The sequence below is a fragment of the Antennarius striatus genome, chromosome 8, assembly GCF_040054535.1.
Source record: "Antennarius striatus isolate MH-2024 chromosome 8, ASM4005453v1, whole genome shotgun sequence".
NCBI lineage: Eukaryota > Metazoa > Chordata > Actinopteri > Lophiiformes > Antennariidae > Antennarius > Antennarius striatus.
This window is the reverse complement of record NC_090783.1, coordinates 15,812,532-15,956,710: the sequence shown is the minus strand read 5'-3', so window position 1 is coordinate 15,956,710 and position 144,179 is coordinate 15,812,532. Positions and strand designations below refer to the sequence as shown.

Below are 144,179 nucleotides of genomic sequence, written 5' to 3'. Positions count from 1 at the left end.
TGGGACACTTTGAACTCAGCCCGTCATGAACAAACTTTAAACTTGATTGATTGTGTCATTGCCTTTTTCTATTGGACACAAGAAGAAAATGGTTGTGAAGAGAGATTTTGGAGTACACTATTTTGTCTTTAAAGTCACACACTGTTCTAACCAATAAGATTTTGAAGTAACAATTTATTCCAAATTAAACCAGCGATGTGGTTCCTAAATGTGTTATGTTTCTATTACGACCTTGAGACTAATTCACTGTAAGACATTTGCATCAGATTTAAAAGTTATCTTAACTGAAATGATGTCAATAAATGTTACATTCAACCCAGTATCCCCTATTGTTCTTGTGCATGCAGATAAAATGAACAATGAAAGTATTTTGGTGAAAAATATTACTTCTTAGGCAAAAGCTGCAAACAGGTACTCCTTAAATCAGAACAAATGAATTACTGACACGACACCTCAAAATCAGATTATAGATCCTAATGAACTAAAATTAATTTCTGGACATCAACTTTTAAGGATTTCTAAATGTGGGCCCGTATTTTCTGGATGAACATTATGGGAAACTTTTGCACTCCACACACAGAACAGCTGTACCAAAGTATGATATATAATTATGTGAGTTTGGTCAGTGTGTTTGAGTTGTAAATCAGTCATTTCAGCCAATTCAGGGATTTAAAGGGTGAAAATGGACCTGCCTTATTAGTTCCAGCGGGACAGTACAACAAGTGATTTTGCCACCTGGAACAATTCAACTTTGTTCCGTCAAATTTCACCTCAATGAAGGAATGATCACACATCCAAATATGAAATCCACATGCATGATAAGTAAAGAGATTGAGTTTTATGACGACCACACAGTGACTGATCAGGGTCTGACTGTCTGAGCACAGATTAATTCTGTCACGAGTCATTTAAAGAAAATATGGTTAAGAAGAGGGAACCTGGAATCCTCTCCTTGGTGGGTCCCTATATATTTAAACCCCACTCTAACAGCTTCATGTATGTATGTCAAATATAAGTCACAAAATTCTAGAGCCGAAAGCTCTTATTTCATTTCAGCTCAAAAGCATGCTGTGTGTCAAATTCAAATTGGGTGAACGGATTTCATATGGAATCACTGACTAGTCTTGGATATCAGTCAGTTCCTTCTTCAAACAGACCATTGAGTGTTATGACACTACAGTATTTCATTTTTGCAATAAGGCTATTATTCTGTATAAAATATCTTGGTTGCTCTTGCCGTGGCCTCGAGTTGGCTAAGACCAGACAACGACACAAGTCCTGTCTCTTGAATGCGGATGCTGGATTTTTAGTTTGTTCCCACAGGAGCAGTCAATGGAGAATAATCTGGAAGACTGTGTAGGATAAATCTGTCATGTGAAGTAACTGCTGGAAGAAGGTCTGCAGAGGGAGAAGTGTTTCGGACTGAATTAGAAAGAAGAAGTGACATTTGTACTGATGCTGCAGAATCATGAGTTAATGCTACCTTTACCAAGTCTTCAGGGTGTCTAACTGTGTTCTTAAAAGAAGAGCCAGGATGCTGCGAAATATTCTTATTTTGCGTGATGTGTAGATTAGGGGTTAGGTTTAGTGTTTCCTTTGCACTCAATGTAAGTCTACACTTACAGGAACTTTCTGACTCCCTCCATGAATTAGTCCACAGAGTTTGACGACAGCTGTGAATAATGATTTTAAGATGATGTGCTAGATTACGCTGCATCTCTCCATGGTCTCTGTAGTCAGGTTTTTTAATCCAGCTGGACAGAGCAGCTCTTTGTCTATCTGAGTCTGGTGAGCTTGTCAATGATTTCCAGAACTGTATTCTGTGACTTTGACTGAGGTGAGAATAATACTCGACTGGGTCGACTCAGTGGTGTAGTGGTTTGCATTCGCACAAAGAAGGTTCTGGGTCTTAATCCAGACCCAGGGTCTTTCAGAGTGGAGTCTGAATGTTCTCACTGTGTCTGTGTGGGTTCCCTCCAGGTGTTCCAGGTGCTTCCTCCCATAGTCCCAAAACATGCAGTACAGGTGAATGGGTTACCCTGAATTGCCTGTAGGTGTAAATGTGAGCATGAACGGTTGTTGGCTTTGTGTGATGAATTTGTTCAGGGTGGACACGGTGTCTTGCCCGCTGTCGGATGAAATGTGAGCTCCAACTCCATCACAACCCAGCGAAGGTTGTTGTAGAGCATTGATTGACAAAATACAACTATTGAGATATATAAATCCAGACCAGGCAATACAGGGAGATGATGGCGGTCCTCATAGATGAACAATATAATTTATGACTATCTAGCCTCTGAAGGTTTAGTTTCAACATAATGAACAAAAGCTTAGGATGGCCCCGTTGACGAGGGTGAGCTCAACCTTTAGGAATGTCCACACACTCATCACTTCAGGTTTCCAGACTTCATGCTAAGCTAAACTGACTGACTGGTGGACGTAGCATCAAGAAAGCAAAAGAGTGGAATTGCTGAAATGCTGAGCCACTCCTTTCATCAAATTATCTTATGTGTATTATTCTTGAATCCACATTCTTTACTGCCTCAAAAAACATGACTAAGAACAGTGGGTCCAGTAATGTACAGTCCATTCATCACTTTGATTTCACCTCCGTCTGCAGCAGCCACTTACAATTTAGAAAGAGCTCCATCTCTGCAAATGTGAATGACAGTTGGTTAAAGTAACCTGTCAGACAGTTTTGGGTAAAATTCTCCAGACTGTACATGAAAGGTTTCTCCGAAACATGATCAAAAGCTATCATTTTTTATTCTAATTTTTTACATACCTCACTGTCTGCTGCCTCACTCCTGAGATTCTCTAGTGACCTGCTTTTTTGGGCTCTTAATGAGTTTGAGAAGAGTTGACAAAGTTCCAAGTTTTGCCCCAGACCCCTATTCTTTTGCCTTTTCTCTTAGTCTCTCAAATGCTGCTTTTCTCATTTGGACCACAGTTTGAAAAGTATAGCAAGGTTCTGGTATCAGCGAGTAGGGTACAAAAACAGCAAACACTAAATGCTTTGAAAAAAGAAATCACAGAAAAGAACTTTTTGGCAAATATGCACATAGGTTATTCTTAGAAGAGGAGTGACTGAATGTCTGAAAAAGCCCTTGAGCAGACTACTATTCAGCAAGATGTATTATTCCTCCGAGCTAATGTGAGACGTAAAAATCTTGCACAAGTCAGAGCCAATGGAAAGGTATACACCATGGTGGAAGAGAAAAAGCAGAGCCAGAGAGGAAGACAGACAGAGAGTGAGTGTGTTTGGATGGAAAGAATATGTGGGATGTTATGATTGTCAGTGTCATCTGGTAGCAGCGACTCTCTCCTGCTCCCAGTCACCACACAAACCAGCAGATTACCTTAGACTGGTTCGCAAATTCACCATCACTGAATGCTTGTTGCTTGAGGATGTGCAGGACAGCATTGATATGCATGCTGCTAATGGACAGCAACACAATTTCTGTAATGATGTGTCTAAAATCAGATGAGTATTTGAGTGACAGTGATAACTGATCAATTAATCTTTAACCAATTTTTTCACCTAACCTTTTACACCTAACCTCGTTGTCAACAGTCCTCCTACGATCCATCTGACTTACAACCTTCTAGAAGCTGACCAGATTTGGACCAAATTTCCCGACTTGTGTTACTGCGTTAAACCTTTCATTTAAAACCTGTTACCATTTACAATTATAGACTACACACTCACTTCTGCTGCAGGTTAATCAGGTAACTGGAGGCTATTAATGTAATAATGAGACATTTTCATTAATAACTGCTGACTTGGTGTTTATTAACATTTATTAAGAACTTACCAACATGACTGTAGTCCAAAACCAGAGGGATAACACATGCTGTGGGGGGGGGTTACTCACATTCCACCTGCCCTACCATTCAAAAATGCACATGTCCTGGTAAACCGGAATTTCGATGCTATATTTATACTTAAAATTTATTAATTCATACATTTCACCAAATAACTTACTGTTTATTGTGTATGGACCAATTAAACTCTCAATTAAGATTCCGACAGAAGCCAGGAATCACAAAAATCTCCACAGATATTATATATCACAGGGGAACAAAATCAATATCCTAATATATTTATTTTTACTCAGCAGACAGAGACATTAAGTGTCATTTCAATGACATTTACATGGTGAATTCTGTCTGCATTTTCAGTCACACAGTGATGATTTGGTAAATGCATTGCATGCATGAGTGAGTGTGTATGTGACAAACCCACAATGCCAGTGCCTGAGAAAACTGTTACTGTGAGAAAACTTGGAAAATCAAGTCAAAGTTCCCACCGCTGAATGACGTTTGAAGAACTTACTCGTGTTTGAGTGAACTGGGAGCACAAATAACTTTAACTGGATGAAACGACTGTCTGGTAATGACCCCAGTATGTAGAAGTGATTAGGGGACCTAAAGAGTGTTTGCGTAACGACTCTTGAGTGGTGATGCTAAGACTTTCTGCTGAAGCCTTTAACAACTGCTTAACAGTATAACAGTTCTTTTTGGCTGTTCCTCGCGGGAGCCTTGTTTTTAAGTATCTTAACCACAATTCTATCATCGAGTGAGTCTTAGATTACTCTTTTGCTCTCACCAGATCAGATGAACATGAAAGTAATGAAGACAAACAGGCCAACAGTGGCATTTGCATCAGTTTTCTGTTAGGAAAAGCATTTGAGAAGGAGGTAGAAGCCTGCAAAGTTGTCATTGGCTCTGTCACAGTGCTATTCCTTCCTAGAGACTTGGATGTTCCTCCAGTATTTCACCCTGTAACCCCCCACCCTGAACAGCGTGTGATTTACTGTCTTGTAAACACATAGGAAGTAGCATTGAAAACGGTTTAACAAAGTCAATAAAAGCAGACATCATTCCTGGTATCAGGAGGTGGTGAAGGGGAGGGGGAGGAGAGGGAGGTCTGGGGTGGCCGAGGGCAGGTAACCTCCCCTCCCTCTCTGATTTTCTCCCTTTCTCCTCCATCTCCATATTTTCTCCTTGTCTGTCATATCTGCGTCTTCTGTTCCTTCTCTCTCTCCGCTGAGTTTTTCTCTTTCCCTGTTTTCGTATTATCTTTCCCCCCTTCTCACCCCCTTCTGTACTCCCCTCTCTCTCCGTCTCTTTTTTTATTTCATGTGCTGCGCAGTGGACAGCCAGAGAAATGGCTTTACCAGACCTACCTGCAGGGCTGCTTAGGGCAGCTCTTTCATCTGGGCTCTGGAGAAAGAAGCCCCCAGCCCTGAAACAGCTGTGTAGACCTGGGAGTGAGAGGACCATGAAATATGCAGAGAAAAAAGAAACAAAATTCAATGGACCTCCGGGAATTGTTCCTCCCCATGCCTCCTTCCCTCTTTCTCTGTACCTTCATCCGCCTCACTTTTCTTTGTCTTTCTTCTTGCTCATTATCTCTACAATGTTTGCCTGTTTTTAAGTTTTCCTATTTCCAGCTCTTGGTCCATCCTTCCATATTCTTCCCTCTATAAGGTTTTCTCGCTCTTACAGTTTTTCGATGATTAAACCTGCATGCTTTAACCATCAAATTGTATGAAAAGTGAGCTCCTGGGCGTCTGTGAATGTAAATGGCAGACTGATGGAGGTCAAGAGCTGGACAAAGCTAAACGAAGGAGGACTCTGGAAATTGTACTATGATGTTTTCAAGATGAACTGACAAAAAAAAAAAAACTTTGGTCACCTTGACCAATTAATAATTTGGACGTCCAGAGCTACAGTGATGAGATGTTGAGGTCACCTCATGTTGCAGCATTATAACTCACAGCTTCATGCTGCGAGGATCTTCTGTAGATTTCTGGCAGCTTCACGCAGCCCCTGAAGACGACTCGAATGACACTGAATCAACAACCTGATGAGCTCCACGTGAGGCAGATGTGTCACGATGAAGCAGACAAAATGTGTTGCGTCTACCTCTGCCTTGCCCTTATGAGATCAATATAACAATAGCCAATAAATGTCTTTCATCAAACTGTACCTTTTAAAATGGCCTCTAATTGTGACCATCTCTAAACACACCCTTGCAATGATACTGTTTCACCAGATCCCTGATCAGCCACAGCATACTGGTCAGGTGGATTAGCTCCGCAACCTAACCAAACACTTCCTGCAGCAGATACAACCTCTAAAACTATGTAGGCAGTGAGTGAAAAAAGTGATATGTGCCCAACAGGTGGTTGTGGTTGGATCAACACAGTGTGAAGACAACAAGCAGAAACTGTGAGTGATAACAAAATTCTCCCTTAGCCGAGCAGCAGAAGGTTTCCTTAGCCTTTACTAGCATAGCATCAAATAAAATAATCACTTCATGCAGCAATCAAAAAGTAATGAAAATAACACCATCGATTTCTACTCTCACCGCTGACACCTCCTACACAGTTTGAGGGACTAGGATCTCAAAATGTAGCTTCAGCTTCTAAAGAAGTAAGAAAGACGATCTGGAGTTTTGGAGCGGGACGTAATGTCCCTATTGCATGATCACCATCGGTCCACTCTGTGGTGAGATCACCATCCCAGTTTTAAGATTCCTCACACCCCTCCAAGAGGTGGGATATAATAAAAAATTGAGCAATTGGTGACAATCCATATCCATGCCATCCCCATGGGTGCTCCTCAATGGCTTCTCTGTTTTATAATTGCTCTATTTCAGAAATTTGACGCCCATTGTTGCCTTTCTATACATGCAGCACACTTTACTCTCTACTGGTCCGTGTATTTGTGTTGGACAGTGTCTTGCTTGCTGGAAAGTATCAGCACAGTGACATGATTTCATGATTGTGTTAGATTGCTATAAGTGTGCACTTATGGCTATTTTAAATTTTGGGCCTGTGTATGTAGGATCCAGAGAACGTAGGGGCTCATGCTGATGTAATGTAATGAGTATTGTGTTATTACTTTCTACGCTCTCTTCATTTTGGACCTGAATTAAGGCGCAACTAACCAAGCTGTTGCATCATATTTAGAGCAACAGCATTGTAGAAAAAAAAAGACAAATTCATGTACAGTAGCAGAACTCAGCACCTTCAAGCAACCATCCCAGCAGGGATCAGGGAAGTTCCCTCGCTGTTGTGTGAAAACATCCACAGGACCGACGCCAAGAAGAGTCTGATCACACGTTTTCCATTCCTGTATTGAAAAGTGTTTTAAAGGCCACTTAAGAGAGGAGATTTTTATAGCATCATAACACTTATGGATTACTAGCTAAGTACTCCAGCAGCTCTGTTTTCCCCTTGCGTTTAAAGCCAACTTTAGAAGATGTGAAAAACTGACCTGTGAATCACCTGGACCTTCTCCCTCCCTCCACTCCCCAGCCTTTCTCCCCAAGAGAGAACAGAGAGCAGGACTGCAAAATGTGAAACAAAACAAAAAAAAAGATGAAGGAATGAAAAATATGGGTTGGAGGGCAACTGGTTAACACAAGGGGCTAAGTATGGTGAGTAACAGAGTGAGAAAGCAGAGAAGGAAAGTCCACTTTAAAGTGGAGGGGATGAGGGTAGAGGGCGGACGAGGGCTGGTGTTGAGTGCTGTTGGGTTTGTTTAGTCCCCTTCAAAGGCAAGCCTAATTATTTTACCATGCTGTGTCTGCAGACTGCAGGATTCTCTCTCAGCTCCTATCTCCTCTGTCCAGCTGAGAGCTTAACCCTTGAAACGCTTCATTCATTCATTCAACATTTCAGTCAAGAGAGTAAAAATATCAGATGTACAATCAGGTCTGACATCAAGATGTCATTTTATTCTTGCTTTAGTATTTTACTTTTAGTTAAGTTCTGACGTCCACTTCTTGTTGCCAAAGTATCTTCTGGTGTCAAGCATACACATATATGATTAATATCCAAAGCAGAAATACTTTAACATGGATGGATCACGTTATATTTATTGAGCACATACTGTATGAACATACAAACAACCAAAAAAATTTTTACCCAAAAGATCAGTGAAGTGGAAAACAAAAATGAAATTATATGAAAAAGAAAGAAAAAGAAAAGAAATCAAAGAGTAAAAAGAGGGAATTCTTTCTCTTTGAATACACCTTTACAAGTTTTGTTACTGTTTATATTTATATTTTTGTTTTTTTAGTGCTGTGGTAGTCAGTATATAGATTAGATTAGATTAGATTAGATTAGATTAGATTAGATTAGATTAGATTAGATTAGATTAGATTAGATTAGATTAGATTAGATTGGATTAGATTATTGACATTAGTTTATTGACATTGTGCTTTACAAGTGCAGCACAATGAAAAAATGTCATATTTATTGAATTCATATTGAAACCTGTGAGATTCAGAATGAAAGGTATCAAATTGAAGTTTAAATTTAAATTTGTTTGTGAACGTTGCCATTCACAATAAATTTAATCGGTTTTACCTTGGTGTGCAAAATAATTACCATGGAAATAAGTAAGTCATCATGTAGGTCTAAACCACATGTGTAAATAGATATAGAGATACAGTAATTAGGAAAAATTGATCTGATGAATGAATAAATGATAAAACTGTCACCTGATTTAGTGAATATGAAGCTACCAGCAGCCTGTTGGCACCTTAAAAGAATTAACACTTTTTGCTTCATTGAGTTAAAATAGACAAATCCAATGTTTGCTTGTTGAAATTTTCACCAGATGTTGTTTCTGTAATATCCAACAAGTCTCCAATGACGTTGCTAGCCATCTTCACGGTGGTGTTGGTCTCATTACTCTGGTAAATCACTAGGCAGGTTTATGAAATATAAATCTGTGGGGTAGAGTCCAATAACCTGTTTCATAGTTGAGAAACCAGACTTTACATTATTTCAAGTTCTTTTTAATTTAAAAGACATGGTAAAGGCTTACATTTACTAGATAGCTGACAGATTCACAACACATCTATGATTACACTGTTTCACATCTGTCTTGCATACTTTTTGGTACATCTGGACCGTAACACTTTATTTGTGGAATTATTTGACTGCTGATATATTTTTCTCACATCCTTTGCGAAAATGAAATGACAAATTAGGCTCATCCCAGTTGTGTTGTTGTGGAATATTTTAGTTGGGTTTGAGTTTTGTAGATGATTTTAAATGTCATAAATAGTTTTCACACCATTTTTACAGGTGCAGCATCACAAAATCCAACAAAAACACAAGGATTTTGATCACTGAGTTTAGATAAATTTTATAACAGGAGCGCTGGTCGTGTTCAGTCAATCTTGGCAAGCACACAGCAGATCACATTACATCAAATTTCCTCACTGTGGGACAATAAAGGATTATCTTATTTTAGGATTATTTTATCAAATGGGAATGCCACTCACTTTACACATGTTATTCCCATGGTGTCCACAGTCTTAAACAGATGTTTTGGAGATGTAAAAGTGCACCAGCTACTTAAGACGAGAAAGTTGTTTGCAGTCACAAAGAAATTGAAACATGTAAATGTCAAATAGTTCTGCTTGGTCCCAGCTCAGGATCCAGCATCTCAATTTATTTAGCTGAAATAAGAAACATTTTATAGTGTAAAATAAGATTGATTGTTCCAGCAATAGCATAAAATTATTCATTTAAGAAGACTTTCAGAAATAATTAAGTGTTTTATGCATTCTCAATGGAAATACGGTAAATTATTTCACCCTAGTGGCAGCTTTGTAAGAAAAACAACATTTAAAGCAAGATTAAATGACTTGTAAGATTTCTTGTGGCGTGGCAGCATCCAGGGGTAATTATTTATTTATTTATTTATTGAGAATGCCATTTTCTACTCCATAACTACAAATAATATTGTCTGAAGCTCATTGGGGCATAAAAAGAAAAAATAAAATACTCAGAGGACTCACAAAGTCTCTCCTTTGGCAGCTGAATCTTTCCAGACTTGACTTCTTTACAGCACCTCGGCTTTTAGGCTTTGGGCTGCGCTGTTTCTCACCATTGATCTGACTTTTTTCAAAATGAAAAAGAACAGAATTTACACACACTTCACCTTTGTTCTTTCATGGATTAACGGCAAATGAATTTATTGGATTCAGAATAAATTGTCGTATATATGCCAAATGTTTCAGGTTACGTCAAGTTCTAGAAGTTGTAATCGACATCCCACATGTGTTGTAGGGAAAAGTATAACAGCTTTATAGAAGTTATTTATTCTTTAATAGTGTAGACAAACGCCATCTCTTTCAAAATGTATCTTCTGGTGCAGTACTTTATTTCCAAACTACAATATTGTTCCAAATTTTAATTTTGACTCACAAACAATTATGTCTTCCACATTTGACACCTTTTTGTTTGGTATGAGTCCAGAAAGCCTACTGACTTCTGTATCTCCATCACCACCATGAGCTGCATTCATTATTTTGGTTACTCGTCAGAATTTGCATGAACTTTTGAGTAACTTTTTGTTTTGAACTCATCATCAGGATAAATTCTCATTTTTTAAATTGAACTATTCAGTGAATATTAGCATGCTAAAGCACTTAAACTTACAATACAAAATTGAGTCAGTCTGCCATTTTACTCAGGAAATGTTACCACGCTCACTTAAAAAATGTAAAACTTGACCATGAACAAAATGTAGACGATCAGTGGCTTGTATCAGAAGTCATGATGTCATTAGTTTCATTCAAGCAGGCAATATTTTAATGCGTCACCAGCTGTATGAGCTTCAAAAAGACTCAGTAATCCAGCATTCATCAAGATACCGTTGTGTGATTAGTCTTTTAGTAATGAGCTGAGATTGAATGCTGCCACCTTCATCCAGCTCTCTCTTTCTCTTTCTACTTTGCCCACATTTCAGGGGTTTTTTTAAGTGTGTATTCATGTTTGAGTGAATCTCTCTTAGATGTTGTTAACGTAACTATCTTGTAATTCCAACTTCATGAATAAATGTGATTTTAAAGATTAAAAAAAAATGTTTTTCTTAATTTTTTCTGGGTTTTTTTAGTATGATAAATGTTAAAAGGTTAGATGTTTCTTTGTTCAGAAAACGCACAGTACTATTTATTGAAAATCCTCTTTACGTGAATCTCTTTTGGATTTTGTATCAATGTGATTATTTTGTAATTTGACTTTTATGAATAAACGTAATGTTAAAAATCAAATCAAAATCAAATCTCTCTCCCTCTCTCTCTCTCTCTCCCTCTCTCTCTCTCTCTCTCTCTCTCTCTCTCTCTCTCTCTCTCTCTCTCTCTCTCTCTCTCTCTCTCTCTCTCTCTCTCTCTCTCTCTCTCTCTCTCTCTCTCTCCCATGAAACCAATCTGCAGTAAAAGTCACTGTAAAAAAGTGTTCGCTTCATAGAAACTGGATCCCTTTGCTCCATTCCTCGTCTTCCTATTTTAACTCTCCATCTTTTCCTTCTTTCTCATCCTGTCGTACCATTCTCACTTCTTTGCCATCCTCTCTCTCTCTCTCCAGTGCCACCCCTGCCTGATCCTCCTTTTCTCCCTCCTTTCATGCCCTTACATTTTTTCTGTCTCTCACTCCCTGCTGTTATTCTCCCCTTTAACCCCCTCTCACCCTCATCTTTGTCTCTGCTCCCCTCTTCCTCTGTAGTCCTGCAACCTGTGGAACCAATTAGAGCTCATAAGCGGCGGCCTTTTGCCACTGTCGTGTGTTCAGTTTTACCTGCTGCTCCAAAAGGACCTCGACTCTAAATGTGACCACCACTGTCCCGCCTGTCACAGTGGGTGGGTTTGAGATGGTGGGATAGGGGGAGTACGTGACCACAGGAGCTCAGGGACCACCAAGCCTCTTCTGAACCCTGCCCTCAGTAAAATCTTGAATGTGGACCTTACCTACTTTGACAGGGAAAGACCGAAAGACAGTAGAGTCTTTTTTTTAAATAAAATTTTGTGAGGGAAGCTGAAAAAAAATATAATCCCCTTACTTTGCTGTCCAGTTTTACCTTTTATGTGTTATTATGTTGCAGTCCTGTTTGGATACGGTTCACCTTTAGGGGTAAACAAACTCCTCTTTTAGCACCGGACTGCCTCCTTTCACCCTCTTTTCACCCTCACCACAACCATCAGGAATGCTTTTAACAATTCACAGTCGGACGCAGAGCAACACGGGACACTGGGAGATTGTCGCATTCCAAGGGGGAGCATTTTTTAGTCCCTCTTCACGTGTCAATCAACGACACTATCTCCTTGTCGCCCCTTTTAACCCCCTCTCTTTAAGACACACAAACACCAAAATACACCAACGGTGAGCCTGCAGCCCGCTTCGTGTCTCAGCTTAAGGACACAGTTGTCGATGCGTTAAGCACCTAAGAATGTGAGCCTTATGGCGGGTGAAGGACACACAAACAGTTTTCTCAGACTTCACACGAACTACTCCTCCACCTCCAACATCTGTGATGTGGGTCACTGAGGAGCACCTCTCCTCTGGTGAAATGCAGAGAGCAGCAGGTCTCTTTTAACAAGGAGTCCCGGTAAGAAAAAAAAAAAAGCAAGTATAGGTTTCCAGCCTCATAACTCATCTCAACCAGTTAGTTTTTTCCACATATGATGATTTCTTGCAGATTTGGTCCCAGAGTCTCAACTGTTGTTCATGGAAAACATGCAAAACACTGTAAAATCAATCATAACATGAAATCCTATATTTTTGTAGCTTGATTTGAAATGATAAGCATAAAATCGGGGCTGGGAGGTCACGCAGATTCACGCACGCTCACAAATACGGGCCAAACTTTCAACAGCTCTGCTCCTAACACACACATTCTCCCCCTTACAGTTGGGATAACAGTCCTGGTGAAATTCTTTGGCACGATATGGATGTGTTGAAAGCACCTGACGGGTGTATGACAGTGGCAGTTAATGGCAGGTCTCCTTTAAAGTGGGAGGGGGGAGTGGTGGCGGGATACGTGGTTGATCCATTTGATACAAGCCCTGCTGGACACTTGACAGAAGCTGTCAGTGAGCCGAGAGGAGGGCGGCGCTTATCGATCAAACACCCCTCCTATCTCCCCTTCTGACCTTCACGTCCCGAGGAGGGCTGCTGGAGAGGGGAGACCGTAATGGGAGACAGCGGGTATATGTGACTGGGTGGGGAGGGGTGTCTCGTGATTGTGAACATAAATTAATTACAACATAAGAGTATAGGTACTCAGAAATTGGTCATAATTATATTTCTGGGTTGACATTAATTAATTGACAACAACTAAATATTTCTGACTTTCAATTTAAAACTTACAATACTGGATATGTTACAAAACAGAAGTTGTGTTATTATAGTAAAAATATTTCTTATTTTAATTTTTAATTAATCTCTCGGCAAGATAATATAAAATGTAAAGTACTTTAAATGATTGTGTGTCAAAAATGTTCAAATTACTTTGATAAAGTGAAAACATCATATTTGAGACAAACGAACTAGCACATTTCTGGCATTTTCATTCCTCATTCAAGGAAATTCTGATCAATGTCAAAATTATTGTAAGTCAGTTTTCAGATTTTTAATTCATCAAGTAATCAAATAATTGTTTTGGCAAAAATGTGTGCAACATAAACATAAAAACTTCTGATTTTATCTAAAAAAAAATTAGAGAGAACATCAGATGATTAAAAAAAATCAACCAGCAGTCCTATTTGTAACACTGACAAGTTATATTCTGTATCATATCTGTACATGAGTTAATATCAAGCGTTCTTTGTTTCATATTTAACGTCCTTTAATAATAAATGTGGTGCAGTATAAACTCTAGTTTAATGTAAGTATAAAACTATTTCCTAACAATAAAGTAAATACTTTCTAAAAACCAATTTCAGTATTAAGGACATAACATCCACCCTCAGTGCCTCTTTTGGATATGAACCAACCAGAAGTCTGCTTCTCTGACCTCTATGCTACTCTTCCCCGTCACGCTGGGCCTACAAATATTGTTGGAAACAGTGGGGCTGCATTAAGTAAAATATTTCTGCAGAAAATATTCATGGTATTTGGGGTTTGATGAGAAAGTTTAGAGCCTCTGATAATTCTTATGCATCATTGGGTTGATGCAAAGTTTCTACTTTTGTGAGTATGTGATTGCAGGGGGGACAGGGAGCAGGTCTGCTGTCCTGCGGGGTGAAGGGAGCTGCAGGGTCTGGTGGGTGGGTGGTTGGCTCCCCCTACTGACTCCTGAGCTCCTCACAAAGAGGGACACATTTCACTCACTGTTTTTCCCCCTGTAACGCAGAACGTCCAAACCTAAATTGACAATGTCAGAAAAGTGGATCATAATGAATTCATGTTTTTGCTGCACATGCAATTCTTTATAAGTTGTTTCGAGTCACATGCTGCTTCTTCCTCCCTAACTTCTTTCCTTTCTTTCCTTCCTCTCTCCTTCCTGATCTATAAATACTCTCTCATCAGCAGAACTTGGCTGCAAGGGGCTTCGACCCCCGGCCTCTCTCCATCCAGCAGAGCCATGATTTATGGGGGCTCAGGCTGGCGCTAACCTTGCACTTGAGCCCTGGCAGTATAAATAATGGCAGGTCAGCAGCACCGTGGATGGAGGGGAGAGACTCTCTCCACCTCCATCTCTCTCTTCTCTCTGTCCTGTTATCATCAGTGTGATGGAGACATCATCATCTCGGGGGAGTATAAATAGTGCTGGATCAGGTGACAGTGCCGGCCCTGGCCTTTGATGGGAGCTTTAATTTCATGCCTAATTTCTCTTGGCATGGCGAGGATCGATGCTGCCCTGCTAATGCTCCCAATCCCTCTGCTTCTCTCTTCTGCAGAGACAGAGAGAGTAAAGAAGGACAAATGTTCACTTCTGAGTGATGTGCATGCGCCAAGACATTTAGCTTACTTGTAAACACACACTTAAAAACATCCATCACACTGTCCAAATGTTTAGACAAATAAATACCCAGTCAAGACACACATGCGGCTCTATTTCTGCATCCGCAGATGACTTGAAAGATCGATACAGCTGGAACAGATAGCTTTAGAAATAAGAGCAACAAGCAAAATATAACAACACAGCCACCCACCTGTGTGTTGTGTGTGTGTTACACATTGCCACAATGATAAATAAAAGCCCTCGGTCCCTCACATGAAGCCTCAGGGAGGCATTGAACTCTAGCCCCTCCATAATGACTTTGTCTACCTATCGATCGGGCTATGATCCATGTACTGTAATTCTTATATCATCAGCCCCAGCCCCTGCAATAACTCCAAGTCATATTTCGGGGCCTCCCGTCCACTTGACAACTTAATGATGCAGGGGTCCTTGCTGAGTTTGCTCCCCTCGCTCCCTTCCTCCCGCAGGGCTCTACTTTCTCCTTGTTCTTTCAGACTAATATCAGCAAAGGCACATAGAAGCTGTTCTCTTTAAGGACTTCACTTTCTATAACCACATATCTTCTCCTCTTCACCTCTGTGTGCTTGCAGTATAGCGCAGGGCTAGCGTTCAGGACTGCTGTGCATCTGTCTACAATTTGGAACACAGGCCCTGCAGGCTCCCGGGGGGAAGCAGCTGTCCCTCTTTAGACCCTGTTCTTTTTCTCTCTTTGAGCCGGGGTGATATTTCATTGTCATTTCAGCCCCTCTCTTCCTAGCCTGGATGTAATAGTGGAAGATATATGGCCCTGCACTTCTGCAGCCTTCTGAGCTTCCTCAGCCTTTTATAAAATACTGTCAGAGTGACAAAACAGCAGCCCTTGGGTGTTCGGGCACAGATGCCCCCCCCCCCATTCCTGAGGCAATTTCTCAATATCCCAGGCTGGTCCTTTTAGCAAAGAGATAACATCTGGTTCCTTGGACAGGAGCTGGAGTCATCCTGGACAGAGTCGTAGCTCATCTATATAGCGCTGTGCGTCTGTAATCTATGGGATGTCTGTCAGCTATGTTTTTATAAGAGCTGATTTAGGGAGCAGCCCCCTAAACCTTGGCACACAGTCACGTGAGCATGGGGCAAGTGGGTGAAACACCTTCTGGTGCTGATCGAGGGCCACCGTAAGAGTTCACAATCTGCACAGAGAGAGGTGGGGACATGGAGCTCTCACTCATTACTGTCTCTGGATGAAAGGTGGGGGGGGGGGCGTAATGGAGCAGACACAATGCTCCATGTTCTATTGAGGTTCTTTCACTTTGTTCTTGTCACCCCATCCTTATGGGCATCTATCTTCTTCATATGCCACTACATCTTAAGGCCGTCCCCACCTCTCCTCCCTCCCGTCTCACTCTGCCCTGCTTGCGCCATCCTCTGCTCACACTCTCATCCTCAAGACACACGGTCTCTATCTCCTCTCTCCTGCGCTCCCCCACCCCCCTCCCCCCCCCCAGCCTTAATTGGGAGTCAGGGAGAGCAGTGGAAATCGCATTAACGCGGGCCCTGCCTGGGTTTGCCATTCATCTTCTTTTTTATTACGCCGCGCCGGGGCTGCCTGGGCTCTGCCGTTCGATTTGTCACCGGCCTCGTTCGCTGATAACAGGCATTTGTCATCGCCTTGCCTCCCTGTTAATGTTATCATCTCCTCCCTGACAGCCGCCCTCCGCCGGGGAGTGCCGGCGACAAAGCACATCCGTCAAGCGAATATTTCCACGGCTAAGGGGAGCGCACACTGCAATAAGCCACATTAAAGCACTCATGAAGGGTGCAGGCCGTGCGTGTGTGTGTGCGTGTGTGTGTGTGTGTGTGTGTGTGTGTGCGTGTGTGTGTGTGTGTGTGTGTGGACACCGGTACACGCCGGGGTGCGCGCTCCGTACGCAGACGCACCCGCGAACACGCGCACCGGAGCGTGTAGTGCGCTTGTCAGAGCCGTAAAGGAGGCGAGTGTGGGGCGGTGGTGGGGAGGTGTGTGTGTGGGGGCGACAGGGAGAGGAAGAGGTAATTTGTTGCAATTAATTACGCAGTGAGTGTGGCTTTGTTGTGTGGGAGAGCATTTTATCTGTTGGAATGCTTCCTTCGCCAGGCTGTGATGCTATTTGTTTGATTTATGGCCTCTGCCTGCCCGAGGCGGAGTGAGCCTGCGTGTGAGTGTTGGTGTTATCACATGTGCACAATGCTGTGGCATTATCCAAAGAAATATACTGTAGTCTAGGTGACAAGGAGCCCTTTGTTTGGGAGTAGTGTTACATATGAACAGCCAGTCTGACCCTGTGTGTCCTCTCTCAGGACTCAAACTCTGCCGTCCATTTGTCATTCAGCAGAAAATCAACAACTCCATAGGCTGACTCTCAATCACTTTGCTTGCCCCCTCCTTTTCCAAGCAGGGAATGCATGTCTGAAAGTGCTGCGACGCCAAGATGGACCGCAATGAACAGTAGAGGTTTGGTCATGTTTCTGGTCGACCCTCTTGTTCCTTTCTTCATTTCTTTTTCTCCTCTATGGTGTCGGGACAGGCGGGGATGTGGCAACATTTATCCATTCTACCTCAGCTGGGGGTTTGCAGGGCCCTTGTGCCGGCTGACAGATGGATCAGACACCCTGAAGGCAGTGGGAAGAGATAAGAGGGAAGCATGCCACTTGTCATCCTTCAAGATACTACAGTATATGACTCTCAAATTTGCAGTACGTCACATGGTATGGAAAACCATCGCTTGCAGGCGGTTGGAGTCAGGATGATTTTACACACCGAACAACGTGATTGTTTCTGTGATTCCTCACTCTATTATCAAACAGCATGCAAGTTTCAGGCGAGGATTATAGCTGCCTTGACTTTAACTCAAAAAATCTCTATTCAGTAACTGACTTCGTCACTACAGGGTCCAGAAAAGGAAGACAAGCTCATGATGAAAATAACCAGTTAATTTACTGAGGAGGCATTGGGGTGTTGGTTTGGCTTTTTGCTTATTTCAAACCTCGAGATGTTCAGAAGTTTTGTTGTGTTCCTGATTTTCTCAAATCAGCTCTTCTGGTAATCTTGTCCAACATTTACGTACCCAGCTGGTACAGAAATGACGAGTCATGTAAGTTCAATTTTCTTAGTTTTGTTTTGTTTTGTTTTTTTGTTTTTTTTTGAGCCAAAAATCTGCCTCCTAGCTGCTGAATGTTTTTCTAACACATTGATGAGACATAGTGCAGTAGGGAGCATTCATTCTGAATTATAGTTCCTTTGTAATGTCTGATTTCAATTAGCTGCATTAATGGCTTAAGTTATAGTAAATGTAAAATTACAAAATCATAAATAAAACACATTTACACATGTACTGTGTAATAATACTTGTTATATAATGCATAATAATTTTCAAGGGTAAGTAAAATGCAAAAAGAAAAAATGCTGCATCATCACTGATGCCGAAGGCAAATAATTAAAATTAAATAATTACCGTTAGCAACCTCAGTGAGTAAAACATGCACAATTTATTAAAAATAAAAGTTTGAATGCATCTTTACAATTCTTTTTTTTCACTGAGATGGAAACAGAGAGTCAGCATCACCTTTACATCTCCTCTGACTCTTTCATACACTCATCATTATTATGTTCTGAATTGGATGAAGTAGAGGAGAGGAGTATGGAAACAGCAACTACTCATCAAATTATCGGGCAAATCTAAATAAATCAACAGATTAAGATTTTAATTTTTGAGTTATTTTATAATTAGAGAGGAAATAGTGCAGAATAATGTTTTTTTTTACTTGATTATTTGTTTGATGCATGGAGGGGAATTCTGCTTTTTTGATTTCATATCAGTTAGTTAAAAATAAAGTTCAAATTGACCGCCAGATGAAGTGTTTTGGTAACACAGATGAGCTACCACATATTTAATACGGCACACCAGGAATGTGGCTTTCTTCATATGTGTAAGTGATTTCATCCATAATGTTGTCCCCAGCATTGGTTTGTTGATCACACAAATATTCCTGGGTGGATTCTTGTGTTACTTGGTGGGAGGTTTTGCCATGTGACAGAAGTATGGGTTGGAGTGGATCCAAGAAGAACACGTGATTTTTACACCAGTTCCATCTACAGTGGTGTCGAGTTTTGTGTTCATAGCTGTCATTGCCACATACAACACATACAGCAGTGAAAAATGGCTAAACAACATGTGTGTATGATGTAATGATCCTTAACAAACTATAAGTCCATGCATTTGGATGATATTTCCAATAGCCATTATTTTGAGCTCCCTTTGTGAAAAAGAAACAAAACTGAATGAAACATTGAAAGAAAGACAAACAAACACAAGTTTTAAAGTCTTGTGAAGATATTCACATTAATCAGAACACTGTAAACATACATCAACAGTAATTGTTGCATTATTCTCAGTGGAACATCAGAGGAACATACGTACATTCCTTCAGTACAATGACAGAGATGTGTACATAGAGGTGTTATTATTAGGTAATTAACATATTCCCTCACCACTGATTAACAAACAAATAAATTCATCATGGGACACATTTAAAAAAGTGACACTAATGAGATCTGAACTTGTAACGGCACTGTGAGGAATCAGTTGAGACCCAGTAAAAATGGTATAAGATGCAGAGAAATGGGTTAAAATGCCACTGGTGGTTGACTAGAAATCTGTGACCGTGTCATTCTAGGCCCACATAGCTCAGGCGTTCCATTCACACTGATTTAACAGGGATTACTGTGTGTGAAGGTCTGCATGACCCAACAAACCCATATTTCTTCTTGTAGTTTTCTCATGAAGAAGCAGATCTCTTGGTGGCCACAGAATTATTGTTCATTGTGTTTGCTAAGGGTTCCGTAACCATTCATCAGAGCCATTTTAAGATGATCATTGGAAGTCAGCTCATCTTTGTCGATGTTGTTGTTGGCAGCGAACATCTGGCTGATCTCCATGAAGGTTTTGTTCTTTGTCTCAGGTATGACGAAAATTGTGTAGATGGCCACCAACCAGCAGATCGCGCAGAAGATGAGGTAACAGTAGGGACCTGTCGCCATCTGTGGTGGGAGGATACGAGGAAGTCTATTTTTATGAGTCAAAGTAATTACATTATTTTGCCCTCATTGTGTTTTGCCTCTGGTAAGTACCAAGTGTAGAGAATAATAAAAATGAAAAAACAGCATTCTGATCCTGGATCACTGGCATCAGCAGGTTTCAGGAATCGCCGAGCAGTGGTCATTATTAAAAATCCTGATCAGAGCACTTTTAATACACTTGACCAAAGAAAACAAATACAGTTATTATTGACCAAGGAAATCGGATGGAGATTATTTTGGAACCAAACAATTGTTAACCATCAATATCTACATCAAAACAACAATCCAGCTAGGAGACATGAGATTTGATTAAAAAGTAGAATCATTAAACAGGCGGTAAAGAGGCCATGAAGGAACATTGTGTATGTACATATCCAGCGTATCCAGAGAAACATCAGGATTAGGAGTTGTGTCCAGTCAGATCGAGTCTCAACTCTGCCTTTAGTTCTATTTGATTCTTCTCCTGCAATCTATTTGTCTCATAAGAGGCTAACTGCTCTGCTACATCCACCATCAGTTGTTTACCTGTTGCCTGTAATGTTAGCTTCTTCTTTTTTTGTTTTTGCTAATAAACAGGTTCCTGCTGCGGGTTCAAATCACATGCAAGCCCATGTTAAAAAGACAATATTGATTAGTGCAGCTTTAAAGAGGATATTGAATTCTGGAGGGAACTTTAAAGGGTTAGATTAACAAAGCAACAGAAAATAAAGTATCTATGACTTTATGCATACTATTCTTTCATGACAGTTGTAAAAAATAGTTGTCTATTTCTATGGCAGTGCCTCCAACTGAGTTCAATACAGAGGCCTACAACAAAACGGGTACATCAAGATTTTGATCTATCTGAAGCTGTTGTGTTTTCATGTTTTACGTGAAATTGAAAGAGTTATTTATGGCTCTTTTGATGACAGACAACCTCAGCTTTTTAACATTGACAGTCAGAAATAATGCGATTTGATTGTGACGACACTGAGAACAACGGGACGCAACAAGGTCACCATGTTAACAGGATATTTTCTTACCATCATAATCACCCTGTGTCTGACATCATGATGCAACGCCGAGTTTAACTCATGATTGTTTATTAAAAAAACAAAAACATTTGAGTCTTTTCAAGGATTTTTGGAATGAATCATTTTGCTGTGGTCAGAAGAACAAAGAATTTAATTTTGCACTGACCTCTAAGAAGGGAAAGACGAAGCCGATGGTGAAGTTGGACAACCAATTGAGACAACCAGCCACAGTGTAGGCAGCCGGTCGATGGGACTGCTTAAACAGCTCCGCAGTGATCAGGAAAGGGACTCCAGCTGCACCAAACGTACGACAAGATGAGGTTTGAGGGACAGAATCTGACAACAACAACCCTCCCATTACATTCTGGTTCTCTCCACATACAGCTGGTCTAATCTGACGAGGTATCGTATTAACCTGCCACAAAACAAATCACATTTAACCACTCGTACAACCTTATGGATCTAGTGGGCATTGTGATGAAAATCAGCGTATTAATTCATCAATTAGTTTATCAATACTCCCACCCTGTACTATTCAAAATAAACAGAACATGATATAATGAATGCTCAATGTTCCTACTGCCCCACTGTTAATAATGATGTGTTTTTATTAGTTGGTTATCACAGATTGACAGCAGAGGAAGATGATTGTCAGTTATGCAATAGTCCAACTTAAATCAAAAGAAAGAGAAAAGGGTGATGGCAATTCATTAGTTTGATATGCAGGATTCTCTGAGATGTTGTCTTAACTTTAAACAGATAATTCTTCATTGTTAGAAGTGAAAGCTACGAAGGAGAACTATGCATTAATATGCTCTAATGATGAGCTTTCCAAATGATGCCCTCATTATCTGTGCATGATAATTGCATAGAGGAAGGTTTAATATTGTCGAACCAATAACTATGCCATAATTTGTCAACATCTGTGCTATGTATGGGTTGGTGGTGGTGGTGGTGGGGAGGTGGCGTGGGGAAGGGGGTGGGGGGTGGGGGTGCATGCAAGGTTTCGTCTGAAGGAAACCGTATTCATCACGGATAGCTTATGAACAATGAGCCATTAAAAGTGTAATTGCAGCAACAGAAATCCTCGTCCGCGCGCCGAGGCACAGATTTTTGCTGGCTTGACGAATGATGCTATGTAAACGAGATTCATTCTAATTCATCATCCTCACAGGTCCACTCAACGTGGCTCCCAAAGTTGTAAAATATTGCCTCTTAATTCACTTCACTCAACTCATCCAGTGTACAAATGGCTGTGGGAATGGATGTAGTGTGGCAGTTATGATTTCCCAATTTACAAGACTAATGAAATACAATATCTCTTCACAGTCAGAGGAAGAGGAAGGAGGGAGACTTCCTGGCATTTGGATTCAGTGCTTGCTGTGGTGCGACCCTCCAGCAGGGAGCAGTATTATCTTGCAGACAGGCCGGCCCCCCCCACATGTGGTGCAGTGCATGTGACCTGCAATGGCTTATTGGAAATTTATAAAGGGAGGTTCCATGCAACATGCAGAGAGGACGGCGCTCACCTGGGCCTATGCAGAAGCCTGCAATAATCCCAACAACGCAGCCAACGCTGATGTAGCGCATGAAGGACAGCTGCGCCTGAGATTCATCCAACACAATCAGCATAGATTGGTTTGCAGAGGTACACAACTTTTAACTGACAACCTTGAATCATTCTGATCATGTATGTTAGTTCCACAGTGGTGATGTGGGTCATATAGCTGTAAAGGTCACGTTTGTTGCCTTTTGCCTCATCCAAAACAATGCGTTATACATAACTTAATGGAATACTCGTATTATTCTTAGATTGTTGGGGTGTGAGATGATGCTTTACCTGGAACAGCACAGACACAGTGATCCCAACGCAGCAAATTCCCATGAAGATGAAACCGCCAATCATCAGAGGTCTTCTTCCCACACGCTCAATAGTAAAACACTGCAGGATGGACAAGCAGGCAACAGCAGATATGAATTGAGATAATCAAGAAGAAGGAGACAGAAGCAGATAGAGAGCATGCACACTAACATTAGCTGCTGATCAGTATCTGATCATTCACGACCACATGCTGATTTGGGTCTAAAAATGTTCTCAAGTTTATCTTCTAGCAATTAATTATCTGGTTTTAATATTGTTGTTGTTATTTTGGAGTTTAGCACATCCAGAGTAAGAGAATGGCATTAAAATGGAAAAGGATTACAAATCTTTACCTTGGATCTGCTGATCCTGGTTTTTTAAGCACCATATAAAACAGTGTTGTCCTAATAATGCCATTTCAATGTGTCATGTGAAGTGTAATAAAACATCTCACTCCCAGCATCCCGGAGATGACCTCAATGGCGCCAGTTCCGACTGTTGTGTACTGAATATAAGGATCTGGGATTCCTGCATTCTTAAAGATGTCATTTGTGTAGAACCAGATCTGAAATTGACAGTGACATGAAATCTTAATCATTATGATTGATGGACTGATCACACCCACACAGACAGATGGTTTGAAACTCAAAATTTGTCTAAAGGCCCCTGTGCTTTTTTTTTTGTTGATGTTTCCACATGATTCATCAAAGCGATCATTATCATCACTCTGGCCATCACTCACGCATTTGAGACACAGTGTTTCATCAGTATAGCCATCTGACAGGTGCTCCCTTTGAAACTAATTTGTGTAATCTCATTAATCACACTTGCCAATGCAACATCCATCATTGACGAAGGGCGGACCAGATCGCAGTTGACGTAGTTAAATGTTGTCTTGCTGACTTAGTAAACATACATTTACTATTTTGTCACCATTGCAGAGCTGAAGTGTGAGTACAGAAGCAAAAACACAGAGGAGGATTTCTATTGATCTGAATACATTAAATTAAAAAAATTAACTACAATTCTTAACTGCATTGAATCCCTCATTTCACAGTTATATTCCAGGTAAAGTGTTCCCTCTGAGACGTCCTTCAGCTAGTCATGGCCAAAGATCATGTGTCCCTGGACTAGCTGATGGTTGTGGTCCCCCCTGGATATGGAACATGGTCTTCTCCTGATTACATGGCCCCGGTTCTCCTCACCTGACCAAGCTGACTAATCTGAATCCCTTAAATTTGAGGCCTTCTGGGATTGTTTAGCTGAAATCTATTACCATCATCATCATCACTACCTTCACCACTGTCAACATTTTTTAAATTTTTTTATCTTGTACTGATCCCCTAGGGGAAATTAGTAGCACACTTGTGTTGGTCACACATGCGTATATGTACAGTATGTTGTGTACAAGCCCCTGTAACATACACACACATGCACACACACACACACACACACACACACACACACACACACACACACACACACACACACACACACACACACACACACACACACAGGGGGCCTGTAGGCATGCAGTGGGCAGTAGAGTGGTGGACAGCTCCTGCTTGGCGCGCCTGATTGAGTAACTTGTAAAGGGGGACGGCGCCTTGCTCAATGGAGCCTCGGCAGTGCTCAGGAGGTGAGCTGACACCTCCCACTGTCAGCTCACACTCCAGGTGGCTGGGCGGGAGCGGGAATCGAACCGCCGATCTTGGGAACATTGGACGACCCACTGTACCGCTGAGCCGCTGCCGCCCCATAAACATAAAGACCATAAATCCAAATCTATATATTGGTAACAGCTTCAACGCAAGTCATAAGATGTCTGAAGATATGGCTGTACATGTCTTTCTTTCCACTGTGTACTCAGAATTTGTCCTGATTTTTTTCATCGTACTAGTGTCCCTCTCGGAAACAGCAGAGGGCCTTAGTCAGGAGTACCCCTGTTACAAAACAGTATTAGCATGTGACTCAGTGTGCGCAGAGATTCCATCCACACGCAGAAAATGGAGAATAAAGATGTATTTGACTTTCAGTGTGGATGGCTGGGCCTTCTCAAGTGAGGTAGGACCAGGAGATAATTAGGCATGGTCCTGAAGCCCCCTGCTTAGTCACTTACTGGCTACTTGTGAAACTGGTGCACAGACAAGAGGAAGTGATGATGGCATTAAGTCGCACTCCTATAATAACTTCAGTCTTTTAACATGAGAACGCCTGCATAAAAAGACAGAAAGGACAGCCAGCCCAAGACGCTTTTGGCACTTACTGCATCGATACCAGAAAGCTGCATGCCGATGTTGACGACCGCGATGGTGATGACCTGCCAGCGAACACAGGGGTCTTTCAGCAGTCTGCAAACAGAGATGGTGCTGATGGAGGACAGAGAGCGCTGTTCCTCCTCCATCTCCATAATCTCCACCTGGATATTTCCTCTAGTCCGGAACTGTTTTAGGGCTGAAGCAAGGATAAAGTTGAATAGCTAACATCAACTTAAAATTCATCAGGGAACAGGAGTTACAATACCATCCGATCGGATGAGGAAGAGCAGCGGTGGATTTTATGATCTGATTGATCATCATGAAAGGGTGATAATGTTTTACGTAATCATAATAGCGACAAAGATAATGAAAAGTCTGTTTTCTAACCTGCAATGGTGGCGTGAACATTTCCCTTCTCGATCAATAGGTATCGTGGACTCTCTGGAAACCATGGCAACAGTATCAGTTGGATCATGGTGGGAAACACCACCAGGGAAAGGAGTAGAGGCCAGTGTTCTTCCTGTGGAGAAAAAAAGCCATCAGCTTTGACTTATCAGCCCATCATATCTAATAAATACGCCCTGTGAGAGAAATGGGATGAAAGGACTTTCGAGATGGAGAGAGATATTTAAAAGCTGCCTTATTTAAGCTTCATTTTTCTGTGCTGCAGTTTCATATATCAAGAACTCTCCTCTACTGTATCAAACTGGGTGATGGAAAGTTCTGCATGAAAAAGGAAGATGAAATGGAGAAGGATGTTATACAATACAAATGATGTTAATCAAATCATGACCCTGATTCCAAAAAACCCCCCTGTGAAACAAAAATAAAATACAAATCAATAATCTGTTTGTAATCTTCCTTTTTTGACTCTTGAGAACAGCAAAGACAATTTAAAAGTTTTCCATCTTCATATGAATTGTTTTTTATAAATAAATATACATACCAATTATTTTGGTCACATGATTTGATTTGATTTGATTTGATTTGATTTTGATTTGATTTGACATGACACATGTCTGTGTAGAACTGTGTAGTGTTGGAAAACCATGACCCAGGTACCTTTCCCAGTAGCTCAGAAAGTCCCAGGACCTGAGCGATGAAGACTCCCAAACAAATGTGAATGCTTGGAACGAGACCCAGGAATCCACGCAGGTTCTTGGGGGCAATCTCACCGAGGTACATCGGCACCACACTAAGAGACATCCCTGTGAAAGGGAAGAATGTCATCCATTCAACATAAAATCTACTTTTTCACCTCTCAACAAGTTTGAGAGGTGAAAAAGGCAAAGAAAGCTTTAAGAAAAAATGTATCCGTTCCTAATGATTAAGAATCCCTACAATTTGTCTGGTCTGATTATGTCAAATCATTCAGACATAGAGCTCGTTCTGATTTACATAATTATTGTTTGAACCAGGTCCGACTTCGAGCCACTGAACCAAAGTTTTTACCCAATGACAGTTTGAAAAGAGGTTTGGATCCTTTCTGCCCTGAAGAGTCTAATTGTTGGCTTTACCAGATAAAACCAGAGCAAGTACATTCAAAAAAACTCAACAAAACCAAGGATCTGGTGACAAACAACTCCTGCATGGTGATTAAAATCAGGTTGAGCATCATCAGAGTCATGTTCTAAGTTCACGTTATGCTAATGCAGCTGATTGTGATACAACAATGAACAGATCTGATGCGGATATGCTCAGTTAGTGTGAAAGATTCAGCATGCAAGCAACTGTGAATTAAGGTCAATATCTATATATAAACAGCTGTAACTGATGGTCAGTAAAGTGTTTTTTTACACCACATTATGATGTCAACAAAGTTGACCTTTGACCTTGTTATAAAATGTCATCATGTTATTGCGTGAGCCACCCATCCATCCATCCATCCATCCATCTTCTTGTAGGCGAGACAATCAGTATCATCTTGTCTACAACTGTTTATCTGTGGGTCATGGGTCTGCTGATGTCTATCCCAGCTGGCTACTGTTGACAGTCACACCCGAATGAGACGCCACCTCATCATGGCGATTCATGGAAGACAAACAACCTTCCATATTTACAATCACACCTACAGACAATTTGACGAGATCAATTCTCCTAAGCTGCATGTTGAGGTGGGAGGAAGGTGGAGAATCCAGAGAGGAACCAGGCAGACACGGGGAGAACATAAAAACTCCACACTGAAAGGAATAGAACCCAGAACCTTCTTGGTGTGAGGCAACAGCACTACTCACGGCGCCACCGTGCCGTCCCGCATTAGACATTTGTGTGGAAATTTAATCAATTTATGGCTTGAGTTCTTAATTTATGAACAACTGTGAAAACGTAGATGCTCCAGATCTAATCCATTTATCCTTGAGTCCAAACTGTAACAAATTAAAAATAAAATCCATCCAGGAAAACTCGGGTATCACGTTTATGAGATCAGAACAATCGGATTTTTAATGTTATATCAATGTGAATGTGAATGTGGTTAATCATAAGTCAGGCAGGCCTACCTGAGTGTATGCCTATGATGAAGCGTCCAATGATGACCATTGCAGGCATCCTACACTGTCTGCTGAAACCCATAAGAGCCCCTCCGATGAACACCAGTACGGTGGCTCTCACCAGCGTCCCTTTCCTGTCGGGCACACAGTTCATGCTTCATTCATCTGTTTTAAGGCACAGGCTGATGGCAATTTAAAAGGCACACAAATGCAATAGGTACGTGTTTTTAAAAAAAAACACACCTTCCATATTTGGTGACTAGTCTGCCCACCAGTAAAGCCCCAATCATCCCGCCAATGGCAAAGACGGACACAGTGAGGGAGTACAAGACGGTGAGAAGATCCTCGTCTACATTCCAGCTGTAATTTTCCATCAGTGTCTCATTGTAGAAGTTTTTAATAAACTGGTAGAAGAAATAAATAAAAATAACAGTTGATTCATCATTTTAAAATAGCCAAATTCATTGCAATGCACAGTACCAGTGGGATTACAAACATAAGCTCCCCTTTTTCCAACAAGTGAATCCCGGTACAGCGAGTAAAAAGGTAACTCATACAGTACGTCAGAGCCTCGCGACTTCACAATATAAAGCAGCAAAAACTGAATATCAAAAACACACTCAAATCTAGCAAAAGGAACCGACAGATATTACATTCAGCATGAATGACAGTGAAATTCATGTGACTTTCTTTTTTTTTTTTCCCGAGTTAACAGGAAGTTCATTATTTCCCCACCACGATTTTAATCCTTAAATTAGTCTTGAAACTCTTTACAGCATGTGTCCAATTTTTCCCAACAATGTGAGCATCTCTACCACGTGCAGTGAAGTGTGTTAAGTGGCAGCCTGAACAGGAAATAAATTAACTGTGACGAGTGAAGTTTGAATTTAGTCAAGGCACAAACCAGCGTTCTAAAGGAGAAAGTTTTTACAAAGCATATTACAAAATTTACTAGAATATTATTTATTTATTTATTTAGATAAAGATCAGGTGAAAGTAGCCAGAATATAATTTTTCTTTACATGGGCCCGTAAATATTTGCACACATTGTCATGAAGTGTCATTTCTTGTCTTTGATCACAGGCATTGGCAAATATTTCATTTAGTCAGTAAAACTCCTAAATTGATGTTTAACTTTTAATTTCATTATTTATTTGAATTTTTTACAGACAATAAGGGGGACACATGGGATTTGCGCCCACAACTTAAGTATCAAGAAATCTGATCTTTCCACTGTTAAATAAGGAAAATTTCCTCTTTGGCCGGAATCAGATAAATATCAGATCTGATGCAGCAGTTGAACAGTCATACTGGAATTCATGTGACTTTTAAGCCGCTCTGCTTCACCATTCGTCACACATGTACTGGAGGAATCAAACAGCTGTCTGTGCCCTCAGCTTCTTTTCTTTCTTTTGCTGCACATAAACACAGAAAGTGTTAATACTTCCAGCTTTCAGCGGACTCCATGGTTACCTGTGTGCAGCAGCAAAATGCATGCAATTTCATTGCTACCGTTCTTTTGTGCATTCCAACAGTATAGGGCTCTGGGTATGCATCAGTTACAGCCTGTACTCAAGTTTGAGAAGGAACCCCACCGGTGAATCTTGGGATGGACCTTTTCCCTCTTTCCATGACGGCACAAAGACTACATTCAGATTACCAGGGTGAATTTACCTTCTTCTGAATGTTTGCTTTTATATGGTGCAAATCAGATCCTTCAGGCTAAACACAAAAGTATGATTTTCTCACATCAGACCTGAGTAACATTTAGATGTGGTCCTAAATGAGAGGCATATCATTCATATCCAATTTGTAGACATAATGTATGACAGAGATTAAAGGAATTCGATGTGAGTGCATGTGTGTTTTGTGGATGCTGTCGTTGCTAGCCAACGGTGGCAGGGTGGTGGAGGAGAAATGACAACAAAAATACAGAACATCCACATTCATTCATTACTAGTATTTCTGTTTTGTTCACACTTGTGTCAGACTTTAGCAGCCATCGCAAAGATTTTGTCTCAGTGACATCAAGAAAAACCTTCAAGCTTTTGTCTTTTTTTCTCTACTGGCAGGGGATTCTGCATAATATAAATCTTCCAATTCAGCTCTGTGGACATAATTATGTCTCTCAATTCTCCAATTAACTGAAACTTTTATCAGATCTAAAATTAGATTTGGATCACACATGTGAAACTACTTTCAGATGACACAGCAATCAACACTGAAGTCACATGGATTTCACCTCACTGTATTAGAAGCAATAAGAAATACATTTGAAGATGAAATGACTTTAAATTCTGCATATAGCGCATGAAGGTAGAAGCCTTTCCAGAGAACAACACACTAGATTTTGAGACGCCGAATCCCACATGATTGTGCGTGCAGAGGTTCATAACCAAGAAGCTCTTCACAGCTAAATCGTTGTACTGTAGCAAATCAAACACGGGGGGAATAGAACACATGATGGATGACAATGAAAGAGCTTTAATGACATGGTGAGGCATACAGTAGCGTAAAAATTTGATATACCACATGACCTCACATGACAATGAAATACAATCCGACCTTTACTGTGTCCATAACATCTAAAAGTCATCCATTATCACATGAGCGGGCAATTTCTGGAAATGCTTGTGCTTCCCAGGGAAAAATGGAAAAGTTAGTGCTCTGATGGAGAATGATGACGGTAAAGTGAAGGATGATGATCACAATGAGGATGTTGATGATGTGTTAGTGACTCAAACCTGTGCTGGCGAGTTGACAACAGCCAGATTGTAGCCATAGAGCATGGAGCTGCCAAAGGAAGACAGGAAAGCAGCTGCCACTAACGGCATTGTGAGGTGCTGAGGAGAAGATGGAGGAAAAAACAGATCAGATACCTACAGATATGCAAAAAATGACCAAGAAGGCAAGAAGCATCTTGGGGCAATAAATGTCTGTATCAAAGTTAGCTTTATGGTGAAGAAGACATCATCAAAAAATTCAATATACAGGTTTGTTGTTGGTAATGTGTAATCTTAGTTGAAAAGTATGTGAAAATCAATAAAACATTCACTGTTTAAGAATGTCCAGGTTGTGAGTCATTATTAGCAAAAACATATCAGCAAAGTGCAAATTATAAGGACTAATAAAAATATTGAAAAGTAAATGTTGCCTGTGTGTTGTGTGTATTTTCAAGGCTTCTGGCATCTAGAAAGAGATTTTCTTTTTCGATTACAGTATTATTACTATTTTTATTATTATTATTATTATCATTATTATTATTATTACTTTTTAATTTGTTAATTTTATGTTTATTTATGGTTATTATTACTTCAATTGTTATTTATATAATAATACATCACAGGAAGAAGAAGAAGTACTGTACTGAAACATGAGCTGGAAGTTTCTGATCTCATCCAAGTCACATGAAACTCAGTCTGTCTTCTTGGTAGTGAAGTAAAGCTACGGGAAGCTTGACTGACTTCCAGGGTTGAAGTTAGGATAATATGCTTTTGAATGTCCGTATCTTAGTGCTGAGCAAAAACCAGTCATTGCACAAACGACCATACAACAACCCCAACAACAACTCTAGGGGACTGTCACCATTTAAATAAAATAAAGTTAAACAATGGATGGATGGATGGATGGATGGATGGATGGATGGATGGATGGATGGATGGATGGATGGATGGCAGGTTAACGAAACCCTGTGATTCTCATTCATCAGTCCAAGCAAAAGCAATTTGCTAATATGAAGGAGTAGGATCTTACTTCACAGAACATTCTCTCTGCTGCCACTGAACAGTAACAGCATAGATTCCTTCAAGCAGTTTGAATTAGCCAGTTAAGGCCGATTAGCCGTCAGATGTGCAGCTCCTCACATGTTACATCGGGCTCTGCTGAATAACTGGACATATATGTGTCATGCAGTTTTTAAGTCTGTATTATCTTTGACCATTTGATTCAGGTTCAGTTCAGATTTTTCCATCATAAAATCCCACTATGTGTTAATGTCACATGAACTTTTCAATTTTCCAAAACTCCAAGTTGACATTTGGTATGAAGTGAATCCTGAAATAGTTTTTGATGAATGGTGAAGACACGATTGATCTTCACTAGACAGTAAAGTCATTGATTGATTACACAGAAGTCAATCAATGTGTTGATGCATTTATCAATCAATTTGTTGATGTGTTTAAAATATATCATATTGACTTTGTCAAAATGACAGAACAGCAGCCCAATGTAAAGAGTTCACCCTCAATCATCGCTCAAGACAAAAACTCACTCACCGAGCTGATCTTTGCATGGTTCTTCAGTATCAGTTCCTCCGCCATTTAAGTCATCAATAATCACTCCTGGTGCGTGTTCTGCTTTTTTCAGTGGAGGACACCTCATCTGCACAACTTTTCACACTCGTTTCTCTGCAACCACATTTGTAGTTTCCAGTGTGACACAGAGGAGGTGTGTCATGATGATGATGATGATGATGATGATGATGATGGGAGGAATGAAGGAGGTCTCAGCATGCATTACGCAGGAGGTTAAGAGGATGGAATCGTTTTACCATGTTCATGGACGATCACATGAGCCAAATGGTTCATCTTGTGTCCCAGAGTGCCCGGCGGTCTTATTAAGTACTGTATGACTTACTGCATCCAGGGCAATTCTTTGGATGAGTGAACTTGAGGGCATGGTTCATATCCAGGGGTAAGATGAGGAGCGACTAAACCCACAGGAGAAAATGATGCTCATTCTAAATGCTCTTTTTTTGTTGTTGCAGATTCTACGAATGACAACTGACTCAAATAAACTTTTTTAAAAATCCTATAAGTAGTACATTTTTATTTATATGTTTATGAATTAATTTCTATTTCTTTGCACATGTAATCCTGTTCAAAGAATCATGAAATAATAAAATTCTGAGCTTTTTACAGTGCTGATTTAATTTCATGGACTCATACTTGCTCTTAAAAATAACATTATAATCTTGTAATAAATGTAACATTCTGAAAACTAAAAAAGGGGAATTTAATTTATATACTGGTAACCTCTTCCACATGATTCATTAAAATACCCTGATAGTATAAACTTAGCGGATAATAATTTTTGATTGTTTATCAGTTGGTTTAAGAGCTCGATATGCAAAAACTACTAACTAGTGAATCCTGGAGTCAGAAGAAGGCCCCAATGGGGGAGGGAATAAGTATCCATTTGCCATTATAGTGCTGAATTTATGATATACTGTATATCCCAAATTTAGTCATTTTTCCCTTGTACTTTATTTTTGAAAGTATTTTTAAAACTTTTCAGCAAAACTTATTCATCTCAAAAATTTTGACATGATCACTGTCCTCTCACCCATACTACTGATAGCAGAACTGATGTTCACAGACATCAGTTCTGCAATCATGTCTTTGTTAGAGACACGGCTAATAAAACTGCACTGATTTCTGGTGTCTTGTGGCGAGGCTCCATTTAATCATTTGACCTTTTTGAGGAAAATACACTTTTTCTTTGAGTTCATTAAATAAAATTCACGAAAAAAAATATTTCCCCATTCTGGCTTATTCGTTTTTTTATTCATCCTAAGCTTGAGACAAATGTATTTTTGCCACCACTGTCATATCATATTTCTATCTTCAGCATCTTTGGGACGACTGGGAAGGAAAATAATAAGGTTTAAGTTAATGAAAACAGTTTATTTTTGTCTTAAAGAAAAAAATTTCTGAGTGGAAATTACTATTTAATCCTTGTGAGAAAAAACCATGGGACTCGACATCGGATGAAACCTTTCTTGTCTTTGAAAGCATGAACAAATGTGAATTCCAAACACATGACTGTGTTGCATGAGCTCCTGTGTGGATCACCTCTTGAAAGGTTTTAGCCACAGTTTCTTTTGTTCCACATGTGACTGTAACACAGCAACTCTGTTTTTCATGTCCTGCACGACCTATAGAAAGGTGTTTTGTACACTTATATGCGTACGGTTTTCATTTGCAAGGCATTTTCAAGTGACAGTAGTTTCAACATGTGTTCAAACATGGATCATTAGCGGCTGATTGTGATGCAACCTGAGATGTATTGTTTCTACAAATAAGAGATTGAGTATAATGAGATGTAAACCCAGTGGCGGTTCTTCACGGCTACTTTTCTACTACCGTGGTACATGATGTGTGATGTGTGTGATCTTCATCCATCAAACTCTTCCCAGCTGCTTTTTCCTACAACTGTATATATTTCTACACAACCAATGTACCTTCAGGAATGTACTCCTTACTTTAGCTCAAGGTGGGATGAGAATGCAATGCAAATAATGGAAATCACTGTAAAATGTCTGTCATCATAATGGTTCGTGTTACAAAAAAAACCCAAAACACAACGCTGACACCATAGAACAAGAGAAAACTGTTTTTGAATTCACAGGAATTAAATATGAAACAGGTTGGATCAATGGAATAGAATAGTTTGAGCTTTGTCAAGAAGGTGTAAAATTATTTCTTATTTTAAATTTATTTTATTAAATTTATAATTTTGTTGTATCATTTTTGAAAACAGTCTGAGCCCCCCCAAAAAAGAAATGATTGTATTCTTATGGTCCTGAATTTTCAATAAATGAATAAAGTTTGACATTTTTGTCACCAAATTTCTTCTTAGATCTCCCCCTGAAGGAACCCGCTCTCTAAAATAGCTGTCATATTCCCCAATATGTCCATAAATGCCTTTTTGGTGCTGGTCAGGTAGTTTGGAATATTTAGAAAAACCTACCTGCCTGCTCGGAAAATGAGGTATATAAGTTACGGGTTGTAAAACCAATACAAAGAGCTGAAAGATACTAAAATGTTCTGCAGCGCTGATGGGAGCTCACTTTTTTAGAGACCACACGCGTTACGCGTTGTGGTTAACTCATCCATTGTTGGTCAGAGATATTGGTGGTTAGAGGGTCACTGTGTAGCAGAGATGAAGATGCTGAGGTTCTCTTTGGGAGTGACCAGGATAGGATCAGGAATGAGTACATCAGAGGGACAGAACATGTTAGAGGTTTTGGAGATAAAGTCAGAGAGGCCAGACTGAGATGGTTTGGACATGTCCAGAGGAGAAATAGTGAATATAGTGGTAGAAGGATGCTGAGTTTTGAACTGCCAGGCAGGAGGCCTAGAGGAAGACCAAAGAGGAGGTTTATGGATGTAATGAGGGAGGACATGAAGGTAGTTGGTGTGAGAGAAGAGGATGCAGAAGACAAGGTTAGATGGAGACAACTGATTCGCTGTGGCGATCCCTGAAGGGAAAAGCCGAAAGGAGAAGAAGACAAAGAAGAGGGGGTTATTGTGTGGGTACATCGTGTCACCCTTTATCCTTTAATTTCTCTTACGCACATGATTCATTTAATCTCTGGATACCTTCTTCCTTTAAAGGCACAGTGATCCTTATGGGACATTGACAGGTGATAATTTCTCCTCTTGAGAACAACACCTTTACCTTTCCATCACGGAAACATCCCTCCATCCAACTGTGCCTTTATTACTGTCCTCCGTATCAGATTGTTTCTGTTCATCAAAAAAAAAAAGGTTGAAACAAACAGAGACATTTGTGTTAGCGTGTAAAAAGCAGTGTAAAGAAATCAAAGCCTCACTGATACAGTTCACAAGGACATATTGTGATCAAAATAATAATTAGGATCAGGAACTACATGATTTAATTTCCTCTCAACAGTGACTGAGCTGTCATTTGATGAATTACCCATCAATTGCATAAGATGCTGAGCTGAAAAACGTGGTGTGTACACGTGCGTATGTGTGCGTGTCTACATGTGCGCGCGTACGTGCGCGCGTCTGTCTGAAAATGAGTCCGCATGCGCTTTTTGCGAGCCAATCATGTATGCGCAGTGTTGTCACATTGGGCGTTTGTGTGCGCGCCATAACCTCACATTAGTGACCCATTATTCTAAAAAGCTCCTCTTGCATCCCGTTGACAGATCATCTGCCTAGAAGAGAAGATATTGTGGCCTTTAATCAGTCAGCCCCCTCCGAGCTGCCGTAGTCTCTTGTGCAGTATTTAAATTCCTCATTTACTCCGTTGCAGTCAGGACGCGCCTGTCCCCCATTGTTCGCTCTGAATAAACTGGGGAGCTGATCGTGTTAAGTGCGGCCGTGATTGATGGCTGGTGATGAAATCTAATATACTTGCCCCATGCCATCGTTTGGCAGAAATAGGATTAGGGAGATAGACTCCGACATTGGCTGACGAAAAGGTGGAAATATACTTTATATTGCTTTCTTTCATTTATTTTTTTTTAAACGGAGTTTTGTGATGGAGTAAACCCCAAACGGATTCTGGAACATTTAAATATTGAGAGATTTGCGAGAGTTGAGGGGAATAGAAATCGCGCCATCGGAGTTCAGCAGAGTTCAGACATTTAAAATGTGAATTTACATGCTCTTATTTAAGCTCTGCATTGACGCTGTGTGCTTGAGACACAACTGCTGATGAACATCTGTGAGATGGAGAGCTCTGGAGGATTTTAGAGCTGTGAGATTTTAGTGACCCCTTGTGGGATTCCAGCTGCAGCTCATGATAACTGACTTTAATTATGGACAGGGAAAAAACACACACGTTTGTGCTAGATTTGAGTTAGTGCTGTCAAATAGGAGTCTTTCTAGTGCAAACGCACATGGACACACTAACAGATGAGGAGATTAAGTCTTGGACTAAACACAAATGATCTTTCATATGAAAGATGGCGCTGCACTAGTGGCGACTGATTACGGCAGCTCTCCCACACCGGTCTTGTTTCCTCTTTCTAACTGTTTTTTTTCTTACCTCTTTCTCTTCAATTTTTTTTTTTTTTTTTTTTTTTTTTAAAGTAACTAAGTAGTGTGCCATGGAGACCAAGTTTGTTGTACATGCGTTGGTCTTCATGCTGTTTTTTACACTGGTCACGACCGTGTCTGTGGACCCCATACGCAGCCAGGGCCCTATTGTTTACAGTAGGGATCAGCTGTTGGCGCTCCGTAGCAACGCGGTGCTGCCCCAGGAGAAACCCGACATCCCCCGGGAGCTGAGGAGGAGGAAGCGGGGGAAACGTGCCGGAGTTGCACGCCGGGCCAGGAGGAGGAAATTCAGACCCGTCCTCCCGTCCATCATCATGGGGAACGTACGATCTCTCCCCAACAAGATGGATGAGCTGGCGGCGGTGACCCGGCATCAGAGGGACTTCCGCGAGTGCAGCGTCATGGTGTTTACGGAGACATGGCTGAGCGCGGCGATTCCAGACACGGCCGTTCATCTGGACGGGTTCAATCTGGTGCGGGCGGACAGGACGAGGGAGAGCGGAAAGAGGAAAGGAGGAGGGCTGGCAGTGTTCGTGAATGATCAGTGGTGTAACCCTGGACACATCACTGTGAAGGAGCGGCACTGCTGCCGGGACATAGAACTGTTGGCGGTCGGCGTGCGGCCGTACTATCTGCCGCGGGAGTTCTCACACGCCATTGTGATAGCTGCGTATGTCCCCCCCTCTGCCGACGCGGACGCAGCCTGCGACGTCCTCCTCTCCCTAACGAGCAGGCTGCAGACACAGCACCCACAGGCCCTCATCCTCATCTCAGGGGACTTTAATCACGCCCCCCCGTCCTCCACTCTGCCCACCTTCACCCAGTATGTTACTTGTTTCACCAGAGACAGTAAAATACTGGACCTATGCTATGCCAACACCAAGGAGGCATACATATCATCACCCCTCCCCCCCCTGGGAAGAGCAGACCACAACCTGGTTCATCTCCTGCCCGTCTACAAGCCTCTTGTGGAAAGGCAACCAGCTGTGTCCCGCACTGTGAGGAGATGGTCCGACGAGGCAGAAGATGCTTTGAAGGACTGTTTCCACAGAACAGAGTGGGATTTATTCTGTGACTCTCATGAGGAGGACATTGACGGTCTCACAAACACCGTCACAGATTACATTAACTTCTGTGTGGATAACACCGTACCCACCAGGTCTGTACGGTGTTATCCCAACAACAAACCCTGGATCACCCCGGACATTAAGGCCCTTCTTAAGGAGAAGAAAAGGGCCTTTAAGTCTGGAAACAAGGACGAGCTGAAGGCTGTCCAGAGGGAGCTGAGGAGGAAAATCAGAGAGGGGAAGAATATGTACAGGAGGAAGATGGAGGACCAGCTGCAGCAGAACAACGTCAGCGAGGTGTGGAGGGGCCTGAAGACCATCTCAGGCCATAAAGGACCCGACCGCCAGGTCACTGGGGACCAGAAGTGGGCAGATAACCTGAACAATTTTTTCAATAGATTTGATCAGGCATCCACGCCCCCCCCCGGCCCAGCCCTCCACGCTGTAGCCCCCTCCTCCTCCTCCCACCCTACCCCTGCCCCTCTCCAACACCACAATAGCTCCTCCCCCTCCCCATCTACAACGATCAGCTCACGGCCACCCCCGACTGCTCAGGTCATATTACAACCACCCCCTACAGTTCACCTCTTCAACCCACCCCCCCCACCCACACCCCCCAGCACACAGTCCCCCTGCTCCACCCTGTCCCTCACTGAGTCCCAGGTGAGAAACCAGCTCCGGAGGATCAAGACGAGGAAGGCTGCGGGTCCAGACGGCATCAGCTCCAGGCTCCTGAAATCCTGCGCAGACCAGCTGTGTGGGATTGTTGGACACATGTTCAACATGAGCCTGAAGCTGGGAAGGGTTCCACAGCTGTGGAAAACATCCTGCTTGGTTCCCGTGCCCAAGATCCCGCATCCCAAGGACCTAAACAGCTACAGGCCGGTGGCACTAACGTCTCACCTGATGAAGACCCTGGAGCGTTTGGTCCTCTGTCATCTCCGCCCCCTGGTGAGCCCATCACTGGACCCACTCCAGTTTGCTTACCAGCCTGCCATCGGGGTGGATGACGCCGTCATTTTCCTCCTAGACCGAGCACTGTCCCACTTGGAGAGGCCTGGGAGCACTGTGAGGATCATGTTTTTTGATTTCTCCAGTGCTTTCAATACGATACAACCAGCACTGTTGAGGGACAAACTGGAGATCACTGGGCTGGACCACCACCTTACGGACTGGATATTGGACTATTTGACCAATCGTCTGCAGTTCGTGAGGACCCGGGACTGTGTGTCGAACACAGTTGTCTGCAGCACAGGGGCACCTCAGGGAACGGTTCTGGCTCCGTTCCTGTTCACCCTGTATACTGCAGACTTTTCCTACAACTCCCCCACATGTCACCTGCAGAAGTTCTCTGACGACTCTGCAATCGTCGGCCTCATCACCGATGGGGACGATAGAGAGTACAGAGAACTGACCCAGGACTTTGTGGACTGGTGCCAGCGGAACCGCCTCCAGATCAACGCGGGTAAAACCAAGGAGCTGGTGGTGGATTTCCGCAGGCGATCACGCTGCCCGGTCACACCGGTGAATATCCAGGGTACGGACATTGAGGTGGTGTCCTCGTACAAGTACCTGGGTGTTCACCTCAACAATAAACTGGACTGGAGCACCAACACCCACTGTCTGTATAAAAAGGGTCAGAGCAGACTCTATCTGCTCCGGAGGCTGAGGTCCTTTGGAGTGCGGGGGTCGCTCCTAAAGACCTTTTATGACACGGTTGTAGCCTCAGCTATTTTTCATGGGGTGGTCTGCTGGGGCAGCAGCATCACTGCGGCCGACAGGAAGAGACTGGACAGGCTGATTAAGAAGGCGGGTTCTGTCCTAGGATGCTCCCTGGACTCAGTGGGGGTGGTGGTGGAGAGGAGGATGACAAACAAGCTGTCATCAATGATGAAGAACCACTCCCACCCTCTACAGGGCACACTGACATCACTGGAGAGCTCCTTCAGCGATAGGTTGCTTCACCCGAGATGCGTGAGGGAACGCTATCGCAGGTCCTTCCTGCCCACGGCTGTCAGACTGCACAACCAGCAGTCCTCCCAGCAGACCACTCAAAGAACTCAGGGAACTACAAGAACTCACCAAACTCAAAGAACACAACGTTCTACTTCCGGATGAGCAGTGTAAAAACCAGCCTGTAGTGTATATTCTTTTTGGTGTGTAAATATAATGTACATTCGGATAATATGATATATGTTAATATGTTTCCAATATGTGAATATGTAAATTTCATATGTTGCAGATGTTAATATGTATGTATATTATTTAACTATTTATGTTTGACCCCCCCCCCCGCTGCCACGATCGCACAAATTTCCCCACTGTGGGACAATAAAGGTCTTTTATCTTATCTTAAACTTGCTCGAGAGCTCACTTGAGTCAGCCATTCTCTCTCTCCTCTCTTTCTCCTCACCTTGCTTCACCCAGTTCGCAGCTACATTAGCACTTGATTTGGATGTAATGGATCTCCCTCCTCCACTCTCATCCGTTCCCATTGGCTGTGGCTGGCCTCCAGCCCAGCCCACCTGCTCCACAGCTCTCCTTAATGTGACTGGCCGAGGATGATGGATCACCTCCTGTCACTTCCACCTCCTCCTCCAATCAACAACCAGCCATGGAAATTGATTGTTCTAATTTGCTCTCATTATTATTATGATATTAAGCACAATATACAGACACAGCTCACTGTCAGATCTGGGCAATGTTGTCATTAGTTACAGGGGCTGGAGAATATGCCTCAGCGGGGTTTTCTCCCACAGACGCCAAGATGTAAAGGAATCAGTGAGCGTTGGAGAAACACACTGCTTTCTCTTAATAAGATTTGCCATGCAGCCCCTCGCTGAGGTGATGTAGCATCTAATTAAGTTCAATTTGGTGCATCTGGGAAAGAGGGAAAAAAATAATATATGATTAAGTTCCTCGGTTTCAGATGCAGTGTGTTCGCAGTGTGATCAGAGAAAATGGGAGGCGCCGGTCTGAGGGAACGTTGGTCCTGGAATCTGCAAGACGGTGCAAATCTACAGTTATTAAATGCTGCTTAGAAGATAAAATTAAGATGCACAACTGTACATTTGCACAGGGAATGGAGCTGAATAATAATGAGAGCACACAATCGAGGGAACAATCTCACAGTTTTATGGGTCCGCACGCATCCTCATTTAAGAAAATGCAGATGATATAAATGTAATGTCAGGTCTACAGGTACGGGCAGTGACTTTGGGTATGACCTCCTTTATTCTCTCTCTCTTTTGTCTCCGTCTTTGTGGCTGAGGAGGAACAACCAAAGGTCAGCAGTATTAACCCCTCCCTGCTGTATTCACAAGCCTGGTTTGAGCTGCTGTCCTGATATTACGACAGCAGCCCCTGCAGCTGTATGCTATTCCTTTGTTCCTTGGACCAAAGTGTATCCCCAGTCATGCTGTTACCAGCCTAGAGTATATTGGATAGCGCTTACATTAACACACAGTGTCTAACAAACCGCTTACAATCCTTTAATTGGATTACAAGGAGTGCTGCATTCCCATTGGTGAGATTAGGAGGGTCTGGGCATGGAGCCGAGTCCCCTCCCCTCCCCGAGTGAGGGATCTGATTTGCTGTCCTCCCTAACGACCTGCAAATGCCAGATGTCTGATTGGTGGAGTGGCACTGGCACGGGTGTTTATTGGTCCATGACAGTGTAATAAGGGTGGGTGCCAAGTTGGCTGTCAGGGCCTTAAAGTGTCTACTCTGATCTAGTGGTGATTAATGAGGCTATTTATTTATTTATGCTACTGGCCTTAAATACAGTTTGTGGAGATACTTTTCTCTAAGTATATTTAAAGGTCAACCTTCAAATGCAGTAAGAATTATTCATACATGTTCAATTTCTTCTTGTGGGATTTTTAAAAATTCATATCATAGGGTCAGTCCAGCCAAATTAAAAAAAACAACAACACGCACGCACGCACACACACATCTGGCTCCACACACAGCAGCGTAATACAACCAACCGGGGACAATGACATCTAGTCTGGATTTGCTCTTAAGATGTGGAGTATGTTACGAACATGATTGAAGTTTCCAATCCTGCAGTTAAAACTATATTTTATAGAGTAATATATGAGCATGTTGCTGCTCTCAAGCTGACAAAATTAATAAAATTGTGTAGAAGTACGCAGATTTCCGTATCGGACCAATCTCTTCTTCCTCCACATTATAGAAGTAGTAACAACTGATTTCTGGAGGAATTAAAGGACACAAATGCAATAAAATAAAAGCTGAAGTCCCAGCATTTCCGCAATCCTAACATTGTCTCTGCCAAATATTTTTTGATGCTCGTAGCATTAAAATGTTTTCTCATTGCTCTGGATAATCCACAACATTTTCTACTTGCAGTGAGGAAACACGGTTGTGTCTTTTAGAGCGGGTGAACCGAGGTCACCTAAAAAAAAAAAGACATCTGCAAAGAACGAGTAAATGAACATCAATGCAGTGCTTCACATTAGTGTAGCTGCACAGTGTGAATAAGCGTTTGTGCGGAAGAAAGTGCACCCTCTGACCTTCCACACTTTGACCCCTGACCTTCAACCTCCGCTGTAAATCTGTGGTTTTCAACCTTTTCTTCGCACATTACCCTTAACTTCTGACCACTAACTTATGTGAAGTCCTCTGCAACAAGCTGCTGAAAACCTGGCAGCTGCTGGCCTCCCGTGAAGAAGGACCCTCTCCATCATGGCGGTGACACCTTAACTGTCCTGCTCTCAGTCAGTAAGGAAGGCCCCCTGCCACCGCAGACACACACAGACATAGTAAATTGCACACACTTTCTCTTATCATGGTGAAGGGACAAACACAATGACACAAAGTGCATGTGCTCACTTTTTACTCTTTCACAGGTGCAAATGTGAATGCACACAAACGTGAGCCAACTCTTTCGCTTTCTTTTAGGATTCCACTTTCTGCAAAGTATTCTCTTTTGACTCCTTCTGTTACACACACACACACACACACACACACACACACACACACACACACACACACACACGCACACACGTGCACACACGAATGAATGCAAACACGCACTGGGACCAGTATAGCTTAATGTACTTTGGCCTTTCCCTGCAGGTGACCTGACCCTTACTGTCCTGTCTGCCAAGGAGGGAGAAGTCATTTCAGCCAGATGGCAGCGCGGTAGAAGAACTGCAAACAACAGGCTGAGTTAATGGGTACCTTTAACCATTGTGTCTGCTGACAATGGAGCGTGCTCACTGGGAGGAGCGCTCGCTGGAGCTGCAGCTGAAGATGGACTTGTGTATTCTCGGAGTTCATAAAAACTGAGCTCAAACCCACTTGATTCATCACTGTCTCATTTGGGCAGTAAAGCAAATGGACAGACGCTGTTCCGTTGTGTTTTATGAGGAGATTCGAATGTGGAGTCGATAGTGAAACGTGCGAAAATACCTCACTCCATTTGCCTCCATATTAGCTGTTATCCATCACAGCTAAAATGTGAGCGTGTTGTTTTTAGCCCATGTAAATTTCTTGAAATGCATCACAATCAAATTTTCGAATTACACTTCCACAGCTGAGTTAAAACTGAGATCAAAGTGCTTTTGTCTCTCAATAACGGCTGCAACAACACCCGCTAACATCTTCATTGTCAGCCTTTGTTCCTTTGCACTATCACTTTGCTAAAGATGAGGGTAATTTTCTATGCAAATGGGCCACCGTCATTGTCCCCGCCTCGTTAATCTGGTCCTGGGCTCCTTTGACAAACCCCTCTCTGATTGATGAGGCCCTGACAGCTCCAATGTGTGCATGCATTTTACAGATTGACATCATCATTAAGGAGTGAGAGCAAGGCCTGAATCACTGCAGATTTACTCCCCCCACCCGCCATCACCGCCGTCGCCTTCCCTCTCACTCACACACACAAATACACCTCGCACACACAAATGTACAAGGTTTTATGTTTGTGTGCACGCAGAAACACACACACACACACACACACACACACACACACACACACACACACACACACACACACACACACACACACACACACACACATACACACACACACAGAAGCAACCCACCATCCGTCTAACAGCTGAGGTTTCCCTTCTGTACCCACAGAGTCGGGCAGGCGGCTGAATGCAAAGCGCTCACTCATTGGCTGCCTAAATCTGTCATGTTGAAGTTAATTGGTGTAGGCTTTAAGCAAATTTCCAGCAGCACCCTCAGTCACTGCGCCACTTGATGGGTGAGCCACTGTCGTATGGCACCTATTGATTCACCCAGGGGATGAGATGACTCCCATAATGCTCGCTATGTCAGTGTCACCGTCTCTGGGAGAAGCTGGTAGTCTCTCTCCTGCCTGTCTGTTGATGTAGATCTGAGATGAGACTATTTTAAATCATGCTTTATTCATATTCACTCAATCTGGAACGGATCCACGGGCTAGATTTTTAGTGTTTCCATCGACTAAAGTCCATTTTGGAGTTCATTTGAAAATGGAAAAATCGTTACCTAATTCTATTGCTGTGGCCCCGAGCTACAACATAAGAAACATGGCGTGTGCCGGCAGAGTAGGAAAAAAAAAAAAAGACACAAACACTGACTGAGTGGAGGCAGCTGCAGATGAGCAAATAAAGCATTCAATATTTATGACTGAAATTAAAACCAGATAAAGATGTCACATATTACTCCTCATCTCCTCCCTCCCAGGCCTCTGGCCCTGACTCCAGTGCTCACAACTCTCTGCTTTCTCTCAGCGTAAGTGAAAGGGAAGCATTATTCCTTCCCAGTCCAATGTCTTCAAAGACAGTAATGAATGCAATGCAGTGACCCAGAAAATGGACTTTAGAAAAGGAGAGGGAGAAAAAAAAAAGCAATCTTGCGTTTGTGGCGGAGCATTATCACTTTACTCCCCTCCCCTCGTCCTCGCCGCTGGTGTGTGTGTGTGTGTGTGTGTGTGTGTGTGTGTGTGTGTGTGTGTGTGTGTGTGTGTGTGTGTGTGTGTGCGCGCGCGCGTGTGTGTGCACCTGCTATTATGTCTGTCTCCAAGGGTTTATGCGCCTATATTCATGTGGATTTGTGAGTGTGCATGCTTCATGTGTATGTGTGTGCGTGAATGGGTGTGTGTGTGTGTGTGAGAGTCAGTGGGTAAGCTGAAGTCTCCATCAAGAGGGAATGGCACGGGCTGACAGGCACGCCCATTGTGGGGTTAATTAAACACTTCAGGTTTAACACCCCGTTCCTGTCGTTAACCCAAACACTGGCTCATCACTCATTCCCGCCACACTTCAGTTAGAGAGCAGGAGGAGGGCAGGAAAGGAGGGGGACAATGGAGATGTCACTTTGGATGGGGGTGTCGTGGCAGCAGTTGGATGACATAGAAGTATCAGAGACGGTGGAGGTGGAGTTTGTTTGTGTGTTTTGACAGGAATAATAAAGGGGTCTGTTATAAACATGATCTGTTAGAACCACCCAGTGTATAATTTACTTTAAAGCAAAGCTGCCAAAGTAATAGACTGACTATTTTATTAAGGAGCATGACCGGAATACTCAGTATGAAGCCCCAAGCTCAGATGTTTGCAATCAAACCTAGAAAACTTCACACATATTGGGCTGCATCATCTCTGGAGGCAGAGCAGGCTCTTGAGGTGTAATTTGAATAGAACTGAAGGAACTCAGATCCTGTGCACGAAGCATATCTGATGACTGTCTTTCAGATCCTGCTTCATTCTGAAGCATTGGTTGATCATGTTATGACATAACACCAGATTTAGCCGTATGTATTGCCGTTTTATTTCCTGATGTTTTAGGATAAGTAGTCATTTAACAATTTATGATGATCAGTGTGTTCTCCCCCATACTATGGACTGCAGGATGTCTGTTCTGTTATTTGGTACATATCATGTCCATGTTATAGACGTAGTATGACTTTATATTTTACCTTTCTGCATAAATATCTTTTAGTCATTGAACTCATTTAATAAAACCCACAAAGACCATCACATCATGCAAATCATGTGTTCTTTGGTAAACTTTCAACTTTCAAGATTACATACAAAACATATTCCCAGGTTATGGATGAAGTGTTTTAGAAAAGGTCTGAATCACCATAAACAGCATTCTTCCAGAAAATTTCCTCTTGTCTTTTAGAGTAGCGACTAAAGTTTTGTACAATTTGGATCTCATCTGTCTGAGACAAGAGTTGATCAAGAGAGAAAACGGTGATTTTTTTATTTTTATTTTTTTGCTTAAATTTTGCACAAAATTGTGTCACTGCTGCTGTAACAAATCAACCAATCAAAATATGAAAAATAGGTGATATGGTTCACGCTGGCCTGGTGGAGCTGCTCGGGGTGATGACACAAACCAATCTTATTATTCTGCATATATATGAATTTTGTTTACCAAACAATTAGAATTCACTGCTTTTATTTGGTTTGAGCGCTTCTGTCTGCAAGGGCAACAGCATACGATTCACATAATTTCATAGCTATTTAACCATCCAATTTTACAGCCTTATTATTCATTATGTATTTATTGACCTTTCAATCAGTCCCGTGTGTGTTTGTAATATCAATATTATTCAAAAAGTGTCACAAGGAAGGAAAAAGAAACACTAATCATGACATTTTTCTCACAGAAAAATAAATATAATTCCTTATTTTATGGTTTAACTTAATAAAAAAGAAGGAAATTATATTTTAAACCACTGTCAGAAAAAGATGTAAATTTATTTTGACCAGTTATTGATTTACCTAAACACCAAAAGATAATTTTATATGCGACTCCTTTTTTGATCCACACACAGGTGAAGGTTTGGTGACTGGTCATCTGTGGGAGAAACGACTCACATCATCAGTGTAATGGATCCTCACACCACTAGATAGCAGTAGTTGACCCCACTGATGACTCTCAGTCCGTTAATACAGAGCAATCCACAAGATGAAAGATGAATGAATGAATGACAGCAACCTCCTCCCAAAAACAGTGTATGTACTTCATCTTACAATATTAACAGACACAAATTAAAAAAAAAAAATTAGGTACAATTGCTTTGGAGTAAATTGAGGTGTTATTCCAGTTGAATGTTTGCAGGAACTATTAGAGTGTAAAAAATTTTAATTATTGTTAATGATGTGAGAGACTTTCAGGCTCACAGATGACAGATTTGAGTTTTCATCAGCAGCACCGAACAACAAAGCATCGACATGTTTTTTTTTTTTAAATTTTCTAAAAACATCCTTTATTTAAGCTTTGGTAAATAATTTATCAATCTGTGATAAATAAATATTTGTGTCTGATCATGCTGGTCGTAATGCAACTATAAATGTTGATACACAATTCATGAATACATGTAGTGTTTTGATTTTCTAGAAAACAAATAAACCTTCTCTTAAAAATGTTTTTGGTTTTATTTATAAAGCTGAATGGATTCAAAAGATTGTAGCCTTTCTAGAAAATTAATAGACTTACCTGCAAAATATAGTTTCAACAATATGGGAACCCAAAGGTGATGGTACTGTATAACTGATCTTTAAAGCATTACAAAATGATTTGTTACACATTACTAAAGTCATTTATTCACAAATTACATTATAAAGATGTCTTATTAGAAAATGGTGCAAGAAATTGTAATCAATCATTCCAGTTAAAGCTACTTTCTCCTCCCTGCTCCTATAAGGCAGGTGTTTCTGCAGCCCCACATGTTGTTCTTTCAGCCACCGAAGCGAAAATAAAGTAAACCAGGACCTAAAAACGAGTAAATTATTCAACTGAGCACCACTTCTATGTTCTCCTGACTTTGTCAACCATGATTAAAATTAGCCAGACAAACGTTAACAAAACAAGTTTTCCAATCTTCTTCTGACGTTCCCACAGATTCATTAATGATTGCGCAGTTTTTGTTGCCATGTTGTGGTGCGTCTGTATTATCGTGCAGGTTTGGTGAGATGAAGCCTGTGCCCATGATGCAGTCTTTCCATTAGCCATTAGCCCATTAGCCCGTTAGCGCTCAGGCTGTTGGAACAGCTTGAATGTGTGATGCTAATGCTTCAGGGATCCAACCCAAACTGGAGCTTTGGCAAAAGGCCAGATAGGAAGAGTGGTGCAACAACTTCCTCTCTTCGCTCTCTCTCATATTATCATTTCATGCTCTCCTCTCCTTGTTTCTGTCTCGTTTGTCTGCCGCAAATTCCTGTAAGTTCCTAATGCTTTAGCATCTTTAAGCTTCACTTTTCATTGGATGAGCAGCTTTGTTTCATCCCCATGCCATATGTTAGCAAGCAAGACTAATGAACATGTCTATCCAAATGCAGTGGAAACATTTTTCTCCTTCAGTTCACTCATCGTTGCCCACTGCAGTTTATCCCCGGTTTGTTTTCCAGCATTTCTCATAAAAGTGATTTATCAAAAACACTTAATACCCGACCGCTGATGTTACATCCTGAATGATTCCAAAGGCTTCTGAATCCGGTGGTTTTTATGGTTTGGGCTAAAAAGGGTTCCTCTCAGGGGCTTCTTGTAGAGCGGTGAGACACACACATACACACCACCCCCATTGGTGTTGACTGGAGATGGGTGGTAGGGAAATGTCAGGAGGGATGGAGGTCATTGCTTTCCAATGGGATAAACACACATTCCACATCCCTCCCTGCTGTGTTATCATTTACTGCCCTATCGGACACGTTTTGCCGCCTCTGAATGTATTTATATTTATAAACATATTCTTTATTTATTTTCTCCGAGGCCACTGGGCGGAGGAAATGATTCTGAAATCTAACATTTGCAGAGCTATCGTGAATGCCACGAGGCAATTTGTGTTCTATCTCTGTGGAAAACAGGGGGTCGTGATGCCCCAGGGCGGCCATTTCCGTCCCTGCAGTGACATTTTTAACGGGGTGCCTGCAGGACACTGGAGCGCAGCCTGAGCCACCCGCTCCCCGTCATGGCAGACGGGCTGCGCATTGCACCGTGGACACGCTGACTGTCTCTCCAAGGCTGTTAGTCCGACTTAATATGCTGGACCGAAGTTGGCCCCAAAAGGCTGTGAATGCATCAACGAATTTGTATAGATTTAAAGGATTTACAGGTCATTCTGCGTCAGGGTGAGTGCAGGGTGTGTCCATTTTTTTGAGGTGGTTTATAACTTTAGAGGGCTTGTTGCAAAATGAAATGAATGTCAAGCGAGTTCTGTGCGTGCAAGCACATCAAAATCACCAAATCCATGAAAATGAGCGCCCCCCGCCCGTTGCCCTGGTTGAGCTTCGCGGCGGCTCAAGACGCTTCATTTGTTTTCTTTGTCATTGCCATGTTCCCCATCTATAAACAGACCTCCATCAGCAGCCAGGAGACTTTAATGGTCGCCGTTGCTTCTTTTCATTAACAATGATATATACCAGTTTTGTGTGAGTTCCCTGTTCCTGCCTATATTTATCAAAGCAACATTAGGAGTGTATCAGCATCAATTTGCCATCATGAAGCATGGAGCTACATTCCACTCATGTGTGACCATTATACTAATGAGGTTAATGGTTCAGCTGTGCTTACCATAAGATGGATGCCCCCTGTGAAACCTGCCCCTTTTGTGAGAGCGAGTGCTGTTGTGTGCGTCTGTGAGGTTGCCGTTGTACATCTTAGCTTTTACATAACATGGAAACGCAATACGTGGAAGGAACACGATTTTATTCATTATTCAGGTTGCTGCTCATCATCTCCATCAACATCAGAAACCTCGGTGTCGGTCAGAGGCACGAGAGCCACGTCCAGAATCATCTTTGAACTTTTCAAACTAATGTGATGAACTAATGACTTCTTGTAGGCTATTAGGAGAAAGCGAATTACTGGTGTCTATTTTTTGCTAATTACAAATGGTAAAACCAGTGAAGCTTTTTATAAGCTAGGATACTCTTTATGCCTGCCACATGCTATTCAGTCTAAAAATGAAACAACCCTCAGGATTGAGATTGCACCATTTCTTTAACAGATGGGATGCCCCAACCATCTGCATGTTTTTTTTCCTCTTTTTTAAATGTGTTTAAGTTGAGAAATACTCTGTCTGACGTGAGCAGTCTACCTGCTAACTGTTCTTCTGCTGCTTTAAAATAACACAAGAGGCATTCAGAGATATGAGCCCCTCATGTTCAAACAAAGTGAGCGGAAAGTGATTAAGCTAATAAAGATGCTTATTGATTTTAACGTCTAGACATAAGCAATTACTAGAGCTCGGATTTGTTTGCATTAGTTTGTTTCTAATTTCAATTTCTGCATCCAGAATGGTGTCGTGGGCCAATACTTGTTTGCGCACAACCCCAAAACCACAGTATTGCTTCTTAATTAGATTTACAGGATATTAAAAACACAGTAGGTGCTCTTAAACGATGATCATTGGAGACAGAGCAGAACTAGCAGGCTATCATACATCTTTTTTTATACTGCCAGACGAACCGTAACAATATGTGTTTTTGTTATTATAAATGTATTCAATTACCGCCACAGATCTCCCAAAACATGACAAATGTCAAATTAAGGGTGCAAATTTAGAAATAAATGTAGCTGACTGTTATCAATTTTAGCAGATTCAGAATGGCTCCATAATGAACAAAACAAAGTTGGCCTCATTTACTGTTAATGCACTCAAATGCTTTTTCTCAGTGGGTGCTGCCCAATAAGCTGAGGAGAGAAAGGGCATTGGGTCTCTGGAGGGGTACAACTTTAATTGGATGATCCGAAAGTCCTTTTTTCCAATTCCAAATGTAAACAAGGCATGTCATGGCACATCTAACACCAAATGAAGAAACCTCCTGAAAATGCCTCTCAGAAATGTAACTGTTTTTTTTCTTCTCTTTTGTCTTATCCATTCCTTTCAAACCAACACTTATCCATGCTTTAGTCTTTTTTGTCTCAAATTTGTATAGCATAAAAAAACAACCTATGGCGGTAGACCAAACAACATTTCTGTGGTTCTAAGGGTTATGACTATGTTAAACTGAATGGTTTAACATCTGGAGTTTTGATTGCCATTCTAAATTGGAACATGGTTATAGCTATGTTTTTTTTAAAATTATTTATCTGTATAATATTTTATTTAATTTGACTATGTCTATGAAATATCTAAACTCTGTAACAACATGATCTCCACATCCTCAGTCGATCTTCAAATTACTTGTTTTGTCCAAAATCTGATGATATTCTAACAGAAAGTCTTCAGATCCTCTGATATTAGAAGCTGTAACATGGACATTTTTACAATTTTGCTCATCAAGCTTTGACTTTCGATGATCATCAGAATAAAAGTTGGTCTGAGTGTTTATTTATGTTAATGTTAATAATCATTTATTAGATTCTATATGTAAAACTGTAGTTTATAATAAACTGATATAATACTACTACTACTACTACTACTACTACTACTACTACTACTACTACTACTACTACTACTAATAATAATAATAATAATAATAATAATAATAATAATAATAATAATAATATTAAAGTGTATAAGTGGCTGAAGATGAGACAATTAAAATCATTTCATCTTCAAGAAGATGAATGAATAAAAGAAACAATAATAATATAACACAAGTGTGCTGTGTCATGTTTAGTTTATCCCATTGTTTAGACATTATGGATTATATTATTGTAACAAAAGTGTTTGAAAATTAACATAAGCGTGAATTCAATTACAGAAATGTGCATTAAAATGTAGCGATGAAAGACTGATGTGAAGATGGAGAATGTAGGAGGCAGAAGATGTTGGAAGAACATCCGTTGTGGCAACCCCTAATGGGTTTATCCATCCATCCAACCATCTTTTAATCACCGCTTTATTCATTATTATTATTATTATTATTATTATTATTATTATTATTATTATTATTATTATTATTATTATTATTATTATTATTATTATTATTGTTGTTGTTGTTGTTGTTGTTATTATGATAATAATAATTATTATTATTATTATTATTTATTGAGGTTCAAACTCAGATGACAACCATAGTTCAATCTGAGCACCACAACCAAAAATCAAACTCTGATGGGTTATTCACTTCTAATATATTCTGTTAGAATTTTGAAATTCAAAATGTGGAAAGAAACATGTATAAGCTTATAAATTCCTATTTGAAAATATGAAACACATTAAGAAGGCATAGCTCCTGTATGAATGTGTAGCAGTAATGTAGCAAAAGATCTGTGCACTTGCAGAAAAAAACGCTGGTAGGAGTGAGGATAACAACAAATGTCTCCTCTGCTGTTGTGTTCCTCTCCATGTCTGCATATGGGTGATAATATTGGGCCTTTAAGTTTGTTTCCCAGTGCCTCAGCGAATGTGTTGAGGAGCTGAGCTAAGGAGTGCTGAGGCAGTGAGTTAGCTTAGCCGACCCTTGGGCCTTCAAAGCTGCTGAGCGCAGCACACAAACACACACATATATACACCCACACACACACGCAAACACACACACACACACACACACAAATACACATGGCCCTGATAGCACATAAAAAGTTTTCAACCCCTGAAAACACTCGTGTATGCACAGCTCTATCTCAGCTGAGTAATTTAACAAGACTTATATCAACGTCTCAAGGATGTGAAATATGCAATCGACAGACAACCAATTGTACAGGAAGAAAAGTGTTCCATAAAGTTCACACTCGTGCCTGGTTTATTGGCTCTTTTAGGATCAATGAAACTCATAGCCAATGGGAGTGTTGGAACACAGACGGCATATTAATTCATTGGTATTCGTTAGGACCTCCACATGTGCTAAAGATGGTAATCTTAAGTAATTTGTTAGTGCTGCATCGGCGCTTTGACTTTTTAGAAAGCTACTTGACAGCAGCGTTAGCCCCTGGGCTCCTGTCTCGGAAAAAAAAACGACGCTCCAATTTGCATTTCATACACATTGGGGTAAATGTTTAATTCCATGGCCGTTATTCAACTCAGTTCATTAATTAAAGAAAAAAACGTTAGCGTTCTTTTCTCTGCTTTCCCGCCATCTTTTTGATGAGCTTTCTTCAGGAGTAATTGAGTCCGTTAATTAGACAGAATTAGGCTCTAATTATTCCAAAGGCCCAGTGCCGGGGGAGAGAAATAACCAAATGTGCCATATTTCACTGCCTCGCCACTCCAACAGCTCTCACTGAATCCTCTTTAACGCTCTTTGATGTCCCCTATACCGCCGGTTTCACAGGAAATGGATTAGATATCAGGCCTCTTAATTCTGCCGCTCTGCTCAACAGGAGAGCTCTTTTGACATTTGTGCTCACTTCTGCCTGATTTCAAGCCTGTGCTGCAGTGAATGCATTTCATTACAATGGGGTGTTTTATTTTCTGCAGCTCAGTCTTTATGTTATATTAAAGGGGACGGGCATCCGTCTTGTTTATTTCCTCCCTCAGCCTCTCAGTCAGTGGCAGTCCTTTGCTATATCACATTTTTACGGCCTTAGATTTAAGCGACTCTTCGTCACGCTGAGATTTAAAGATACTGGATTAATCCTGAGCAGCTATATTCAAGGGATAGGGCCTCCATGTCATTACATATTGCTGCTGTGGAGAGGACAACCTGGTAACTTTGCTTATTCTAAATCTCTATTATTGTCAATAAAAAAATATGTATTTCTTTTTTTAGAGTTGATGTCCCTTGCGTCTAAATAAATAAGCCTGCTTAAGCAAGTGTACATAACTTCCATTTTATTATCAATTTTAGTTGTCAAGGTAAAAAAAAAAAAATATTCTGAGAATCCCACATGTAACAGCCAGGTTGACCCTTGTATAAAATCGCATACAGCCCATCTACATGTTCAGAGCTGCCATTTAGCACTTTGTAAAAAACTCTTTAAACCTTCAGAGGCAGAATCTGCTTTTGTGTTATTACTGATTTTCAACACCATAAATTGAGAGACATGAAAAAACCCAGACATAGTTGTCTTCCCTTCAATGTCCTTCCTCCTTCCTCCTGCATTAGCAGAAGCAATGCTTTATTAATGGTGTAATATTGTCTCTGCTCTCTATCCATTCAGAGGCCAGACAGTAACAATGCACCGCTTAAGCACCAAAAACAATCAGGACACAAACACACACACACACACACACACACACACACACACACACACACACACACACACACACACACACTAATTTCCACTCAGGATCTGCCCGGACGCCTCCACTGTGCTGAAGCCATGCAGATGTGGAATTGGACAGACCACCCAGAAGCCAAGGGCCCTTCAGTACCACGACTTCTGCTGCCACCAAACCTGTTGTGATGAATCGGCCCGCTCTCATGCCAACTACAATGAGTGAGGCATGGCTTGCTCCCATTGGTCCCTCTCCAAGCATTAATGGTTATTCCCAGATTGTTGCATGAAAATCCCCTTTAGCTGCTCTCATAAATATGATAAATAGGTGAAAAAAAATCGTGATAATAAGACTAATCCATCACAGAAGTTATGATTGTTTGTACATACATGAGCCCAGAATGTAACTGCCGGTGATTTCATAATGAGAAATAATATGATAGGAATGTTTTTGATAAATTATGTTGTTTTCTGTTTGTGACTTGTGTTTCTGAGCCTTCCTTCCGAGTTAAAATATTACAGCTTGTCCCGGCCTTTTATAGCACTTAGGTTCTCTTATACAAGTTGTCCCTTATGTTCAAGGGTAAAACTGACACCTGGTATGAAAACAGCCATAATCCAAGCACCGTTCAGAGGTATTTTCCTCTATTTTCAGATGCCAGATGCTGCATATTATATGAAATGCCCCCGTCGTATTTTTCACAGTGACAGCACCATAGCTTACTCTAAAGGGACTGGGGTTAGTTTATCCTCAACTGGTGTATTATTCTTTGAATGTCTCTAAGTTAAACTGCTGGTGACAGCTTATCAGTCAATGTAATGCACAATGCCTCTATGTGTACAGAAAAAGGCTGTAATTCAATACGCCTGTATGATTCAAGGCAAAAAGAGAGAAAAAGAGATTTATGCCTCTGACGGTGGCAAGGGACATTAATGTTGGCGGAGTCTGAGCTTCCCGCAAGAAAAATCTATCCCGGGCATCCATCTCCCATTTGTAATTTATTCTAATATTAAATTGTGTTTACCAGCAAAGACAAATGGAGAGCTCAAACACGTGCAAATCTGGGGGAGAACGGGAATAGGAAAATAAGGACAGTAAATAATATTTTTAATTTTTCGTGTGCTACGTGCCTGCAGAGCTTTTCTGGGGGGTTTTTTCTTTGGATTTTTGTTCCACAGACAAATGGAACACACAATCTAGTTTCTCTCTGAAGTTGTTTCTCATCTTTCCCAACTGTTTTCATTTGGTATTATTTTGTTTTTGCAACCTCTGCAAAGCCAAGCTCTTTCACAAGTGATCAATATCGCTCTGTATTAGCCCTGAAATCCCACTGCCACGACCTCTGACCTGCATTTTAGCCCTTTCTCCAAAACCAGACGGATTACAAACATGAGTATCTAGGAGAACGTTGCCATCTTTCCGTTCGTGTGCTGGTACATGCCTGCACAACTTCACGTTTCTCTATATGTGTTTTCTTAGTTCTGCTACATGCAATCCAGTTTTAAACTTTGCGAGCGCATCAACCAAAAACTGACGGCAGACTGAAATAGCACATGGAAAATGATCCCACGTTTTGACACATAGCATTCTAGACTTCTCCATCACTTCCAAATGTGAATTTCTGACATTTCTGTTTAATCCGCAGCACCTCCATGTTTATGAGTTAGGTCAGGACCGTTCATGTCATTGGAGCGACCTTCTGCCCTCTCACGATTTCTGACTCAGAAACAGATATAAAAAGGGGCTTTGAAGATCTGCACCTGTTCTACCATATGTATGAACACTATGGGGTGACTATCTACCTTAACATGCAACCTATGCATAATTGGAATGATAGTAGAAGGACAGACAATGAGATGGAACATTCTAACATGAAACCCTAAATATGGTTTGATTCGTGGTTCCATGGTTTGATTGGTCTGTGACTGGCGGTTGATGATGGTGATGATGATGATGATGATATCTTAAGTCTGTGAGTACAAAATAGTCACCTGATATAAAAGATTACTTAACTATGTCTCTATTTAGACAATGATTACATCATCAATAAAGGCACATCACTTCTTGAATTGATAACAACTAGGTCATATAAGCCATGATTTAAGCCTTTTTCCGGTCATATATGCTGTATGTTATTATAAGTGTCATTGAATGACGACTATAGATAAACACAAAACTACCAATGAATGGATTCCTGCCCATCTATCGAGTAACACATTCCTCTTTACCCCAGATGTCCGTTATAAATGATTTAAAAACCCATCGGTGAGACACATCACTCGACGAGATGACTTGATCCCATTACAATTATATGAGCATGATAGAAATAACATCAAATCTTCAACAGTAATCCAAGAGCTTTCCACTGAGCGCCACAGACATGCAGGGGAAGTCAAGCAGACTAACAAATTGTGTACATGACAACAAAAACTAAAATATACTCTGCAAAAAAAAACTTTTAAACTATCTGTAAATCCTGGCAGCTTTATCAACAGCATGGAACCACAGCTGACTGTACCAGATCTGGCAGAACACATGTAATGACCTTCACCGAGGATGGTACATACATCTACGACACACAACAAACACAACAGACTCACAACAGCAGCATCTACTGCATCATCAGTTTCTGGTTTCCTGTCAAAAACCCTCTGCAGACCAGTTGCAATTCTGTTTTTACCTAATGTAATAAGACAAATTCCATCTGTTATATATTGTGCATAGTATTGGGAATGTAAACCTGTACTTTAAGTACTGGTTGAAAGCCAAACAAGAAGAAGTCTTCACAACCCGGAATCATTGCTTCAAAAGACATTTCAAGGTGATTAATTAACAGCATTAACTAGAAGTTACTGAGTGAGTTTCATTCCAGAGCACCCACATAGTTTATCATGTGAATTGATCAGTCTGTCGAGTCTTTCTAACATGAAGCAATCACAACAAAACAGCCATATAAAGAAAGCGAGATTGGCAAATGCAGTCACTCAGTGATTATGCAGGTGTTTGTAAGCACAGTGCCATAAACGGTGTGGTTCCTCTCAGCAGCTGATGAAACACAGCCAGCTTCCACATTTTAGAGTCAGCCATGAACTCCACATAATCAGATTAGCTAGCTTTCCTTATCTAAACATCTACAAGTGTTACTGACCTAAACTAATGCCACCTTATAGCCTGAGAAAAATCAACACCCAGGCTCATGTTCTTGAAAGTGACTATTGTCCATTTGCAGGCCATTAAAATAATCGTGGTTAATACACAGTTTCCAGCTGACTTTTTGGAGAGCATGCCTGGAGGGAAATCAGATACTCTCTTAATCCAGCCGCTACAGAAGCGTCATTAATTCCCTTAATGAACCTGTAACCTGAGAGATGTTAACCTGTGAACTTGTCATCCTGAACACACATTTTGCAGTGAATCACAAAAACAGGCTTATCTCTTGTTGGTGAGGGGCTGGCAGTGGAACAGATTTGTTTTCTGGGGGGATATGAGTGTGGTGTGGTCACGGTTGTTAGTGCAGGCATTAGCAGAGTGGTGCAGCCAGGCTGCTTCCTGCCACGCAGGGTTATGGTGTCACGTCTTGAGCTCTGATTGAGTTACAGTCCAGAGAGAGAAGGTCACGGTCTCTCCCCAACACGGCTGCCACTCACATTTGCTTAGACTCTAGAGGTACAAACACTCTCAAGTGTGGAAGTCACAAACACACACACACCTTATAATCCCTCAAGGAAGCCTGGGGTCATCTGAAACTTGTGTAGGTATGTTGTTGGTTCACACTGTTATAGTGAGGTAATAAACCAAAAATATACCCTGAAGATCCACTGTTTAGAATCACAAATCAGATTTTAAGTTCTCTATGCATTTGAACACTTGACATTTTTAAAATGCAAAGCAGAGGTTAGTACATATGCGCATACAAAACGCAAGCAAGTCTCAAAGCCTTAAGCTTTAAGTCTTCTCAAGCAAGAGCCAGGTAACTGAAGTAAAACTCAATTGGGTACAACTGAGTCTGTGATATGAGAGATACGAGAGACTTGGGTCCAGAAAGTTACAGCCAAATAAAATTAAAACGATGGATGGATGGATGGATGGATGGATGGATGGATGGATGGATGGATGGATGGATGGATGATGGGTTCTACATTTCATTCAGGACAGAGATTGGGACATAATCAGTTTGGGTTCTTTTTCAACATCTGCTGCACTCAGTTTAGATCAATAACAAGCCTCTAACTTTTAATACAGTGCTGCACTTCCAAATGGCTTTAAAGTGAAAACAGAGGTACAACACAAATTATGTGCACCATAATGTCAAGTCTCATTCCTGGCTTCCCTTCAGTAGTCAAACCATTTCTCTTGATGAGATGAGGACCAGCGATCAGCCCATTCACCACTTTGTTAACTGCACAGCTGTGTGTTGTGTGGCCCCAATGCATTCACATGCTACATGGCGACAAGATGACCCCACATTTATAGCTGCCCTGCTATTAAAGGAGAAGCCATGTAAGCTGCATAAGCACCATAAGTGTACAGTAATGTTGAGTCATGACTGGGTAGGCTTGTAGGACACCTGTCTAAAAAAATCAAATTAATGTACTAAAGCAGCACTAAGGAGGACACTGGAACAAGAAAGTTGATGTCACCTGTAGCTATTCAGTTAGTGTTTTTCTGCATCGGCAAGACAATCACTGGTATTTTATAGAACTGGTATTGTATATATAAACCATAAATCACTCTCTAGTCATTCATTCGTCTTCTTGTACAGAAGAAAGGCGGGGCACACCCTGGATGAGTCGCCAGCTCATCGCATGTCTTGAACATTAAGAATCAATGAAGATTTTTTTCGGAGTATGTTTTTTCAGACCATATGTGACAGAATGCAACCGCCTGAAGGAAACATGCTGCACCCAGCAACTTCTTCCCATGCTTCACCATTTTTGTGTGACTACTCAAAATGCATTTAGTTCAAAATCTCTAAACATTACAGAAAGACTGTTAGTGTTACTAGTGTTCAGGCAACCAATCACATGTTGAACCTACAGCTGCAGAGCAGATCAAACTGCATCTTCTTCTTCTTTCGGCTTTTCCCTTCAGGGGTCGCCACAGTGAATCAGTTGCCTCCATCTAACCATGTCTTCTGCATCCTCTTCTCTCACACCAACTACCTTCATATCCACCCTCATTACATCCATAAACCTCCTCTTTGGTCTTCCTCTAGGCCTCCTGCCTGGCAGTTCAAAACTCCTTCTACCAATATATTCACTATTTCTCCTCTGGACATGTCCAAACCATCTCAGTCTGGCATCTCTGACTTTATCCCCAAAACCTCTAACATGTGCTGTCCCTCTGATGTACTCATTCCTGATGCTATCCATCCTGGTCACTCCCAGAGAGAACCTCAGCATCTTCATCTCTGCTACCTCCAGCTCTGTCTCCTGTCTTTTCCTCAGAGACACTGTCTCTAGACCAAACAACATCGCTGGTCCATCACTGTTATGTGCACCTTTCGTTTCATTTTAGCTGAAACTCTTCTGTCACACCTGACACTTTTCTCCAGCACTTCCATCCTGCCTGTACACACTTCTTCACCTCTTTTCCACACTCTCCATTGCTCTGGACTGTTGACCCTAAGTACTTAAAATCCTCCACCTTCTTGATCTCCTCTCCCTGTAACCTCACTCTTCCACTTGGGTCCCTCTCATTCACACACATGTACTCTGTCTTACTGCGGATAACCTTCATTCCTCTCTAGCTTCTCCTCCACCTGTTCCCTGCTCTCACTACAGATCACAATGTCATCTGCAAACATCATAGTCCATGGAGATTCCTGTCTAACCTTGTCTGTCAGCCTGTCCATCACCATCTAGGTTGGATTAAAATAGGCCTGAAACCTCATTTAACTTTACCTTCTTGATGAGGTAAGGATATTTACTGCATCATAGTCTGTTAAAGGTCATGTCATGCTCATAGTGGTGTTATGATCATGTCATAGTTAATCAGTTATACAAAGGATGAAGGGAAGACATTCTCAGAGAAACTGGAGTTAAACTGGCATCACACTAAATTGGAAGAGTCTTGATTAATCTGCCAAGGAGCCTTAAAACCACTACAATGCCTGGGCAGAGGAGAATAAGAACAAACCCAGGTTTCTGTTCTGCACAGGCAGGCTGACTGTCAGTCGTAGGTCTATCAACCCCAGTGTTCCTACAAGCCTCAGTAGTCAGGATTTCCTGAGCTTCCTCAGTGACGCAATTTCTTCTTATTAGAGGTAACATCACAATATCACTGTCTGCTTTAAATTCTATAAGTTTACCTTCAAACACAGGAAGTTCAGATATTGCTGTAAGAACTCATGTCTAGCTGGACTGCTTCTCTCCCATTGACCAACGATGAATTTGTATTATTTTCTCAAATAAACCAACAACCTGTCTCCTACTCACAATCCCAATTTAGCTGTTGAGATGTTAAATGTTATTTTAGAACTTCCTTCTCTATTAGATATGATCAGCCTGTCTTTATCAACACATTATGTACCAAAGTCCCTGAAACTGGCTGTAACTCAACCATCCATTTATTTTCTTGTAGACGGGACAATTTCTTGGACTAAATATTTTTCACCTTAAATTTGCTTCAACTAGAAAATGTTAACAGGAAATAAATTTCTATTGTTATACTGATGAAACACAATAATACTTATCAATGAAACCAGCTGAAGTTAACCGACTAATAAAACTTCCGGGATGTCTTAAGGCTATTAAGACATTATTATCACATCATTAGTTACATTATTACACTCACTTCCAGGCTTGACTCTGTATATATAGAATTTAAAATCCTTCTCCTCATGTGCAAAGCCCTTAATGGTTAGGCACCAACATGCCGTCAAGAGCTCATAGTGTCCTACTACCCATCTAGCACATTACAGTCCCAGGATCAAGGTGACTCATGACTCCCAGTCTCAAAAAAGTAGAACGGGAGCCAGAACCTTCAGTTATCAGGCCCCCCTCCTGTGGAACCATCTCCCAGTCTCGGTCCAGGAGGCAGACCCATTCTCTACATTTAAGAGTAGACTTAAAACGTTCAATTTTGAAAAACCTTAGGCAAGTCCTTAGATATTCTACCATAAGTCTAGACTGCTGGGGGACTTCCCATGATGCACTGAGCTCCTCTCTCCTCCTCTACTGCTCCGTCTTCATATCCATGTCCATTTCACTTTGGACTTCTTCCCTCAAGTCTTTGCTACTTTGTTGTCCTGAGGGTTGCCCTGGACACAATCGACCCCTGGGATCATGGTTGACATTGATTGAAATCACCATCACCCTTACCCAAACCCCCGTGTATCTGCCAGTGCCTTTCAGTCAAAAAATAAAGCAATTCAGTAAAAACACATGGGCTCAAACGATATTCTCAATAAAATGCATCATCAAGTTGAAATCAAGACTAACTTTAACTAAATCTTTTCTTCCTACTAATGTTTGACAGAGAAGATTACACCAGTTATTTGTGGGGTTTGTAAAGATTGTCTTGTGAATGCTATGTTAGCCATGCTACTGATTTGTGAGCTGCAGTCCTTGCATCCTCCTCTATTCTTACTTTAGTCATCAGCAATACAACCATTGTGTGTTACCGTGTGTGTGATATTAATTGTTTGTCTGCACCAGAAAACACCTTACATCTCAAATTAAGGAACATACAAATATATTAAAAGGGTCACCTGATTGTCGGTCGAGACCAAAGACAGGATTTCTGAGGAGGATACGCTTTTCACATAGCATGTTGTAAATATGGTGATGGATGGAGATTTTTATAGCACACCATCTTCTGTGGTGCATCATCATGCAGTTTTTACTGCATGAAACACTAGCCTACATTTATAAACCTGGCTGGAGTCATACTGGAGCTTCTTAGGAATAACAACCTGAATTAATTTACTGCATTTAGTTGATCTCTGCATGAGAATCACAATGCTTAAAAACAAGGAAACTATATTTCCCTTTTACATAACTCATGAAATGAAAATCTAGAGTGTATGCCTATATAAAATTAGAGAAAGAAGCTTATTTTGGTCATATCTTCACAAAAAAGAAGCTCACAAAATCTTTAGGATTCATGTAAATGGATAACATTTGTCTTATACACAAAACCTATCGATTGCATTACTATTTGATGAACAGCTGTGATCCTTTATGTTAGATACTTCCTTCACTTTAACTACATAATTCTTTGCTCTATGCAAAGTAGATTTTCTTCCTATGCCTACGTTCTTAAGCACAAATGTCGAAAGAAAATTTTAATTACATTAATTTTATTATATGTACAGCAGGGTTTGCACTGACATTCCATTAGTGGCATAGTGTATGCATTAAAATCAAGCTGTCAGCAGACAATGGTTTATTCCATGGTCAAACAAGTATTACATAAAACATCTGCCTGTGATCAAAGAAGAAAAGCATGCAAATTCATACTTGCACAACTGCACCTGCACACACAGACACACACACACAAACACACATAAACGTACACACAGATATACACACGCACACAATCAGATGATTGAGATCTCCCCCGTAAATAAACCGCTGATTCAGCATAAGTATAACCATTGATTGGTGACTTAATTCCCAATTCAAATTATCATCCTGGGTCCCTATTCAAGGTTGACATGAGCCTTGGTGTGACTAAATTATACTCCTCTCGCCGTTAGCCACCCCCGCCATCTCTCCCTCTTTCTCTCTCTCTCTCTCTCTCTCTCGCTCTCTCTCTCTCTCTTCATATCACACACACACACACACACACATACACACACACACACGCACACACACACACACACACGCACACAATCTCACGCAGACTCCCAGTTCCCCCATCTTTCTCCTCTGTATACCTCACTCTCAGTGCAGCCCAGGTGCTGATACAAGCAGAAATCCTCCACGCCTCATCGCTCCCAGAGTATATACACACATACAGACACACAGAAACACACACACACATGCACACACACATCTCCATTCACTACACCTCTTCAGCAAAGCCGAGGGGAGGCAGCATTAGTCTCCTCTCTATTTGCTGTGTTAGCATGGATGCAATATGAAATACTGGAATGCAGTAGTTTTTGTTGAGGGAAGTGCGGCTGCACGCCGGCTGGAGTGTGTGTGCAGTGGTGAAAATAAGAGATTATCACTGTGATGCATTGGCAGCTGTTGTCTTAAGTCACCCAAGGTTGTGGCCTCTCTTGCTCAATGAGGATGTAGTGGGCAGTAACGACATTTTGTCAGTCCAAAGACAGAGAAACGTGATGAAGACAGAGGAGAAAAGACATGTAGGGAAAGAGTGAAAAGTGGTAAGCAAGAAAAAAGAAGGTGGAAGAGGAAGAGTGGATTGAGTCTGCTATTGTCTCTGCTTCATCAATATCCTCTTATATAAATGTCAGCTGTACCATTTCCCTTATCACTGTTTCACCACCCCACTGGCTTTATCCTCTGGTACAAGGGGAGGGACATCACTCTCTCTCATCTCTCTTTATCGTTTTTCTCCCACCCCGCTCCCTAAATCGCTTTACTCTTTCTCCTCTTTTCCCCTTGTTTCTCTCCACTTTTTTCCCTCCCTTCTTTCTCTCCCTCTCCATGTACCATTCTCTTTCTCATTCTTTACCCCCCACCCCTTCTCCATCCCTCCTGTCTCTTTGCCTCTCATGGCGATGCGTCACTAGCCTGCCCCCATGAAACAAGTCAATTTTCTGCCAGCTCGGCGGATGAATAAATCTCCCTGGCTCTGCTCAGAGCGATGGGGATATTTATCTAAGTGGAGTGTGTCCTCTTCGGCTCAACGCCACCAACTTTTTTTTTCTTGCAGGAGGAGAAGGAGATTGAGAAAGCAATTGCTAAGGAGGGATGTGAAAGGTAAAAGAGGTAAAGGAGCGCATTGGAGGTGGTAGAGGATGATTAGAGGACAGAAACAAAGAAATCGCATCGGGGAGAAAAACGGGGGAGAAAGAATTAGGAGGTGAGAAATATGAAAAAGATGGATAGAGGGAGAAATAAAGGAACTGCCTCAAACAAAGCCTATAAAGCAGCAGCATGGCGGAGAAGTGAGGCAGGGGCATTAGTCGAGCCTGCTCGGGTTTAAACGGCAGGAACAGGCGCAGCTCTGGATGAATGGCAGCCCTCTTCCTTCAGGCCACACTCATCTGTTGGAGAGAGAGGGAGAAGCAAATTATTGAACTCGGCTGTGAAAAATACTGCACGGCGAGACAAAGAGAGGATGCAAAAACGGTTTGGAGTGGGAATAAGGATGGGAATTAGATTCAAAGTCTTGACTGATAGATGAGCGAGACTTTTCCTCCCTAATATCAAAATAGAGCGAGGGTGCACGGCAGGCAGCAGCAGCGGAAAACAGATATGGCGTTGTGGAGTGCTGATTAGCAAGGCAATCAGCACGAGGTGAATTTGTCTGGGCTCGACTCGTATCTCTTACATTTTTAATGCAGTGTTGTATTTTGCGGAGTAACAAGTCGGAAGATTTAAAAAGCTTTGGGCAGCAGCGGGGGTATTTGCAGGAAGGAGGGGGGTCCTTCCAGCTACTTGCCACAGCATTAAAGCAAAGTAAATAGCTGTTGTGTCTCATTACCATTCATTTTTAAAGGGGACTGTTAGTATAATGAATGTTTGTGTTATCTTATCAGGGTCCTCCTCCTTCAATATTAAGAAGAATAATGCCATCTTTCACACTAGATAAAATGCAAGAATATATTTCCTTTGCAATTAAAATGGTCAATTTTGCTTATGCACAGCAGGCACTGTACAACACCAAAATTTTGGACTTAATTACCTGCAATAACAGCGTGATATATAGGGTATATGGTTCTTTGCAGGGAGAGCATGATACAAAACAAGATGCTTTTAATAAACTCATGGAGACAAGCCCGGGCCCTGCGGACCATATAATGTGTGAGTGTGTGTGGGAGTGTGCAGTCTTTAATTTGTTTGCTCACAAGAAGATGAGCGCCTGCATTTACACACACGCACACACGCACATGCAGGCACGCACACAAGTCACTATTGTGAAACAAATTCTCAGCCCCATTCTTTTTTAATATACATTAAAACTGAAATAATTCACATTGGATTCTTGTGTAACCAACCAATACAACATTTCAATTATGTAAGGGTTAAAGGTTGACGACCGCCCTCACCCTTCTTGCCCCAGGTTTTCTGTAGTTTATGTTCTTACCTGACTTTATTGCCGTCAAGCTTTTAGGGAGAGTGTCATCAAATCAGTTTAAATTGCTAATAAAATTAGTGCTGATTCTGTTGAATCTGCAGCAGCAAATGTTAAATTACGCTGTCATTTCACTCACGGTAACAAAAGACACAAGAAAATTTCCACTAATTTGCTCTAAAAGTTTAGTTGGTTCACCATTAGAACAAAAGTTTATTAACTGCTTCATATAAAGACTTTTTTTATACCTTATATGAAGTGATTTTATAAGCTTTAGTGAGTTTTTCTTGTGAAAAAGCATAAAAATGTACTTTTCAAATGTTAGGCAGCACTGTGTCTTACAATGGTAATATACAAAACTGGAAAGACATTCAAACAAGTAAAAAAAGTATTTATGTAATGATATACGGTATCTATAATATTGCTTAGGATTTAAAGAAAATAAAAATTCACTGCTGTGACCATTACATAAATAAAGTTCCATTCACCTCACTGTTTCATTGGATGGCATCATCAATATATATGCAAAAAACAAAACAACCCATTTTTAATAATTCAATTTCTATACATCAAAGTGAAATTAAATTATTTACCATCATACCAGCATAACCAGGCATCACATATGTTTGTGACATTTTATTTTAAATGTTGCATGCTCAGGAAGGCTCTCTGGGTTGCCATGTGTGATATTTATGTTGCTGCTGCATTAGCATGATAAATGCAGTCACTTTTTATTAGAGATAAATGAAAGCAATCGGGACACAATTATGGCAAAAACAATAACCGTGCAGTGGGAGGCTCTCGATGATTGATAATGCATCAGGGGGATTCAGTGGTGTTTGGCTTAACCAGGCTCTCCTTTAGGGGTTTTCCTTTAGCATCAGCCAGGCAAATGCCTTTGTCAACTTCTCCCCTTGCCATTTTTATTCATAAACATTTAGCCCTAAGAAAGACATCAAACCAAGACTACAACGAGAGGTCAACTTCATCTTTGCACAATGTTAACCTCTGCATTGATGGAGCTAATTCACATTTCCTCAGTCCAGCCCACGGGGGTTCAGGAGTGGGCGGGCGGAGGAGGAATAGAGGGAGGCAGCAGGGTGCGTGTGTATGTGTTTGTATATATGCATGTGCATGTGTGTGTCTGCATGTGCCCCTCTGTGTGTCAGCCTCCACTTTGTAGTGAGTCATCCTCTTGACCCGGGCCCCTCCACATGGGGTTCGTATTCATAGCCTTTCGCTGAAAGGAAGAGAAAGTGAATGTTGTCCAAGCTCATTGCAATGACAATAGGGGCATATGGTTGTGTGTGTGCTGCTGTATGGTCATGGCAGCCACCATATTCCTCTGTGCAGGGTTGCCAGGTGCTTCATGAACAGACCCACTGAGAGTCGACAAATCATACACAAATGCAACAGACTGACTCGTGACTCTTATAGCCCAATGGGGGGTTCTCCGTCACCGTCGGCCACTTGTGCTTTTGGTCGCCGCTTTTCCTCTCCAGTTTGATGTCAGCTACGTTAAAACCCTAACAACCTAACAATTTAAAATAAAGAAATCACACTTCAGATGAGTGTCAAGCAGAATTGCCATCCATTATCTGTTTGTCCTCCTAATCGGAGCCCTCTTCTTTGAACGCCGTAAAAACCTCACAGAGAACAAGAGAATGAAGATAACCTGATGTTGTAGCATCCCCTCCCACACAAAGCTAATTCTTCTGTCATGAATAGTCAGCTCCACCCTAATGACTATTCAATACAGTCTGCAGGCTGCAGATGAACAGCCAATCCACAGCAGCATCTGCTGCAGGCCTAACTCGCCAGACGCCAGCCTTGTAAGAGGGCCATTGCAGGCTAATTGAAAGACAGGGGCCATCTCTCAAAGACACGTGTGTGTGTGTGTGTGTGTGTGTGTGTGTGTGTGTGTGTGTGTGTGTGTGTGTGTGTGTGTGTGTGTGTGTGTGTGTGTGTGAGAGAGAGAGAGAGAGAGAGAGAAAGAGAGAGAGAGAAGGGGAGAGAGAGACAGAGCCAAAGCAAGAGAGAGCAAAAAGAAAAATAATGACAAAGGATGGAGAGAATGAAGAAGAGAGAGTGAAGAGAACAAGACATTCCTCTTCTCACAGAAAGAACAGCTGACCCATCAGCATTTGTTCCCATGCAGCCATATTGAAAAGCCCCTGTGGGCATTGAAGTAACACAACCCAAACCCACATCATGTAATTAGAGTGGCCTTGTGGACTCAGTGTAAATACACGGTTGAATCACATAAGCCCCAATTTAGTTGGTTAAAGCACAATGTAATCTTGACCTGATGTAATATCTTGATTTCTTATTATGAAATGTCAAGATGGTAATTGCCGTTTGCAATTAAAAGTTGATTTGATATTTAAAATTACTTTCACTTAAATTTTTATAAGCAAACAATCAGTTGAAATGCAAATGGTATTTACACCTGCAAATGACAGGTTGGATTTTATGTTGTTTTCACTTCAAGGTCTCTTTATCCTCTTTTGAAAGTCTTTGCATTGAATAAAAAGGAAATGACTCCTAAACCAAAGGATTGCTGTCATAATTCTAGCCAGGATTCCTCTGGCAGTTTTTACCACCAGTGGCGGTGAATAATCTTTTCCACCCTGGCCCTCCCAAATAACACAATTCTTCAGCATCACTGCTTACTGTGTTTTATGGTGAAGTGTAAATGAGAAGGGAAGAACATTTAAATGAAGCACTGTCTGGTGTTGCTATATGACATTTGCAGTGGAGGGATTCATCAGCAGCCTGTGAACACAGACAAGCAAAGCACAAACTGCGTCTCCATTGTTAAACTGCTTACTTTAGAGCATATTACCAGAGGATAAATTTCAAACGTGTTTTCAGACACGGGGTCTGATTGATATTGACGTTGCGTGGACTCACACCCGATGGCCAATTCAAAGCTGTGTCAACAACAACTGGACAGGCCCCAAACCACACCAGAATGATCATGGGTGTGCAGCCAGTCTGTTACTGGCTGGCAGAAGAGTGTGTGAAAAAGCAACTGCTTCAACCAGGTAAGACGGGAAGCAGATTTGACAGGGAGCAGGGTCAGTTTATACCATCATCATGAGGCGGGAAGAACAGTGTTAGCTTTCTCTTAGCATTTGTGTCAAACTGTTTAGAGTGAATGGTTCTTTACAGACTCCAGTAGTGAGTGTGTTTTGTATTACTTCAGCCAGAGACCCATGAAAATGTTTCTTTAAGGAGGGAGTAACTCTGCATTATACACTCCCCATGGGGTAACTTCTCCACTTCTTGTATTTCTTGGGAAACTGCACCTGTTCAGGCCTTTCCTTGCACGAGGATAAAGTCATGACGAGTTCATTTGTTGTTTGTCGTGTTCAAGGTTTATTTTTATTACTATATTTTGTAGTTTTTAAGCCAACTCCCCTCAAGGATTTTTTAAGGAGTCTTCCAAATAAAAATAAAACCATTTTTGATTTACAAAAACTTCATTTGATATGGTTACATTTAATTTGAATGCATTTCAGTTTTTATTTTCAGTTCTTCACATTCCATAACATTTAGCAGTTACATTTGCATCTTATGTGATTTTTTTAAACAAACACATTATTAGATTATCTTAAACCATGCTTATAAGAAAAAAATACCACAGCTAATTTAGCTTCCTTTTCCACTAATTTAAGTACTCTACCCTCTAATTTAAAGCTTCTTTTTTTAAAAAATTCTATTTGAATTTCCAGATAATGCGCCATTATTTAATAAGGCTAACACCTTTCTGTCCGTCTGTCTGAAACAGGCACCTCATTTAAAGCCACAGGACAAAATTCAATTAAATCTCATATATGTTTTGTAGCTGATGTGCATGTCATAATTGGTTCCTTTAAATTCTGTGTCCCTATACATTTCTAGGCATATTTTAACTTTTTTTTTACACTAGTTATGTCAAATGTTTAGTTCCAAAACCTTGGACATAAACATTTTTGTAAATCAGCCTTTCTTTCTAATTACTGTTGTTTTGTTTTTTATTGAATGATTTTTTTATTCCATAATATAAAAACTTCTTATTGAGTCTCCAGAAATATATTTGGATTTTAAATCTGAGATGGTCTCAGACATTTCTGCTCGTAAGAGCAAGTGAATGAAAGTTTGTTTGTGGTGCTAGAAATATTGACAAATTACTATGTAAAACTTAAGCAATGGTTCACCTTAGTTGTGGCTTTTTTTCCTGTTAAAATTAGTCTGTGACTTTTTTTTTTTTTTGCTGTCATGCAAGGATTTCAGAACCTTTGACTGTTTTAAAATAAATGATCAAGACAGTTTCATTACAACTTTTCACTTGTAAAGAGTGGTTCCATTTTGAGCAGTGGCACAGCCTCTATTGCTTTGAGTTTTTTCCTTCCTGCTGGACTGATTCTATTGTTCTTATACTGTAATATCTTGAATGTATAAAGACCTGACCTCATTTAATATTTGATCATATGAACCATGATTTTAGGTATTCATTCCACTAGAGGTAAATTAGACAGTTGCATTTGATTTGGATGGAGTAACTTTTTAACAGGACACTGAGATTGTGGCTGCGTAGAGCCCTCGACACAAACCAATCTACTGAGTTGCTCAGTGTCGTCTACGGGTTCTGTGGTGATAACAGTGGTGCTCATGATCTGCTGTGCAGCAGCACTGGCACTGCTCTGAGAGGGAGAAAAGGCCGGGCCATCAGGGATTTGTCAGAGGCCTGTTATTACATCTCTCGTCACATAAAATATGGCTGCCTCTCCAGAGATCCAACTGCTAGATAAATCCACTCTCCTCCAACCAGACTGGCCCCTGCTATGAAGCCATCCAATGGAGTTCCTCAGTCAGTGACCTCTGGTAATGACATGTGATTTATACAGTACATGTTTTAAACTGAGAGACACATCACACACTCTCTCTGTATCTATATCTAGTGTCATGTGAGATAACAGGCAGGCCTTTGGGAGAGGGGAGACATGTCACCCATCTACGGGGTCTCACAAAATGGCTATAATGTGGATAGTTTCCCCTGCAGCTGTCTAATTGCAGTCTAGGCCTGCAGTGAGTGCTGTGTCTCCAGTGTGAGGTTACTAACACATATTGCTGGATGGTATTTCAAGCTAACAGACCATAGTGTGGAATGTCTAAATCAACACCTGGTTGGGAACAGAAAGTGCATTCTATGAATGCATTTAAGAAACAATCACAGCAAAAAAAAATTATGAAAGAGCTTATATACTGTGTGTGTATATATATATATATGTGTGTATATATATATATATATATATATATATATATATATATATATATATATATATATATATATATATATATATATATATATATATATATATATATATATATAACCACCCTGTAGGTTGTTGAGTTAATGTCTTTTTAAAGTAATTTCTAAAATAAATTAAAATAATTTTATACTACTACTACTACTACTACTACTACTACTACTACTACTACTACTACTAATAATAATAATAATAATAATAATAATAATAATAATAATAAAATTGTTCAAATAATTTGGAACCTAAACCCGAATGTGAGAGAAATACTCAGAAAGTCTGATGTGACTCCCCACAGCAGCAAAAATAATATTTTAATATATACTTCATGCTTGGGTTATAACTTCAGAGCCTTTGCACATTTACAAACAAATATCTATTTAACTGAAACAAACAAAAGAAATTATTTGATAAAAGTCTGGGTTAGATCGAATTATTCTACATGTTGCTTTAGCAGAAATATGATATTGGGCGAAATTTACAGCAGTTTGCTTGATTACAGCTGGATAAAAAAGAGCATTTTTTCCCTGATTTTCAGTTTGTGTCATATAAACATTGAATTTTGTAAGACTTATATAACGATCTTTTAATATTATCATTATTATTATTATTATTATTATTATTATTATTATTACTATTATTATTATTATTATTGTTGTTGTTGTTGTTGTTGTGCAGTGCATTGTTAATATAACGATTTGATTTGCAAATGAAACGTCGCGAGAAAAAAATTTCCTTTTCTTTCTTTTTTATTATTAGCCTGGCGTAACACCTGGTAAAAAAAATAATAATAAAAAAGAACAGTCGTTCTAATATATTTTCTAACTAAGTTCATTTTCCTCTGCAAACATCCGATCGCCAGTGTGTTAAATAATTGGCGACCAATGGCTAAAATAAAATCATCCTGTCAAATCGGAGGAAGCGGGGAAATTTGATCAGATCTGAAATATTTGCCGGATGATATAAAAGGAGCCTTTTCACCTGAGTTATGGCCCGGATTTGGCGTTGCTGAGAGGGATGCATGCAGCTCCTTCTCTCCCGCCCCAGAGGAGGAATCATCAGAGCTGATATATGGCCCAGCTCTACATTACCTGTACAAACAAAGGATCATCCCCGCTTTAGGTAGAAGAAAAAATATCCTTCTGACTGCTTGCGACATCTATACATCACCACTGAGTCTGTCTTTTTGCTAACATCCGAATAATAATAAGAATAATAACAGTAGTAACATTAATAAATATTACAAGCATCTGCTGAACTAAAAGTCAAGTTTTACGCATGAAAACGTGTAAATAATAAGGCTTCTGATCTTTCTCTTCTTCGTCTCCCTTTGGCTTTCTCTTTCTCTCTCTCTACCTCCTCTCATTTACCCGGTGCACCTATTCCAGTATCTCACCACACGACTAAATTAGACCAAAGATGATAAGAGCGCAAAGCATTATAATTCCGCCGGGCTCCTCCTCCTTCCAGCCATGCGTCCTAATTAATGGGACACCCCCAATCGCAAAAAGCCCCGCACTGGACTGCAACATAGTCAAAGAGTGAAAGAGAAGAGGGCGAAAAGTGCCACTGGAGATAATTGATTACCTACCAATCAATGATAACTTGTTAGTAATCGTCAACTCTTTGGACCTCGCCATTTTCAAGGAGGCATCTCACTCCTGCGGACTTGCTGCTCTCGAGGATCGACACTTTGACGACATCCCATTTTGGAATACGATTTTCTTTCATTCGGTCTCTGCTCTGTGTCTTTGTTATTTCCCCTCCTCTTAACTGTTATGTGACTTTTATCCTCGACCCTCGTCTCTGACCGCTGAATATTTCAACGGAGTCCTGTGTAAACTCTGCGCACAACCAATGATGACATCCAAAGAAGTGGCCAAATGTGATGCAGTGGAGAACAGGAGGCGAAGTCCGCTGGACCACTTGCCGCCTCCTGCTAACTCCAACAAGCCGCTGACCCCCTTCAGCATCGAGGACATCCTGAACAAACCGTCCGTGAAACGAAGTTACACAATTTGTGGCACGGCTCATCTAATTTCGTCCTCTGAGAAGCACCGTCCGTCCAGCATCCCTCTGTCCAGCCGGGCTCTCCTCACCCAAACCTCCCCCCTATGCGCGCTGGAGGAGCTGGCCAGCAAGACCTTCAAAGGGTTGGAAGTCAGTGTTTTACAGGCTGCGGAAGGTACATTTCACACAGAAACACACCTTTTTAGATTTAGTGCAATGCATGTCCCGTTTTTTTTTTTCTATCGGCCTGGACCAGACAGAAAACGAAAATGAGTCTTTTTTTTTCTTCTTTTTTTTTAACTTCGTCATGCAATTAATTCTTTAAATGTTCTTGATTGTTGGTCAGAGCGGTACATTTATTTTCTGTTCACGAATGCGTAATTTTCCTCGCATCGAACGCTCCTTTCCGCTCTGATCACCTCCTCAACGAAACAAATAGCCACCGTTTTTCTTTAATATTGCGGTCTCGGGTGTCTGGTGCTCAGAATGTCCCAGCGGTGTCGGTGTAATATTCTTGTTATTGCCCGTTGCCCATTGCAGCTTTTACGCTTCGTCGGTGCGGAGAAAGCTCTCCACCTGCGTGATTCAATGATTGTCGCTCAGCCTCTGTTTCTCCCTCACAGGCCGGGATGGGATGACTCTTTTCGGCCAGAGAACCACCCCGAAGAAGCGTCGAAAGTCTCGAACGGCGTTTACCAATCACCAAATATACGAGCTGGAAAAGCGCTTCTTGTACCAGAAGTACCTGTCCCCGGCCGATCGGGACCAGATCGCCCAGCAGCTCGGCCTGACGAACGCGCAGGTCATTACGTGGTTTCAGAACCGGAGGGCCAAGCTAAAGCGGGACCTGGAGGAGATGAAGGCCGACGTGGAGTCAGCCAAAGCCATCGGGCAGGTCCCCTTGGAAAAGCTCGCCAAACTGGCGGACCTGGAAAAATGCGCCAACGGCACGCTGGGCCACCCCCGAGGCGAGTCCCCCGCCCGGGGAGGCCCGCAGGAACACGAGCTGGCACAGAAACTGCGGACGTCGCCCCTGTCGCCGTTCTCAGACCACACAACTAGTAAAGAGTGCTCGGAGGACGAGGACGTGGAGATTGATGTGGATGACTGATGGCGCAGCGTGGGAATGGAAAGAAACACACGAGAAAGACAATTAAAGATTCTACCGAGGACTTGTAACTTACTGCGTATATTGTATACCATATCTCAGAACATGTACCAAAATGTATGACTTTTATATCGGCACAGGTAGACCTATTCATAGTGAAGCATGAACACACAACAACAAATATGCAGTGGTATTTTACTATGTATTCATAGAAAACTGTTACTTCTCGCAATCAAAGCAATATGGTCGAAAATGACACGAGTAACTTATATTATTTTTTCTTATAGGTCAGTAAGCACCAATACCTATACCCCCCCTCCACACACACACACACACACCTGTTCCATCCTTCATTGGCTCACACGTCGCTATGAAAGTGCTCCTGTTTCTTTAAATATATTTTGCATGTAAATGCATGATTTGATTTGATGACCTATTTATTTTTTACCTCTATTAATTTAATTGTTTTTTTTTTTTTGGTTTTTTATGTGAGCCAAATCTCCATCGAGTCACTCTGACACTGCCGACTCTTCTCCTCCTCATCTGACTGTGATCCCTTTCACTTCATGTTCGGCGTCCCGATGCTGCAGTGCATGATGATGATGATGATGATGATTAAGATGATATTGATGATGATAATGATGATGGTGAAGATAATAATGATGATGTTAATGATGATGGTCGGGGAAGGCAAACCTGAACATTCACACGTTGTGCGGGAACGCTCAAGCGATGGCGGGAAACAAACGTGGATATTGCGGTGATTTTGACGAACTGTATGCGACTTTTTAGATTTACTGGTTGGGTACAATATATTTACAGTTATAAATTTGTTATGTTTTGTACACCTGTAAGTGCCTTTCTAAAATCAGGACATTATTTGAAAACCAATGCACAGACTGTAATGTATATAGGCTACTATGGGAATAAAAATGACTTTTCGGAATATATCCTTTATGTTTTAATTCTTGGATTAATATTAAGGTGTATTAGGGATATAATAGGCTGGTCTTTTTTTGTAGCCAGGACAAAAATCGTTCCAGAAACACGCCCTCGTTGCCAAATCTGGGCGTGAAAGCAAATCAAAAGCGGCCTATTTAGAGTTATTATAGCGAACTGTTTTGTCCCTTTGTGTCCTTTTCTACCAGGATGCTCTAAACATTTTGTGGCCCGGAATCTCACATCTCCTTTCACATCCTAAATGCGTATCGTGGCTTCTTGACCCTCAGACGTGTTTCTCTATTCGTGGCAAAAAATTTATGTGAGAAACACAAATCTGGTGCCGGGAGAAAAAAAGACGAGGATGCCACAAAAACACAAAGTTTTGGGCCAGTTTCTCCGGGCCTTTATAGACCTTTTTTGTTCTGCGGGACTGGGCTGTAATTTTGAGCGTAAAGCATGAAAAGTGGGGACAAATGAGCAGCGTTCCCTGATGGGACGAGCCACAAAGGAGCAGGGCCGGTCCCCCGCAGGCAGCCATACTGAGACAAGTGTGTCCCACCGCACAAAAAGGACGCAAACGTTTGGAGGCCATATGGTTTTTGAAATTTCCTCACAATTTCAGACAATTTGATGGATTGACTTAACCCTCCTTTTAAACAGTTTAGCTGGGTGCGAACAAAGGCCATAATGCCTACATAGGCTCTCCCTTCATGAGGGCATCTGCGGCTATTAATGTCTGGCCCCTTTCTTTGCCTGGCGTTTTGAACAAGTCAATGAATTACAATGAAACAGCCCCTTTCTGTGAGCCGCTTGTTTTTCTCCGCTTTTTGCTCTTGGAATATGTTTGACTTCTGTCCAAGAACGTTTTCTAAACAAGAAATGGATTTTTTTGAAAGTGTTTTTAATGTTAAGTGGGGAGCCATAAAGAGTTTCGACTGTGACATTTATGCCAAAGTCTGGTTAGGGAGTCTTTTGTTTGTTTTCTTCTCATCTCTTTCTCTCCTCTGTGTCTTTATTTCTTTTGTCTTTAAGGAGTTTAATGAAGCTGAAAACATAGTGATGTGAGAATGAGTGTCCAGAAGAGAAGCTCAAAAGACTACCTCCCATTTAACTCTCTTTGTAAAGAGAAATGATAAGTAGGCCTGTCTTCTTCTGATTTGCTTCACAGTGTTAGCTTTTTTGTTATATAATCCTATACTAAAAAAAATAAAATACCAACAATCTGAGTAACTTTACAGACTTGTAAGCATTTAATATGTCTGAAGATAATGTTAATTCTCTGTAGGAAAATTAGCCCGTTAAACGAATAACTCGATAACAGTTTGCTTTAATCTCCCATTTAGCATTTATAGGCAATATATTACATTTTAACATAATAGGTTAAAAGACATTGTGATGCAGTTGGAGCAAATATAATTCTTCCTCTATTTGTTAGTAACAATAAACAGCTGTAAACTGTGGATAAACAAATAATAAAAATAACAATAATTATTGATATATATGATTAATATTTAACGAAATCTTTGCTTACAGAGGAACCAACAATTCAAATTGATTAAATTAATAGGCCATTGATTAACAATATTAAACATGGGGACGGGTCATCCCTTACATATATGACTTAATAAACAATAAATAACTGAATTTTAAATGTAGAAATTAATTTAAGGTATTTTCTTAAAAAAGTTCTTTGATTTTAGGTACGTTACAACACGATGTGTGTGTGTGTATGCGTGTGTGTGTGTGTGTGTGTGTGTGTGTTTGTGTGTGTGTGTTTGTGTGTGTGTGTGTGTGTGTGTGTGTGTGTGTGTGTGTGTGTGTGTGTGAGTGTGTGTGTGTGTGTGTGTGTGTGTGTGTGTGTGTGTGTGTCTGTGTCTGTGTCTGTGTGTCTGTGTGTGCGTGTGCGTGCGTGTTCCGAAGCAAGCATATTTATGAAGGGAGAGAGTGTTAAGGCAGCTAAGTTTATGGATTTCACTTGCTTATTTTATGAGGGCTTGTCAGGCGGGCCCAGCGATAAGTAATACTACAGTCTGTGGGACCACTTCGTGGTAATTAATCTGGAGGTCTTAAGTGTATTTCAGTATTTCACTTCAAGATGGAAAAAAAATCACTACTTCAATCGTCCGGAAAATTGAAGTTTGATGCATGAGTCCCTACTGAAACAAAAGTACAGCCCTCTCTCTTTTCATCTGTTCCCCTCCCCTATTTTATATTCTCTCTGTCCTTCTCTCTCTCTCTCTCTCTCTCTCTCTCTCTCTCTCTCTCTCTCTCTCTCTCTCTCTCCCTCTCTCTCTCCCTCTCTCTCTCTCTCTCTCTCTCTCTCTCTCTCTCTCTCCTTCTTGTTCTCCATTATATGAGGGAAAATAGCCTTTATGTTCTATGAATACATTTAAACTAACAACAATATCAACAATTATTACTATTACTATAATAATAGCAATATAATAATAATTATTATTATTGTTATTATTATATTAGTAGTAGTAGTAGTAATAGTAGTACTAGTAACCACAGCAGTACACTGTATATAAGTATAAAAAGAATATCAGTAAATGACCATATTTTCTGGATTGCCTGAATTGCAGAGTTTTAATCATAGCCTTCCTGTGGAGCCAGTTAATGCTTCAAACTTCAATTTTACGGGCGATTGAACTAAGCATGTTCCTGACAGAGTTGATGTATGTATTAATTTCCTTTAACTGTTGATTAATTAGGCTGCGCTGAAGGCTCAAATGGAACAGTTTGTTTGAATTTGCATATTAATCAAATTCTAGTTTATCATTCAAACAATCCAGGAAGCTATATCAGAGGATTCAGTTAGAAAATAAATAGCAGGCAAAAAAGTAAACATGGAGATGTATATTCTCTAATACTGCTGCTCTATGTGCACCATACAAAAATTAAACAATGACAATGAAAACCCACCATTTGGAAAAAAAATGATCCACCCTGTTTTGTTGCCCAGAGAGACTGACACCATGACAACCAACCAGGAGCAAACATCTGTTTTTGTTTGTGAGACAGCTAAAGGACAGAAGAGGGTAGGTACTGTATCTCTACCATTTGTGTGATAATAACAAAAAAAAAAGAACTCTATTAGACGATGGAAAAATGAATCAGCATCACCGCCACAGTGTAACTGATACAAAATCGTGATCAAGTCATAACCAGAACAAATAAATATTCTCAAATAAGACTTTATACACATGGTGTGAAGCAATGGAAGAGAAATTTCATGAAATGCAAAAAGAAGATAAATTCACGGTAAAGTTAAACACTGAAGAAAGTAAAAACACGACCACCCCCCCCCCGAAAAAAAAAGTTTTTTAAATTAATGATACTGAATAAAAACTAAAACTGCAGTCTAGAAGATAATTGTTGTTGTTTTTTGTTTTTTTTCTGTCTCACACACAATCTCACATGATTGTCATTTCAGACGAAACAGCAAATATACTTCATTACATGACCACATGATCGAAAGGAGTTCCAAAAAATGTTATTCTGACATGTATTTTTTCACAAGAAAAATAAAAACGTTTGTTATTTAATCAGAAAATCTGTTTATTTCTTAATCGACTGTCCAAAATCATATAACTGAACAATCTGTTTGGATAGATCTTCAAAAATTTCAAGGGATCCTCACAATATTACTGTGATAAATAAAAGAAACTATGATTATATTCCATTTAAATTACAGTTTACCTGGGTAGAAAAAAAACAATAGCGATGTTTTACTTGAACTACTAAAATGATAGAACTAAAATTTTGGATACATGGATTAACAAAATTTTAATTTAGCAGTTGCCCTAAATTAGTGTCTTGAAATACTAGTACTGTACATGTTGGGAAAGTAAACTCTTTAACAAAGATGATCGTATAAATTTGTTGGTTAAATAGTGTAGCGAACGTTATCAACAACTGTGGCTGTAAAATAAATGGAATCAGTGATGAATGCAGTGGAGTAAAAAAAAAAAGTAATATCTTACACAGAAGTTTTATGGGGCCTTTAGATATCTCCAGATTATACTAATGTTCAGTTTGTGCATTTATCTACCTTTCCCATCATTATCAAAGCATTAATTCATATTTTTGATTGACAAAACAATACAATTTGAGCACTTGAGGGATTTTTTTGTCTTTTCAATCATCAGGAGGAAAAAAAATGTATTTAAACATTTGCTTTAAATTAAAAATTAAATTAAAAATGTTAGGAGCCTGATCCACGTGCCTGTGGTAACGGCTCTAAAGACCGGAACAACTCTAAGTGGATTTATAACCCCCTGGCGCCGCGCCTGCGCAGCTCCGCGCAGCAGCTACGCTCCTCAACATTTCCGTGTCGCAGTAGTGACGTCATCAACATTGGCGGTATTTTGAAAAAAAAAAAAGAAGGGTCTGTTATTGTGGTCCGTGAGCAGCAGCAAAAACAGTGAAAATACTAACTTATGGTAAGTTTACAAGGCATTTGATTGATTCTGTAATGCAGATATGTGTAAAATAGTATATTGTGTTTGTGTTTTTCACTAATGACGGAGAATATCGGCCCTGCTAGCATAAATGAGCTAATTTCAATTCAGGTTTTCACTTTTACTTCATCCGCCATAAAGAGAATGCTAACTAAAACCTGACTGTGAACTTTGACAAGTCTGGCTGTGTTGTACTTAGCATTTAAACAAATAAGCAAATCCATCCCTACACCTTTACACCGTGTCGCTGTGCAGGACGAGAGGAAGGCGAAGCCCGGCGGCCAGCTGTCAGAGGCCGCTCAGAGTGAGCTGATGGAGATGTGCGAGAATCAGTTTGCTCAGCTGGAAAAGGTGCAGCTTTAAACGTGACCCACACTGTCCTTCCTCCCCAGTCACTAGTGGTGCAGCCGCAAACTGTCTGTGTGTGTCTGTGTTGCAGCTCCAGAATGAGATCCTTCTGTGTGAACCAAATTTCTGCCAGAATCCGCAAGAGCAGGTCAGATTGTTTTTATGTCTTCACCTTTCATGATACATGGAAGGGTGAAATACATTTAGCATTAAAGAACAATGGGTGGGGGGGGGTTGTCATTAAAATAGATAGCAAAGCTAGCTCAAAAGGTCTGCATGGTTGTCTTCAAAGCGATTTTGGTATTTATATGCATCTATGGTCCATATGGAGGTGAGCCAAACTTTTTCTGCTTGATCAACAACCAGTTACACAGAAAAATTAGTAAATGCAGGACAGAGTTGATAAAAAGTGTTTGGATTGTAATAAATAACTCTATACCGGGATTAATAAAGTATCTATCTATCTATCTATCTATCTATCTATCTATCTATCTATCTATCTATCTATCTATCTATCTATCTATCTATCTATCTATCTATCTATCTATCTATCTATCTATCTATCTATCTTTCAAGCTTTCATCCAGCTTTCACTTAACTGGAATCATATGCTCACGTGGTGGTCCAAATATACTCAATATATGTCTGATATATTTGTCTTAATATTGTTGGACTTATTTGTTACTTTTAAATCAGCTAATCTAACAGTTTACTACGCAACAGTACCTGGTTGTCTCCTGACAGTTTTATTTTTATCCGTTTACTGTCATCAAAAAAGAACAAAGTGGCACAGGAAAAAACAGGGAATTAATATTTCGTCTTATAAAAACTTGAAGTAATGTATCTTTTTTTCTTCAAAAGTGTGTAAATCGCCTGATAGCCACAAAAGCTGAACTCAAGCACTTGCTGACGGTGGAGCCTAAATGTGAGTCCTCTATTCAATCTGTGGTGGTATCTGTATCAGCAGAACTACTTTTATCTATTGTGTTTGTTTGTTCTGGTTCACATAGTGTTGGCGTCAAATTCAGAGGTTTTACTTCAAGCGGGAAAAGACGAGGTATGTCTGTGAAGCACTGAAGTCTCTGAAGTGTCTTGGCTGTATTGATTTTGTGATACATACAGTATTTCTCTTTTGTTTTCCACAGATGCTAAAGCTGTGCTCTGAACTTGAAATGGTTTTTTCTTGCTATGAAGCAAAAAGAGACAAACTGAGAGAAACCAAAGAACTGTATGTTAACATTTAATCACAGTATAAGTTTTGCATAACTTATTATGTAAGAGAGACTTTAAACATTTTCTGTGTTTTGTTTTGTTTTGTTAGTGAACTGAAGTGGCTAGAAGAGAAGAAGCAGGCACTGATGGCTGCCAATGAATACGTGGAACGACTTCAATCAGAAAAGAAGAATCTAACAGAGCATAGGTGAGGGTGGAGGCAAAAATCACACATAACTGGAGGAGTTAAGGGGGAACCATCTTTACTGGATGGTAGAAAAGCATGTGTTGAAGTGAAGTGTGAAAGTGTGAAATACTTTTATTTAAGGAAGACAACTGGACAACGTATTTAAGTTGTATTTTTTTAATTGTAATAATTTTTAATCGCATATCTGATTAAATGTGATTCTTTGTTGCTCACACATCCATCATTCATTTCCAAATTGTGGCACAAGGGAGGAAAGTACCGTCAATTGCATCACTTGAACCATGTGGTATAAAGACGGCTTTAGAGTATGTGTGGGTATTCCAGTGTGTTGCAGGACACCAAGGTGAAAATTCAGAAAATGAAGCTGTATCAGGAAAGGTTAATGGAGTGTCTTGGAGACATCCTGGAGACACACATTCCTCACCCCCACAATGGATCCACCGTAAACAAGAAGAAGAAGGTGCAGTGAGCTGTTTTGTTCCATTCTCTTTTTATTTGCCAGCGTTTTTGTATTGCAAAAACATTCTGTCACTGGTTCAATGCATCTTACATCTTCTCTGTTGATTTTCAGAATATCATTCCAGAGGAGTCTGAGGAAGACTTGATTTCAGTCAGTGACATTCTTGAGGTTAGTTTGATGCATTTTGCAATATGCAGTAAAAGCTGCATGCATTTTAAGTCAACCATTTTGAAGTCAGTCAGTACTGCACACAATAGCTCACTGATAACAAACAAGACCAACGCTACTATAACTAAATACTGCGCCTAGAGTCACAACAAAAATGACGCTTCATTGTCAAAGGAAAATTCTTTTGAAAGTACTTTCATGCGTGAATTGGTAACAGTGAATGATGTAACATCAGAATGATGTCATACTGAATTTTTATCTTCCTCTGTAACCTGCTTCACCCACAGCTTCTCATGAACAAAATCCTGACTTCACCACATGACCCCTATGTGACCATAGACAACACTTTTTGGCCGCCGTACATTGAGATGCTGCTCCGCTACGGTATTGCAGTGAGGCACCAGGAAAGCAACTTCAAGATTCGCCTGGAAACCTTTTACTAAAGAGCTCCTGTTTAGGTCAGCTTTCTTTAAAGTCTTAGAACTCCTTCTGTAATGTAAATATTCAACTATACTAAAAATTCACTTGTACATTTTGGATGACGTCATGTTTGTGTCATGTAAACTCAAATTAAAACTACTTTTCCCTACTGCATTTCCTTTGGTCCCGTTATTTTTGGTGACTGTTGCCTTGCCCTGTAAACAGTCCAGCCTTGTGATCTTTCAGCAAAATGAACCTGCAGGAGGAAGATGAGCAGAAGTAACTGCAGCTGAAGTAAACCTAATGAAACCACAGCTCCAAGCCCCTGAGGTTAACAAAATAGAAATGAGTTGAACAGTCCATTATTTTTATGCTTTGTGAAACCTCAACTAACAAAAACACTGTTAGTCATTTGCTAGTTGCGTGAAGAGCAAACTGCATAAAAACAAAAATACAATGTGTTATGGCTGGGATGAGTGTTCAAATACAAACTGCTGAACGCACCACCGCTGGTAGCTAACGTCAATGTTAGGACACAAGTTAGATCTCTATGTACTATGTACGTTCCTTTTTTAAATTCATTAGCACAGAGATGGGAGAAGTGGGAGTAGGTCAATTTAAGCCTCAGATTGTGACCCTTTACTGGTCACGTTCCTAACTAAAAGTGTAACTTTGGTGTGTGTGAAGGGGTTTAACAGATATCCAGAAGACTTGATGCAGCCTCTCCTGCCCCAGTCAAGCTCTTACGGTTTTCACTGGCTGGCCGGTAGCATCCTAATTTACTACTTAGACAACACTCCCACCTAGTGGCTACAGCAGGAACTCCCCAGGAGTTCGACTCAAAAACTGGGCGTCATATTGGAATTACTTTACTACTTTTCATTATGAGATTCTCATTGATATCGAATTTCCATTGAAGTCACACATATGGGAATCGTTTGATTGTTTTGTAAGTAGATCTGAAGATGTATTCAAAGTTCTAGACTGACTGATCTTCATGTATCATCAGGTAACGATGGGCTGTTATTTATCTTTTCTCGGTTGAATGGTTCTTGAAATTATGGATCAATACTGATTGACTTTTTACAAGTAACAGGCCTTCAATGAAAAGAATTCCGGGTGACTACTTCATGAAGCTAACTGGGAGGATGCCTTACAGTTTGTGGTAATGAGCTTTCTCAGATTCTGATTCTGACAGTTCATTGAAATTGGAAAAACTACAATGCTGGCCTTGATGGTGCCTGATTAAAACCCTTAGCCAACAGCATTTTGTTCTAAAAAGTTACTTTGTGTGTAGATGCAGAAGCTGTGGACTGGAGGATGGAGCTGGGTAATGGTGGGCAAACTATAGACAGATACTCAATGTGCATCAAATTAATCATGAAAACAACCATGAAGATTTGTGACTCTCATGTTCAGAGAATTGCTATGTGTTCATTAAACGGTTGACTTTAAGGTCTTAATTAAAATGTAAAAATAACCGGATACGTAACTTGAACTTATTCTGAGTGTGAGAAGCCTTTTTGTCAGGTCCTATCAAGAATATTGATATATTCAGACCTCTGCACCTGTTCCTTAATTTAAATCTGTCACAAGGAAGTGAGCTTTCTTCTTGATGGGTTTGCATATCAAGAACAAAGATAAAATGTGATATTGGTACAATGTAATGCAACTGTTCAAACAGAAAGCCAAAGTAATCTTAAATGTGAAGTAAAATGTAGTGTGCTGTCTAATCAGAACGTTGTCTATTCTACATCTGTAAAATATAATGTATCCACATTATCAACCATACTGATTACTGAATGAGCAGTATTTAACATATTTTCAATTATTGGAATCTAATAATTTTTTATTAATTTCATGTTAAAATAAAGGGATTTAAAGTTGTTATTATCAGTGGAATGAGGCATGTCAGCAGCAAGGTCTCTACTCTAGTAATTAAAGTTATCAAATGCATGTGGTTTCGTGAAAAGTACAATAGTTGTCTCAATGGAAATATAAAGTAGCATTTGTAGCAGTGGTGGTGGTGGTGGTAGTAGTAGTAGTAGTAGTAGTAGTAGCAGTAGTATTAGTAGTAGTAGTAGCAGTAGTCATATTGGTAGTAGTAGTGGTAGTGGTAGTAGCGGTAGCAGTAACAGTAATAGTAGTAGTAGTAGTAGTAGTAGTAGTAGCAGTAATAGTAGTGGTAGTGGTAGCAGTAACAGAGTTTCTGCTACAAGCAGATTACTACCTCAGGGGCCTCACCCCTCAGTCAGATGGGATAGGCTCCAGCTCCCCGTGACCCGCCACAGTGGATGAAGCGGAAGAAAATGAATGAATGAATGAATGAATGAATGATGATGATTATGATTATTATTATTTGTAGAAGTAGTAGCAGTAGTAATGGTAGAAGTAGCGCTAGTAGTAGTAGTAGTAGTAGTGGTGGTAGCAGTAGTAGTAGTAGTAGTAGTAGTGGTAGATGTAGCGCTAGTAGTAGTAGTGGTGGTGGCAGACTTCAGTGGAGACTTCAGTAGCAGTAATATTAATAATAGGAGTAGTAGTAATAGTGTTAGTAGCAGTAGTTAGTAGTAGTAATACAGTAGTAGTAGTAGTGGTACTAGAGAAGAGTACATGCTTCCTTTGATCCTACAGTTATTAACATGGTTTAATAAACTGTGATTGATGTATATCCATATTAACTTGTGCTCTTGAATTGGTTTCAAGAACTTTTTATGGTTTTTATCTTCAAAGAATTCGGGAGCTTATAAAAATGCAGTGTTGCGTTCAGGCTCAGGGAAAACTCAACACTCGGCAATCATTAGTTATCACGCAACGAGTTCAAGACAAATTCGTGAGTAGGAGTTTTGGATTATTTTTTTTAAATTAGCAGATTACATTTATTAAAATGAATATTTGAAACTTAATTCCTAAGAAAGTTTGCTTCAGGTGACGACAGAGCCGTCGTCCAATCCCGTGTTGCCGCCGCGTCAGCGTTAGATTTCATGTGGGCGGAGAGCGGATTCCGGTTCCGGGTGTTTTCATAGCTCACTCTTGGTCGTTTAAACCCTCCGATTATGCTATTTTATCAGGAACTTATTTCAATTATCGACTGCTCGTAATAAAAGTAATTTAAAGTGAAAAAGTCCAAATACAGCCGTGAATATGACGACGCGTGCGGAGAGAGAGAAGGCCCAGAAACTGAACGAGCAGCACCACGCCATTCTGTCCAAAATGCTGAGAGAGGAGGACGACAACAAGTACTGCGCCGACTGCGAGGCGAAAGGTAGACCCTTACACCACCGACATTTCGTTTTGATTTCACAAAGTTCCTATTTCCCCATTAGAACCGTGTTTAATGCCGTCTTAACAATGCCGCATCCGCATTGGTGAGTCAGGCTAAGCTAACTCGCTAATGTTAAAGTGGCTCCTGCTAGTCAGCTGACATCTTTCCCTGAAGCTAAACTAAGTAGCTAACTAGCAAGAGAACTTATCTAAAACCAACACCAGCCCCACGCAGCGCCTCTCCCACCCGATATCTCCAGTTGTAACGCGTTTAGCGAGCCGAAGAAGGTCCGTCCAGGGTTTTCGACTCTTCTTAACATCACGTCAAGTCACGGGTACAAATAAAATGCAGATCCTGCTTGTGCCTCTTTTGAGTGACTGCAGGGTTTTTCCAAGTCTTGGCAGTGGTTAAAGTTACGATTTGTTATTTATGCTTCATCAGGTCCAAGATGGGCATCCTGGAATCTAGGAGTATTTATCTGCATCCGGTGTGCTGGAATCCACAGGAACCTGGGAGTACACATATCCAGAGTGAAATCAGTCAACCTGGACCAATGGACCTCAGAACAAATCCAGGTACGGTTTTAATGCTAACATAGGGACATTTATTTATACCTACCCCTTATTGACAATTATCTGTCCATTTTAGCATTTGAGACCTCTTGACGATTCAGCAATTTCACGTGCAATTACTACCTCAAGAAGCTCCTGTGAGCAATAAATTTTGGGCTTCATTTAGTCCCAAGTGTGGTTGAGGCTTCAAATATATCAGATCCTACACTTCCCATAATGCAAAGTAATGGCATCTGTCAGGAGGCTGCATGCGTCCCACATCTGATTTCAACTTCCTATTGCTAATAACCAACCTGTTGATAATCACAGCTGGACAGAGGTCTTCTGACCACTCCAACGTGGAGCGTGGCATGTGGTGTCTGAGAAGGTGAAGGAATCCAGATGTCGATATTTGTCATCTCAAATCATCTGGGTTGTTTCCCAAAGCCAGAGAAATCAGAACATCAGGACATCATGACACTGCTTCGTCATGCACGTACAAACACTTATTATCTATTTATGTGTCTGTCTTTCCATATTTTCAGAGTATACAGAGTATGGGGAACACTAAGGCCAGGCAGCTTTATGAGGCCAACCTTCCAGAAAGCTTCAGAAGGCCTCAAACCGACCAGTATCCTTCCTGTCAGCAGATACTGAAAGAACTGAAACATGCCTGAAACTTCATATATGAAACTTCTTTGTTTTTGTAGTCACGTTGTTGTCCCTGTTTATCCATAACTCTGACTTCAGCGCTGTGGAAGTCTTCATCAGGGATAAATATGAGAAGAAGAAATACTACAGCAAGAATGTGACCAATGGGAGTAGCGTATGTATCAGTTACTTTATATTAGATAACTCAAAAGAAGTTTGCAAACTTTTACAATTTAAGTTGTGTGAGTAGGAATCGGTTTTTCTTCTTCTGCGTCGTTTTTGAAAAATTGGTTTTCTTTTTTAAAGCCAAAAGATGGTAGGAAAGACAGGGAGGCAGACCGAGGCAGTAAAGCATCATCTTACTCCAAGGTACGTATTTCTTACACATTTTTTGTTAGTAAGGCTTTGTAAACATGTCCCTTAACATTTTCATACCACATGGAGGTCATTTCTTTCTTTAAATTTCTAAAGAGTGAAGACTACAGGCCAGCCCCCAAAATCAGCCCTGTTAAGACTTCAGAACCATCTGTGAACCTTCTAGGCCTCGGTTAGTATTTTTTACACATAATTGTTATCTTTATCGGCAATTCTTCACTTCTGAATGGATGAACAAATACAAACTCAGTGATGTGGGAGTTTTAGCTGACGTTTTAGTGACTTGAATTATTCATGATACTTTATATATTATTGCATGTCCGTGATGGTGTTGGTATCCTGTTCCTGTGTTGTTGCCGCTTGCTGATGCTTCAGCATGTTACGACTGCTTTCACACGACAGGACCAAACCATGACAGTCACTATCTTCAGCTTCTGTTATCAATGTAAACTTGCTGCCTCCATGTGCATTACAGTATTTTCGGCATTATAAGGTGCACCTAAAACCCTTTAATTTTCTCAAAAACCAACAGTGCAGCTCATAAGCCAGTGCACCTTATATATGAAAACAGTTTTAAACTAGGCTATTCATTAAAGATGCACCTTATAATCAGATATGCCTTATAATCAGGTGCTCCTTATAATCCAGTGCGCCTTGCATATGGAAGACGTTTTAAAATAGACTATTCGTTGAAGGCGCGCCTTATAGTCCAGTGTGCCTTATAGTGCAGAAAATACTGTAATCAGGTTCAAGTGGTGTCAACAGGCAGCGTCACGTGTCAAAGGCTCACCATGATCCTCCTTCAGGTAGCATCCAGCACCCTGTAACTTAGGAGTCGGTGTGACTTTGTGATTCTGTTAATCAAACAGCCATTGGGTGAAGCTGTCCCACGTCTGGTCTATGAGCTGTAATGTAGTCTATTGTCTTTAATGAAGAAATGAAATTAGTCCCCTCTTAAACTTTCCAACTATCCTCCGTGAGGCTTGTTTTGATGCCACTACAGGAAGCGGAAAGCTGCTGACTCTGCTGCTGAGGTTGGCGGCTGACGAGCAGCTTCTTCTTTTTAAATCTACATTTATAATCTGTTTTTTGAAAGATCATGGCTGAATATTTCCAAGGGCAAACAGTAAAATAATCGAATAACTGAATGGAATAAAATAGACAGTACAAGCAGTCATGTGCTGCTGGATCACAAGCAGTAAATTGAATGTTATAGGAATAATGTGACATCCTTTCATTACAGCAATGTCATTTACAGTTTAAAAAGAACGACCAATTTATGCTACTGAGTGGTGTGAAGGGGCATTACATTATTCTTTGGATTTGTTGTTATCATTTTGTGGCCAATGAGCTAATAAGGGTAAGTTGATTAAATTTTTATTGCACTAACGTTATGCTGACTGCGTGGGCTCTTCGGCAGCAGCAGGAGGGCACAGTAAAATAAATACAGCATGTTCTCACATTGGCAGACACAAGAGGTGTTTTTTTCTAACACCACTTTTTACAGCAATTATAGATTATTTTAGGATTTTATTTATGATCTCCATAGATACCAGTGTTCCCCAGTTTTCAATTAATTCAGGCAGAATGGGTGATTATCAGTGAGTTATGTGAGTTTGTGAAAAACACTCAACTTATGTTGATTGTGGTGGTCGGGTAACTTTAAAGCTCATTGATATAATTCGAAACACATGCAGAAGTTTTGCTTTTTGATATTTTGTAATTTTATCAGTTGTAATTTTATTTTTCTGTGTTGATGAGTTCTACCCGTTCTTAAAGGTTTGTTGTTGGTGTTAAAAGCGTTTCTTGTAAACTCTAACATATGTAAACCAGCAGCAAGGTGAAAACGTCTTTTTTGTCTTGAGTAGCTCTGTTTGGATATTTATTTCTAGCTGAAATAGGTTTTCATTGAAACCCACCCTGTGTGACACGCTGCCTTCTGGTGAGTTTCTCTTCTCATTTTTCTACTTGTAAAACCAGTTTTGTTACTGTCTGTCGCAGACATACCAACAGCTGCCTCAAGTAGTAATGGTAGCGCAAACACGAGCCAGAACAGCAACGACCTGGATATATTTGGCCCAATGGTATCCAACCCCCTCCCTGCATCCTCATCTTTAGCTCAGTTCTCTCAGGTAAAACTAACACACAATTTCCTTATTCTGATATTGTACCAGTTTCTGCTAAGGAGGGTTTTACAGTAACGGTAGTCTGGTAATCGAGCTGAAATGTAGTGTGGAGTAAAAAAAAAAAAAAAAAAAACAACTTGTCTCAAACAATCAGCATCAGAAGAGTCTAAGGCCCTTTCTACACGTAGCCGGATCTTTTTTTGTTGTGGATATGCCTTTCGTCCACACGACAACGCAGATATCCGGGACGAAAACGCTGGCAAAAGTGAAGTTTTTTGAAAACGCCAGGTCTGCGTTGTCGTGTTGACACTGTAACTGAAACCTTTTCTTTCCGGGCGTCTCCCTGCGACGAAAACTACTGTGATGTCAGTGTGTGTGACCCATGTCTACATGTACACACAGAGTGGACGGAGTTAAAACCGGCTATTTTTTGACATATAACAGCTCCACGTCGAAGACTCGTTGATAAACATGCTTAACAGTTGGATTTTTTTTCGTCTGTTTCTTTCTTTATGAGTCATAAATTTTATACATTCATTCATTCATGTTCCTCGCCAAAGATGCTGACGCCAGTTCTGGGTCAGACCGGGATGCGCTGCCTGCTGGTGGGAGAACTCTGATGGAGGTTGTCCTCTGTGAGGAACGACGTGAATTTCCTTTCGCTCTCGGAGTTGTTACGGAGTTGTTATGCTTACTGAATTTCCTTCGGGATGAATAAAGTGTCTATAAACGTATTCATCAATGCACTTATGCAGTTAAGTGTGGACAGTGACTCTTTAGAAAACGCTGTCATGTGGATGCAAATTTTTTCTATGCAGGCAAAAAATGCTACAGTTTCAAACAGATCCGGCTACCTGTAGACGTCATTTAAGACAACAGGCAGATAAAAAAAACAGTAATTACCCTAAATCAAATAAAACTGTAGATGAGGATCACCTTCATTAGAATGTTATTAGTTATCACTGTGAGTAATCTTTTAAGTTCTCTGAAACCCCCTGCAGGTATGGTTTAAGTATTTGGTTTGTATATGGCATATTTTCCTAGTATTAACATCTATTTGTAATTTTTATAACTATTCATTAGATGAATCTTTTGTTTCTGTTGGTCGTTGACCTCATTTGTTCGTTGTTCACTGGATCCAGAATACGAACTAAGACCTGTGTGAAATCATCTTTAGCCTCTGCCGTAGATGAGTGTCACGATGCACCAGAATGATAACTTTAACATTAAAATTTAATTTTTCATATCATGTTGATAATGTGTATGAGAGTGCTGTATCTCTCGACCTCCCAACACTGAAAAGAGGTGATACACACAAAGCTGTAGATGAATTTACAGATATTGCACTATTATTATTTATTACGGTATTTAATAATTCTCAATAATGCCTGGTTAAACTTAAAATTATGACTGATGTACAAGGACTACTTTCTTTCAACATGAGTAAAGCAGTTTATTTTCTTCCACTAAAGCATTAGAAGGGTTTTAATTGATATTATTTCATGCTTGTCACTGGATTTTCTAAAAGTATTCATCTGTTTCCTATTTTAGGTGAGCTCCAGCAATGTGGCCAGCACTCCAACGCCAGCCGCCCCAGCAGGAGACGTCAGCTCAGGTTCAGGCCAGGGAGACCTCGACTTGTTCAGTGACAACAGCAGATCCACTAAAAATGATGACACCACTAAGAAGCCCCTGTCCAAAGACTCCATCCTGTCCCTGTATGGAACCAACAGCATGTCCCAACAAGCTGCTGCAGGTGAGGACAGTTGGAATAATGAGTCTGAGTATATATTTGCTTTGTTAATCCTACGTTATTGATCTAGTAATTGTACAGAGTACAGAGTAATGCATTTCTGGGTTAGGGTTGTCTATTCTGTCTGGCGGCGATGTGCTGTGAGATTCACGGCGGTGAGACACCGATGTTAAAGTCAGTTCTATGAGTGAAACAGAGCATCGCATTTGCCAGTAAATTAGCAGCCTGACATTAAAAACTGGTTAAAAAACTGTTCAGGATGCACAGCGGCAAATAGCTGCACCTCACCTCTGACTGGACTACCGATCGATCGAAACAAGATTTGATTAATAAACGAAGACGAATGTCGGAGCTTAAATATCTGCTTCGAACTTCAGAAATAATCCGCCCTGTTCGAACTGAGTGGTCCAGTTTTTAATGTCAGGTTTTTTAATATGGCGTATTTTTCCAGACAGAGTGGCAAATACGCCACTTTGTCTGGCTCATAGAACTGACTTCTACGTCGGTGAACCTCACCACACGTCACTGAGAGCTGAGAATCGTCTCTGCTCTTCTCTCAACTGCTTGCGCCTGGAGAATTCTGTTGGTTTTCTGTAAATAGCGTTGAGAAACGTCTTTAGACCAGCTCTATTTGGACAGATCCATAAGCAGACTTCTGTTAGGATTTGGCGCAATAGAAATAAAATCTAATTTGACTGTTTTTAGATAATTTTGTACTACAGTATTTTGTAGTAGTTTTATCAGTAAATCTCAGCAGCTAAGGAAAAAACCCATGCGTATTGACTTCTTTCTAAGACGGCAAAGTGATCAGGTTTCCTTGAGGAAGCTCAGAACGGCCTCATTGACATAACAATAGGGGCTGTTCAGTTGATTAAAGGTACTCAGTCATGAATGCTCCATCTAGTGGACAGATAGCGCAACTACAGCCTCTAGTTTTTTTAATCTATTTAGTCAGTCAAGGTGCGCCAAGAGTATGTAGGACTATGGATGTAATGGAATTTTGCATTGTGACGACCAATCCAGTTACAGAACAGAGGATGGTGAATTAGAAGAAGACAGAAGTTGCGAAAGCTTATGATGAAACAGTTTATGTATGTCAGAGCTCACCCGCGAGTGAACAAGGTGTCGCTCTGAGAAAAGCATCGAGTGATTGGTCAAGAACAGAAAGAAAACAACAATAAATGTCTGGAGTGACAGAGAAAGTCCACGGAAGGAGATTGATTGATATAAAGCGCTGGCAGCTAATGAGTTAATGCATAAAGAAAAAATGAAGTTATAGAAGCCAGCAGTGAACTCTCCTTCACCGTGAAACATAATATTTAATAGTTATCAAATCCTCCAAAAGCTGAGAGATGGAATCTGTCTTGTCAGACTCGGCTCTGTCTTCAAAGTAACGGTTTATTCACCAAGCTAATGCTTGCACCGGTAGCCATGGTTACACAGCCACTTAACACTGTTCTCCCTGCCTCCTCAGCCGGCATGTTTATGGGCCCCTCCCAGATGCCGTTTCCCGTCCAGGCCGCTGCTGGCTATCAGGCCTTCCCTGGCATGGGTGCAACCATTCCACCGACAACCGTTATGGGTGCCATGATTCCTCAGAGCGGCACGGCCATGATGGGGCCCAGTCCAGGCATGATGGTGGGGATGACAGTGCCTAATGGTTTCATGGGGAATTCACCCACCGCTGGTGTGATGGGCATGACGCAAAGGATGATGGGCCCTCAAGGGAGCGCGATGCCCACAGGCATGATGCCTGCTCCAATGTACGCCATCCAGCCTGGGCAGCAGGCTCAATGGAACATGGGTCAGGTACGTATACTGTGCTAGAATTTATATTTCAAGCATTTCCAAAACCGATCTTGTTTTGTGAGGTTGTGTACGCACGTACGTACGTGTGTGTTTGTGTGTGTTGTTCAGTCAGTCAGTCAGTCAGTCAGGTGTGTGCATGTCTAACGGTGATTATTATTTGTGAGATGCATTGTAACAAGAGTAAGTGTACAGAGACTGCAGCTTAGTAAAGTTCATAGTGGATTTCTTGTTGCTAAGAAAGTGTTCATTATTTTTTTTAGCAACACTTACGTTGGACAAAACTTTATGGAAACAAAGGAGGCAGCCCACAATTCCATGTTTGTGTTCCACCAGTCAATTCCATAATCATGAAACGATTTTATAAGCATCAGTTTTTAATATCACATCATTTTACTTAAGGTAATGTCCTTTATTGTTTCAAATATAGAATGAGATACAGTAGTAGTTTGTTGGCCTAACCCAATATGTCTGCCTAACATAAATGTAACAACCATTTTCACACTGCCATTATAATCAACATTATAATTATTAGTAAGACCGAAGAAGTTGAGCAACAACATTCATCATCACAGACTCGAGGCTTAAATTAGGCAAAGACAGAGAAATGGGAAGAGCGTTAGAGCTGCGACCCACAACCAGTCTACAGTTATAATGCTGGTAGTGAGGATAGGGAGGTTTTCAATAGAAGTAGTATTTTGTGGATCCATCTGAAAGTAAAAATTAGGCGTCATGGTCAAATAAAGTTTTTATCTTTTTTTCCTCTGCACAAAGAAGTCAACACTGTGTGTGTGTGTGTGTGGGGGGGGGGGTGTAGGGTGTGTTAGTCAGTCACCAGATGGCAGCATAAGCAAGACTTTGAATAAAAGCGTCACTGGTGTCCTAAATCCGTGCTGTGTACATGATGCGCCTGAACAGGCTTGAATGTGTCAACGTAAAACGTAGATGTGGATGTTAACGCTCTCAGTGTATAACTTTATATTCCAGAGGTAATTCAGATCACTCTGAAATTCCTCAGGTGAATCAGCAGATGTCAAGCTTGGCTCTGAACGGTGCAGGCGGTCAGATGGCCTTCGGTCAGCCTCCTTCAGCTATGGGTGGATGGGCAGCTGCTGGATCCAGCCAGACTCTAAGCACACAGCTATGGAAATGAGTCCTTCAGAGGGTTGATGGTCGGCAGCGGACGAGTCCAGTCTGCAGAAAGGGCAGAATATATCTTGCGCTTTCCTGCACCTCCTTATGAACTGGTGCCCAGTTCCATCACAGATCCAGCCTTCAGAACATGACAACTGTATCTCTTCTCTTTCTTTCTCTATTTCTCTCTTTCTCTCTATTGTGTGAGTGAATTGGGAGTCATACAAGATTACATCCTGGCAGTCGTATGGTTTTTGGTCATAACCTTTATTTTCCTTTTTTGGGAAAAAAAATACAGGAGACAGTCCAAACAAAAATGATATCAACATATCAGAAAAGCTGCAGGACCAGTTACACAAGCTTTTATTGTATCTCTGTATCGTTATAAGATTATAGAACATTTAAATAAATAGTATTTAATGGGAGAAGATAGGACTATTAAGTCTGTCAGTACTGCTCCCAAATGTACAGCTCTGTATAACCTACTTTTAAAGTACTTGTGGTTCCCCTATAAAATTAAAGTGATAATAAATTACTTGTTTTCATGCGTCTTCTGTGAGTCCATTGCAGTATACTTTTTAAAAACCCAGTTTAATTTAGGATGTAAATAACATGCATCTACTGCTTTTCAGTCTTTATGACCTCAAGTAAAGGTTTTTTGTTTTCAATTCAAATTTTTAATTGTAATGCTAAATTTCAGCGAATCAATTGCCTCCATCTAACCCTGTCTTCTGCATCCTCTTCTCTCACACCAACTACCTTAATGTCCTCTTTCACTACATCCATGAACCTCCTCTTTGGTCTTCCTCTAGGTCTCCTGCCTGGCAGTTCAAAACTCAGCATCCTTCTACCAGTATATTCCCTATCTCTCCTCTGGACATGTCCAAACCATCTCAGTCTGGCCTCTCTGACTTTATCTCCAAAACCTCTAACATGTGCTGTCCCTCTGATGTACTCATTCCTGATCCTATCCTTCCTGATCACTCTCAAAGAGAACCTCAGCATCTTCATCTCTGCTACTTCCAGCTCTGTCTCCTGTCTTTTCCTCAGAGACACTGTCTCTAGACCAAACAACATCGCTGGTCTCACCAGTTTTGTACACCTTTCCTTTTATTTTAGCTGAAACTAATATCACACATCACACCTGACACTTTTCTCCACCTGTTCCATCCTGCCTGTACACGCCTCTTCACCTCTTTTCCACACTCCATTGCTCTTGACTGTTGAGCCTAAGTACTTCAAATCCTCCACCTTCTTGATCTCTTCTCCCTGTAACCTCACTCTTCCACTTGGGTCCCTCTCATTCACACACATGTAGTCTGTCTTAATGCAGCTAACTTTCATTCCTCTCCTTTCCAAGACAAACCTCCACCTCTCTAGCTTACCTGTTCCCTGCTCTCACTGCTGATCACAATGTCATCTGCAAACATCATAGTCCATGGAGATTCCTGTATAACCTCGTCTGTCAGCCTGAAATTTAAAGGTCCAATATTGTATTCTTGAATTAATTCCACACAGCTGTCAGACGTCCATCTATACTGTAATCATTATGGATTGCCCCAAAATGATCCTGAATTTCAGCTATTTAAAGGTTGCTCAACTAGGCTCTACTGACAACAGGCTGTTTATGTCCTGCACCATTAAATACTAATGAGCACCGTCTGTCAACGCTGGTCTCGTCTGCTGTGTCGAATAAAGCTGAGATCTAAAAGCATAAGAATTGCAGAACTAGTTTGTTGTGGTGGTGGCACGGTGACGTAGTGGGTAGTGCTGTTGCTGCACAACACGGTGGGTCCGCCCGGGTCCAGGTTCGAGTCCCGCTCTGTGCGGAGTTTGCATGTTCTCCCCGTGGCTGCGTGGGTTCTCTCCGGGTTCTCTGGCTTCCTTCCACCTCCAAAAACATGCGCTTCAGATTAATTGGCCGGTCCCAAATTGCAAGTGAGTGTGTGTGTGCGTGGTTGTCTGTCTTTGTGTGTGGCTCTGCGGCGCACTGGCGTTGTGCCTGGAGTGTTCCCCGTCTCACGCCCTATGCCAGCTGGGATAGGCTCCAGCTCCCCGTGACCCACTGGAGCGGATAAAGTGGAAGGAAATGGATTGATGGATTGTTTGTGTTGGTACTGAATGCTAGTTGAGGATATTTGAAATCTGACCAGACACGTGCAATGTTTGGCTATTTTTAATACATGGAAGAGTAAATTTCTTTGGAAGAAACATTTCTAAATTTGACAAATTAATCTCTACATGCACACAAAACAAGAAATACACGGTGATACTTTGCTGGACTGTCGTTAACTGTTCACGACACACTTTCACTGTAAACATGAGATTGATGAATCGCGTCAGGCTACTGGGTCGTCTCTCATCCCAAAATAAATTTAAAAGACTAGAGTCAACAGTTCATATTCATGGATGGTTCCGAACTGTGGAAGATAGCTGACAGCTTTGGCTTCTTGGCATCTTCCTGCTTTATATCGAAACAAACAAATGAAATTTCATCAAATTAGCACAGACAAACTGGGGTAGACATTCATGTGTATGTCTGTCTGAGCAGAACTGGAAGCCGTCCTGCTCACACAAGTCAATAAAAATGGATTCAAATTGTTTCTATATATTTGAACTGTAGCATAATTCTCTAACTGATCTGCAGCTATGGCCAATATTGAATGCAACATCCTGTTCAATTTGTTATTCTGGGAGTTTGATGGCGAGTTGGATTTGATCCTGAACCAACGTCGACATAATTCTGAAAAGGCAGGAGACATGCAGGCTTTAATGGAGCTCTATGTCCACCCTAACAACTTCAACACTGCCCATGTTGACAATTTAGACATCATTGAAAACGTCAACATAAACAATATTGATTACAGAGGTGTTGACAACACTAATAATGCCAATGCTGACATCAACGACACTGATCAAAACTCGGAGGACGTTGTGGATGAGGTTGCTTGTGCCTGGCCAGAGTCCAGCATGGCTCATGAAACAGACAAGCTTTTTCTGGGAACATCGAGGAAGAGATCAATGCAGGAAGACAATGAGGACAGAAATGACAGTAGCAGCTTCAGATGATGGGACAAGTTTGACTGCTCCTCTGAAAGTGAAGCTAACAGCACTGACTGCGAGGATTCCACAGAAAACAGGGCCTCTGAACACAAGGATCTTGATGAGGTTGTTGAGGAAGACTTTGTCCATCCAACACAGGGCAGCAAGAGGAGAATCACAGTTGTCAATCTGGCCAAAGTGAGAGGTTGCAGAATATGGAAAATCTGCTGTGTAAACTATACATATTGTCATTGGTGGTGGACTAGCGATGGAGAAGGTCACGTCATCGTAGTAAAGTGAAAGGTGCTACATTTCCCCTTAAGGCAAAGTGAAGGGTTGTCAGACTGACAACCTTTTGGACTGTTTATATAGGAAAGTATTTTCACTGTTACTCTAATGTTCTCGGCTGGTCTTTGTGAACTTTGTTCAGTTCAATGACTTTTGGGATCACTGGAGAGTTCACTTGCTGTGTCCTAGAGCAGTGGTTCCCAACCCCGTGGACCGGTACCTGTCCGTCGGTCATTTGGTACCGGGCCGCACAGAAAGAAAAAATAATTTACATTGCTTCTGTTTTATTTATTTATTTCGAAGTCTGAAAGATGTTTTATTTTGAAAAGTTACCTGATTCTCTTACATCCATCTATGTCAGTGGTCCCCAACAACCGGGTCGCAACCCGGTACCGGTACTGGATTGCGACATGTTTACTCTAGATAGAATAGTAGAAAGTGTGTTGAAAGTGTATTGAAGTGTGTTGAAAGTGTGTAGAAAACAATAGCAAGGTTCACATTCACATTGTGTTGAGCGGTATAGACTGGTGTGAGTTGTTAGAGCAGAGGTTTTGAAGATTGGTGCGTGTAGTGAAGGAGAAAGCGCATAGAGGCAGTTTATGTGGAGAGATCTGCACGCTAGGAAATTCAGGTACAGACTGGAAGTTTCAATCAGGAAACAGATTGAAGAGGGAGGAGTCAAAAGACACAGAGTGGACTTTTCTAAAATTATATCTAGGTGCAGAAACTGCAAAAGAAATCCCCCGTTCAACCCCCCACCACTACTATAAACATGCAGGTCCTAAACATGTTGAGCATATGTATTTGCATGGAAAACAACACAACACTCTTTTAGTCAAGTCAATTCAAAGTCAAACTTTCTTTATTGTCATTATACACATACACAGACGGTACAACGAAATTTCAAAGGCCAGATGGAGTGTTGGTCCAGAGCCGCTGCACCCAAACTGAGGTCAGTGCACCTGCTTCCTATCACCTGCTTCCTATCTCCAATCAGGCGGAGCCTGATTGGAGATAGGAAGCAGGTGCACTGGCATCGCACCTGGAGTGTCCCCTGCCTCACACCCCCAGTCAGCTGGTATAGGCCCCAGCAGCCTGCGACCCGCAACAGCGGACAAAAGCGGTTATGGAAAATGGATGGATAGATGAATGGATGGATGAATGAATTTACTAATTACAGATCATAATGAAGTTCTCCAGGATTGATCATTCATTGATCTGATTGGCTTAAGGGGTTGTGTTAAAATAGACTCCAGTTGAACAGCATCCTAGTTGTGATGGCCCTCCAGCAATAAACTCCAACCATTCTAGAAGAAGAGAAATACGATACAGTGCGCCGGAGTACATTCACGCATCAATGCTCGCGACTTCATCTCATCACGGATTTTTGGTAGGCAGTCACGTGATACCATACGCGCATTCTATTGGCTGACGGCATCCGGAAGTACGCTCCGCTCCGTCAGTCTCAGACTTACATGAGCCACAAAAGTGCTTTAAACAGTCTATCAGGGTGTGGGAAAAGGTAATACAGATAGGTGGTTTAATACCAGTATGGGGAGGGTTCATAAACGTTTAAATTACCGTGAATAATGAGATAGTTTGTCACTTGATCACGGAATTTGTTAATCGCGTGTGGTTCCTGGAACACATTAACTGCAAAGAATGAGGGCACACTGCTTATAAATTTATGATGTCATCTGTCATTTCTTTTAAAAGATACTTTAAATTTAACAATTTTTACACTTTATTTTACATACCCAAACACAGCCACATAAACACATGCACACACAGCCACACAACCACACACAAACACACAGGGCCAGTAAACATGCAATCAGTGCAGAGATGGTGGCGTGCTTTGGTCCCTTGCTCAAAGGTACCTTGGTAGTCCTCAGTAAGTGAGGCATAACACCTCTCCATCTACCACTTCACACTCCATATGTTCGTCCACACCATACACCCTCCGGTCACCAAGCCAACTCCTTTTGACTGAGTCATTGCCTCCCCAGGACATTTTTGTTTCTTGGCAGTTTTTTCCTATGTTGGAATCCACAGCTGCTGTGTCGATTGGACACACTGTTCACCACCATAACCCTAGACCCCATTCAAACATCTGACTCATCTCAAACCACATGGTGGACAGTAACATCTTCAGAGACATGCACCACCTGCTGAGGTGTTTTTAGATCCCACGATCCCAGACCTTCAGAAACATGTTGCGTTAAAGTTCCATTTCTTCATTTTAATCCAATAGCTCGTTTCTGGTCTCTGATACTGAAGCACCGAACAGAACCAAGACTTTTAAATGAACGGCTTTGTCATTTCTGAAATGGTGGCACTCACCTGTGTCTCAAACATGTAATACATCCTTAAATTGATACTGCAACTTACAAAACAATTTTTATACATTTGAAGCACATTACTAACTTCATCAAGTATATAAAAATACACAACTTAATATACCCTTCTTCAACACTGTATTTTAGGATGTAGTTATACGGAAACAACATCAATAAATTGACTTTTGTATCAACTTGAAATTCAACATTTGTATTTCAAACATCAAATTAGTTTCACTGGGAAATTAATAAAATATGGAAATGTTTCTTCTCAACTCTTTCAGTGTCAGCGTCTCTGATCCTCAGTGAGGTGAACAGGTTCAAAGTTTGGCCTGTGATTCAGCGCTGTGTGGAGATTGGCTACGCTGGCCATGAACAAAGCAACCCTCAGCACACACACAGACACACAGACACACAGACACACAGACACACACACACACACACACACACACACACACACACTGGAACACATGCTATTGTTTTGGGACTACAAACATGGCGGGTAGGCAGTGCCTGCTGACGTGACACAGGAACAAAGCTGAATTATTACGCAGCACAGTAACAACTCTATGGTTCGGACCAGATAACAACCATGAGCTGGAGAGATGGGAAAGACACAAATCCCAAGCAACCCAAATGAGCGACGTTCCAGGAAACATTCATATCAATTATTTCCAAAAATAGAAAACTGGACTAGTTTAAATGCACTACAAAAGTAATGGACACCACTTAAATGATCACTTCTTTATTTCTAAAAGCATAAATCAAATGACAGAAGAGGAATTGGGACTGGACCCAATCAAAACAACAGAACAAACCTGAGCAAACAGTAAAACATCAAACAGCTCTATGACAGAAATATACAAGGACAAGTTGGACAAGTTTAATGCTTAAAAAGTCTTTGTAAACGAGAGATCTATGAGTGATATTTTAGTCACGCTGAAGCCCCTTGCACCCACCATCTGAGGCAGGACATTTTAAAAGCCACCAATGAGGCATCATGAGGGGCATCTGCATTCATGGTGTAATATCAGGCAGTTGTGAAGAGACAGACAGCTAGTAGTCGTCAGCAGCTAACCTCAGAGGAAAGAACACCAGCCGGGGCCGAACACCAGTGGAAAGTGACTGTGGTGCAGCAAAATTCATAAGCGCTTCAATTCCGTGCAGGATGATGGTGCAGCAGTTAGCGCTGTTGCTAACCATTTCCTCCACATCCAGTCTGGGTTCTGCCTTTTCCTTGCACCACAAAAAACATGCCATTTTAGTAACTTAGTAACTTTTAATTGACTGTAGGTGTGAATGTGAGCGTAAATGGATGTCTGTCTGACTGGCCCTGTGATAAACTGGCAACTCAAGGGTGTACCCCACCTCCCACCCAATGTGAGCTAGGATCAGCTCTAGCATAAACCCTGTAACGCAGATACCGAAAATCAGCTGAAGATGAGAGGATGACTGATCGAAAATGAATGTTCTGTTCTGTCCATGAATTCATTCTTTAACATCACTTTCTGAAAATGAAAATGACTGAAATTCTGATCACTCACGTCTTGTTTTCTCACAATGAAAGTACACAACAATTAAGAAAACTCCTAGAGGTCCTAGAACTAGGAAAATCCAAAGCAACGTCAAATCTTGGGATTCTCCCGCGACTGTGGAGAAAGGACAGAGAAAGTTATTAGACATCTTGTTTCCCCACAACTTCAACAACAAAAATCCTTTTGCTGTGAACACCTGAAGCAGGTCACTAGTAGAACATAAAGAATGTCCCTCTTTTTTTTTTAAAACCTGAAAGAGCTTGGGTTTATTTCCTCTCTTATTCCTTTTTCTCCTGAAGGTCTAAATAATCAATACCACTAACATTAGCAACAAATGATTTTTACATCAGACCTGAGATTTCTACAAAGATCTAAAAAGGTTGCTGCATTCACCTGGAATGTTGAATGTTTGGTTCTTCTCCTCCTTGGAGTGATGGTCATAGATGAAGCAGGTGACAGACTGTAACCCCTCCACTCTGACAGAGCTACTCATTGTGTAGGTTTTAGTTTTTGGATCCTCCTCCTTGGACATCTCAGCCTTCAGGTCCAGCTCTGCAGTGTTGGATTTGTTTAGACCTTTCCATGACATCCTAGATAGTGGATATCCGCCTCTTGTCGTACAAGTGGCTTGCATCTCTGTTTTGTTAAATTTCATCTCTAGATCTCCATAGGGAGCTGTGGGAAGAAATGAGGCAACAAACCTGATCGAGATGCCAGGAAGTCTTTACAGAGGTCTAAAGCAAAGAGGCTACTCTACCCACCTGAAACCTGCAGCGTCCAACTGCACCACTGATAACTTGTATGTGGTCTTCTCTCCTGATCAATGAAATTAGCAGCAGCACTGAAGGTTTTTTTGTCATCTCCAACTCCAACATTGAGAAGCCCCATGGAAATGTTTCCAGACTTGAACTCAGTACTGAAGACTTCTATTCTGTCCTTATAGCTGGCATTCACTTCTTCTGTTTGGTGTTTTCTGTCCCAGTGATACACAGTGATGCCAGACTCCTGCCAGTAAAACCAGTTGAGACTCTCTGGCTGATGTGGCAGCAAACAGGAGATCATCGCTGGGACCCCAATGGTGGCTCTGAGAATCTCAGTAGAGATGTGTCCCACAAGAGCTGATAGAAGGAGAAACAAGGAAATGTTTTTCAGGAGCATAACATTTGATTGCCTTGAGGACAGTTACCTTGACATCAATTTGAGTTGTAGGGAGTCATCTTAGTCTTTATTTTAAAGGTGCTGTATGGTCATCCTGGGGGGAGGCATCGCATCACACAAGCAGTGTTTCTACTGTTTTTCCACTCCAGTTAAAGCAATGAGGCGGGATTGTTCCCAAACAAAATCAGGTCATGAGTTCAAAGCGGAACAGATATTCTCTCTCCTTCGTGGACTAATTATTTCCAGTCCACCACACCTAGACAGGTAGCACCGCTTTGGTTTGAGAACATTTATGTAAGGACTGTAAGAACTGAAAGGGTGCACTATCAGTTCCTTTCTGTCATCTTTTATCTGAACCTCAGGAAGAAGGTTGAGGGATTGCATCGTGTCTGTACTAACTTCTATCTTCTACCTTGGGTTCATGGAAGGCTACAGACTGCTGCTTCCTCACACAGGAAGTAGCAGTCTTACATCATGCCATTGAGGAGTTTGTTTGCACCTGACCTGCAGTACCCCCCCCCCCCCATTCTGTGAGTGTAAACAGACAGCTGCTGAAGGACCATTTTCTCTTACCCCTATCTTTACCGACCGCCATCCGTCCCCAGAAGATCTGCTGCTATTTTTTCCAAAATGTTACACAGCTTGAACATTGCACCAGATCGCCATGCTCCAAGTCCAGTCTGTTTGTCTTATAGAATATTGACGTAATGATAAAATGCACATGAATTTAGACAGGTGCACAGCAGAGATAGTTTCCTGATGGGGAGGTTTGTTTAGTCATAATTGTCAAGAATGAGCTTCTGGAGGTGATCACATGACCACAGGTATGCTACAGGTGTAACTACATATCTGTAATACCTGGGTCCACCTACACCTTTCATTTAGACTCAGGCTGCAGTTGATGACTAGTTCCAAGACTGAGTTTTAGTTCAACTCAATTTTCAAACATGTTTGTTTGCTTGTTTGCTTCTGCTGTTCAATGAAACATACAGTAGTTATTCTACATTTAGTTGTTTACTGCTATTTAGCATCTGTTAAGATATTTGCTCAACCATAATTAATCTATATGTATGGTTAAGACATGATCAATCACATTATTAACCAAGTCAAATAATCGTGACATTTGCTCACATATGTGCCTGGTCAATTATATAATCATTTAATACACATTATAAAAATGGTCTCGTAATAATCTGGCGACGCGTCCGGAGTGTACCTCTCCTCTGTCTCCTATAGCTTACTGGGATAGGCTCCGGTAACATGTGTGACCCGCAAAGTGGAAAAGCATCTTAAGATAAGATGATTTAGGTTAGGGTTGGATGGATGACTAAACTTTAAAAAGTTCATTCACTGTTAAACTAGACTAATGGAGTCAGATCACTTGAGCTTGTGGTTCTGTATATTCTCATTTGTGTTTAAATGCTCTGTTCTGTACACACTAGTAGTCTGGGTGATCATGTAAGTCATGAACGTCAGACCAGACAGCAGAAACCATCCAATAGATATTCAAACATGTCTGTCTGCATCGTCTGTAGGAGGACAGATTGAGGTGAAAACAGCATTCCAGAAAGACTAAAAATTTTCATCATGCTTGAGAGCAGGAGTGGGAAAACCTTTTCACAGGAGGGCCAGCTGAAGGGCAGGTGTTTATTTGTATTAATGCAAATCACATGTAAAAACCATCAATTAAAAGGTTTTGGCCTTTTACAGGGAGCAAAACATACTATAAGCAGGCTTATTGTGAAAATTATTTTACAACTGCATTTATTTCATAAAATTAATCATATAGTTTAAACAAGTTTTACAACCGGATTACAAATTGTGATGGGTCGTACCTGGCCCGTGGGCAATATTTAGCCCATGCCTGGTTTACACTGTTTGTTCTTTGATGACTGGACTTCCTATTGGTAGCATCTGATTCCACCGAATGAACCATGACAAATAAGTTACCCTGACGTGATTCCAGGCTCATTCCAAAGATCTAGATTGACCCAAAAACATTTTGGATTTACACGGAGTGACATTCATCCAAGGCATATAACAAGGTAAAACAGAAACTTACATCAGAAGTATTTCTGATGCCATCCCCAGTCAGTGTGTATGATTTAGTTGAATTGGAAGTATATTTAGCTTTTTATTAAGTGTTTTATCAGTTGAATTTGTGTGACATGACCATGTCTTCATTTGATGCTAACTCTTTATGTGATGGCATTTCACCCTATTAGAATAAGGTCAGAGGGTGCTTTACAGAAGAAAGAATTTAGATCAAATATCAGTCCAACCCATCAAAAATAATTTGTTGTAATATAAATACTTTGAAAGAACTTTCAGCATTTAAAATTAAGTATAAAATAATTAAAAATGGACTAATAAAGTTACATGTAAATATAAAACTATAAGTGTGTAAAAAACATATCCAGCCATCCATTTTTCTTGTAGACAAGACGATTAAGTAATCTCTTTCACATCGGCTTTTTCTGCCTTGTGAGTCACAGGTGTGCTGGACCCTATCCCAGCTGACTGCTTGACAGGCAGGGTACACTCTGGATGTGGCGCCAATGCATCATTAGCCACACAAAAGACAAATAATCACTCATGCTTGCAGACACTGTGCACTGATCAATTCACTTGAGCTGCATGTTTTTGTAGGTCGGAACCCAGAGAGACCCCATGCAGACATGGATAGAACATACAAATTCTGCACAGAAAGGAATTGAACTTTAAAACTTCTTGCAGTGAGGTGGCAGCACTACCCACTGAGCCACTGTACTGCCCATAAAATAACCATTATACTGTATATATGCCTGTGTGCGCATGTGTGTGTGTATGTGTGTGTATGTGTGTATGAATAAATTGTGAAAAAAGTAAATAAAAGAACCTAAACAAACAAACAAACAAATAAATAAATAGATAAATTTTATCTCAGGGTCAAGTGAACACTTCATTTGTATTTGCTAACTTAACAAATAAATCCAAAGCCTGAATAGCTGTGTAAAGTCTTTAGGGCCTCATCCCTATTGAACAAGTTTGAAGTCTAGAACACAGAAAGAACTGTCATAATCATTAAGGAATGACAATGAAGGAATATGGCGAGCTGATAATGGAGAAACAGGAGCACAGCATTCAGTTGTTACCATAATATCAATCTGTGTTGTAGTCAATCTTACCTAGAATAAATGCCAGACGGAGAAACTTCTGAGACATGCTGCCGCAGCAGAGGACAGAGGATTCCTTGGTTAGTGGACACTCGTATCCCACAAACACACTGAGATCACCAGCAAGGTCAATAGGATCCAGATCCTGGACCCTAGCTCTTCACTAAATTCCATTGCCTTAAAACACAGTGGAATTTTCCTCGTTCATGCCCTTGGGCCACTCCTTTGGCATCTGATTGGTTGATAGAAGGCCACCAGTTTCTAGGAGTCAAACTTTTTCACCAGTTCAAAAGCTTTAATCCTTTATCTCCCTTGCCTCTTTGCATGCAAACCGCTGCTGTGTCAAAGACTTTTGGCGGTTCAGTGTAGTTTCCATTCATGGGTACTAACACCCCAAAGATCAAACAGAACTACAGTGGACACTTCATTTTAAAGGTGCTGTATGGTCATTCTGTGGCGGCGCCAGGGGGGTAATTGTATCATACACACAGTGTGTCCCCTGTTTTTCTACTCCAGTTTTAAAGCATTGTGCGTGGACTGTTCCCACGCAAAAATCAGGTCCTGGGCTCAAAGAGGAATCAGAGATACTGTCAGCCTGATTTACATTCTCTCTCTTCAGCAGTTCCGCCTTCATGGACTAATTCCTTCCAGTCCACCACACCCAGACAGGTAGCGCTGCCTTGGTGTTAGAGCACATATTTAAGGACAGTAAGGACTGTAAGAACTGAAAAGGACACCTTCAGTTCTTTCGGTCATCTTTTATCGTAATGCTTGGGAGAAGCTTGAGATGTTGAATCATGTCTGTGCTGACTTCAACCTTCATGGGTTCATGAAAGACTACAGGTTAAATAAATGTGGTTCTCACACAGCAGCAGTCACATCATGCCATTGAGGAGTTTGTTTGCACCTGCTGCTGCAGGTCAGGTGTAGGCCTTGACGGTCCTGATGACTTCCAATGTTACTGGCATGTATAATATAAAGTCAACACTTATAATAAAGTTGACTTATTTCACGCAGATGTAAAAGAAAATAAGAGATAAAACTTTATTTGACCATGAAGCCTGATTTTTAGTTAACAGACAGATCCACATAAAAATGTAGCCGCAAGAGGGCACAAGCCAGTGACTTATCGTGCCGGTCCCAAGCCCGGATAAATACATAGGGTTGTGTCAGAAAGGGTATCCGACATAAAGCTTTTGCTAAATCAATATGCAAATCGAATACATGCCTTCCATACCGGATCAGTCGAGGCCCGGGTTAACAACGACCACCATCGCCATGGGTGCTGTTCATCTACAGGGTGCCGGTGGAAATTGGACTACTGTTGGTTGAAGAAGGAGAGGAGTAAAGTGTGCTCGTAGGAAGAGAGAGAAGAGGAACGCCAAGAATATAGGAACTTTAGGAATGTTAAGTTAGGTATGTCCTGCAGGTAAAAAGAGTGTCAGACAGAGTGATGAGTCTGAAGTTAGAAATCAAAGGTGGGATGTTCAATGTTGTTAGTGGGTATGCTCCACAGGTAGGATGTGAGCTGGAGGAGAAGGATCAATTCTGGTTGGACTTTGATGAAGTGATGCAGAGCATACCAGAAGTGAGAGAGTTGCCATTGGTGCAGACTTCAATGGACATGTTGGTGCAGGAAACAGAGTTGATGAGGAGGTGATGGGCAGGTTTGGTATCTAGGAGAGGAATGCAGAAGGATAGATGGTGGTTGAGTTTGCAAAAAAGATAGAAATGGCTATAGTGAACACTTTCTTCCAGAAGAGACAGGAACATAGGGTGACCTATAAGAGTGGAGGTAGGAGCACACAGGCAGACTACATCTTGTGCAGACGGTGTAATCTGAAGGAGATCAGTGACTACAAAGTAGTGGTTAGTGAGAGCGTAGCCAAACAGCATAGGATGGTGGTGTGTAGGATGACTCTGGTGGTGAGGAAGATGAAGAGGACAAAGACAGAGCAGAGGACGAAATGGTGATGAAAGATGAAAAATGAAGAGTGTTGCATGACTTTTAGGAAGGAGTTTAGACAGGCTCTGGGTGGTCAGGAGGTGCTTCCAGATGACCAGACAACTACAGCTAATATGATCAGGGAGACAGGTAAGAGAGTACTTGGTGTGTCATCTGGAAGGAAAGTAGATAAGGAGACTTAATGGTGGAATGAGGAGGGACAAGAGTGTATACAGAGAAAGAGGTTAGCTAAGAAGAAGTGGGACACTGAAAGGACTGAGGAGAGTAGACAGGAGTACAGGGAGAGGCAGCATACGGTGAAAGTAGAGGGAGCGAAGGCCAAACAAGGGGCTAATGATGACTTGTATGCTAGGTTGGACAGTAAGGAGGGAGATCTATAGACTGATCTATACAGGTTGGCAAGACAGAGAGATAGAGATGGGAAGGACGTGCAGAAGGTTAGGGTGATTAAGGATAGGGATGGAAGTCTATTGACAGGTGCCAGTAGTGTGATGGGAAGATGGAAAGAGTACTTTGAAGAGTTGATGAACGTGGAAAATGAGAGAGAACAAAGACTAGAAGAGGTGACTGTTGTGGACCAGGATGTAGCAAAGATTAGTCAGGACAAAGTGAGGAGGGCATTGAAGAGGATGAAGAGTGGGAAGGCAGTGGGTCCTGATGATATACCTGTAGAGGTATGGAAGTGTCTAGGAGAGGTGGCGGTAGAGTTTCTGACTGGGTTGTTCAACAGGATCTTAGATAGTGAGAAGATGCCTGAGGAATGGAGGAGAAGTGTGCTGGTGCCCATTTTTAAGAACAAGGGAGATGTGCAGAGTTGTGGAGGATTTTAAGTACTTAGGCTCAACAGTCCAGAGCAATGGAGAGTGTGGAAAAGAGGTGAAGAAGCGTGTACAGGCAGGATGGAACGGGTGGAGGAAAGTGTCAGGTGTGATGTGTGATAGAAGAGTTTCAGCTAAAATGAAGGGAAAGGTGTACAAAACTGTGGTGAGACCAGAGATGTTGTTTGGTCTAAAGACAGTGTCACTGAAGAAAAGACAGGAGACAGAGCTGGAGGTAGCAGAGATGAAGATGCTGAGGTTCTCTCTGGGAGTGACCAGGAAGGATAGGATCAGGAATGAGTACATCAGAGGGACAGCACATGTTAGAGGTTTTGGAGATTAAGTCAGAGAGGCCAGACTGAGATGGTTTGGACATGTCCAGAGGAGAGATAGTGAATATATTGGTAGAAGGATGCTGAGTTCTGAACTGCCAGGCAGGAGGCCTAGAGGAAGACCAAAGAGGAGGTTTATGGATGTAATGAGGGAAGACATGAAGGTAGTTGGTGTGAGAGAAGAGGATTCAAAGGACAGGGCTAGATGGAGGAAACTGATTCGCTGTGGCGACCCCTGAAGGGAAAATCCGAAAGGAAAAGAAGAAGAAGATGTGCACTGACCACACACAACGTCTAAAAATATAAGAAGGAAAATGGATAGATGCACATTAGTTACTGCTGAAATAACTGTACGTCTGAAAAGGCGGTATGCAGATGTCGACACTATGTAGTTTGATGCAGTTGTCGTTAAAGAATCATTCCTTCGGCTACTCCAAAGAGAAGATGCCAGGTCAATTTATGGATTAACTGTGTCTAGAACAGGACAGAGTAGTCATCAAAGAAGTCATGTATTGGCAATTGGTTTTTGTTGCTAATGGGGTCCAGAGAAGATCCAAGACAATGGTTCTACATTGAAACTGGTCAAAAACCAGCAGACTTAATTGAATGTGGCAGAATATGGCAGACTTAATTGATTCCAATTGGCTCACCGGACAGACATTTTTATGGAAACGAGACATTGTCACAAACCAAGAATCCCCAGAACTTAGGTGACCCAGAAGTAAAGATCCTGAAGACGGACGTCTCGGAGAGTGAGAGCTTCCTAGACAGGTTAAGATTCAATGATTAGGATAAGGCCCTCAACATTATTGTTAGAATCTAAAGACTGGCAAAAAGAGACCAATCAGGACCCATTCGTGTTGAGGAGAGAAAAATGGCTGCTATAGCACTTATCAAGGCAGCACAAAGACATGCCTTTTAAGAAGAAATGGTTTAGACAAAAATCAGCAAAACTACCAGAAACTCACAAGATGTACCAACTTGATCCTATCCTTGAGAACGGACTCCTCAGAGTTGGAAGGCGGTTGAGGAAGTCGTCATCTGCTTCATTTAAGTTGAAGCATCCAGTTATCCTTCCTAAAGAAGGCATTGTCATACAACTAATACTCAGCCACTATCACAAGAAAACACAGCACCAAGGCCGAGGGCAAACATTAAACAAACTCAGGGCCAGTGGATATTGGATAATAGGTGCCAGCAAGGTAGTGGCCAAGCTTACTAAATGTTGTCTCGCTTGCACAAATGAGTGTGGACTACCGGAGGTTGGACCTATGGCATTTCTGCCTGTTGACCGAACAGAGACCTCACACTCATTCTCATATGGTGGAATTGACTGTTTTGGCCCCTTCTGCACAAAACAAGGAAGGAAGAATTACAAGGGATATGATCTGTTGTTTACGTGTTTAAGCTCCGGAGCCATCCACATAGAAATGTTGGTTGATCTCACTAATGATGCATTTTTAAATGCTTTGAGATGCCTCATAGCAATTCGAGGAACAGTGAGACAGATCTGTTCCGACCAAGGTACGAATTTTGTTGGGGTAAAAAGTGAGTTGGAGAAAGGTCTAATGAAACTAGACAAAGAGAGGATTTCTACCTATCTGGCGAGAAAACAGAGTGACTTCCACATGAATATTCCTGAAGCAAGCCACATGAGAGGCATTTGGGAACATCAAATAAGGACAGCCCTTCCTTGAGTCGTCACCTTATTGTGGTGGAGGGATTTTGTGTGTCCTAATGATCCTAGGAGCTAAGTTGTCTGGGGTTTTCTGCCCCTGGTAGGGTCACCCATGGCAAACAGGTCCTAGGTGAGGGACCAGACAAAGGACGGCTCAGAGACCCCTAATGATGATTAAAAACATTGGAACACGTTTTCGCTTGCGCGGATGCGGGTCACCGGGGCCCCCCTCTGGAGCCAGGCCTGGAGGTGGGGCTCAAAGGCGAGCGCCTGGTGGCCGGGCCTGCACCCATGGGGCCCGGTCGGGCGCAGCCCGAAAGGACAACGTGGGTCCCTCTTCCCATGGGCTCACCACCTGTGGGAGGGGCCATAGGGGTCGGGTGCATTGTGAGCTGGGCGGTGGCCGAAGGCAGGGACCTTGGCGATCCGATCCCCGGCTACAGAAGCTGGCTCTTGGGACGTGGAATGTCACCTCTCTGGCAGGGAAGGAGCCTGAGCCGGTGTGTGACGTCGAGAAGTTCCGACTAGATATAGTCGGGCTCACCTCCACACACAGCTTAGGCTCTGGTACCAGTCCTCTCGAGAAGGGTTGGACTCTCTTCCACTCTGGAGTTGCCCATGGTGAGAGACGCCGAGCAGGTGTGGGTATACTTATAGCCCCCCGGCTTTGCGCCTGTACATTGGGGTTCACCCCGGTGGACGAGAGGGAAGCCTCCCTCCGCCTTCGGGTTGGGGGACGGGTCCTGACTGTTGTTTGTGCTTATGCACCAAACAGCAGTTCAGAGTACCCACCCTTTTTGGAGTCCTTGGAGGGGGTGCTGGAGAGCACTCCCACTGGGGACTCCATCGTTCTGCTGGGGGACTTCAATGCTCACGTGGGCAATGACCGTGAGACCTGGAAGGGTGTGATTGGGAGGAATGCCCCCCCCCGATCAGAACCCGAGTGGTGTTCAGTTATTGGACTTCTGTGCTTGTCACGGACTGTCCATAACAAACACCATGTTCAGACATAAGGGTGTCCATATGTGCACTTGGCACCAGGACACCCTAGGCCGCAGTTCAATGATCGACTTTGTGGTCGTGTCATCGGACTTGCGGCTGCATGTCTTGGACACTCGGGTGAAGAGAGGGGCGGAGCTGTCAACCTGGTGGTGTGTTGGCTCCGATGGTGGGGGAAGATGCCGGTCTGACCTGGCAGACCCAAACGTATTGTGAGGGTCTGCTGGGAACGCCAGGCGGAATCCCCTGTCAGAAGGAGTTTCAACTCCCACCTCCGCAGAACTTCACTCACATTCCGGGGGAGGCAGGGGACATTGAGTCTGAGTGGACCATGTTCCGCGCCTCCATTGTCGAGGCGGCCGACCGCAGCTGCGGCCGTAAAGTGGTCGGTGCCTGTCGTGGCGGCAACCCCAGAATCCGTTGGTGGACATCAGCGGTAAGGGATGCCGTCAAGCTGAAGAAGGAGTCCTATCAGGCCTTTTTGGCCTGCAGTACTCCTGAAGCAGCTGATAGGTACCGGCTGGCCAAGCGGAATGCAGCTTTGGTGGTTGCCGAGGCAAAAACTCGGGCGTGGGAGGAGTTCGGTTAGGCCTTGGAGGATGACCTCCAGACGGCTTCGAAGAAATTCTGGTCCACCATCAGGCATCTCAGGAGGGGGAAGCAGTGCAGCATCCACACTGTATATAGTGGGAATGGGGCACGGCTGACTTCAACTCGGGACGTTGTGACTCGGTGGGGAGAATACTTCGAAAACCTCCTCAATCCCGCAGACACGGGGGTGGATGAGATCCGCCCGGAGTTCCTAAAGGCTCTGGATGTTGTGGGGCTGTCCTGGTTGACACGCCTCTGCAACATCGCGTGGACATCGGAGACAGTACCTCTGGATTGGCAGACTGGGGTGGTGGTCCCCCTTTTTAAGAAGGGGGACCGGAGGGTGTGCTCCAACTACAGGGGGATCACACTCCTCAGCCTCCCTGGCAAGGTCTGTTCAGGGGTTCTGGAGAGGAGGGTCCGTCGGGAAGTCAAATCTCAGATTCAGGAGGAGCAGTGTGGTTTTCGTCCTGGCCGTGGAACAGTGGACCAGCTCTACACCCTCCACAGGGTCCTTGAGGGGGCATGGGAGTTCGCCCAACCAGTCTACATGTGTTTTGTGGACTTGGAGAAGGCATTCGACCGTGTTCCTCGGTGGGTTCTGTGGGGGGTGCTTCGGGAGTATGGGGTACCGGACCCCTTGATAAGGGCTGTTCGGTCCCTGTACGATCAATGTCAGAGTTTGGTCCGCATTGCCGGCAGTAAGTCGGATTCATTTCCAGCGAGGGTTGGACTCTGCCCTTTGTCACCGATTCTGTTCATAACTTTTATGGACAGAATTTCTAGGCGCAGCCAAGGCATTGAGGGTGTCCAGTTTGGTGGTCTCAGTATTGCGTCTCTGCTTTTTGCAGATGACGTGGTGCTGTTGGCTTCATCAAGCCGTGATCTCCAACTCTCACTGTAGCGGTTTGCAGCCAAGTGTGAAGCGGTTGGGATGAGAATCAGCACCTCCAAATCTCCAGGTTGGGGATGAGATCCTGCCCCAAATGGAGGAGTTCAAGTATCTCAGGGTCTCGTTCACGAGTGAGGGTACAATGGAATGGGAGATGGACAGGCGGATCGGTGCAGCGTCTGCAGTGATGCGGACTCTGTATCGGTCCGTCGTGGTGAAGAAGGAGCTGAGCCGAAAGGCAAAGCTCTCGATTTACCGGTCGATCTACGTTCCTGCCCTCACCTATGGTCACGAGCTGTGGGTCGTGACCGAAAGAACGAGATCCCGGATACAAGCGGCCGAAATGAGTTTCCTCCGCAGGGTGTCCGGGCTCTCCCTTAGAGATAGAGTGAGAAGTTTGGTCATCCGGGAGGGACCAGAGTCCAGCCGCTGCTCCTCCGCATCGAGAGGAGTCAGATGAGGTGGCTCGGGCATCTGGTTAGGATGCCTCCTGGACGCCTCCCTGGTGAGGTCCTACCGGGAGGAGGCCCCGGGGACGACCCAGGACATGCTGGAAAGACTATGTCTCCCGGCTGGCCTGGGAACGCCTTGGGATTCTCCTGGAGGAGCTGGACGAAGTGGCTAGGGAGAGGGAAGTCTGGGCTTCCCTGCTTAAGCTGCTGCCCCCGCGACCTGACCCCGGATAAATGGAAGAGAATGGATGGATGGATGGAAATAAGGACAGTCAGGAGTGTGATGAGTCTTGTTCTGGCGCAAGCCACAGGAAGACTAGATGACACCTCATTGAGAACATTCTTCTATGAGGCCATGTCGAGACTTGATAGTGAACAATCGGCTACTCACCACAGATACAATCAATGACCCCCAGAGTGCTGAACCTTTAACACCAAATCATTTACTCACAATGACGACCTCCATGCCTCTTCCACCTCCTGGAAATTTTGTCAGAGAAGATTTGTATGCCAGGAAGAGGTGGCAAAAATTTCAGTACTTGACAGAACAATTCTGGAGCAGATGGCGTAAAGAATTCTTGACCAACATAAGCCTCAGACAACAGTGGCATGCACCCAGAAGAAATGTGCAAGTTGGGGATGTAGCAATTCTGAAGGAAGACGACATTCCCAGAAATGACTGGAAACTGACTAGAGCTGAGAAATGTTAAAATTCAAATAGGACAGAGAGATTTAGGAAAGAAAGGTAAATGTCTTAAGCAAGCATCTTTTCTTGAGTTTGCAGTTCATAAATTAGTGGTACTAGTTGAGAATGACTTCTAAACTACTACTGAAATATTAACCATACCAGACGTCCTAAAAATATAAAACAAGGTCATTTCATAATTTCGTCCAAATCTGAAATAATAGTTTGTCGAAATTGATCACCAGTGTAAAGAAAATTACAGTATTTATTAGTTGGTTTGTTTTTAGCTAACATAAATCTTTGTAATTTTGGTGGCAGTGTAGCTCTCCCAGAAAACATGTTCATCACCATAGAGTGGAATATCTTTGTTTTCTTTACCTGTCTTGTAAAAATGTTGTAAATAGTTTATTTTATGACGGTCTGCCTTTCTTTTCGAAGAAGTGGCGCCATCTACTGGGCAAAAGTGGGCAATTGCGCTACTCACATCCCTAATTGTTAGCTCACATCTTGGTTCTGGTTGAAGCTTTTTGCAGACGCCACATGCAGCTGACAGTGGTACGGAAGAGAAGCAATTAGAACAACTCCTAACTCCTCCTAAATTTCTGGACAGAAAAGCGCACACAGTATGTGTTTGTACTTTATTTGTGCCTATAATATTTGTTTGTATCATATTTTTATACTAATAAGACGCCTGTGTTTGTGATATTTAATTTCAGTTTTTTGCGGTGTTTGTGGGCAAATGAAGAAATAAATGCTGGTCAGACATCAGTCAGAGCGTGGTTTCTCTGTCTCAGAAAAAGAAAACTTTGGAGCAGTTAAAATTAACCTAAAAATTTAACTTGAAGCTTCATGTAGCTTGTGCTCTTTTCCTCTAGGTGGCAGTATCACCATGAAGAAACCGCATACAGTACTGTATACAGTGCCATGAATTAGATCAAATTATTGATTAATGCGGGCTGTTTGGTTGTTGTTTGTTTGTGTTACCACTACGTTGCCTGCAACAAACAGTGAAAGAAACGACGTTTTAGGAAATCAGATGATCCTGGTCGATCCGAGCCCTTTACCTGTTAGGGTTGCACCACTGCTGGTCCTACTGGCTAGTGGACACAAGGGGGAGCAAGGGAGTAGAGATCTCTACTACCAGCCCAGTCCCCCACGTTCGAGAAAGGAAGGTATTGTATTCATTTGTCTGGTAGATTAAATGTGATCAAATCCCCTCCAGTGTTTATATCAAGTAGCTTGTCTGTGAACTGACCTGAACAGAAAAAAAAGACCTCATGAAGCTGCCACATTAAAAAAGTCTGATTTACTAGACTAACAAGAATTATTTATTATTTATGAAGTCTGTGCATATTGAGATGTTTTATGATATAATGGATAACAGAATAAAAATTACGTTTCACTTTCATAAAAGTTAAGTCTACTCTGTATGCATCCTGTGTTTCTCCTGTTGTGCAAGCTTTTCACTCTTTCCTTGTGGCTCAGTTTTTTTTCTCTCTTCCTAACATACAGGTCACCAAGTTTTATTACTACCCACCTTTTTTATGGTTTCTGTAATGAATGCACTTTTGTTGAAGTTTATTACTAATCTCTAAGGCATGGTCAAACCAAATTACAGAATTAGAAAATTTAGAGTTACACTATATGTTTGCCCTAATGGAAGTTTTTTGAAGGGAAAATGTGCCTCACTGCCTCTAAGAGGTTTTCATTGCTGGATGGTTGGTTTGAGTTTTATTTAACAGGACGCAGCTCATTTCTCTATCCAGCATGTACATATCTAAGCTTGGTTTTCTCCACACAGTCGATAGAAAGCAGTCAGAGTGAATGCAGTTCAAAAAGTAATTGTGCAAACAGATTTAGCAGAAAGAAAACCTATCCTTTGAATAGGCTCACCCTTGATAATAGCATACAATCTGTACAACAGTGTGCTGGGTTGTGCAAGTGTGAAAGCTGTGCCCCACTGCGTTCGTCCTGCCCCACTGTGTTCGTCCTGCAGGACACATTCTCAGATTTGAACACAGGGTGTGGTTCTTCAGACCATCCCAAACTGATAAGACCTTGTTTCAGCCATCATAAACTGTCAAATAATGTCTTATCAAAATAGGAACTGACTGTGCTTTACAGGGGAGGAAAATCATTTTTCTTCGGATAGATGGTGTCGACATTTATGCAGGACGACCAGGCTAACCGTTATGTAAATGGAAGGAGTAACTCACATCTGCAACACGCTTGGCAGGGGCTGAGAGCTCCAGAGTTGTGTTTGGTTTTGTTCCACTCTGCCTCTCTACCGGTCCTGCATCTTAAGCACAGCTTGATAACTTTCACAGTGAAGTCTGATGCCACACAGAGTCCTTAGCATAAAGGTTCGGCATTCCTCTCAGCTTGTGTGTTAAACCTGACTCTGTGCCAGTCGAGTGAAGAATGCCTCTTCTCTCTAGCCCTTGATTGAACTTTGTGACCCTGAGACATTCCTCCTGTTACAAACATCGGTCTCCAGGCTTAACTTTTGCAGACTTGACTAATGCTTGGATAAACACTTCGCTGATATGAAAGCTTAATGTGATTTGGTGAATTTCCAAATTGAAAAACAACAGGCCCACATTCCACAGAATTTTACAGATTACACTTTTTTGTCATTTTTATGAAACCTAGCATGACTGCAAACCAAGGGAAATAGTCATCTTATCTCTGCCCAGAGGAAATGTAAGTGCTGTCAAATACAGAAGTGCATAAAAAGCCATGCAACATATTAAATTTTAGTGTTACGAGAAAAACAATTGCAGCTTCTGGGCATGGAGCACACAGACAAAAGGTGGGTTTGTTTATTGTACCACTCATGACATTATACCAATGAAATGTAAAAACAGCCCAGTGAGTTCTGTTGTAGGACAAACTCCTGTGAACTGGAGTGCTTGGTGGAAACACTGGAAGCCTGTTTTGCTTCTGAAGTGTCAGAATCAAGAGAGACAAAATCCAGTAGCCTGGCCAAATGGCACTAGCTTTCATGTTCTCAAGTTCATGACTCTTGTCATTATCTGACCCAAATGGAACGCTTTGTGTGACAACTATTTCATCACATCAAGTGACCAACATCTTCCTATCCTTGTAGATGCCTTTGCTAGCCTCGGGCTGCAGACAGCCATGACTTGTTTTGTGTCACATATCCAGACACTCGCGTCTATTCATACCACAGTAAAAACCTTTACACCTCTCTTTAAGTGCTCACTGTTTTCCGACAGCCTCTGCTTCGCCCCTTGTCTAATAAATCTGTCATATGTCTACATTTCTTCCCACATCTTTTAATGACACTCATTGTACTGAGAGGCTTCACAAATTAACTACCAGTTATTGTTTAGCATAGCTGATACAAATTCTGACCACAATCATGATGGTATTAGTAATGGAAGTAGCTTGAAACCTCTACCAGCAACTTCTTAAATTCATCCAGGCTGACCTGCAACTTCTGCTGCACCACTTGTCGCATTTAGCTTGGTAACAAATGCGATAATGAAAATGAGATGAGTAAAATTAACTCCTCCACTGATCCTGTGATCTTAGTTTTCCCACAAAGTCCCAGTTTGCCCAGTAATCAAAGCAATAGTACCTTTACTGAACTCCATTTGTTTTCCTGATGTGACTCAAGAGATAAGACTGATTTCTTTCTCATGGGTGTATGATAAATGAAGGTGGCACCATCAGTCAACATGCACTCACATTGACTGAAGTGCATATGAACGTAACCTTCATTCTAACATTCATAAATACTAAACTGCACAAGGTTTGCTCAGAGCCAGACGGGGCTGACTTACTGAGTCTCAACAGGCCTGCTGGGTTAAACAGTGATACAGCTTTAACCCAGATTATGCTTTGATCAAAATTACAAGTTTATGCAGTTGTGCATTTTAATAAACAATAATTATATCAGTGGGTGGGTGGGGAGTGGGGGTGGGGGTGGGGCGTATTATGATGTGCAACAAAATAGCTCCAAATATGGTGAATGTAGATCCTCGGAGGGGGTTGAATTTTACAGTTTGATCCTCTCTCTAAACTCTCTGTCCTCTCCCAAACCAACATTGCACCATCATATGAGAATCAGGACCTCCTCACTGTTACTTTAAGGGCTGGAACCAATGACCTGTACTGAGAGTAAATAAAGACGTCCACTCGGACTCTCCCACAATAAATGCACACCGCATGTACTGAACAATGTTTCGCCTCGCCTTTTCACTCAAAACAATTATTAAACCACCTGCGTCCGACAAGCCCCACCCTTCACAAAACTTCATCATGTAAGGAAGGGCAGAGAGGGCAGTAAAGATAACACCTATATCCACAATGGCTCTCTTTGTTCAGTTAGTCACTGTTTGCGTTCCCACTCAGTATTTCTGTCCGAGGTCATGTGTGTTCTTGTTACTAGGTAACAGAAGTTGGACCGTCTGTAACGCTGCACTGAAAGCCTCCAGGGCAAAGATGAGTCAACCATCTGGGTGTGTTTTGCTGAAAAAAACCTCTTCAGGCGAAACCCCCGGGTCATTAATTCTACACAGTTGAATGGTTCTGTTCTTCATGTGGTTGTTTTTCTTTAAACTCTGGGAGATTTAACTTTCCACACGGCTCTGAGAGTGAATCCGAAGGCTTTGCACAGCCCGTCTGTAAACCATTGTTCGCCCTTTCCTTTCCTGTTACATAACACAGATTTCCTCAACCCCACCTCCCACCTCCCACAATGTAATGAGGTTGCCATGATAACTATAGGCGCACTTTTTTCCCACAAAAAAAAGAAAATGCAGTAGAAACACGAAACCACACAACTTGAATTTGCCAGCAGTTTTATTTTTAAGACATTTCATATACACATAAACACACACATCAGGTCCTCGCATCTGACAGTCTCATTTTTAAGTACAGTTTCAGTCATGTAACAGCTTTTGTTGGTCAAAATGTGGTGTGTGTGTCTATGTGTGTATGTCTGAGAACAGCTTGTTCTGCTGGTTGGGCCTCCTAGCTGGAAGAACGCACGGTGGTGGTTGTGACTGTGGTCTTACCCCCTGTAAGACATAAAGGCATTAAATCACAATGGCCATCCTTCAAGCCTTTATTGAAGTGACTTTACTGTTGTTGTGTAATATCTTGTTAAAACAGATGTCCCTTACCTGAGCCAATGGGTCTAGAATGGGAGAAATAGGAGACAAAAATAGTTAAAAGTGAGGTGGACGTGTGTGTTTTGGTGTTTGAAATCCTTACTCCTGTATCTTGTGCCTACCTGGACTCCTCTGTTTCAAGCAGATTCCTGTAGGTTGCGATCTCATGCTCCAGCCTGGTCTTGACATCCAGTAGCATCTTGTAGTCGTGCCCCTGCTGCTCGATGCTAGCTCGCACATTGGCTACATCGGCCTCTAGCATGTTGATGGTGTTCTGGAAGCCGCTGAGCATGGCGCTGTAACGAGCCTCCGTCTCTGCCAGTGTGTTTTCCAAAGCCCCTTTCTGTGAACGGAGGGCAGGGATGGGCACACATGGGCGAGAACATGAGGTCTGTTGGTCATTGTCCAATCTGCTACAGTTCATCTTTTGTCAGCGCTGTGACAATTTAAAACTACAGCCAACAATGACATTCAATGCTTTATGTGTCAGATATGAATGGGGTGATTTGGGTGGAGATCTCTATGATTTCTATGAGGAATTAGTTGTGCATGTGAGCATATGATTTTGTGTGCGCAAGTGTATTAACAGGAACACGCCTGCTGTTTTTGCAGGGAGTGTCTCATGATTTACTCCAGCTGGACAGATAATCTATTAGAGTCCAGCTTCTAGGTCGTCCAGTTCATTCCTTCAGCTTTCTTTAAGGTTCTTTTAAGTCTCCCAGAATTTGAGCAGATGCCTGTGAAATGCTTTTCTTTCTTTTTTTCCAACAGGTCATTCCCTTCTCTCCCCACCGCTCGAACTATGCATGTCTCTCTTTCCCTTCATTCTTTCAGTACCCTCCCTTCTGCTCTATCGTCCTTTAACCATGATTGTTTTTCATACTCCCTGACAAGACAGCCATCCTGGAATTTTGTTCATATAAGGGAAGATCAGTGGGATGTGAGCAGATGTTTTGTTTCTCACCATGCTGAGCTGAGACTGTAGCTCAATCTCCAGACCCTGCAGTGTGCGCCGTAGATCATTGATCTCTGTCTTGGACGTCTGGATGGACTCCGTGCTAATGGCCACCTCTTTGTTCAGAATTGCCGACTAGGAACAAAAACAGTTGTTTGCTGATTACTCGTCTGAGTTTCACAGAAGATTTTGTCTAATTATAGTTTAGCAAACTTTATGATTTTCAACACGTGTGTTTGTTCTTTCCACCTTGTCATTAAACCAGACCTCCTGGTCCCGGCGATGTCTGTCAGTGATAGTTTCGTACTGGGCGCGGATTTCTTCAAGGACTTTGTTTAGGTCTTGCTGGGGAGCAGCATCCACCTCCACATTGATTGTGCCAGTCAGCTGAGCCCGCATTGCTGCCAGCTCCTACACAACCAAGAATAAAAAGAACATCATTAGGACTTACTCTGGGTTTCACTCAGTAGCACAAGTCTGAACCAGGCGAAAGGATGTCCTTCAGTCACCTCTGCATGATTCTTTTTCAGGTAGGCCAGTTCGTCTTGCAGGCTCTCAATCTGCATCTCCAGATCAGCCTTAGTCAAGGTTGTCTGGTCCAACAGGCGGCGTAGGTTGGCGATGTCGGCCTCAACTGACTGGCGCATCATCAGCTCATGGTCAAATCTAATTGGATAGTTGAGAGCGTAAACGTGAGACAGGTGTAACTCTTCTTTTTTGATATTAACAAGTTGAAGAGAAGTCCATGGAAAGATTAAGATTCACGCTTACTTGGTCTTGAAGTCATCTGCAGCCAGTTTGGAGTTGTCAATCTGGAGCAGGATGTTGGCATTGCCAATGGTGGCAGCAGCAATCTGTAGAGAAGATTCAAAAGTTGAATAGTTAGTGGCAATATTACAAATTGGCTTTGTTCACTATAAAAAACTATTTCAATGAACCACCCATGAGCTTCTCATTTGCATCAGAAGATGCATTTTTTGAAGTAATTAAAAAGTACACTCGATAACACGCTTGAGAACATATATTAAACTACAGTATATCAGTCACCCACTTAAAGACCAAGCAGCCGAGAGCACAAAGGGTCATGCACAATCTAGTTTGGTCTAAAACTTAAGAGACCTTCCCTTGGTAATCATTAACAACAGAGCAAATATTTGACTTGTCTGGTGTTCAGCTGTTGATTCTTTCAAACACTCTACCTTGTCCTTCAGGTCATTGATAATGGCCCAGTAGTTGCTGTAGTCCCTCTCTGCTGCAGGGCCCTTCTTCTCATAGTACTCTCTGATCTGGACCTCCAGCTTGGCGTTGGCCGCCTCCAGAGAGCGGACCTTTTCCAGGTAGGAGGCCAGACGATCATTCAGGTTCTGCATGGTGGCCTTCTCATTCAGGTGCACGTTGCTCTGGTCAACGGCGCTGGATAGGTCAAACCCACCTGAGCCGTACCCCATGCCGCCTCCGAAGCCTGAGGACACCGTGCGTACACTACTGGATGAGATGCGGGGGCCTCTTAAGTTGAATCCTGACAAGCTGTGAGCCTTTTGAGGAGGAGCACTTGATGTGTAGCTTCGGCTCTGCCTGACGATGGAGGGACCACTGACCATGCTGTAACTGTAACTCATCTTGGCTGAATATTTGATCTTCCAGAGAGGACGCGAGGAGAGAGGACTGTTATACAGCTGTAGACTGTAGGAGGACTGCAGAGTTTGACCGAGGGAGGCATACTCTTGATATAGTCCTGGACCTGGGGCGGGCCCGGCTAGTAGGAGGGAGGAGGAGATGGAAAGAGGGAGTTTTCCTTTACTCGTCAGCTACTGACTTGGTAGAATCTCCAGGTTTTTTTCCTTTAAGGACTGGGGTTCAGTTTCTTTCCACCCCTGTGAGGAAACTGTTTTGGAATGTGTGTGTGTGTGTGTGTGTGTGTGTGTGTGTGTGTGTGTGTGTGTGTGTGTGTGTGTGTGTGTGTGTGTGTGTGTGTGTGTGTGTGTGTGTGTGTGTGTGTGTGTGTGTGTGTGTGTGTGTGTGTGTGTTAGGGGTCCCTCTGTATGGGCATACAGTCATTCTCACTGTGTTTGCAAACATGTATGTAAAGTTTGCCTGGATGATTGTTGTGCGTTTTAATAAATGCCCAAAGTCCAGTCTCAGCCGCATCTGGTTTGCCAATACAAACAATAGGTGTGGACTTATAGTTTTATCTTCCCACATAAGTCAATATCTAGTTAAGAGTAATTTTTTTTCCATCCGTATCCTTTTGTTACCTGTCAGCCTTGTTGATTAGATCAAATTGAAGTGGAGTTAATCTAATGAAATGCTACAGATCAGTCCTATTAGATATCTTAAATACATACGAACGCATTGTTTGCAAACTAATTGTCGTGTAGTTTCACGCATTTGGGGCAGATTGCTGTAAATATGTGAGCATTATGGCTTTCCAACAGTCATTCCAAAAAAGGGTTAAAATGATGGAAAACAATTAAATGCTTCTGTTGACATAATTAATTGATGATTTTAGGAACACTTTATTGCAGCCATCCAGACAAAATTTAAAAAATTACAATTAGTCAGAAATGATAAAGTTCCTGTTGAATGACATAAAAACCCATTTAGGGGAATTTAACAGGCCCCATTGTTCATCATATCACGGACAACATACCCACCCACCCCGCTCAGTTTTACATCCTGTGTGTGTGTGTGTGTGTGTGTGTGTGTGTGTGTGTGTGTATGTGTGTGTGTGTGTGTGTGTGTGTGACAGAAACGGAGACGTTCTTATCTCAGTGTTGGACGCCAGCCAGTTTCCATGTTCTTGTAGCACAACATCTGGTGTCAACTGGGGGGGGGGGGGGCACATGGGGGTCACCTTTCAGTCAGAGGGATACATGAATTCTTCTTCTATGCCTACTATGTCTTCACATGACATAATGTACTAGAAAAAAATAGGGACCTCAATGACAGATCAAAGGACTATTTCTGGAGTAAGTTATAAAGGGTAGATGAAAACCCGGTTTACATCTAAACTATGAACCAGAGGCACATTTTTAAACTTTCCTGTGCCTTAATATGGTCTGATTTAATATGACTTGAGTTCATCACTTGAAAGTGTTTTGAGTAGTAGCCAACTTTAGATGCGTGAGGAGACTTTCAACCCAGTGCTTGAATATTTGAAGCCAGAGTCAGAGGAGGAGCAAAGCAAGCGGCAGTGGGGGCAGCTGATCCATGAGCATGTTGGCCGGTCTGTGAGATGATGCAACCTTATCACTCTGACCACACTTGCTGTCAGCTGTACAAAGTACGACTTGGTGAGATTTTATTCTAAACAATACATTCCAATGAAAAGTGATGATGAAGTACTGATGAAGACGAAGACATTTGCTGTGTCAGCCTTTCAATATGACTCTGAGCTCTGTGTCCAGTTCTATCTGAACAAAGGTGAATGAGCTGCTATGATGGTCTCAGGACCCATATTTAAAAATAGTGACCAAAAAAACAACTCTTCCAAACTGAAACCTTGAGAATAATCTAAAAACAGCAACAACACATATAGCCTCCAACTCAGGGCTCAGTGGGGAGGGGAAAAATGCACAAAATAGTGGGAGGTGCTGCTGGGAATTTATTCTCATGTGAGCAGAAAGGTGCAAGGATTCTGGAGTCTTGTGCAACACCAGAAGTATTCTTATCTTGAAGTGGAATCGATGCTGATCTCTGCAGAAGCTCAGAAAAGGCTGCATATACCTCTTGGTTTGTTGCCTGTCAACAGGATAAAAACTACTGCATAAAGCAGTAGGACTTGATCCTTTTTTTGCTTCCTTATCGATTTCAGATGATTCTGCCTTTGAAAACTGTCTGTCTCTCAGGAATGAAATGATGAAAATGTTTAGGTGTATTTCACCAGTCTGTATCTACATGTGGACAATTTGGTTCAGATCTAAATTGATATCTGGATTCACTTTTTTTGAGCAATTGGCAACATAGCTAGCAACCTTACATTATGGTTACAGAGCTATCATTTTGATGCAGCTCAGTAGGATTGATAAAAATTCACTAAATCACTGTCACCTTTATCCAATAGTTACTTCAAAGCTTCCCTTCCAACTGTATAAATATTGTAAAGTTTTATTCATTATGTGTAATGAGTTCCAACCCGTCCCACACCCTTCAGATTCCACTGCAGTGTGACAGATGTGATCACGATGGAAGGATCACACATTCCCATTAGGTTGCTCCACAATTTTTTGGACAGATTTTTTTTATGTAGCATGAATCATAAACATAAAAACACAGAACATAAAAACATCCAGTCATTAGTAACATCTATACTTCATGCCGCGCTTTTTTCTCTGCTATGAAGAACAGGACGATTGTTTCCACTGAAGGCTAAACAATAGCCGACATGAAGGGAAGTTCACTGCTGCTTTTTTTCCTCCCCGACATGCCATTTAAAAATTGCTACAACTTCAAAGCAGCTTCAAAATATCGGCAATTTGTTTGCTGCATAGCAACAGGTAAAGAACAAATGTTGCTGCTCAAAGCTTGGTCTCATTTATTGTCTTGAGATCTGGCTGGTTTAGATTCCTGCACCTGAACATGGACAAATTCCATGTCAAAGCTGTCAGTTTCAACGTACGGTGGGAGTAACAGTTGTGTGACGTTCCCACATTAAGTTCTATATATACATATACTATACATCATGTCATGCTATGTTTCTTTTGCCACTTCACTCTCAGAAGAACAAATGCTCTTTTTAGCCACACTAACAGCACAACTTTGACGACAACAATGTAAAAAATATGAATTGTAAAATTGTATCGATTTTCATTAAAAACATGCAAAACTATTGGCATTCCCATCAGTCTCAGCAGTTGTCATCTTTGTTTAAACCTGTAAATTTTAGCATGCTAACAAATCAAGCCAACTGTATGTCTCAAGCCATACACCTTGGATAATAGAGCATGTTGTGTATATTTACACATGCAGTACGTGTGGTTCTCTACTTTAACCATCTGGGTACTCGTAGTATTCCTACTCATATTTTGACAATCTTAATAGTGAATGCACTAGTAAATGCATTAAACATGGGAATGGATGATTTAAGACATGAGACGATTAATACAACAAATGTTACATCAACCAAAAACCAATATGTTTGCATCGCTGCTGTGAACATCAAATGTGCTGATTTAAAATAATGTTATATCGATAAAAGCAAGAAAGTCAGAATTTTGAAGATAATGTCAGACTTGTGAGGTTTCAATCAGAATCAATTCAGATTACGGAGAAGACAAGGATAAAGTTATAATTCTGACATTATTCTCAGAAATCTGACATTATTGTCATAAGGATAACATCAGAGTTCTGGCTTTAAATTTAAAATCAGTATTCTTAAGTAAAAAAAATCTTCTTTTGTGTATGCTGGATATAATGATACAGTTAAAAAGTCAAAGGAACAATGGACATGGTTTAATTTTGATTTCTTTCTTTTTTTGCCACAAAAAGTATTTATCAGAGCTAAATGAAAAGCCAGTTTCATCACATTTTGAAAAAGAAGCTGAACAGCTAACCAGGACAAACCTCTGACATGTTTGTCAGGTACCTTTACAGAGGGTGTGTCTCCATGAGTGTTTGATAGCAAGCTTTGGATCACTTCCAAACCTGTATGAGTTTTTGTGAAAGACCATATCAGCCCTGTTCAGCAAGATAATCAATTCATTTTTACAAAATAACCAAACATTCAAAGTATTTTGAGGCATCTTTTGGAATGTCCTGCCTAAAGACCATCAGATGGAATGGTGCACAGTTAGAGGGGCTCTGAGTAGAGATATGAATTACAGATGTGGGCCTCGCTAGAGCAACAAGGTCCTGGGAGGCTCCTTTCCACATATCACACCCCTCCACAGACATTATCTCACCCTGCACAATGAGGTGTGTGTGTGTGTGTGTGTGTGTGTGTGTGTGTGTGTGTGTGTGTGTGTGTGTGTGTGTGTGTGTGTGTGTGTGTGTGTGTGTGTGTGTGTGTGTGTGTGTGTGTGTGCGTGCATTGGTGTGTTCCTTCACCTCCACACAATACATTTAATTAAGGAAACTATATAAAAAAATAATGATAAAAGGTATTCAAGGAAACTTTTATCACTTTTGTCATTATCACTTGTATCGCTTTTATAACTTTTATCACTTTTATCAAAGAACATTAAAATACATGGCGGTTTTCACCCTACCTTATCCATGTGCTACAGATAATTGCTTTTAACACATAGAAAAATTATTTTGGAAATATCTGCAAAATGTAGAGGGAGAACATTTTTTGTACAATGGGTTTCCAGCCACACCCATCCCATACAGTGTTCTCCTTGAGGTGAGATGATCAGCCAAAGTCTGCCATCTAGTGACAACCACACACTGTAAGGAGGAAGTACAAATTCTGAACTGGGCACCAGTGACTATTCGAGCCGCACCCAAGTCAAGTTACAGTGTGTTAATGCAAGACGTGAAACAGCCGCTTTAACAGACTTTAATTCCTGGACAGGCGCAGTGGGGCCAAAAGACTTTTACCCCTGCCCTAGTGAAACTTATTACCACCATTTAGGATATTGAACTTCTCTAATATAATCTCTTTATGGAAAAGTAGAGTAGTATTAGTAGAATAGAAGAACTTTATTTATCCCTTAAGGAGGTTCTGTCAGGGAAATTGACATCTCCATCTTACTACACACAGCACAGTGACTACACAAAAGTATCCCGAAAGAAGTACCAACACCTAGAAAGAATAAGAATAACACACCATGAAATACAAAAATAAAAAGGTATACATAGGCATAGGAGTTAAAGTTTTTCTAGTGTTTGCAGTGCAACACACACATTAATGCAGCAGTGACAGTCATCCAGAAACATGAGATTTAAGGCTGACACAGGTAGGTGAAGAACATTTTAATTGTAACCCTTACATAATAATGTTGTGTCATTGATACAAAATGACCTGAATATTGCTTCCATCACTGGCTGTCAGTAGGTTAAAGCAGCGGTCCCCAACCACTGAGTCGCGACCTGGTACCGAGCACGGGCCATTAGACAAAGGGTAGCACAGAATGTTTTAATTTTCTTCTTTTTTTGTAGATTATCAGTCTAAAGATTTTTTACTTTGAAAAGTGATTCCACACAGACGAATACATGCGTCTATCCCGCTTGACAGGTCTCGGTCATGTGACAGGTTACCAGCCATTACTCTTAAATTAAGCGCCCACAACTGCGCCAGTGTTCTGGATTAAAATCAAGGCAGATTATCCTGAGATTGCCCAAAGAGCAGTGGAAACCCTGTTTCCATTTCCAACCTCCTATCTGTGTGAAGCGGAATTTTCCGCAGTGACCAAACTAAACCAAACTACAGAGTAGAAAGTATGTCTGAAACACACTTCAGGTGTCATTGTTTCCTGTTACACCTAGACGGGACCGGCTTGTTGCAGAGAAACAAGCTCAGGGCTCCCATTAATTCTTAATATTATTAGTATTCATTCCATTTTTCGTGGGTGCACATCAGTGCAGACAACTATGCTGTCTTTGAATTACAGAGAAGGGCCAATAAACAAAGGGATGAAATGCAGTTGGTCTTGTTCTCCTACTCAGCAGCCTGATCCGAGCCCCCAGCCGTCTTTTCCGGTGAATTAGGGGTGGGCCACAATGTTCTCTCTCGAATGGCTCGAATGTTGGAATGCTTTCCAGGTTACTTTTGAGCTGTTTTCCTTTACCTCACATATTCACCATAAAATATTAATTTATAGCTCAGAAACTGTGTGTGATGGGACACATGACTCAATGCTGTTCGCTAAGTGCATTTTCCCCATAACTGCTGAACCAGAAGATGCTAGGACATTGAGTCAACAGCTCCATGCACATACTAGTAATATTGAGTAGGTCTTTGTCTTGCAAAGAAAGAGAATTACATGAGTACGTTTTAGTATATTATTAATTTAGGTGTATTAGAAGACATGGACATGTTCAATGTGTTTTTTCAAAAAATACAACCCATGAATTTCAGAATGAGTTCTTCCATTAAGACCTGTACAGTTTATCCCTATCACATTGAGTGTAACGTGTCCTCATGGTGTTCTTTGTCAGATAATGTTTGTGTGCTTGAAACCCCTCCAGTAATTAACCAGCGGCAGCAACAAATGTGTATACCTAGAAGCAGTTTTAGTCAAGACATCTGTATTCCATCTGTCACTAGAGGAAATGTTAAGTCCTAAAATCCCGGTGCCTGTCTCGGCCAACAGTTTCCCATAGTTGGGCTACAGAGAGGTGGAACAGCGTGAACACAGAGAGACAAACAATCATTAATGCTCACAGACACACCTGCCATTTTCATGGGGAAATAATAAAACCAAGCAACTTTTGGCCATTTTCATTTTAAATTTCTATGTGTCTGTAGCAATTAACAGTATTGATAATGAATGTTTTTAACTTAATTGAGGTTTCGTGTTTGGTTCAATTTAGTGTCTGGTTGCGTGCTTGTTAGCAGTATTCAGTAAAATGCAATAGATGGTTTTGTTTGTTTCCTGCTTGCTTCCTCCTGTTTCCCGTAATTGGGGCACCAGGAGCGGTATTGCAGTAGCTTTACTGAACTGTTGTCACAAAGAGGGAGCTAAGCCGAGAGGCGAAGCTCTCCATCTCGTCAATCTTTGTTCCTACCCTCTCCTATAGTCATGAGCGATGGGTCATGACCAAAAGAACGATATTGCAGATACAAGCGGCCAAAATGGGCCTTCTCAAGAGGATAGCTGGTGTCCCCCTTAGAGATAAGGTGAGAAACACTGCCATTTTTGAGGGGTCTCAGAGCAGAGGCGCGGCTCCTTCACCTGGAAAGTAGTCAGCTGAGGTGGTTAGGGCATCAGGTATAGATGCCTCCAGGGAGCCTCCCTAGGAAGGTGTTCCTCACGCATCCAGCTGGGGAGCAGACCTTGAGGCAGACCCAGGACCAGGTGGAGGGATGACATCTCAGCACTGGCTTGGGAACGCCTTGGGATCCCCCAGTTAGAGCTGGTGGATGTGGCTGGGGAAAGGGAAGTTTGGCGCTCCCTGTTGAAGCTGCTGCTCCCGCGACCCTCCGGATAAGCGGTTGAAGATGGTTGGATGTCTAAACTTTCTTACATAGGTTGTCTGTAATCACGACTCTGCTGACTCACGGGCGTGAAAAAAAATATACGTGGCTGTTTGAGTTAGAATAAGAATGTCTAATAAAGGAGTGTTACTACACTGTAAAAATCCTCTAATGCAAACATACTATGAATATTAATTATCTTTGAGAAACTGAAGGGACAACAAAGGTGTGGTGCTCGAGTGTTTGTGGGATCTAAAGATCTTCTGTATGAGGGACAGAAAAGGAATTAAGGAAAAAAGTTGTTTTATAAGGTTCTTTGTGAGTTTACTGCAGGATCTGCGAGGCTTTAGACAAGGAAAGTGGAAATTTTGGAACAAATGTGTGGAATTTGAAGTTGTAACATATACTGAAATATAATAATTCTGAAATAAATGGCATTAGTTGATTAAAAACTTCCACTATTTGGGAAGAACCTGTTCTGATGTGAAAATGATGTAAATTACATTTGAAAAGGAGATTTTTCCCAGAGATGTATCGAACATTGAATCCTTTGTGATCAAGAAACTTTTTTCTATTACTGTATTTAAGTTTACAGACACAAAACTACAACTTCAGGGTAATGTATGGAAATTCTTTGGCATCGAGCCTGAATATTTTTACGACCTCATCTGTCACTTGAAATGCTGCTCGTGTCTTATGTTGCGAGCACCACACACAGTCAACACTATGCTTAAAGACATTGAGTGGCATGCAGTCCAACAAGCACATGTTCCATTTTTCAGGCCTCACCCTGCTTGTCAGAGTGAATGATAATCAAAGAAGATAATGACAGAAAGCAGACCGGCAGCATTGTCATGTCATTGAAAGACATTCATAAACAAACAATGACATGCTGATTATTTTCCTCTTGTATGTTTAAATGCTTGCATTTTTAGCAAGTAGTAAAGCAATTTTTGACATTTTTTCTCAATGACTTCAGACTCAAGAAATTACGTATTCAGTTTCTTTGTTTAAATTACAACAGATGGAAGTCAATACCCCCAACTTTGGTGGGAGGGAACCTTTGCGGTTTCAACACAACCTTGAACTTATTCAGTCAGAATTATTCTCTAAAAATGTACACGACATGCTGAAAATGTCTTGCTTGGAGCCACACTTGTAACCTGAGTCCGGTGGGGCCTTTTTTTTGACATTGAAATGCAGAAATCTGTTCACCTTGGGGGATTTACTAGAAATAAGATGCTTTGGACTGTTATTTATAATAGCTATAAAAATAAAAATGGTCATAAGAAACTGATGATCCAACAGAAAGTGTGTCCTGTGTGATGCTGGCAGTGATACATTCAACTATTCATGTGAACAAGAGGTTTATTCTCAGCCGCTCCTGTCTGACATGAAAGATGATAGATTACAGAACATGTTTGCCTAAAATCTGTTGAACTTTGCTCACTTTTAGAGACACCATCCCAAGATGTAAGCACCGGATGTTTCAAACAATCATATACGTGTTGGCCCATATAGACACAGTGTGATGTAATCTGCTTGATTTTCTCTTTCACCTGTTGCTTCTAAAAGAAAATTCATAAAGATTGGACACTGGGAAAACAGTTTACATTTCTTCAAATGATAAAAGGATCTTGTATGAATCCTAATCAACACAAAGTTCATTTTGCCTAGAAACCAGACAAAAATAACCTTCTCCGAAACGTCTTGCCTTCAGCATTTGCCCCCACTTACACAAAGGTGATAATGTCACTGGTATGTGTCAATTTTGTCACTTCTGTGAGTGAGTATTTTACAAGACACCCACACAAAGCAGTTTCTTGTGTTGCAATGCATATTTTACAAATATGTGTTTAGACCTCCAATCCTACAATCAAGGAAGGAGACAGGTAGCTGCAATGAATTCAAAATATGTCCTGTGTGCGGCATGATAAAACGGGAATCACAAGTTAAACCTGAAAAAAATTGGAAACGGAGGCCATCCGCCCACCACCACACCCAAGCTGATGGAGCGATTGCATGTTAGAGTAGGGGGGTAGTCCTTCAACCGCATTCTTTTCCTCCATCAGCCCTTCCCACTTTGCTGTATGTGGAAGCTATATAATCCAGGACACTATATGGTTCTTTCTACTGCAGATCACCTTGAGCAATCCTGCCTGCATCAGACCCAATCTTTACATCATGTCCTTCATCTCCAGAGCCTACGGTCAGAAGACCCTGAGTGTCCATGGTGGAGCAGGCGGTCATGGCACACGCATCTCATCAAACTACAAACCCGCTATTGGAGGCTTCAACCTTGCTGATGGCTTGGATCTTCACGTGGGGGCCAACGAGAAGGCCACCATGCAGAACCTGAATGACCGTCTGGCCAGCTACCTGGACAAGGTGCACACCCTCGAGAAGGAGAACGAGCGCATGGAGAGGCAGATCAGAGAATGGTACCAGTCACAGGTTGTTGTCACCCATGACTACGCCCACTACTTAGCCATCATCGATGATCTGAATGACAAGGTGAGAGAAAGGAGGCAGATACCTGTTTGGTAGTTTTATTCCTTCAGTTGCCTTAGTGAATGAGGGGGTTCCACACTGCATTAAAGATGAGCTCCACTGTACAATCTCTGAATTGTTGGTTTTCTTCCCTTCAGATTCTTATGGCCACCAAACTCAATGCCAAGAAAGTCCTAGATATTGACAACGGTAAACTGGCTGCTGATGATTTCAAACTCAAGTGAGTGCATTCCCAGCATAGCCCTGAACTGATGGCTTCTAAGTCTAACGACTAAGCGACTAAAACCTCTCTGTCTATTCCTCCTTTCAGGCATGACAATGAGCAGGGCATGAGGATGGCTGTGGAAGGAGACATTACTGGACTGAGGAGGGTGCTGGACGATTTGAACATCCAAAGAATGGATCTGGAGAGTCAGTACGAGTCCAAGAAGGACGAACTCATCATGCTAAGGAGGAATCACGAAGAGGTTAGATCAAGCTCACCCTTTTAAAGACATTCAAGCTTAATTGATGGTAGTTTAACGATAACATCTTTGGACACACCTCATTGTATGCATGCCAACACCCACTGTGCATGCACATGAACTGAAAGCATGTTAACAAAGCGATGACTAACCAAACATTGCTTATTCACATCCATCTTTTCTGCAGCAGCGAGCGAATCGCATCGGCTATTGACTGTACGACTAAGTTGTCACCATACATCAAAACTCTATTGTGCTTGAAAGGACTCAAATTGCTTTCCATGACCTTTGACTTTCCTTTTGATACCACTGAGGAAATTCTGTGCTTTGTAAATGTTTCCATGCATCTCTTCTGTTTGTACATTTACATGTATTCTCCTCTCCCTCTCTTAAGTTACTGCTCCACATAGTTTCCAGTAAAGAGCAAGAAGCAAACAGTACAAAATTTGACTGAAAAATTAAAAATTGATTTGTTATGTAAAGGTGTTTGATAGAAGGTTTGCTTTCTGGCCCTTCTAGGAATTGGCTCTGTTTAGGAGTCAGATGGGCGGCCAGGTAAATGTGGCTGTGGATGCTTCACCTTCTCCAGACTTGAGCCAGGTCATGTCAGAAATCAGACAACACTATGAGAACTTGATCAGCAAGAACCGCAAAGAACTTGAATCCTGGTACCAGAAGAAGGTGAGAAGTTACAATTGCTCAGAATGCAGCTGCATTCAAACAGTTCATTCACAAGTATTCATCTTGATGGTATGCTGGTTTTAAAATAAGTGTTGATTTTCTGGTCCGTCCAGGTTGCAGGCATCGAGCAGGAAGTGATTGTACAAACAGAGAATTTGAATACATTCAACTCACAGATCAAGGACCTGAAAAGCACTCTCCAAAGGCTTGAGATCGAACTACAGTCCAATCTGAGCATGGTATAACACCCTATACGAAATGTGTTGTAACAAAATGTATCAGTAACACGTTAGATGTTAAAGGAAATAGTTTTGGGAAATATGCTAAAGCACGCAGGACCACAAAGTGCTTGAGATACAGTACACTCACACCAATTGGTCCTGCAATACATTGGACAACTGACACATCCAAAATGAACTAGAACCAACGACACCCCTGAATTCAAAATTTTACCCTAACCTAATTGCATAGGTCAAAGATCAAAGCAAGTGCTCTGACCTATTTTCATTGCTTAAAGCACTAGCTTTGATCTATGGTCTTACTCACATTGGCCTTGTCCCTCGTCTTTCTATCTTATCCGGTTTCTGAGTGAACAAAAGATGAAATTTGACCTTGACCTAGTTTTCTCAAGGTAATCATCTCATTTTCTATCCCTTTGCCGCCCGAGTAATGTCCTTTTTGTTTCATCTTTTTATCTGCGAAGATATTTGATGGACATACAAACAGACAGACAAACTAACACACGAACACTGACAATTACAATACATCACCGCTCTGAAGCGGGATGTAAATAGTGAATGCTTTCTGACATGACAATTTCTTTCACCTACCACAATAGAAACTAGCTCTCGAGGGGACCCTAGCAGAGACCCAGGCACGTTACTCTGCACAGCTATCAAGCCTGCAGAACACGGTCACATCCCGGGAGGCTCAGCTGTCCGAGCTCCTTGATGACATTGCACAGAACAAGCGGGATTATGAGATGTTGCTGGATATTAAGACGAGGTTGGAGCTGGAGATTGCTGAATACAGGAGGCTGCTGGATGGGGAGGACGACAGGTAAGAGCCAGTGACTGGACAGATTATGGCGACATATTTTCATCTTTACTATCCATTAAATGCAAAAATGCCCCCCCCCCAAACAAACATGTTTAGATGAATATTTAAGGATAAATAAGTAAATATCCAAAACTAAAATTGTCTTCTTTCTCTCTCTCTCTCTCTCTCTCTCTCTCTCTCTCTCTCTCTCTCTCTCTCTCTCTCTCTCTCTCTCTCTCTCTCTCTCTCTCTCTCTCTCGCTCTCGCTCTCGCTCTCTCTCTCTCTCTCTCTCTCTCTCTCTCTCTCTCTCATCTTACCAGTTCGAGACAAGGTGAGCATTAAAAAAAAGAATGATTATTTATTATAAATTAAGCTGCGTTTGTAAACTTAATGACGTCTGACTGGCACTTCTTTTGTATTTTTTTCTTTTGTTTTCTTTTTTTATTAGTGGTCAAAAAGGTTATCACTGTGGTCCAGACAGTCGTCGATGGAAGGGTGGTTGAGAGCAGCAAAACTGTGGATGTGGATCAAATCGAGGAATAGATGGGAAGCATTAACATAAATGAATAAAAACCATGCAGTAAAATTAAAATTTCTTTGTGTTTTCATTTAATAACAAACTCAGTGTTTCACATTTTGGTCGTTACCACTGACTGATGAATAATAAATTATTTTGTGCAGTTCAAATCATACTTGATCACCAATAGCTCATCAATCAGTTTATTCACAGAATCTATTTGGAAATACTGAAAAAGGGGTTCTCGTGCTCAAATACCCACACGGAATTATTTCCTATTATTAATTTTTAATGTTATATGTTAATGTTATATGTTTAAAGTTATATCATAGCCTGTTGTTTGTGGCACAATACATGCTTCCATCTAACTTCCTATACATGACTACTAAAACATAACTGAATACCCTGCTGCGTCAGCCTTTTAGTAGGAGACCATTTGTGTTTGTACGTAGTATCAAATCCACACCTGTTTCAGGAAGTGAGTGTCGTTTACCTTGTAAGGGCATTGATTCATTGTGTGTGTGTGTGTGTGTGTGTTTGTGTGTGTGTGTGTGTGTGTGTGTGTGTGTGTGTGTAGGTGTGTGTGTGTGTGTGTGTGTGTGTGTGTGTGTGTGTGTGTGCGTGTGAGTGTGTGTGTGTGTGTGTGTGTGTTTGTGTGTGTGTGTGTGTGTGTGTGTGTGTGTGTGTGTGTGTTGTGTGTGTGTGTGTGTGTGTGAGTGTGTGTGTGTGTGTGTGCGTGTGAGTGTGTGTGTGTGTGTGTGTGTGTGTGTGTGTGTGTGTGTGTGTGTGTGTGTGTGTGTGTGTGTGTGTGTGTGTGTGTGCAAAACAATCAGGACAATGTTGTTTGCAAAATGGCAGAATTTTATTATTTTCATGTAAGTGAAGGACATTCTGGGCTCAATGCTGGACCTGTGGCTCTCATTTGTTTGCCCTTTTTGGTTTATTTCCTTCATGGGGCAGGTCATTAAATGGCGTTGGTAGTTGAGGACACCAGCTTGCCGTCCTGGTGTTCTTCTCTGACCACTATCACCTTGGAAAAGCCACTTCTTGGACTGTGGATGGAGAGCATTACAGTAATCAATATGAAGCTAGTTTTCACAGCTACTTAATATTTTATCAAGAAATGATTTTGTAAGCAAATTACGTGGCCTCTCCCTCCAGCAGCCTCCTGTACTCTGAGATCTCCAGCTCAAGCCGTGTCTTGATATCGAGCAGAAGGCAGTATTCTTGTTGTTGTTTTTCTATGTCACTACGCAGGCACATCAACTGTTCCTCTAATCCTGACACTTGGGCCTGGTAGCCTTGAAGCATCAAACAATACCTATTCTCTGTGTCGCACAAAGTGTCCTCAAGAGATGCTTTCTGGAGTGAGGGGAGGGACAGAAAATACAACAAATGTACATTTTGAACCGAAACATTTGCTCATGGAATTGTATCTGAGCAAAAGGTTAAGAAAAGCAAAGACTTTTTCCCAGATCATTATCATTTACCATGCTAAGCTGGGACTGGAGTTCGATCTCTAGGCTCTGACATCTGCGTCGGATCTCCGAGATTTCAGACTTTGATGATTGGAGACTTTGTGTGCTGACTGCCACCTGCTTGTTCAGCTCCTCTGTCTGCAGTAGATATGGGAGGACATCAGTACCATGTATAAGTGCAAAACAGCAGACTATGACAATTTTTTAGCAAGTAGATGTCATTATTCTCTTTTTGTGGGAGCCTTGCCTGTGTTTGGAACCACAACTCAAGATCCTGTTTGTTCTTTCTAGCGACACCCTCATACTGCTCACGAATCTCTGACATAACAGTGCTCAGGTCTGCTTGTGGTTTTGAGTCAACCTCCACATTGACCTGCCCACCCATCTGACTCTTCAAGGCAGCAAGTTCCTTTTGAATAAGAGAAATTTGTTAAGTGATTGAGACAATAAATGAGATGAAATGTAAATTCACTCATTTGATTGTTTGCAAAGGACCTCTTCGTGGTTCTTCCTGAGGTAGATCAGTTCCTCCCTCAGGCTTTCTATCTGCATTTCCAGGTCCGATCTGGCAAGTGTTAGCTCATCCAACAGTTTCTTTAGACCAGCAATATCTGCCTCCACTGACTGACGCATGCATAGCTCATTCTCATACCTGCATGGTAAGAGGTCAATTATTTGTACATCTTTCATATATTTGGGTGTCTCCCATTGACCAATTATTAGACTTTATCTGTCCCCCTGTTAAACTTACTTGGTTTTGAAGTCATCTGCTGCCAGCTTTGCATTGTCGATGGCCAGATAGATGCCTCCGTTGACACGGGTGGCATCCGCAATCTGTGAGATGGTTCATTGTGTCATTTTACAGAACTACAGGAATCATATATTCAAAATGTCTCAAAATACAAACATGGTTTGAAAAAAGAAGTGTGAGGACTGTGTGTGCGTGGCAGCTCAGGCTGAGCTAAGGCTCCCCTCTATGACAAGTTAGTTTTAATAACACATTCACACATACCTTTCTCTGCAGGTCAGCAATGGTGGCCTGGTAAGCAGAGTAGTCACGGGCAGTGGGAGAGGTCTTACTTTCCAAGAAAAGACGAATCTTGGTTTCCAGCTCAGCATTGGCCTTCTCAAGGCGGCGCACCTTCTCCAGGTAGCTGGCCAGACGGTCATTCAGGTTCTGCATGGTGGCCTTCTCACTGGCCCCGAATTCCAGGCCCTCCATTCCAAAACCACCACCAACACTAGCACCACTTGCATAACTGTAGCTTGCAGTGGAAGCGAGCCTTGGTTTATAGTAACCACCGACGCTTTGAGCATATCGTCTTTGCCCAATGCTTCCACCAATGCTTCCAATACTTCTGGGTTCTTGCATACCATATACAGTTGACATGGCGCTGGTTCTATGAACTGACATGTTGGCTTGCTCTGGAAATCCACCTACCTTGATGAATCAGATGGGGTGAGATGACCTGCTGCTGTCTGTCTTTTTATCCTGTGCGAGGCTGCTGCTGCATTTGTTGTGGGTGGAGGCGGGCAGAAATGAAGGGAGGAGCATCACTAGAAATAGTTGGTCCTTCCTACGCTTCGCAAAGACACGTCAAGTTCGTTTTGTAAACTGATCTGAAGGAGAATGTTGGATTGACTTTTATTCTATTTTGATGTAATTTACTGAACACATTCAACATTCACTGTAACTCATAAACCTTGTTCCTTTGTTAATCTACATTAAGACGTGGCATGATGCAAACCTTTAACTTTTATTTATTGAAACAATATTGTAATATGTAACTGTGCCACACCCAGCGCGGTTGACTTCGGATTAGTTATCCAATGAAATCCATCAAGGCTTCCGTGCTGTCAGCATTACATGAGGTGTCTCTATTGAATCTTTGCCAGGTTCTTGAGCAAGACTGTCATACCTAGCCAAACCTGTTGCATCACCAAGGCAACAAGCACTGTGGGCCATGACCTGGATGAGTGATTTTTCTTTACTTGACTCTTCTGCAGTCAATATCTTCTTGCATTCATCTTTGTGGGGTTTTTTCTCACATTGCAATCTTCTATGATTTATTTTTTATTCTATTTTATTATTTATTTATTTATTTTGTGGGTGGGACTGTTGATATTCTATTTACCTCAAATCTAAAACAATGCATTTACATTCATTCATTCATTCATTTTCCTGATCGCTTAATCCACTTGCGCGGGTCACGGGGAACTGGAATCTATCCCAGTTGTCTTACGGCGTGAAGGGGGGCAAACTCCGGGCACGACGCCAGTGCACCGCAGAGCTACACATAGACATACAAACATGCACACAAACACTCACTCCTATGTGCAATTTGGAATGGCCAATTAACCTGAAGTGCATGTTTTTGGAGGTGGGAAGAAGCCAGAGAACCCGGAGAGAACCAAGACCTGTCTTGTTGTGCGGCGACAGCACTACCCACTACGCCACCATGCTGCCCTGCATTTACATTTTCTCGGAAATTGAGTTTTTGTAGGCACTGCCTCTGTCAAGCAAGACCTGGCCTGGGCAGAGCACTTTTCCTTGGCAGAATACGGCACTTTAGCAACCGCATCATGCCCAAACAAGAACAATTGCTTGCTTGTTTCATGAGTTTCCATTTTACCATGGCAGTTCTTTCTTAAGTAAGTCACTCACAATGGATTAAAAAGTGCCTCACATGAAACAATGACTCAATAGAATAAATTTCATGCATGTGTTTTCACATGTCTGCAATTATAACATGATGTATTGCTTGTCACAACAGTTAACAAAGACTTGTTCCATCCTGAACAAACATTCCATACGCAGCTTTACGTAACATAAACCAGGTGTATCTTTTTAGTGTCACTTTTTAATTGGAGTTTGCAAACACATGTTTTGCATGTGTACGACATAGCAGTAATAAACAAGTTGTGATATTTTGTACCAGAAATAATATTTTTATACCAGACTTTGAGATACCCTCACTTTTTTTTTAGATTAATTCACACTTGCCTGCAAAAAGGCAAAACATAAAAATTTATACCTGGTGAAATAAAATTAAGTCAACACCATGTTCTCTTGACAATTGTAAATTTTCAAACATTGACGCTGCACAGCTTTTTACAACACCATAAATATTTCAGCTGTTACAGTTACAGTATATTTCTTTAATTAAATATTCGTTTAATTATTGTAGTCTTGTAAAATTAAAACACAAATCCTGGTCACATTTTGGTTAGCACATTACTGGGTGTTTACAGTATGTTGTATTTTAATGTACAATATACACCATGCAATTAGGGATAATTAACACATGGCATCATGCCCATAAATAATGAATGAACATTCTTCACATAGCACCTGCTCATTAAACATGATAATTATTTCATGCACAGATGAAACATTTAGACAAAGCTTTTGTGTAAAACTGGTGACATAAAACACAGTGAAGGTCCTTACTTGTGTAGCTCTGGTCATTGTATAGCAAGAAGAGGTTAGCAGGTTTGAGGACGTACGGTCTCTAGAATCTCAGTTCCCATCACTTTCCCATCATTTCCTTCTGTTTACACCTTTTCTTAAAATAAAATCAAGTAACCAATAGATTCCAGGCATCCATTTTTTAATCAAATACTTTTTTTCTAGATTGCATTGCAGTTTACAACTTAATATTTACTGCATACTGTCTGTTTTAGAATACGAACTAAAAAATGTTTTATTGAAATAAATTTTTTAACAAGTATTTTCATCACCTGTGTAAACCAAGTGATGGTTGGAACATTAAAGTAAAACAGAGCAACAAAGCAAACATTGTTGGGACAGAATGTAAGGGTGTGGCATGGCATGACAGGTTCAGACTGATTAAAACAAAACATGCCGGTCGAGTTACTTTCTGCCATGTTTACAGTAACGTTTGTATAACACTAAATAAGACTAACCTCTACTCTGCAGAGGAGAGATGGTAGAATAACTTGTTTTTGATGAAGTAAAACACAATAATTATGCCAGAATTTAGATGAAAATTGATTCTGATTGTCTGAGGGGTTATTGGCTATGCACATCATAGTAGTTTCAATGTAAATGTTCAATGTAAATGCATGGCCAGCAGAGAAAAATACATACTTTTTGTTGCCTGTACTCCATATCATAGAAGGCTTCTGGGAATGTCCTTCTGGGAATGTGTTCCTCCAGCACAACCCAGAGATTCTGACCTCTGGCTTGTAAAAGCATAAAAATTTTCACACTAAAATGCGCAAAATTATACATTTTCTGACATGTTCATAAAAAAGGGAGGAATTCTTTCCAAATGTACTGATTCTGGAATAATTTCCAGAATATGTCACAACAAAGCACAGATGAGACCGGGACAGTTCCTCAACGTATGACGTAATGACAATCACCTGAAGCTCAACATCAGTAAAATTAAATATGTCATTGATCCATTCATCTTCTAATCACCGCTTTATCTGCCTTAGCGGGTCACGAGGAGCTGGAGCCTATCCCAGCTGACTGAGGGCATCAGGTCATTGAGACACAAAAAATATCACAAGAGTTGGTTTTCCTCTTAAATACCTGTATTCATATGCATGGTAGAATATGCAGAAGCTGTGAAGTCTAACTGTTGATCTTTCAACATAGATGATTTATAACAATAGCTCAGTTTAAAGGTGGATATCTAAGACTGGATACCATAAAGAACAACATTTAAAATATTGTCTCAATCTTCTTTTCAGTGTCAGACTTATGACCTTGAAAATGACCAGAAAAATAAGTACAGAATAATATGTCACATTGAAGATGATCTTTGACCTTCTGGATGTAATATGTTATGACTTCATGATTTTATCCTGTCAGATATTTTCGTGAAATCAAATTTAATATGAACATGACATTATTGAATGAACTCTTGCCCTTTGAAAAACAAATTTTGGCCCTGTGATAAACTGGTAACTTGTGTACCCCTCGATTCCAGCTAGTATCGGCTGTTGATTTGGTTAAGCAGCTGAAGACGAGGCAAGTTCTGATCATCTTGTTCTCATTTTTATAACTACATTTTTGAGTCCAAGTGGACAACTGTGCCAAATATGTAAAAATTCCCTGGACAGATGGACATACTGATGACCTGAAAACATAAACTCTAGGAGTAAATTATTTCTGACAATTATGTGATTAAGGTTTACAGTGTAGTATCTCGTTGTAAATATTTCTGGTAGGACGCCCAGATTCTAGTGAGCTTCTGGTGCTATCGGCCTGAAATCCTGGCAAGATGTTTTTGCATGGAGGTTGCAAGCTTTCCAACCCCCCCCCCCCCCGATACATGTTAGGTAAATTCTCCTGTTTGTTGACCAACAAACAGGAGTCATGGTCAGCTATTGTATAGCTGACCATGTGTACAGCTATACAATTGGATTTAGACCAGGACACCTGGAAATTGCTGCCTATAGTCTACCCAGATGCTAAATGATGCAAATGTATTTGACTTGGATTTACAGTACTTAAAGAACTGTGTGTGATTGTATATGTTGATTTTACATTTGACTAAACGAACTATGAAAGGGTGGCACGGTGATGCTGTGGGTAGCGGTGTTGCCTAACACCAAGAAGGTTTCAGGTTCAAGTCCATTCTGTTTGGAGTCTGCATGTTCTCCCTGTGTCTGTGTAGGTTCTCTTCAGGTCCTCTGGCTTCCTCCCACCTCCCAATACATGCAACTTAGGTGATTCGATCCATGTAGGTGTCCATGTGTGCACGTGAGTGGTTGTTCGTCTTTCATGTGGCTCCATGACGCACTGGTGACGAGTCCAGAGTGTACCCCGCCTCTTGCCACTAGTCAGCTGGGATAGGCTCCTGTGACACCCTTGACCCACAAAGTAGAAGAAGTGTGTGTAGATGACACGGGCAAGAAAATGGATGGATGGAAGAAACTATGGATGGTCTTTTGGAGTGCGGGGATCACTCCTAAAGACCTTTTATGACACAGTTGTAGCCTCAGCTATTTTTCATGGGGTGGTCTGCTGGGGCAGCAGCATCACTGCGGCCGACAGGAAGAGACTGGACAGGCTGATTAGGAGGGCAGGCTCTGTCCTAGGATGCCTGGACTCAGTGGGGGTGGTTGTGGAGAGGAGGATGACAAACAAGCTGTCATCAATGATGAAGAACCACTCCCACCCTCTGCAGGGCACACTGAGATCACTGGAGAGCTCCTTCAGCGATAGGTTGCTTCACCCGAGATGCGTGAGGGAACGCTATCGCAGGTCCTTCCTGCCCACAGCTGTCAAACTGTACAACCAGCAGTCCTCCCAGCAGACCACTCAAAGAACTCAAAAAACTCAGGGAACTCTAAGGACTCACCAAACTCAAAGAACACAACGTTCTAATTCTGGATGAACAACGTAAACATCAGCCTGTAGTGTATATTCTTTTTTGGTGTGTGAATATAATGTACATTCAGATAATATGATATATGTTAATATGTTTCCAATATGTGAATATGTAAATTTCATATGTTGCAGATGTTAATATGTATGTATATTATTTAACTATTTATGTTTGACCCCCCCCCCCCTGCTGCCACGATCGCACAAATTTCCCCACTGTGGGACAATAAAAGTCTATTATTATTATTATTATTATTATTAACTATGAAAGTTCTCAAATGTCTCCTCAAACAGCCGGCAACAAAACAACCAAAGGTCCAGGTTAGCAATGTTGCCCCTCGGGCTTTGAATACTGACTGAGTTTGCATGTTCTCCCTGCATCTAATGGTTTGTCTTCAGGTACAGCAGTCAATCAGTTCAAAAATATTAGTGACAAAGTTGCACGTAGGTTTGTGAGTAGTTTGACTGTCAATGTGTAGAACAATTTATTACTCCTCAGGGTGTAAAAAATTTAGCTCATAGCAAGAAACATCTGCTTACCACCAAATCTTAGCAAGAAGCTATATTTCGTATATCAGCATCAGCACAGACCAACATTAACACAGTGAAATCTTCGTCAGCTTTTATATGCTAATCTTCAGTATGTAATGCTTAGCCTTCATTATCAATAATGTTATAATTTAGTATACTTTAGTCTACTTTAGTAATCCATGAAGGGAAAGTAAGAGCACACTCTAGTTTGAACAAACACCTGCATATATTGTATATGTTAGTATGTACAGGCCCCTGTAACACACACAAGGGGGCCTGTAGTCATGCAGGGGGATGTAGAGTGGCAGGCAGCTCCTACATGGTGCGCCCCAAATGAGCAACTTTGTAAAGGGGGACGGCCCCTTGCTCAAGGGCGCAAGGGGAGCTCATACCTCCCACTGTCAGCTCATACTCCAGGCGGCAGTGCAACAGCGGGAATCGAACCGCCGATCTTTGGAAGATTGGATGACCCGCTCTACCGCTCCGCCGCTTTACCACTGAGCCACTGCCGCCCCAAATGTAATACTGCAATAATGTTAGTAATAATGTACTAAACATTAAACATCTGTGTACTCCATACTAGCAATATAACAGGATTTTTATCAAGATGTATGGATTGTTGCAACTTTTGCTACAAGAAAGGCAAAGTATTGAATGCACAAAGTATTGAATATTTGAGTTCTACCTCTGTCTGACATTCCTTTGTTGGTGTTGACACATCAAATGGATGGTTTCTATTTGAAAATATAATGAAGATAATTCTACTATGTTTTGAATCAAATGGATGTAATATATAGCTTTCTGCTCTTCCAGACAGGTTGATTGATGAGTGCTGAGCGATGGTGGTTGACGTGAAAGCACAGGGTGTGACTGCGGTGAGAAATTCCTGTGAAGTGGTGCGTTCTCCACCCAGTAAATTCATTTCCAGCTCTTCAGATTATAAAATATATTCAAACTTGACTTGAAACAACTTCAGATAGGTTCTTAATGATCTGTTTGACATCCTGCTTCACAGATCACCTGAAACGTTTAGGAGTTGTACTTCAACTTAGAAGAATTTGGCCCAACAATTTAAAGTAATATCACTTACTGCCATACACCTTTGTTTGGTCTTTGTCATGTTTACTGTGTCACTCATTCTATTCAGTACTTATTCCAGTGGAAATGTGTCTGTAGAATATAAAATGCACATTGGAGTCTCAGTATGAAATGTCTCAATGGCAATTAGATCACTTGTGAAACCTGGAACAAAATATGCTGTGACATGACAAAACAGCTCACCCAGGTGTGTTACTGTTTTTATAGGCTTGAATGAAACAATGTCTCATGGGAATTTATTTGTTGGAGAGCAAAAAGGCAAGGCCAAACATGGCTCACAGCAACTGAAAGTGTTTCTTGGAACCAATCCTGTCTTTGTGTTTATTCTGTTTCAGGCCAGGACTGGTTTCTGGTATGTCCTGCAGGTGTGCCACACCCTATGTTTCAGCCAACAAAAGAAATTTACCACAGATATCTCAACGCGGAAATGGACACGAGAATCATCCTGTAACCTGAGCGTTAGCTGTACGGGTTCATTGTCTTCAAACTGCCACTATAGAGTGAGATGACTGCAACACCCACATGAGGTGACCCAAATGTGAGGACAACAGCAAAAAGAGTGTGTGAAGTTTATTTGCTCACTGTGCTTGACAAGATTTTACTACTTTTACTTTTACAATTAGTCATGAAGTTTCTGTTTGCTCTTTGCTCTGCAAACACCATATGGACAACATGTAATGCTGCAAATAGGTTCATTTATACCGTCGCAAAATTTGTAATAGATGTCTGATAAATATTTAACTAATGTCCTGTAACTAACTCCTCATACTTTATTAGGTTGCACAATCGAAGAATTGTAATTGAAAACCTGCTATTTTATGTTACATCAAATGTTTTCTGTCACCAGTTCTAAACTTATTTAAAATGTTTCAGGATTTTTAAGAACAGCACAGAGGTGGTAGATTTCATACACTGCTGGGGCACTATTAGCTGTGTGTGTGTTGTCTCGTCTGCACTTAATGAATGAATGAAATAAAGTGAAATGAAATGAATGAAATAAATGAAACTCATTGTCCCCTGTAGGGGAAATTATCTCTCCACTCTACACACACTGGTTGTTAGTGACATGCATATACATATATACACATATATATATATATACACATATATATATATATACACATATATATATATATATATATATATATATATATATATATATATATATATATATATATATATATATACACACACACACACACACACACATATATATATATATATACACACACACACATACACACACACACACACATATATATATATGTATATATATACATACACACACACACACACACACACACACACACATATATATATATATATATGTATGTATATATATACACACACACACTCACACAGAAGGGACCTCTATGCATGTAGGTGATGGGGAGATACGACGGCGAGCAGCAGCTTCGA

General features: G+C 41.4%; 8 protein-coding genes across 9 annotated transcripts; 4 read left to right on the top strand and 4 right to left on the bottom strand.

Annotated features, from left to right (window-relative positions):
• Positions 1–18,393: 18,393 nt before the first annotated feature.
• Positions 18,394–31,903, bottom strand: slc2a15b (solute carrier family 2 member 15b). The gene is made up of 12 exons (XM_068321958.1): positions 31,766–31,903; positions 30,236–30,334; positions 27,735–27,895; positions 27,501–27,625; positions 26,065–26,210; positions 25,390–25,522; positions 25,011–25,198; positions 23,199–23,309; positions 22,724–22,825; positions 22,413–22,488; positions 21,050–21,177; positions 18,394–19,831 (listed from the first exon to the last, which is right to left on the bottom strand). Exons 1-12 carry the CDS (start codon positions 31,808–31,810, stop codon positions 19,604–19,606), a joined length of 1,542 nt encoding a protein of 513 aa, XP_068178059.1. The 5' UTR covers positions 31,811–31,903; the 3' UTR covers positions 18,394–19,603.
• A 39,929-nt stretch (positions 31,904–71,832) lies between these two features.
• lbx1b (ladybird homeobox 1b) lies at positions 71,833–73,412 on the top strand. The gene is made up of 2 exons (XM_068322409.1): positions 71,833–72,160; positions 72,609–73,412. Exons 1-2 carry the CDS (start codon positions 71,833–71,835, stop codon positions 73,094–73,096), a joined length of 816 nt encoding a protein of 271 aa, XP_068178510.1. The 3' UTR covers positions 73,097–73,412.
• A 4,976-nt stretch (positions 73,413–78,388) lies between these two features.
• On the top strand, positions 78,389–81,477 carry cenpk (centromere protein K). Its single transcript, XM_068322305.1, has 10 exons — positions 78,389–78,480; positions 78,754–78,849; positions 78,938–78,994; positions 79,708–79,771; positions 79,857–79,903; positions 79,992–80,074; positions 80,168–80,266; positions 80,591–80,726; positions 80,838–80,894; positions 81,182–81,477. Exons 1-10 carry the CDS (start codon positions 78,478–78,480, stop codon positions 81,335–81,337), a joined length of 798 nt encoding a protein of 265 aa, XP_068178406.1. The 5' UTR covers positions 78,389–78,477; the 3' UTR covers positions 81,338–81,477.
• Positions 81,478–84,303: 2,826 nt separating this feature from the next.
• Positions 84,304–93,493, top strand: LOC137600144 (stromal membrane-associated protein 1-like). 2 transcript variants are annotated; one of them, XM_068321579.1, is made up of 10 exons: positions 84,304–84,576; positions 85,018–85,151; positions 85,673–85,758; positions 85,878–85,953; positions 86,085–86,147; positions 86,250–86,325; positions 88,155–88,285; positions 89,831–90,035; positions 91,507–91,841; positions 92,857–93,493. In XM_068321579.1, exons 1-10 carry the CDS (start codon positions 84,456–84,458, stop codon positions 92,989–92,991), a joined length of 1,362 nt encoding a protein of 453 aa, XP_068177680.1. In that variant the 5' UTR covers positions 84,304–84,455; the 3' UTR covers positions 92,992–93,493. The 2 variants fall into 2 exon arrangements, with proteins under 2 accessions (XP_068177680.1, XP_068177681.1); XM_068321580.1 differs by having other exon boundaries at positions 92,826–92,960.
• Positions 93,494–99,383: 5,890 nt separating this feature from the next.
• LOC137600589 (CD276 antigen homolog) lies at positions 99,384–104,652 on the bottom strand. Its single transcript, XM_068322308.1, has 5 exons — positions 104,502–104,652; positions 100,938–101,294; positions 100,570–100,851; positions 100,186–100,290; positions 99,384–99,877 (listed from the first exon to the last, which is right to left on the bottom strand). Exons 1-5 carry the CDS (start codon positions 104,536–104,538, stop codon positions 99,837–99,839), a joined length of 822 nt encoding a protein of 273 aa, XP_068178409.1. The 5' UTR covers positions 104,539–104,652; the 3' UTR covers positions 99,384–99,836.
• Positions 104,653–117,714: 13,062 nt separating this feature from the next.
• krt94 (keratin 94) lies at positions 117,715–120,709 on the bottom strand. Its single transcript, XM_068321217.1, has 8 exons — positions 120,198–120,709; positions 119,770–119,852; positions 119,508–119,664; positions 119,248–119,409; positions 119,008–119,133; positions 118,166–118,386; positions 118,056–118,069; positions 117,715–117,950 (listed from the first exon to the last, which is right to left on the bottom strand). Exons 1-8 carry the CDS (start codon positions 120,615–120,617, stop codon positions 117,904–117,906), a joined length of 1,230 nt encoding a protein of 409 aa, XP_068177318.1. The 5' UTR covers positions 120,618–120,709; the 3' UTR covers positions 117,715–117,903.
• A 9,482-nt stretch (positions 120,710–130,191) lies between these two features.
• Positions 130,192–133,348, top strand: krt98 (keratin 98). The gene is made up of 8 exons (XM_068320892.1): positions 130,192–130,591; positions 130,726–130,808; positions 130,899–131,055; positions 131,572–131,733; positions 131,847–131,972; positions 132,572–132,792; positions 133,093–133,103; positions 133,221–133,348. Exons 1-8 carry the CDS (start codon positions 130,262–130,264, stop codon positions 133,313–133,315), a joined length of 1,185 nt encoding a protein of 394 aa, XP_068176993.1. The 5' UTR covers positions 130,192–130,261; the 3' UTR covers positions 133,316–133,348.
• Positions 133,349–134,129: 781 nt separating this feature from the next.
• Positions 134,130–136,242, bottom strand: LOC137599769 (keratin, type I cytoskeletal 13-like). Its single transcript, XM_068320891.1, has 7 exons — positions 135,780–136,242; positions 135,519–135,601; positions 135,263–135,419; positions 135,015–135,176; positions 134,780–134,905; positions 134,434–134,651; positions 134,130–134,341 (listed from the first exon to the last, which is right to left on the bottom strand). Exons 1-7 carry the CDS (start codon positions 136,179–136,181, stop codon positions 134,254–134,256), a joined length of 1,236 nt encoding a protein of 411 aa, XP_068176992.1. The 5' UTR covers positions 136,182–136,242; the 3' UTR covers positions 134,130–134,253.
• Positions 136,243–144,179: the final 7,937 nt, after the last annotated feature.

What these genes read in the sequence shown, in the direction of transcription:
- LOC137600144 (XM_068321579.1), top strand. Translation starts at nt 84,456, where the DNA reads ATGACGACGCGTGCGGAGAGAGAGAAGGCCCAGAAACTGAACGAGCAG. An exon ending in AGAAGGCCTCAAACCGACCA is followed by an intron (nt 85,759 to 85,877) that starts GTATCCTTCCTG and finishes CTCTGACTTCAG; the next exon opens with CGCTGTGGAAGTCTTCATCA. An exon ending in GTCCCAACAAGCTGCTGCAG is followed by an intron (nt 90,036 to 91,506) that starts GTGAGGACAGTT and finishes CTGCCTCCTCAG; the next exon opens with CCGGCATGTTTATGGGCCCC.
- krt98 (XM_068320892.1), top strand. Translation starts at nt 130,262, where the DNA reads ATGTCCTTCATCTCCAGAGCCTACGGTCAGAAGACCCTGAGTGTCCAT. An exon ending in GCTGATGATTTCAAACTCAA is followed by an intron (nt 130,809 to 130,898) that starts GTGAGTGCATTC and finishes TCCTCCTTTCAG; the next exon opens with GCATGACAATGAGCAGGGCA. An exon ending in TACAGTCCAATCTGAGCATG is followed by an intron (nt 131,973 to 132,571) that starts GTATAACACCCT and finishes CTACCACAATAG; the next exon opens with AAACTAGCTCTCGAGGGGAC.
- slc2a15b (XM_068321958.1), bottom strand. Translation starts at nt 31,810, where the DNA reads ATGGCGGAGGAACTGATACTGAAGAACCATGCAAAGATCAGCTCG. An exon ending in TGTTCACGCCACCATTGCAG is followed by an intron (nt 25,199 to 25,389) that starts GTTAGAAAACAG and finishes TCCTTGCTTCAG; the next exon opens with CCCTAAAACAGTTCCGGACT. An exon ending in AGCTTTCTGGTATCGATGCA is followed by an intron (nt 23,310 to 25,010) that starts GTAAGTGCCAAA and finishes TGTCAATTTCAG; the next exon opens with ATCTGGTTCTACACAAATGA.
- LOC137599769 (XM_068320891.1), bottom strand. Translation starts at nt 136,181, where the DNA reads ATGTCAGTTCATAGAACCAGCGCCATGTCAACTGTATATGGTATGCAA. An exon ending in TCCAGTCCCAGCTTAGCATG is followed by an intron (nt 134,652 to 134,779) that starts GTAAATGATAAT and finishes CCCTCACTCCAG; the next exon opens with AAAGCATCTCTTGAGGACAC. An exon ending in CTGCTGGAGGGAGAGGCCAC is followed by an intron (nt 134,342 to 134,433) that starts GTAATTTGCTTA and finishes CTCCATCCACAG; the next exon opens with TCCAAGAAGTGGCTTTTCCA.
- LOC137600589 (XM_068322308.1), bottom strand. Translation starts at nt 104,538, where the DNA reads ATGTCTCAGAAGTTTCTCCGTCTGGCATTTATTCTAG. An exon ending in TTGGACGCTGCAGGTTTCAG is followed by an intron (nt 100,852 to 100,937) that starts GTGGGTAGAGTA and finishes TTCTTCCCACAG; the next exon opens with CTCCCTATGGAGATCTAGAG. An exon ending in TCATTGTGAGAAAACAAGAC is followed by an intron (nt 99,878 to 100,185) that starts GTGAGTGATCAG and finishes TTGTGGTGCAAG; the next exon opens with GAAAAGGCAGAACCCAGACT.
- krt94 (XM_068321217.1), bottom strand. Translation starts at nt 120,617, where the DNA reads ATGAGTTACAGTTACAGCATGGTCAGTGGTCCCTCCATCGTCAGGCAG. An exon ending in GCAGATGACTTCAAGACCAA is followed by an intron (nt 119,665 to 119,769) that starts GTAAGCGTGAAT and finishes CTATCCAATTAG; the next exon opens with ATTTGACCATGAGCTGATGA. An exon ending in AGGTCTGGTTTAATGACAAG is followed by an intron (nt 119,134 to 119,247) that starts GTGGAAAGAACA and finishes TTTTGTTCCTAG; the next exon opens with TCGGCAATTCTGAACAAAGA.
- cenpk (XM_068322305.1), top strand. An exon ending in GCTGACGGTGGAGCCTAAAT is followed by an intron (nt 79,772 to 79,856) that starts GTGAGTCCTCTA and finishes TGGTTCACATAG; the next exon opens with TGTTGGCGTCAAATTCAGAG. An exon ending in AAGAATCTAACAGAGCATAG is followed by an intron (nt 80,267 to 80,590) that starts GTGAGGGTGGAG and finishes TGGGTATTCCAG; the next exon opens with TGTGTTGCAGGACACCAAGG.
- lbx1b (XM_068322409.1), top strand. Translation starts at nt 71,833, where the DNA reads ATGATGACATCCAAAGAAGTGGCCAAATGTGATGCAGTGGAGAACAGG. An exon ending in TGTTTTACAGGCTGCGGAAG is followed by an intron (nt 72,161 to 72,608) that starts GTACATTTCACA and finishes TCTCCCTCACAG; the next exon opens with GCCGGGATGGGATGACTCTT.